This window comes from Rousettus aegyptiacus, unplaced genomic scaffold, assembly GCF_014176215.1.
Source record: "Rousettus aegyptiacus isolate mRouAeg1 unplaced genomic scaffold, mRouAeg1.p scaffold_m13_p_7, whole genome shotgun sequence".
Taxonomy (NCBI): domain Eukaryota; kingdom Metazoa; phylum Chordata; class Mammalia; order Chiroptera; family Pteropodidae; genus Rousettus; species Rousettus aegyptiacus.
Window position 1 is genome coordinate 4577596 of NW_023416310.1, and position 140468 is coordinate 4718063.

Consider the following 140468-nt stretch of genomic DNA (forward strand, 5'->3'; position numbering starts at 1 on the left):
TTCATCTTAATGCCTGCATACAAATCAGCAACTCCAAGGGAAAAATAAAACACTGTTTATGACAATAATTTTGGTTTGTTACGGAACCAAACAGGTTTTTTTTTTATCAAGGATGGTATAGTTATTATCAAACTGTAACTTTAATACCAGTCAAGACAGAAATTGAGGGTAAAAATATGTTTATAAGTTAGTAATTAATCTTTGGAGTTGTAAATTTTTCCTGGGAAAACTGTACAGCTTTTGTACTTTCCCGCCTAACTGGTTCTGAGTAATTCTCTTCATAGGGACCATGGCACACAATTCTGAAGCAAATGGAGTATTTTTTTTATCATGTTTATGTATACGTTTTTCCATATTCTTGTTAAGTCTGCAGTTGGTGTACTTATTTCTCTGAAGTCCTTCATTAATGTTGAATGTTTCAGGCCTCTCTTTTACATCTGTACAAAATCCCATTTAAAAACCATGAGCAATTTTCTGGCAATGAATCAACCCAATGATGAGACACTAAAAAGAAAGGTGGACCAAAATAGTCCTAATTCGTGTCTGGTTATTTCGTTGTGTTAACATAGACTGTGTCAAGTTAAATATTTTTTAATGTGCTCTCTGTTGAATAATGCCATTACGCTGAAAGAATTCACAACACATATAACATCAAAAGCTCGTCCCTAGCGTGTTTCAGTCTGCGTTGGTCAGTGTGCATCTACGACGTAAAGTAAATTATGCAAGTAGCATGTTCACGACACTACCTTGCTTGGCACTTTTCTAGCCAAACCTAACTCCAGAATAGTCCAGATGCCACTCCCCACATCTGCGAAAAGTGGCGGAAGTTGGCGACTAGGCATTTCGAGCGTGTGCTTGCTGGTTCGTTGCGAAGGCCACACCTGGTTGCAGCAGGGACCTAGCTGTGCAGCCAGGCCTGAGGCTGGAGCAGCAAGGTGCTGTCCCGCTCGACATTCTGGGCCGCTCGGAACCCTCGTGGAGGCTGGTGGGAGGTATCCCATGCTGCTCTGCGGCTCTGGTGTGCTCGGACCGCCATCGATGGGTCTCTGCTTCTCACTGCTCTCTGGAGTCCCTGCGTGACCAGGTCCATCAATATGGTTACTGCTCTGCTGCTGGTGGGTTTGGGGTTTTTGCATGTTTTTTATTTTTGTGGGTTTTGGTTTTTTTGGTCTTCTTTATTACCAGGTCCATTTGGGTAAGGAATTTGACAACCTGCAAAAATGTCTGGTATAGGAAGTGGATTTTTTTTTTTTAAACTAGGGCTCTTGCGTAGTTGGTTGGAGTTAATTCTCTTTATGGGGACCATGGTAAGCAACTTCTGAAGCAAATGGAGTTTTCTTATTGGGTTTAACTTTAAGTTTTCCAATATTCTTGTTAAGGCTGCACTTGGTATACGTTCTTCTTCTGAAATCCTTTATTAATGTTGAATGATCAGGCCTCCCTTTAATATCTGCACAAAATCTCATTACCTTGGTTGTTCCGTCTAGTTAGTCATGGGGCTAAAGACGGCTATTTTTTTCTCTCTTTTTGCTGTAATTTTAAAAATTATGTTTTATTTTATATTAAGCTTCAGGTATACAGTACAATGCTTGGACATTTATATAATTTATGAAGTGATAAAGATAACTAGTTTTGATAATAATAATAAAACAGAAGCTTGAGGTGGGTTATGTAATCTATATTTTTACAACCCCCGGCCCCTTCCAGGTAATTCTTTTACCTAGTGACGTTTGGCCACCACTCCCACAGGAGTGGGAAGAACATAGACTTTCAGAGTTAATTTGAATTCAAATCCAGATTTCTCTTAATGCTTCACCTTGGTTAAGTCTCTCCTCAACTCCTGTAAAATGGGGCAACGAGACCCCAACTTTCTGGGTGGTCCCGAGTATTAGCAGTGAAAACGTAGGCCGTCTGTCCCCCTCTCTCTTCCGTGGATGAAAAGCTGGAGCCCAGGGCGGCCCACCAGCCGGGAGCGCAGCAAGGAGCTCCCTGCCCGCAGTCTCCAGCTCATGCTTCTGCCCCATGAGCACGGCCTTGGGCAGGGCGAGGCCAAATGAGATGGTCCAGCAAAGCGACAGCAGGCAGCGGTCCTGTGCAGTGTCAGCAGGTGGCGAGCGAGCAGGGGGCTGGCACAGGGCCAGGCAGTGCTCAACACTGAGGCTGGCAACGCTGAACATCGTGGCGCAGGCGCACAGCTCGTGCGCGGAGTAGGAGGCGCGGCAGCCCAGGTCATCGTAGACCCAGTGGTAGTGGAACCACGCGAAGCTGTAGAGCTCCATGGGAACCGTGACCAGTAGCAGCAGCTGCAGCAGCAGTAGCAGGGCGGAGAGTGCCGGGCTGTGCGCGTTAAACAGCGCAGGCGCCCCGGGCCGACCTGCGCCGTCAGCACCACGAGCGCGGACAGCGCCCTGCGCTCCACGTCCAGCGCGGAGCTGAGCGAGTAGGGAGCGGCGAATGGCGCCTTGGCCCAGGAGGCGCGCGTCCACGCCCAGCCAGGTGTCCCGGCTCAGCTCTGGGCTGCAGCTGGGCCTCAGGGGCCTCCAGCTGCTGGTTTCCACGCCCCTTCCACAGGCTGCGCTCTCTCGCTCCCACTTCCAGGAGACCAGGTGCGCTGCGGGCTTTAGGGAGCGGCTTCCTCCTCGCTGGAAACCTCTAGATGGAAGGACGCGCCCTGGCGGCGGCGCCCCTGAGCCAACGCCGGACCGCGAGTGGGAGCCTGCCAGCCCGGTCACGTTTCTCCGTTCAGGGAAGCACATGCTGGGTGGAAGGCGGGCTCCTTTGGGACCTGATAGACATGGGTCAGGCCTAAGGCCACCACTTACCAGCTGTGTGACCTTGGGCAAGTTTTTAACCTCTCAACCTATCTCTGCATTAAAAAAAATATCATCTACCTTGCAGTCTTTGTGCAGAATAGATGAGTGAATCCGCGTTAAATGTCGGGACCCTCGGCGCAGCGAGTACCGGGAGCCGAGCCGCGGTGTCCGTTGGGTCCCAGAGGCGACCATCAAGAACCTGCTAGCGTCTCGCGGCTCTTGCTCTTCTTGGTAAGGGCTGTTTCAACGCCATGCTAAGGTCCGTAAGGAAGTCCTTTGTCACTGGCAGAGGCGTCCCCCCCCACCCCCCGGTATGATGCTCTCCTGGTCTTTTGAGGATGTCACACTCATGGGTCAGTGGGAGGAAGTATCCCAACCGCTTTCTGTTAGAACCTTGACTGACCTAGTGCAAGTGTGTGATCAAGGACTGTTATCCAAAACATGCGCAGAACTCGGAAAGCTCAACAATGAGAAAACCAACCACCTGATTTAAAAATGGACCAGAAACCTTAGCAGACATCTCATCCTTGAGGATGTACAGATGACAGATAAGCATCTGAAAAGGTGCCCCTCATCTACGCCATCGGGGAAATGCGGATTAAGACAGCAACGAGCTATCGATACACACCTGCTAGAAAGGCCAAATTCTGGAACACAGACAATACCAAACGCTGGCGAGGATGCGGAGCAGCAGGAATTCATCCATTGCTGGTGAAAATTGGTGAAAACGAAACATACTGTTACCATATGATCATGCTACAGCCAGCCGCTGTGCTTCTTGGCATTTACCCGAAGGAGCTGAGAACTTACTTCCGCACAAAAACCTGCCCACAGACGTTTGAAGCAACTTTATTCATAATTGCCAAAACTTAGAAGCAACCAAGATGATGTTCTTCAGTAGGCGAATGGATAAACTGGTGCATTTAGACAGTGGACCGTTGTTCGGTGCTAAAAGGAAGTGCGCTTCCACGCCGTGAAAAGACATGGGGTGGGAGGAGGGGCGTGTCACAAAGCGAGCACAGAGGATTTTTTAGGGCCGGGAAACGAGTCTGCATGTTACTCCAGTGGTGGACACGTGTCATTGTCCATGTGTCAGAACCACAGAAGGTACAACACCAAGAGTGAACCTCAGTGTAAATTATGGGCTTTGGGTGACAATGCTGGGTCAATGTAAGTTTGTCAGCTGTAACGAACGGGCCACTCTGGAGTGGCTGTCGATAGTGGAGAAGGTTGTCCATCTGTCGGAAAAGGGATTATATGGGAACTCTGTACCTTCAGCTAAGTTTTGCTGTGAACCTGAACTGTTATATAAAAAAAATAATAATAAAGTTTTTTCCTCATACTTTCTGTCAAAAGTGAAAGGATGGAAAAGTCATCTTGGGGTATAGAGATCAAGGAAGGCCCCATGGAGGAAGGAGGTTTGACCTGGGCCTCGAAAGTGGACGAATTTGAAAAGGAAGAGGAAGGGGGAAAGGCATTCTGGGAAGAGGCTACAGCATGAACTAAGGTTAAAAAGGTGGGGGGGAATGCCAGGGGCTCTTGGGGCTTCACAGGTGACTCCCACACTCCGAGCTGGCAGCCTGGAGGAAAGTGACATCCTGTGCATTTGTTTTGACAGCCAGGAGCACTCAGGGAAGGGTTTCAGGGGGACGTTCAGCCTGGTCCCAGCCACGGTCCCAGGGGGCAGTAATGGTGTCCTCGGGAGCTCTGCTGTAGGGAAAGTTGGAGAGACTGAGGCTCAGTTTCCTCATCTGTGAGATGGAGCTACTAACGCCCACCGTGGAGTTACCGTGCGGGTTGGGAGTCGCTGCCACTTTGTGAAGGTCTAATCCATCCCAGGCTGTGTCAGGGACTCTCAGCGCGTAGCCTCGAGTAACCCGACCGCAGCCCTGTGAGGGACAGACTATTTTTATCCATGTCTCCCTGATAAGGAAATAAACTCTTAGAGGCTGAGTGGCTTGCCCTGAGTCAGAACAGTGTCTAAAGGGCAGAGTCAGCCCGAGAGCCCAGGTCTGTGTGACGCTGACGGCGAGCTTTGACCGCCACGCAGAGCTTCTGTCACCATGCGTGACCCATTTCTAGGTGCGCCAGCCAACCCGGTGCCGGCTCTCGGCGGCCCTGCGTAGCAGCAGGACACTTGTCAGCCCCACATCGCCCTGCTTCCAACACACGCTGCCATCAGGGCTGTGAATCCACCTGCCAGGGCTCCCGCCACCGAGCACCACGCCCCCTCCCGGTCCTACCTGAGTCTGCACAGGACTGTGCCTTGCCGAGTGAAACAACGACAGGGGTCGGCTGTGTCCAGGGCCACCGCCGCCCGCGCAGGTAGCGTGCACTGTGCCTCCATCAGACTTCTGGCTCAATGCTAAACACGGTCAGGTGTAATTACTCACAATCTTATCTCACTCATTGGTCATGAGTTTCTTAAAATATCTTGACAGGGCGAATTAAAAATAGTATGAGTGGCAGTGACCCGGCTCAGTAGAAGTGTCTGAAATGGTTGTTATTCTCTGCCTGCAGCCTCAGGACATTTCAGTGTGTTCAGACTGTGAGAGCTATTCCAGGGCTAGGTGGGGGACACCTTGCTCCCTGCCATGGAACTCCCTGTGCTTCTCCGGGGTGAGGAAGGCGAAGGCACCAGTGTGGCCAGAATTGCCACATCGTGACCTGGACATGCGGGTTCCTAGGATCGAGTGACTCTCTGCTCCTTACTGGACGCAGCACCTGGGGAAGTCACTGACCCCCGAACCTGTAAAGGGGGAGCATTAGACCCAGCGCATTTAATGCAGTCTTTATTCTTCCAGGCACCTTTAATGTAGTCTTTTATTTTAAAATTTTACTTTATTATTAGTTTCAAGTGTGCAGTACATTGGTTAGACATTTATACAGTTTATGGAACGATCCCCCAATTGCTCTTTCTCCCCTCTGGCCCTCCACCTGGCCATTACGTTACTGCTGACCGCGTTCCCTGTGCCGTGCTCCCCATCCCCGTGACCATCTGTCAACTGCTCATCCGTACTTCTTTAACCCTTCACCCCATTCTCTCATCCCCCAGCACCCCTCCCCTCTGGCCGTCACCAAATTGTCCTCTATGCGTGAGTCTGTTTTGATTAATTTATTCTTTTTGTTCCTTAGATTCTGCATGTAAGTGAAATCATATGGTATTTATCTTTTTCTGACTTCACTCAGCATAATAACCTCTAGGTCCATCCATGCCATTGCAAATGGTAGGATTCCACTTTTTTTAATGGCTGAGTAATAGTCCATTGTATATATGAACCATAACTTCTTTATCCAACCATCTGTTGATGGGCACTCAGGTTGCTTCTACGTCATGGCTATTATAAACGGCGCTGCCATGATCATAGGGCTGCATAGACCTTTACGAATTATTGTTCGGTTTTCTTTGGATAAATACCCAGAAGTGCAATTACTGGGTCAAAAGGTATATCCATTTTTAATTTTTTGAGGAGCCTCTCGACTGTTTTCCATAGTGGCTGTACCAATTCGCGGTCCCACCAACAGTGCATGAGGGTCCCCTTTTCTCCACATCCTCGCCGACACTCGTTCTTTGATTTATTAATGGTGGCCATTCTGACAAGTGTGAGGGGATACCTCATGGTGGTTTTAATTTGCGTTTCTCTGATGATTAGTGACCTTGAGCATCTTTTTATCTGTCCATTGGCCGTCTGTATGTCCTATTTGGAGAAATCTCTATTCAGGTCTTCTGCTCATGTTTTAATCGGATTGTTGTTGTTGTTGTTGTTGAGTTGTGTGAGTCCTTCATATGTTTTGGATATTAACCCCTTATCAGATGTGTCAGAAGCGGATATCTTCTCCCATTCGGTCAGTTGTCTTTCCGCTTTGCGGGTGGTTTCCTTTGCTGTGTGGAAGCCTTTAATGTATTCTCGTACCCCTCTCTCACTGCAGCCCTGGTGGGTTTGTGGTCAGGGCCCCCTCTGGAGGGAAGGAGAAGCCGGCAGTGGCACTGGGGAGCTCCTGACTCCAGAGGGATTTGGAGAACCAGAGAGGCACTTCAAAGAGCCAGCAGGGCAGAGGTGAAAGACTTCCGGAGTCAGTCATAGGGTCATAGTTTGCAGGGACTCTGGGAAGCTGGCGGGTAGGCAGAGGTTAGGAAGCCTAACTTACCGCACGGCTGCATGTTTGCCTCCAACTGCCCTCTCTCTGACCCTTCTTCCTTCCTCGGGCCTTGGCTTCACCCACTGACATGCTCGGATTCCCGTATTCTCAGGTCCTTTCCTCACCCCGCCATGGTCTCAGAGTCCCACCCTGTCTTTCCCTGGGTGAGATCAGAAAGCCGGGCCCCTCCGTCCCTGTCGAACTAAATCCATGCCTCTGCACCCACGCCCGCAGTGCGCCCTATGCCCCTGGCCTCGCCCAGGAACTGCCCTCGTTATGCGCCCTCCCTCTATGTGAACCCAGCTACGTACAGATCCCTCTAGAACCTGGGCGCATCGGAGCCCAGGCCGTCACCACAAATCCCGGGTTCCCGGAGGGATTAGAGCTGGATTTTGGAGCCGTTTGAAGCCTGCCTGGCCCCGTTTTCCGCTTCCTCCTTTGGGACCCAAGGCCCGTTCTTCAAGCTCCTATTTTTGGTCCTCAGCCTTACAGGGATGCTGTGCAAATTATACGCCAGAATGCAGCTTACACGCTTGGCTTCCTGGTGTGGGGGCCATGCTGAAAACTGAGAGCTGTCATGATGACTGATGCTGCTGAGCGTGATGGAGGTGACCATCATGGCCCACTGAACCCACTTTCCTGACCTCCCATGGGGCACGGAGGCAACTCAGAGGATCAAAGAGAAAGGATTCCGCAAAGCTTTTGTGGGAACCAGCAGGGTAGAGTGGAAAGTGAACGGGCTACTCTCTGCACAGCCTTTTGCAAGTTTCCCTGCACCCAGCATGTGAGGTGGTCCCTCCCGCCCGCCTCCTCCCGTCGAACCCCTCTGAATCCCAAGTCTCTCCTTGTGTGACCTTGGGGAAGGTAGTCGGTCTCTGAGCCTGTTCATGATGTCTCAGAGAGCCGGTGGGGAGAGAGAATGAACGTCAGGGTCAGCTGCCGACCAGTCTCCCTCACCAAGCTCAGAGAAGCTGGCACCTGCTGGGACCTTGCATCCTTCAGGGACAGTGAGTGTGTCCCTGGAGTTTGTTTGCCAGTCCCCAGGTGGGAGAGGATTTGCAATTCAACACTCAGCTCTTTTCCTGAGCCTTGTGACTTGGCCGGGCTCCTGGGGTGGAAAGGGAAGCCGCCTGCCCCAGGCTCAGCGTCTCAGGCCCAGCCTTCCTGCTCCTGAGAGGGTGAAATTAGCCACCGCCGGCATTTTCCTCCCAGCGCTTGCTGGTAGTGGTGAGCAGCCGGCCAGCACCCGAGGGCCCGGCCATGGAGGAGCAGGAGGACACCTGTGGCTCCACCTCGGAGTCCCCACAGGATAAGAGCCCCCCGGACTCTCCTTGGTCGTGGGTAAGGACCTCTGTGTGGCCATTGAGAACTGTCACCTCGGGGAGAAGTGCCGATGGGACCTGGGGATCATTTAGGCCCAGAGGGTCTCATGTAGGATTCGTGCATTCACATTTTTCCAAAGAGGTGATGGACCCAGCTACTCCCCAGGGGCTCCAGAGGCCCCATCAACAGTAGAGATTTTACAACTTATTCACAAATTAAAGGCTTTTTTCTTTGCCTTGGAGGGAAAATGAGTAGTGATCGCTTTGATCCTCAGGCAGGGAAACAGAGTGTCCTGAAGGCTTCCTGCTCACCAGGCGCCAGGCGCTGTGCGACCTCGGATGTCCTCCTCCTTGTCTGCGCGAGGCGAGGGGCGTTGAAGCGACTTGTCCCACGCAGTCACTTAACCACCGTGTCTCAGAGTGTGACATATGTCGTGGACTCTGCTGGACTCCGAAGCCAGTAGCGGTGCCGTCCTGCCGTTTTAGACTCATCCCAGATGCCAGGGCTTTTCGGTGGGCTTGAGGGAGAAGGTTGTTCAAAATCGTTATTTTCTTTTAAAGCCCCTGAGTGGGAATGGGGGTGTTCAGACGACGCTGGGGGAAGGGGGCTCTGCGTGTGGAGCCTCAGCGGCACAGGATGCTGGCCTCACCGTTCCTCCCGAAGGGAGGAGAGAACTGTGTTAAACCCCAAATAGTGCCTGGGTCACCCGCGGCACCCCACCTCTGGTCCTCACCTGCAGAGGCGAGGCTGGAGGGTGCCTGGACGCAGAGCGAGCCTGGGGCTGTCTGCATCTAGGGAAAGAAGCGAGCAGAGCCTCCTGGCTGCTGCTGGTTCCCCAAAGTCCCTGTCGCCTGCCTGTCTCTTGAGTCAGGCTCATCCTCAGAGCCACTCCCTCCTCTGGAGGGGTGGGGGGCCCTGCTGGGGGCTCGCTGGTGCTGCTCAGGCTGAAAAGCAGTGGGGCCACCGGGGAAAGGGGACTCAGATCCTGCCCCCTCCTCTGCCACCATTTGCCTCTCTTGGCTTTTGGGCAAGCGTTCGCCAAGCGGACTGGTGCTTGCAGAGTTCCCGGGCTGGTCAGCGACCCTCCCCCCTACAGGCCGATGGCTGGAATGGGAGCAGATCAAGGGCACACACTCTGACCAAACAGACTGGTTTTGTGGTGACTCGGCATTCAGATGGCCTCCTCTGGTTTCCACTCCTGGAATGTCCCTTACGCGGAGCAGCCCAGTGCTGGCTGGGACGTGTACCTGCCTTTCCCTCATGGGCTCCCATGAAGTCCCCCCGCATCCACCACGGTGACCCACGGTCTCTGCAGCCCTGAGACGTGGGTCTCACTCTCGTGTGTATCTCTGTCATACAACTCAGGCAGACACGGTCACTCCCATCGGACTGCCGAGGAAACCGAGGCTATGAAATCGGGACCTGCCCATTCGGGGGCTGGCATTAGCTGGGGACAGGAAGCGGGTCTCCTGGAGCCAGGATGGGCCTGTTTCTGTCACCCTGGACACCCCCTAGACACTGCGATCTGAGGAAGGGCTGAAGCGTTTGTTTTTTTGCTCCTATGTTTTGATTATTACTTGCTTTTCCTGATTATAAAAACACGTTCATTATGGAATATACGGCGATATGCGCTTAAGATACTAAAACGCCCATCGCCCGCTGTGGAGGGGCCTGCGACCTTCGTGAGCAGAGGCCGTACCTCGTTTCCCAGAGGCTCGTGGCGATTAATCCCCAGAACGGATTTCAGCTCCGTTCTCTTCTCTGTTCCATGACTCTCCCAACTGCACGCCGCCCTGTGTGCTTGGCTGTCAGGCCCCTCGCCGAGACCCTCAAGGCCCCCGTGCTGCCCCATGGGGCTCGAATGCCCTGCCGTGTGGCACCTGTGGCTTTCTTCCGGGGGAGGCGGGCCTCGGTGGCCGGGGAGGGCAGTGGGGGCCGTTGCCGGACTCTGGTGCTGCAGCCCAGGGTCCTGCAGGGCGTCTGCCCCGGGCACCATGACCTTGAGCTCGGCTCAGGCTTGTGCTCACATCTGGAGGCGTCTGACCTGTTGTGCGGAAGGGTGGCTGCAGACGGGGGTACTGGCAGCCTGAACCCCACCTCCCGGGAGAGAGCTACTGACGGTGGCTGAGTCCCTGCCTAGCCCTTGGAGCACAGGGGAAGGCCAGGCCCGAGGGGGCTTCGGCAAAGCGGAACGCAAAGCTGGGCGCTGGGGCGGGTGCCCCGACGGACCGACTGCGGGGCAGGAAAGCTTAGAGGAGGCGGCAGCGGGGCCGCCGGCCCAGCGGGGCGCAGCGGCAGGAGCCCGGGCTGGGCCGGCTGCTGCCGGGAGGGGCGGGAGCGGCCCAGCCGTCGCGAGGCCGGGAAAGGGCAGCTGGCAGCGCCGCGAGCCCCAGAGGCACCTGCAGCGCTGGCGCGAACGTCCCAGAGGCTCAGAGCCCGGACAGTGCGCGGAGCCTCGCGGGGCGTGGAGCGCGGGGGGTGGCCCGGGCCCCTGCCTGCAGAGGTCGAGGCAGACGAGAGTGGGCGGGCCTGCACCTGGCCAGCTGCCAGGTTCGCGGGGGCATGGATCAGGCCGGGGAGGGCGTCCCTGAGGAGCCGGCCCTGGAGCCAGGCCTTGGGGACGAGGAGGGTGTCAGTAAACAGCCCACAGGGTGGGGCCTCCGAGGCGGTGGGGGGGGGGGCGCGCTCGGCCTGGGAGAAGAACGGCTGAGAGGACAGTGTGTTCCCCTCGAGCGAGGTCTGCAGGATGTGCTCCGCGGGGCGCCGGGAACTTTCTTTCTCCTTGGCCAGGTGTGCATGGTGACGTTCACCTTGGTCAGACGCGCAGCCCGGGAGACCAAGCAGGCGGTCACGGGCCACATAGACGGGACCTGGAGTGAACGGGGGATCGGGGCGGGGGGTGCAGGAGCCACGGGGCGCGGGCTTGAGCCCCAGGTTTGCCACTTACAGGTATTGATCTTGCGGAGCCTCAGTTTTCTCGTCTGTCAAGCGGGACTTACAATACCTAGTAACGTAATACTCGCAGGTGCTCAGTGAACAGCCGCTCTTACTCGTAATTGCACTAACCCCGAGCAGGGAAGGGAAAGCATCATGTCCACTGGGGTCATTGGTCTGAGCACTGTGAGGAGGAAGCGCACAGACACAGACCCCTCTGTCCGCTCACAGGGAGCAGAATTCTGAGCGCGATCCTCATCCAGACGTGTTAGCGCGGCGTTCGAGGCCTCCCGGGAGCGGGCCTCCCCTTCCTCCTCTCGGCTCTGTGCTCTGCAGCCATGACCGTGTGCGTCTTTCCTCAGAGACGCTGAGCCGGTCGGTGAGCTGGGTCTCCAGGGAGGTGAGCATCAGAACCCGTCCTGCTCCCTCCAGCCTCTGCAGGCTCAGATATTGGGATTTGGGCCCCAGCTGCCCAGAGCCTATGTTCACCACCTGGACTCCTTTGGCCACCTGACTAGGAGCCTGGACAGAGGCTGGATAATACCCTGCCAGGCCCTTTTCCTCGGGGACCTCTGGGGCCAACGCCCTTGACCGTGTGGGGCACAGACAGACAGACTCAGGGGAACTGTGGCCACCCCACAGAGCCCCGGCCGACTCGAAACACCCGTTTTCCCGCCTGGTCCGGGGAGAGTTTCGAGAGGCTACCACCTCAGGTCGGCCTGAAACCACCGGCCCCTTGGGCACGTGAGGAGCGGGGAGGGGGCCGAGAGAGGAGCCTAAGGTGAGCCGGTCCTTCTGTTGTCCTGAAGGAATTCTCTATAGCGCCCCCTTTCGCTCTGGCCCTGGATGACCACCCTACCTAGCACACACCTGTCAGGCCACACCTGTGCCTGGCTTCGTAGTCGTGAGTAGTCGTCGGCTCACGCATAACTTGTTCCCAAAGGTCTTTCCTCACAGCTGCTTCAGGATCCTAATCATCTCCCTCATCCCTTTGGTCAGGGCTAGAGAGGGGCGGGGGGCTTTTTTTGCTGGTGATGTTTCATGCGAAGATTAGGATCTAAGGTCAGTGCGAGAGATGGTCAGGGTCCCTCAGGATGTTGGTCCTCATTGCAAACACCATCCCCTGGCACGTTTGCGTTAATGGTTAAAGGAGCACATTGCTTCGATTTCCTGTCGGGGTTCAAAGCCTTGCTCTTCAGCTTGATTGGCCTTTCGTAGCCTCATATCCTCCTGGGAAAGAGATTTCGTGAGGGCTAAATGAGTTAAAAAGCCATAAAGCACTTAGTGCGCATGTAAGGAGTGTTACCTCTTGTTATTAAATCCATTACGGGCCCTGTTTCCAGCAGCCTGGGTGCACATTATTGTCCCTTCTGCAGAGCCCTGCGCGTTGGCCTTTTCGGCACCATGCGACCTCTTTCCTTGAGCACTGTGTTCACGTGAGCACGGCGAGATGTTAGCTCGCTCCGTGAGGTCCACCTGCGAGGTGAGATAGTTGGGGAAATAGCGGGCCTGTATCGTCCATCCCGAGACCTCCCTAGGAATCCGCTCTCTGGAATAAAACAGCGAGAGAGGTCGCCATGCGCGGTCGAAATTATTATTATTTCTTCTCTCCCTGTCTGTTTTGCCAAGGATATATGTAACGGAGTGCGTTTAAGTTAAAACCACGTCCGTGATGAAGACTCACTCTTTGCCAATAAGAGATGTATCGTCTTGCACATCCGAGTCCGTGGTACTGGAAAGCGCCACGCCGAGGTGCCGAGAGCTGCCGATGCAGGGTCAAGCGTCCAGGGTCGCAGGCTCAGCATTCCAAATGACTGTTTACGTGACCTTGAGCTTGGACGCGTCATTTCTCTGAGAGACGCAGTTTCCCGGCTCGGTCCCGTGAGGCGCGAGCGAGTCACATGAGCCAAAGCGCTTTGGGGACCGTGACGTTCCCTACGAATGCGCTTTGCCCCGTGCGTCTGCTCCGCGGGTTCTGAGGCCCTGCGGGGTTCTGGAAGAAAACCCCCGGTGATGGCCAGCGAGCTAAGGGCTTCATGAACTAATGCATATGCTGTAACACACTTCACGTCTAATTTTGTGCTCCGGTATTTTAACATGCCAAATTCTGTGGCGGGAAGCGTGAGAGGGCTGACTGGGCGGGTCACGCTTCACACGCGGCGGGCCGGGGCCTGAGGACGGTCGCGTTTGGGGCCGGGAGCCACCGACGCGAGGCCGGCCAGGAAGCGAGCCTGCGGTGGCCCGCAGGCCCGGAGTGCAACCCGAGGGGTGACAATGGGGGACCGAGAAGGAGGAAAAGGAAGAGGTCCGCGCTGGCTTTTGATTTGAAGAGTTGCAGGTGCACAATGCGTTGCCCCAACTCTTGCCTGCCTGGGCTCTGCAGAGAGGGCATGGGGCAGGGCTGTGCCTCGGGGGGCGTCCCTCCTGCACTGCCACCGCCCCCCTCAACCTTCTCCAATCTCTCTTAGCCTCAGGGTCTCCATCTTTACAACTGGGCTAATAAACCCGCTTTTCCAGCTTAGTGTGAGGGTGAATGACGTGAGGTCTGCAAAGAGTCTTCTTACTTTTTCCCTGAGCGGCGGCGTGAAAGATGTAATAGAAAAAGCTGTGGAAAAAGTATAACTTCACTGATTATTCCATGGGAACTGTAAAGTCCGGGAGCCGCAGGCTGGTGTGGCCCAGCTCTCTCTGTTCCGAGCTCTTGAGTAGCCCGAGGCCCAAGCGGCAGGAATGGTCTGACTGACCGAGCAGGCGGGGCAGCCGGAGCAAGGGGCCCCGGACTGGATGTGGCATTCTCGTTTTTTTTTTTTTTTTTTCCTCAAGAAAGAGCCGTAGCTATGCGGAGGTGGAGGTGGGGAGTGGGCGTGGCTGGGCTGGGCTGGCGCTGAAGTTTTCGCCGTCTGCACTTGACTTTCTGGGGGAGGGTAATGACCCACGTGGAGAGAATGCGCCTCCCGTCCTGGGGCAGTTAAAGCGTCTTTCAGGAAACGATTCTAACAGGAGAAGGTGTTTTCCTTTTGTCTTTCCTCCCCCCTTGTTTTCCTCCTTTGTATTTAAAATAAAAGCTCACAGCACAGTGGTAGTCACCACCCATGCGCCCCCAAGCAAAAATAATAAAACGCTATTGTTTTTTCATTCGTTTATTCATTCTAGTAGTAAATATTCATCTGGCTTCCGCTTTGTGGCGGCAAATAAAACAGACCCACGTTCGCATCCTCCGGAAGCCGATGTTTCAGGTGAGGAGAGAAGAATGAGGAAACAAACGAGTCAACCCCGTGCCCGGCGGAAGGCAGGGGGTGGAGGAAAATGGGGCAGGGGGGGCGGGTGACAGGGAGCACGAGCTGGCGGATGACGCCGTTTCAACCGGACAGGTCAGGGCAGGTCCCGCTGAGACAGCAACATTTGGACAAAGACTCGAAGGAGGTGGGGGAGTGAGGGACGTGCTCACAGGCGCCCAGGCCCTGAGGCGGAGGCCTCGTGACAGGTTCGAGGCCGGTGTGGAGCCAGGAGAATGGGGTGAGTGGGAGCCGGAGGTCACGTCCGGAGCCGGGGACGGGCGGGGCTCTGGCTGACCTCGCAAGGGCGCTGGCCTCGACTCCGAGCGAGATGGGAAGTCATGGGGGCACTCGGGGCGGCCACTGCCTTGGAGTGTGTGCATGTCAGGGACCAGTCTCTTGGGCTCTTGGCCGACAGGGCAGGAGCAGGGGGACCAGTGGGAGGCCGTTCTAATTCACCCCAGTGGGAGCTGAAGGTGGTTTGACCATGGCGGTTGCGGCGACAGGGCGAGAAGCTTCTGGAGGCGTTGAGAAGGCCGAGCGGACAGCATGCCGCGACGGACCGGGTGTGAGGAGCAAGAGAAGACAGGCGTCGGGCGGGCCTCCGGGGGCCACTGGGGCCCCGGAGTTGTCCGCAGCGTTGGACCGGACGTGGCGGGGTGGGGCGGGTGGCTTCGTGGGGGCAGTTACCACTGAGAGGGCAGCTCGGTGTTCTCAGACATCGCAGGAGCGTGACCGCCGGCATTCCTGGGCGCGCGCCCTGCAGCCAGGGCCCGGGGAGTGACAGCTCCTCCAGCGGGGGCAGCAAGGTGGGGACAGGAGGGGCCTCGCCTCCGAACTTCGGAAGAGTTTATTGCGACTGGGATGACGAGAGCAAGACTCTTTCGAGGGGCGACTCGTATCCAGTAGCCGAGGGGCACGGAGGTCTGGTCCTGGGCCGCAGGTGTGGCCTGAGCAGGCCTGCTGTGACTTTGGAGCAGTGACACTATCCCATAGGGCTCCTGCAGTCTACGTGAGGCTGCGTGTGGCGTTTGTGAGCACAGGGTGCCACTCGAAGGTCGCCAAGCTGGCCATTATTCACGGGGGAGGTGGCACCGGAGACCAGCCTTATGAGGTACTGGGGTAAAAGGAAACCATGACCCAGGGCAGGGCGGGTGCAGCGGCCTCTGCAGTTTGCGGCTTGCCCGGGGCCCTGGCTCGGGGGCGGCGGGGGCTGACCGCCAGCCTCGCTCTGCTCGCCCAGCCTGCGGGGCCCTGGACGGAGGCCGCCTGGGGCAGTCGGAGGCAGGGGCGCCTCTCTGCAATCTGTTCGCGCAGAGAGCTCGTCTGTTCGCTCGGCACAGAGGGGCCCCGTGTGCCGGCTGTGGCCACAGCTTCCGGCACCTGCGCTTCTCAGCATGAACCTTCGATGTCAACGAAACATCTACACCCCCAGCCTATGCACGAACAAGGAAGGGGGCGGCTCGTGAGGAGGCAGAGACGGCAGTCTTGGTCACCCTCTTTCTCAGCTCTCCTTGCCTCGCGGACCCCGCCGCCCCTCCCCGCGGCCACCAGGGCCCCGCGTGGGGCAGGGGACCTCCTGCAGGCTGTCCAGCTCTGGGATCACAGCTTGGAGTTCTTTTTGGAGGGACAGTCTCCAGGCCTCACTTTGGCAGACGGAGCCTCTCTGTGTGGCCAGGCGGGGGGAGGGGAGGCCTCTGTTTCCATGGTTACACCCTTCAGGCCCTGCCTAATGGCTGTCGTTTGGCCCCGGCGTCCTGGCTCAGAAATACCCCTCAGAGAGCGTTGTCCCACTGGGACCCAGGACAAGGCACACTTGGGCAGGGATCATGTCCCTTTGCTCTATGCAAGTGGGAGACAAATGAAAAATGAGGTAAGACACGAAATGTTTTCAGCCGGCAATAAGGGAGTTCTGCTGACATTCTCGAGGGAATTCTGTTTATCTCAGGACAAGGTGATTTAAACGTCAAAGTCGTCCAAAATAAAGGCAAAGGGCACTTGGCTAGCTGGTGTCTTCCCCGATTTGACCTAGGCAGAAACTGAGTTTATTAATAACCGCTTGATAGACGCTTGGCAGTTAATGGTGAAGCCAGATGGGATCAGGTTTCTGGGTTTTACCCAGTGAGAAATGCCTGATGGGTGAGAGGTCACCAGCTGGCCTTCCACCCCGAACACCGAGCAGCCTGCCCGTGCAATCATATCTTACAAGCCTGCGAGCCAGTCCCAGCTTACGGATAACTCGAAGTGCTTTCAAACGTGGTAAATGTCCAGGCTTATTGTTGCTGCTGCTGTTTGCTGAGTGCTTTCTGTGGGCCGGGGCCCTGCCGGGCGCCTTTCCCTTTTTCGTCTCTGCGGAGCTCCTGAGAACCATGGCGTGGAATGTTCGCCTCGGTTTACACACGGAGGAGCTTAGAGAGAGTCTTAACCGGCCTGAGGTCTCACGCTAGCCGTGAGACCATGATTCCGGGGCAGGGCGCCCTCTGGAAAAGACTGTGCACCCTCCACCGGAAGTGCTGCCTTCCTGTTGGTCTCCGCTCAGCATCTGTGGCCGTGAATCCTAACTCCCCTGGGGGCCGGGTCTCCCAGCCCACGCATCTCTCTGCTTGGCTAGAGATCCCGCTCTCCAGCATGGACTGCCTCACTCATAAGACGGCCATTTCCAGCTGGTGCTCGATACCTCTTCTCAGGGTGACGGCGGGGCCGGGGCAGAGAGCAGGAGAGCCTGCTCCGCGGGTCCGGCCCTCGCAAGCTTTTTGGATGAAAGAAGACTTAACGGTCTATGGGGTCCTGAATGCTGGGTTGGAAGGGGTCTTGGGGCTGGTCATCTAACGTGACCTCGCACTCAGAGCTGGCCTCTCGGGAGTCCTATGGTCACTCTCAGTCCTGGGCGTCGGATCCCTGATGGAGTTTGCAAATGACACAAGGTATACAGACGGCACTCGCGACCCTGCAGGGAGTTAGTTATACGATTAAGTCTGTCCCAAACCTCGTTTCACTGGTGTAGACCTGTCCAAGTCCTTTATCCTGCCGTTCTGTTTCCCAACGTACTGATTTCGTTGCGTCTGAGGACGTGACTTGCTCGCTTTCCTTTCCCGACTGCCATTGATTCGCAATGGAAAAGCATATTTTTCCATCCCATTTTTTTGTTTTTCTTCAGCTTCTATGACTAGGTGGAATCCCCATTCCTTTAGTGTTTCTCCTTAATTTTCAAACATATCCACTTAATGTCTAATTTAGTTTTAAATTACTTTTTGTTTCTATACTTCTCACAAACATCGCCTAGACCTTCACCCGCGCGAGGCTGTAGGTTGTCTGTCCCCAGCGTTCGGAACATATTTGTCTCCTGCGAGACTTGAGTTTTATCCTTTGCCGTATACGTCCTGCTGCGTCACCGCAACGTGCGGGTTTGTTTTTATCCGCCTTTCTCTACGCCCGGAGCTTACTCGCACTCGCAGGGCGTGTCTTTCATCAACTTCAGAAGAGTTTCAGGCGTCTCTTCGAGAGCTGCTCCTCTGTGAGCCCCTTAGTTCTCTTTTCGGGGACACGTACCGGGCACACATTTTAGGCGCACGGTATCTCGTGCGGCCCTTAGATTCGCTTTTAGCTCCTTCTTTATCTCTCTGACTTGCTGCGCCGGTTGAGTTCTGCCTTACTACATTCCACGTCGCTAGACCTCTCTTTTACTGCTTCTCGTTAGATAATATCCACTGTATTGATATTTTTCGTTTTAATTTCAGTGACTACAGTTTTAAATGCCAAGGCTTCTGAATGATTCTTTTCCTTAGTAGTTGCAGACTAGTGTTTAAGTTTTATGTCTTTGGGTCTCATAACTTCTCTTTTTAGTGGATGTTGTCCCTTCATCTGTATCTTTAAGCATCCTAATTAGGGCCATTTAGGCTCCTCGTCAGCTGTTCAGCGAACTGACTTCGGTGTGAATCCACACTGCACATGTGTATTTCCTTCGCTATCGTCGTTAGCGTTGTATTTCTTCACACGTGTAGGAAGTTCTGCTTTCGGGCTCATTTTGAGTGAATGTTTTATTTGCTGCTGTTATTTCCTTCTTCGGATACCTCAGATGCCGTCTCCCTACCGACGCTCTTGGTCCTCCGCCGTGAGGGCTGGGCGCTTTGAGAGACGCACCCCAGGCTAGTTGCCTGTCCAGGTCCCGGGGGCACGATCCAGAGCCAGGCGCAGCACAGCCCTGCAGAGCGCCTTCTGTGTACTGGTTCTGGGGAAGTTCAACACGCAGACTCTGAGCCGGAGGGACGCTCACTCTCACTCCTGTTCGAAAGATCGGGTCACCGTCCTCCGACGCCCCTCTCTGGCCTTAGCGCTAACGAGCAGCGCCGCAGAAAATTTCGAGTCTCTTTCGCCAGCAGTGCGGCTTCGGTGTGGGGCCTGGCTCCTGTGCCCCGCTCACGTGGCCCTCCACAGGCGCGGGCCACACCCTCCGCTTCCGGACAGGGCCTCGGAGGCCAGTGGCTTTACATGTCCAGTCTGTCTGGTTCGTGACGACACTAGCTTGGTTGTGAGCCTCGCTCTGCTCTTTTGTCTTGTCCTTTGATCCACAATGGGTTTGCAGCAGAGGGGCCGTTTCAAAGTGCAAGCTCACCATGCCATCTTGACCGAAGGCCATATACGTGCTTTCTGTCCCAGCCCAACACTGAGGAAATGTTTAAGAAGAGCTAAAATAGAAGGAGTGGCATGATGTCCAAGGCAGTTCGCACACCCCTCAGGAACGTCAGCGCAACTAGCTGTGCTTACTACAATGTTACCCAACTCAAGTTATCCAACCAGTCCTTTAGGGCATCATGAAAGATTTATCAAACGCCTTGTTGAAATCATTACTTACCCATGTGTGTGTGTGTGAGAGAGACATATTCCCCTCATCTGGGAACCTAAGTATTCCTCAAAAAAGGAAAGTGTTTTCTTTGCCAGAATTCTGCCCTTGAAACTCTGGTGGCTGCCACGTTCGTACAGGTTGCCAATGGCGGTGGCTTTCCGACACTAAGGGTGACTCGGTCGGGGGCATACGGGGTGAAGTCCGCGGGTCGACTGTGCCCTAAATGGAGCCCTGCCTCACGGTGTATCCTCGGCAGGTGAGGTCAAGCACTGGCATAGTCTAAGCGAAAGGGTTTGGAATTTTTTGATGCCGGTGGAAAGTGCGGCCCCATTTCCTTCTTGCTCGGGCTCTGGCCCCGGGCGAGTTCACGCGAGTGGCCTCACCTGTAACACGCTCTGCTGCGAAGGCACGGTGACCTGACGCAGTGCTTCCCAAAGGCCGGGGTCACCCGAGAGCGTGACAAGTCCCTGGGTTCTGCAGCCAGAGGTTGTGACTCGGCGGGTTAGTGCGGGGACCGAGCATGTGACATGTCAGTGAGTTCTCCGTCGATTCCGATAAGCAAGCGGGTTTCGGTCCTGAGTGGGAATGGCTGCCAGGTGCTTGGCAGACAGGGCGTGGCGCCGAGCGCGGGCTCCACGAGGCCTGCGCCCCGCTTCCCTTCTCCCCTCTCTCCTCCGGGGCGCACAGTGCTATCGTTTTTGTTAGACAAAAACCACAGGATGCAGCTCATACAAATGGCTCTTCTCCAGATGTCCCCCTTCGATAAAGACAGAATAAAGGGCGATGCTCTCCTCAAACTTCTCATTCAAATTCCACCCCCATTTATTGGGTCGATGCTCTGAACCCTTTGGTTAGCCCCACGAACCGGAGATAAATAGGATTCGGGCCCTGCTCCTGAGATCTTGGGGTTCTACTGCAGCCTGAGAAGGTGAAGGCGGCGAGACAGCCCAAGCGGGGGAGCAATCTCCCTTTGGGCCGGGGGGCCAGCCTTCCTCGCACACTTTAAATGACATCCCGGAGGCTTTCTCGGTACGTGTGTCCAGGTATTGTGATGGCCGAGATGGATATGGAAGATGGAGCTAGAGAGTCAGGAACAGAGAAGGCAGAGGGCTGGTCCTGGGGTCCCGAAGGTCAGGGGTGGGCGGTGGCCTTTGGGAAGGGCTGCGCACCCACCGGAACCCATGGGCAACTCTTTTTTTTTTTTTTTTTTTAAGACTATGGAGTCCCAGATGCTATCCTTATGGAATCGAATTTCTAGCACTGAGCTTTGGGCACCGTTAACAAATTGCCCATGCAGCTCTGATGTGTAGCCAGGTTTGGGACACACTAAGGATTCTAGAATTTTCTAAATGTGATCCATGCACTCTGCTGAATGATCTGGTCAGCAGTCTGAGCGAGTCTGACTCTAGAGGCCCGTGCTATTCACCAGCAGCAGCGTCAGCACCACCTGGAAGCTCATCAGAGACGCAGTCTCCGGCCCGAGCCAGACCTGTCGAGTCAGAAGCCGGAGCCCCTGCTGACTCAGGCCGCGCACTTCCCGGGGCCAGGCTCCTGGCTGCCTCCGAAAGACCTGCAGGTTCAGAAGCATAGCCCAGCCCCCCATCTGCAGCAGCCCTGAGGTCTGTCTGCCCTCCAGGCTGGGGCCCGATGCAGGGGGCAGGAAGGAACCCCCTCCAGTCACTCTGGGCTAAACCGGCTCCAGCTCCCGCCTCTCCGGCTTGGGCCGGAAGGCCCACTGCCTGCAGGAGTCTGCGTGTCACCACTTAGGAATCCAGCCTGCCTCCCCCCTACGAGGATGCTCCGTGTTTACTGAACTTTGATGACCTGCTGGCTCCTTCCTTGACTGACGTTAGCAGTAATGTGGCCTGACTTGGGACAGGGAAAGGTCGCCGTTCACGGAGAGGTGAGAGGTGAGCGGAGAGGCACTTGGTTGGCCGCCTTTGTGGCTGAAAGCCTGACTCGCACCTCATCACCTCATCGCCTCATCGGTTGGCCTTGCTGGCTGTGGGCGCCTGCCGAGCTGTCGTGTCCCCCACCCCCATCTCCTCGTCTCCCTCCTCGCCTCCTCGCTGTCCCACCAGGCCAGGAGCAGGCCACACCCCCAGGGCACCGCCCCAGCCCTCAGGGGAAAGGCGAGGACAGGCCCGACTTGTCACGCCTCCCTCAGCTTTGGGCGATGTTCCAAGCCGGTTTCCTGGATGGGACGTGAGCCGGCCTGTGGTGGTCAGAGTGTCACCGTGTTCAGTGCTGAGCCTGTAGCCATTTTCTCTCACGAGGCAGACAACCTTGGCCTCCAGTGGCTCTCCCCACGGGTCCCGAATCCACGGCGACGTGGGCACCTGTCGTCCGGGCCAGCCGAGCTCATGGTGCACAGAGGGGACCTGGAGGAGCAGGAGGCGCTTCCTGTCCTGCTGTGTCCTGACCCCTCCGAGGCCCCCTCCTGCCTGCTGCCCGACCTCCGGCCTGGCCGGGGCCCAGCTGGACTGCAGCTGTCTCGGGAGATCAGACGCTTTCGTGGAAGGGACTGGATGTACCCAAAGTCGGAGGACTTTCTCCAAGTTCTTTATTTAATCGTCCTCCCTAGAATTGGGGCTGCTGCGAGTGGCTCCCCTGCCACCCGCCTGTTCTAAGAAGTGCAGGAACAGTATCACGTGGATCCGATATCTTCAGAGGCAGCAGTTTCTTGTGTCCTTGGTGGTTGTTTCTACCCAGAAAGCCACCTGCTTTGGACTTGATGGATCAGGGCCTGATTTTTAAAAGCCAGACTTTTAAATTGCCCGATGCCAGGTTTCCCCAGAAGAGGCGGGATGGTAATACCCACAGTGCTCAGGGAGGAGTGATGGGAACGGACCGTGGAGAGGCCCCTGGCACCGCTCCCGGCTGCCCTGAGGAGCGTGCGTGTGCGGCCACAGGTCTATGCTTCCCCCATGAGGCTTCCCGTTCAGATGCGAATTTCCTGAAACTACGACCTTATCTTCCCCGAGCAGAGATGGATGTGTGGAGGACGGATCCCGGAGACGACACCCGTTATTTCTGCAGCAGAGTTTCTCCCAAATGAGTCCCCAACATACAGACGCCACCGTTTGTGTGGCGAAAACAGGGTCTCAGGCTTATGGGGGTCTTAGGAAATGTTTCATTCTATGACCCCTCTGTGAAATCGACGGCACGTGATGATGCATGCAGCGAGGGCGCTGAGAACCGTCGAATGTGTCCCGGTGTGTCTGCTCCACTGCGCAGAGTGGTTTTTGTTTAATGCCTACCGCCAGTGGGGGATGGCTTGGCTCTGAGCTGCCCGCTCATGGGCTGGGAGGCGTGGAGGCCAGGGCTTCGGGGTGCCCAGTCCCCGCGGACCTGCCCCGGCGCCCTGGGGTCCAGTCCTGGCCTGATCCTCTCGTGTCTCCGCTGAGCTCCTGGCCTTGCCAGGGTGACGGGCCAGGTCCCAGGTCCCCGTCTCCTCCGGCTTCCTGGCTCCTCGCACTGCGCCTGGCGAGCAGTGGGTGCCCAGTGACGGCCAGCACTGGACAGATTCCCGTCAGAACCGCTCGTTGGAGGCTATGTCCTTGTTTACCAGTTGGGCCTTGTCCTCGTGTAGACGCACACGTGTGCGTGTGTTTACGGTCCGTGTGGGTTCTTTTCGTGGACGCGCGAGTAAGCTCTGGGACCGGGTTTCACGCGGGACGGTCGGCCTCGTCTTTTTGCCATGAATACACACACACAGACACGCAGAAACCGAAAAACACACAGAAGCACGGACTGTACAGCAAACGCACAGACGCCTCGCGAAAAATAGGCACATGACTCTCCGTCACGAAGCGATTTCATACCCAAACGTTCAACGAAGTGCGACCCGGGCCCCCTCCCCCCACACGCACGCGCTCCGTGCTGCCCGCTTGCTCATTCCTCCGGAGCAAACGGCTTTGCCATCTCATGCCTTCACTCAGCCACGATCGTGTGGCGTCTCGTGCCTGCGCGGGCGAGGATCCCGGCAGGGCTTGGCCGGGCCGTTCTTCTGTTTCTCACGCATCACTCGGATGCCTCGGTGGCACCTGACGGGCTGGTCTGGAAGGACCACAGTGGCTCCCCTCACATGTTTGGTGCTGGGAGGCCAAGGCCACTCAGCGGTGACGGGAGTGTCACCTACGCAGGGCCTCTAGGACACGGTGTTTTAACCTTTGTTAATCATAGCTAGCATCTCCATAAGGAGAACCGTGAGAGGTGTGGAGGACTCCGAGGGCAGCTTACGACCTGGCCTCGGGGGTTGAAGAACGGCCCTTGTCCTGCATATTAATGAGCCACAGGGCACTTCAGCCAGCTCATGTTTCAGGGGAGGGCTACTAGACTCTACCTGTCACTGGCAGGAGCAGCAAAAAATTGAGGTCACCCGTCCTCTAACACACACACACACACACACAGTGCTGTGTACCCCACGTGAAGCTCGAGCCGTCCCTGCTTGGCGCCCCCCCCGGGGCTGTGTCTGTGCCCGAGCGGTGGCACCTCGGGCAGGGCTGGGAAGTGCCCCGCCCCCCTCGACGGCCTTCCAGGGGCTGCAGATGAAATGTGAGGCTTGGGGAAGAGCCTGACCTGGGGACGCTTCTTTACGGGGAGGGGCTTCTATCCGGGAGCTACGGCTCAGGGACATGCAAGGACCCAGGCTGCCTTCATCTCCCCCTGGGGAAACCTACAGAAGTTAGGCTGTCCACAGCCCCGCCCCCGCCCCATACCAGGAGACCGATGCAGACAGAGTGACGCCCTGGCTTGCAGGCCAGTCAGACTTGGGGCGAATCCCAGCTCGCCCACCCCCACCCGCTAGCTGTGGGACCGTGGCCAAGTCCCTCTGTGCTCTGAGCTCCAGCGTCTTCATCTGTATATTCAAAAATCACACTTTTTGCTCTTCCATTCGACAAGTATTGATTGACTATCTACCACATGCTGGACCCTGCGGGGCATACGACGACGTGAGCCCCAGGCCCTGTCCCCTGTGGAGTGAGCCGTCACGAGCTGGGTAGTTACACAAACCAATGTAACTTTGCGAGCTGTGCTGAGCGCCGTGTTGGGGGGGTGAAGGTGCCAGGGAGGGCACGACTGTGGCGTGGTCGAGAAGCGGGGGCCAGGGACGGCGTCTCTGAGGGGACCCTTGCTGTGGTCGAGGGGGTGAGTGTTATCGAATCAGCCGAAATGTGTCTTGGGCAGAGGGGAAGGTCATGTGCAAAGGCCCCGAGACGGGATGAAGTCGAAGAGGAGGCGGGGAAAGGCCGGCGTGACCGGGCCGGAGGGGGTGAAGGCAGCGAGCGGGGGAGGAGCCCGAACAGGCGAGTGGGAGGTTTGTTCACCAAAGCGAGGAAGGGCTTAAAAAACGGCACGCATTTTCTATAGTTACTTGAACGGCTTTAATCATGGGGGTGACCCGACCAGACTGAGTCTCTAAAAGCCGACCTTGGCTGCGGCCTGGAGAATCGTGGGCGGCCTCGTCGGGAGGCTGCGCCAGGTGGAAGGAACGGCGGCCCCCGAAGGTGTCCATGTCCTAATCCTCAGAACCTCTGAACTCGCTAATTACGTGGCGAGAAAGAGTCGGGGTCGCAGATGGAATTAAGATTACTCAGCACTGACCTTAAAATAGGGAGATGAGCCTGGATTATCCAGGGGGCCCGGCGTAACCCCACGAGCTCAGAGGGTGGGTCAGAGAGAGGAGACACCAGGCGCGCCCCACCTGGTCTCCCCAGCTTTGGATATGGAGCAAGTTTTATTAACTGTGGTTTGTAACTGAAGGAAAGGAGTTTCTATGCCAGGAAGAGAGGTACCCGGGACCAGCATTAGTAACCATCACAATCAGCGCTTAGAGCTAATTCCTTCGACTGCAGATTCTCCTTCCGTTTCTATACTATTCTGGGGACCCTCTGGGGGCGGGGGGGGGGGGCCCAGAGTAGAGCCTGTTGGCCTGGCTGAGTGTGAGGTACTGTGGACCCTCCGAGTGGAGGTGTCCAGCAGGTAGTTGGACGCGCGGTCTGGAGCCGAGGGGCAAGGTCTGGACTGGAAATGCTGAACTATGGGTCAAGAGCAGACCAGAGCCACTGAAATCTCTCTAAGCCTCAAGTCTTCTCATCTGTAAAGGAAGAATAACAATAAAATAGTTACTTCATAGAGCTGATGTAGGAATCGAGAGAGATAATATCATGTAAAACGACCGTCCACTGCACGAATGTGAGTCGCTAGTCCCGGACGGTGACGCAAAGTGGAAGACTCGGTGCCAGGTTCAGGTGAGCACTGTCTGAACCACCTGGCTTTCACTCTGGTTATATCACGAATTATGTAATTATTCGGGGCCTTCTTTAAGCATCGGTGGCCAGGGCCACCTTTCTGCTCTACTCCTCGTAAGTAAGGACTCAGTGAAATGCACGTTCCTGTTGGCCTCATTCTTGATTCGATTTTCCGTCTTGACTTTTTTTCCTTCTGTTCTTCACTCAGAGTTTAACACATGTGACCGCTGCGGACTAAATGTTCGCATGCCCCCCAAATTCACACGTCGAAGTTCTGATCTCCAGTGCGATGGTATTTGGAGGTGCAGCCTTCGAGGCTCAGAAATGTTACATTCCTTCAAGGCCACGCAGCCATCTGTGGGAGGACCCGGGTTCAAACCCAAGTTCGTTTTTGACTTCCGCTTCGATTTCTAACTGCTTGATACCCAGGGTCCAAGGGCCAGGTTTCCAATTTTGCGTTAGAATTTTGACGGACAACCACAGATAGTCATAGATGGGATACGATTATTTTCTTTTTAGCTTTGAGAAAAATTATTGTTGAAATATGCGAGTTCACTATTTTTTTTTTTTTTTCCTTCTCGTGTCTACATTGAATCTCTGAAGTCCAACCAGACTCTCAGAGGAGTCGGTCCTGCTCCCTTTATTCGATTTAAAACTTCGCTTTTCATCGAATCCGAGCCTTGCGAATCCCAGCCTCCGCCGGCCTGCCTAGGCCATCTCGCGGGTGTGTGACCGGAGCTCCGGGTGCGCCCAGTGACAGGCGTGTGGCTGCGCTTCTGCCCCCCGACTCTCCGTACCCAACGAGCATGTTTTTTCGCAGCATGCTGTATCTCCCGCGGGGGCTGGAATGAAAGCGTCTCACGCTCATCGTTACGCCGAAACCAGGATGGAATTAATTGCCATGTTAAGCAATTTACAGATGGAGAAACCAGTCGCCTGCCCCCCCCTTTTCCAACGAGGATCTAGACTTGGGGAGACTGGCTTAATCTATATCCGCCGTCTTTCCCAGATTCTGTCTTACAGGAAAACCTAACCTTTTCATTCCAGAGGTGGTACCAGGATACTAAAATAGTCCTCCCCAAACTGATCCTTCGCGTTTCCCTCGTTGAGTTAAGGACTCCACCATCTACCTAGTCACGGAAGCCAAAAACTTTATTCTCAAAACCTCCCTTTTCACGAACCTCACACTACGAATCCCAGCCATGCCCCCCAGATTCCACCAGCAGGAGGCGCCCACGGACACCCCTTCTCTTCCCTGGCTGCCATCACCTTGGCTCGTACCCTGGCCCCCCTCTGCTGGAATAGCCTTTAAATTCACTTTTCTGCCAGAGGGATCCTTGTCAGAGACAGATCTGATCGACATGGAGTGAAGGAGGCCAGACAGAAATTCACGACCTCACGGTGCGCCCCCAGTGACCGAGACCGCGTGCTAATTGAAAGAGAAGTCACCATGTCCTTCTAACTTAATTTCTGTTCTTACTGAGGTATAATTCACATCTCATAAAGTTCACCACATTAAAGGGTACAATTCAGTGGCTTGTAGTATATTCACAAGGTTGTGCGATCAATATCGCTAATCCAGAACATTTTCAGTAATCAATTTCTCATGTTTTTGCCTTTCAGATTCCAATAATGAGAGACCCGGGATGGATTCGAAATGTGTGGTCTTCAAACATCAATGTGAGTGAAGCTGCTATGAATGCCCTAACTGTGCGTTTCCATTTCAAGATGAGAGAAAAGTCTCTCTGAGGAACTGCGGCTTGTTGCCCGGGGTAGGTGCGGTGTCCAAACCAGGGCCCCCGCCATTCAGCGGAGGCTGCGGAGTGGGCCTGTGGCCCTTCCCCAAGGTCGGATCGGCCCCAGGTGGATCCGAGGACATTTCGGCTCGTTTCGAATGCCTTCTCCCTGTGACCCATCTTCCCTGGGCGTGGATGTGATTCTGCCATCTCCCCCACCCCCCCACCCCCGACTGCAAGGCCTTCGGCGGCTCCCTGGCCAACAGGAAAGGCTCGCGCCGCTGGTCCCGCCGTAGCCGGCTCCCCACGTAGGATCGCGCGTGTCTGGTAAGGGGCCGGGCAGCTGCCCCAGGCTCGAGGCCCGTCTGCTCCTGCATCCGCCGCCCCCTTTGCCCCGCCGCCTCCGTCCCGCCGCCCTGGGCCTGGTCCCGGAGGCTTAGCCGGGCCCTTCGGAGTGCGTCTGCGGCCGCACTCGGCGCTCCGCTCCCTGCTCTGCCCACGGACGCCGTCTTTTGGGATCTCGCGAGACCCCACGTCCAGCGGGCTGGGCGCCGGCACCACCCCCAGCCTGCAGGCTCGCTCCGGCTCCCCGCGCCATTGCCATCGGGCTCTCCGAGCCTTTGTCGTTTGGGAGGAGTATTTTGCTGAAGCCGCCCGACCCGGGCAGGGGTCCCAGCTCTTCCCTTCTCTTCTCCTGGTGCGTTGAGCTATACTTTCAGCGTCAGCAGCATCCCACGACTTGCTCTACCCCACGGATCACAAACCCGAGATCCTCGCCTGTGGGGCGTAGATGCGAGGGAACAAGGTTGGGGCTTGAGAGGTTCCAGAAAGGGCTTTTGGGATGGTCCAGGGAAGAAACGAGGAAGCCCGAACACTTCAGCGTCCGTCTGTGGCCCGTCCGGAGCCATGAGGATATAGAGTGAAAATCACGCTTAGTCTCGGCTCTCGCAATGCTCACAGCCTGGGGAGAGGGACTCTGCAATCGTGGGGACCAGGAGCGTTTGCAGGAGATGCATGAGGCCTCGTGTGCGCCCAGCCGGAGCGAGGTTCACTTCCTTGAGGTGAACCCAGAGGCCTCGGGTAAATGAATGAAGGCTGCTGGGGCCCCTCTGAGGGGATTGGCAGGGCCGGGGCCCAATCAGAGGCCAGGAATGCCACCGGAGGGCAGTTAGCGGCAGTTGAGCCTGGAGCCAGGGGAGCCAGCCTCCAAGGAGGAGAAGGGGCAGCGAGTCTGGGTAAGTGAGCGCCTCTCCCGCGGGTGGGAGTGCAGGCAGGAGGGGTCTGAGGCCGGCCCCTGGTCAGGGTTCCAGCCCCAGGCTCTGCCCTGGTGGCTGTGGTATAAAGAGAGACTGGCGGGGGACGGCCACTCAGCGCGCGTGTGGCACTGAGCGAGTTAGCTAACTTCTGTCCGCGAGCGTCCATGACCCCTGCAAGGCAAATGCTTGCAAGAGGAGAGAGTGTCGTGTGGTCTTGGCAGAGGCAGAAGCTGGCCGGGCGCGGAGGTGAGAAACCGCACCGCGTCTCCTCTGGGGGGGACTGGAGCGCGTGCCCCGAAGAGGGGAGAAGGGGGTGCTGCAAACGGAGGAGGAGGAGGAGGCGGAGGAGGTGGAGAGAGCAGGGTGCTGGCGGCCGGCGAGGCGCGTCTGCTTTGCCGAGGGCCTCGGACTTTGTCCAACAGGAAGGAGAGGGGGTGGCGTGGAAGGGCCTTCAGCAGGCGGTGTCATTTCAGGTCCGCAGCCCCACTAGACGGTAGTCATGGAGACAGGAGACAGGAGTTCGTTGTTGGCCTGGTCGGGTTTGGTGTCTATGGACCAGCCAAGCGGAGGTGTCCAGCAAGTAGCCGGCTGTGTGGCCTGGAGCTGAGGGCCGCAGCTGGGCTGGAGGCACTGACCGGTGGGTCAGCCGTGGAGCAGTGTCACTGGAGTCTCTGAGTGGGGGGTAGTCACCCAGCGAGGGTGCGTGGCGTGGGGACACGGGCCAGGGCATGCAGGCGGGTTTCCGGTCAAGGTGTTTGGTCGTTCTTATGCTGTCGTCCTTAGACGCCAAGGAAGCTTGTAACTTCCCAAAGTGCTTGGTGATGAGAAACCCCCAAACAACAGGGCGGAAGAGTCAGAATCCCCCTCTGCCTCTGCCTCGCTCCTGGTTGCTTCGCAAGTGTGCCGGGCACCAGGATTCAGAGCCGAGTGTGCCGCGCGCGGTCGGTCCTTTCCTGCAGGGATTTACCAACCAGGAGAGGGGACAGAGCACCCACGGTGACATGGTGACACGCGCCACCCTGGGGTTCCACGTGGGGGCTCATTAGCTCAGAGCGACCAGTGACTACTTCTTCACGGACCTGTGGGGTAGTTGAGGGAAGGCTCTGCACCAGCTCCGGCCCTCAGCTGGAAGGAGCTGGCTGCGGACTGCAGAAAGCCAGAGACATGCTCACCGGCCCCTCCATCCCCAGGCACGTGCACGGGTTCACTCAAGGCAGAAGGCCCCGGATTCTGGAGGGACAGCTGAGCAAGGAAAGGTTCAGCCCCACGACCCGACCGGCCTCGCTCAGGCGACAGGACACAGTGGCGCCATTTATGACCTTAAGTGAGGGCCCCTCCGCTCTCCTGCTGTGCTCAGCTCCGGCTTGCACGGCCCTCGCGCTGGGCCGCCCGGCACTTCTAGGAAGAGCAACGATTCCCAGAACGCCAGGCTGTCCCGGCCCTGTTCCTGGAAACCGATGCTGGTTATTCCTTCTATTTCAAAGTTAGTCTTCCTAGAGGGAGCCCCTTTTTGTAGGGGGAGGAAGTGAAAGTTGGTCTAGATTTAAATTTATTTTTGAAAAAATGTGATCAAAGCGCTCGGTGGGCCTGGTGTCTAGTGCATCCGCTCACGGTGGAAGCCGGGCTTCTCCTCCTGCTCCCAGTCTGCTTCCACGTCCCCTTTGAATATTATCCTGTGGACTCAGACTCTGACAGAGGAGAATCTAGCCGATTCTCGCCGAGCATCACATGCAAAAGGCTCCTCTCTGCTTCTACTCCGCCATTCATGTAAAATCTCACCCGGGTTGAGTTTATTGTTGTTCAGACTGTGCCTTTCTCACGTACGGCGTTTTCCTTGGGGGGAGGCGTGCTTTTCCTGGAAGGCATGCTTGCCTTTCTTCCCTCTTCTTAGGATAAACAGTTCCCAACTCCCTGCCTGTCGCCTGCACGCCCCGCCCAGCACTCACACACAAAGCGGTCTTCAGCCCCCCTCGTAGGCACCCCAGTTTATCGCCTGCTCTGTACTACTTCTTTATCCAACCCTTCCCTTGGCTTTCACCTTGCAAATTTAATGAAACAGCTTTCCCGCTGAAGAGGCCCCGTCTGTTCTCTGTATTGTTGAGCTTTTTAAGTTCTGAAGTTTCCTCGAAACGTAGCGAGACGCCTGGAAGCGAAGGGAAAAATAAACGCAAATCCGCCTGTTCCGCGCCGCGCGCCATCCGCCCCGGGGTTTTCGTTTTTGTCCGGCGTTGTTAACGGAGCCACTGCGGAGGCGTCCGATGACATTCGCTGTCTTCCTGTCTGGAGGTCTGCCGTGCCGTCTCTTCCAGCCAATGCCTTTTGCATTATTTTATTTTATTTTATTTTATTTTTATTTTATTTTATTATTATTTTAGTTGAATCGTTAGAGCCGCACTCCGCGACACTCGTCTACCATGGGTCAGGGACAGGGACTAGCACAATCGGGCCCCGCAGCGTATTTAATTAAAATCTTGCAGAGAACGGCCACTTCCTGTTCAGTGAACCCCTAGGGTTTCTTGAGCTATCCCAAGGCCCCTTTCTCCTTCGTGCATAAAAACATTGCGCGAACGTCTCTTTTTAACGTGAGTTCTCAGTCCTCCTGTTTACCGATTCATTCTCCCGCGCAGTGGGCGTCTCGTGCTGGATGGCGCGTCCTCATTTGCTCTTGCTGGGGACACTGTGTATCTCTTAATCATTTACCCGCCACGTGCCTCGCACACAGCAAGCACTCAGAAGTGGCTCGTTGCATAAACCAGTGCGTTTTTTGAGACGTCCTTCCTGCCACCTTCCTGATAAGGACATTGACACGTTTAACACCAGTACCTGCTTAGTTCGTTTCTTTTCGTTAGAATGAGTATATTTTTATTATAGTTTGTTTTTATTATTTTTGTTACTATGGATATAGATTTGCAACCAGCCCTTATGGCCTTTAATAATGGTATTAAGTGTTCATTTAAAACTATTTATCGAGCACCTACTAAGTGCCAGGCACTGTGCTCGATCCTTAACAGAAATGGTTATTCCTGCACAGTCTGTCTGCTGGGGAGGGGTTTCACAATAATCGTGCACACAGGTGGGACACTTTACCGTAATAAACACATTGAACGAAAGATATCTAGACTAGTAGGAGTGTCTAACAGGGAGAACTAACCTAGTTGGGGAGGTTAGTGATGCTTCAGCTAAGGTTGTGTAAAGGCTGGGCCAAGTGGGGCACAGGCTGCTCCATGACGGTCAGCCACAAGGCGGGGCTCCCGGGGTCGCACCCGAGCGGACTTCTGATGCTTAGGTAGCAGTGCTGTCATTCTTTATAGGCTTCTGTTTTGACTGTTTAATAACTTTCCACTTTTAACTCTATTTAAAACTAGTTTTAGTTGATTGGGCAATACTTCAGTAATTCACCATTTTCATCTATGGCGTAGGCATTTCAAAGACCTCCTATGGAGCTTATGTTTCATGGAATTGATGCTTTTTCTGCAATGCCATCTATTACAGAACTCTCTTAAGAGGACACTTAGTAGATAACACCAAAGTTCCACGCCTCGTGAAAACTAGAGGCGGTAATTTCCTCCCGCAACGTGTCTTCAGTTTTCGTTGGCGGCCAATCCGATCTCGCGGGAGGGCGTGGGCTCGCTGCGCTCTAGGGTTCCCATCAGCGCGGCGCCCACCAGGCTCCGCCCCGAAGCCGCTCCGCGCAGCAGCCTCACCCCGTCCTCACTCACTCACCTCTCCTTACCTCTCCCCCCTCCTCCGAGCATCACCAACCACGTGCTGACATCATAACCCCAGTGGGGTCATCACAATCCTGCCACCCAACAGTGAGCGTTTCCGGGAGCCTCTCCGCACAGAGAGCAGACGAAAGGATGGTGGAGAGGGGGAGAAAATGGTAGGGCAGGAGGTGGGCTGAGGGGCAAGACCAGGAGGCCAGAGAGAGAAGGGCGAGGCTGGGGGGAGGGCCAGCCATGCCTGTCCTCGGAACAGCCGGAAAGTGGTGGTCTCGGCTGCTGAGAACTAACAGACTGGGAAGGGGAGGCGAGTCGACCAGGAGACCAGCGCTCCCGAGAGCGGAGATCTCCATATGAGGTCGGCGGCAGTTCCGCGGGTCCTGACAATATGCCCTATAAATGGGGGAGAACGGGCTTTCTGCAGCAGCTAAGGTAAACGGCAGGCAGGGAGGGCGGGGCGTAACGGGGCTTCTACAGCTTCCCCCTGTGCCGGCCTCTCAGGCACAGAAGTAAGTCACTCAAGAATGGCATCCGTGCCCGAAATTTGGGGACGCTAGAGCCCTCTAACAAGACTCGTGGAGTTTCGATTCTACCTTCCGTTAACCGGTTTGCCACGGGCTTCTCTACAGCTCTCTTCATTTATTAAGTGTGACCGACGGCCTCGGGGAGTGCTTTTAAGAATGATAAACCGTGGTCCACCTTTGTAAAACTCTGATTTTTACAAATGATTTCCCCCCAATATTTTATTAAAGTCAATGCCTTCAGACGTACGTACCAGCGTGTGACGCCGAGTGTATTTTCAGGGAGTTCTCTAAGTCGGCGCCTGGCAGGATTCTCCAGAGTCTAATCCCCATTAGGAGGGCAGCAGGCAGTAGGGACAGGAAGCTCGACTCCCAGACCAGGACCCCAGCAGCCCACGGCCACCTCCGCGAAGTAGGTGAGGTTTGCCTTTGCCTCCCCGCCCCCCCCCCCGCCTCCTCCCCCTTTGTATAGTCCACAGAGTGGAGAGATTTCTAGTGCCGAGAGCAATTAGCCGTGCGGTAGGAATCAGCAGACGGGTATCTACCGGAAGTGCAATTTCGTTGGGATTTTAAGATAATGAGATATTTCTTGGTTTTGTTTTGTTTCCGAATTGGGCGTGGGTCGTCTTCTGAGTCTTCTCAGAACAGCCGGCTGTGTAGACAGACCCCCTGGCCAGGGAACAGGTGAGCATGGGTGCCCGAAGCGCTTTTGTTCTCTCTGGATTTCATCTTTAATGGCTGATGGCGGAAATGCACGAAGAATCGGTTTTCTCGTTCCAAGAAGGACTTAGGTGTGTGTGTGTGGGGGGGGGGGGGCGTCACAGGGCTCCCGTTTCCCAGCGTGGGGTCGGGACCTAACGCCCCCAGAGGAGCTGCCTACATCCCGCCTCGAGCCTGTGTGGTGATGGATGGTGGTGCTGCCAGAGACAGCCGTTTTCATCTACTCAAAAATGGGTACATTTGTGAATGTGGTGTCCTTCATCGATTCTCCTTGGCAATCAACTCCTGATCGTCGCTGACCCCGTAACTGAGTACCTAGGCCACCGCAGTAGCCGTCTACCCGGGTGGCCTTGGCTGCCCTGTCTTCCTGTCATACCCCGATGGCCCGCCCGCCACAGCCAGACGGCAGAGACAGGAAGACGCCTCGTCCCCTTACGTTGCCCGGCTGCCTGAGCCCGGTCACACGTGTTCTCAAGGTAAACGGCTACTAGTCCTTGCGGGAAGAGGATGTGTCTGCTCCGGGAGTCATATACGGCTCGTCCCAGTTCACCCGGCTGTGGGGTGGCCATCCACGGCGGCTCATTGCCTTTAGCCAAAGGAAAAATGAAACTTCTGGTGCCCTTTTGACAGGAGTCAGCTCTGCGCCCTGGAGGGAGGCTCGGCTCCTGCTGAAGGTCAGCGTCCCTGCGCCGGGAAGGGGCAGCAGAGTCACAGCTGCACGGCTCCTTTCGCGAGCCTGCAGGGACGAGGGGTGGCGAGGGGGCCCCGAAGGCTGCTGAGAAAGCGTCCTACGGACACCGAAGGAGGGGGTGCCTGCTGCCCCGTCATCTCCGAGGCTTCCCGTCGGTGCACGTCGGCGCGTCGGGTGGTTTGCGCGTCCTGCTTCGGGTTAAAGGAGAGTGAGGCCTCCCGAGGGCCAAGGAGCATGAGCTTTAGTCCAGGAGATCGACTGTAACTGTCCTAAGTGCTTAGTTCCTTCCTGTGCTGACTTAACTTAGCCAGTCGATTCGCCAGTCATTCGGTACATCTTCCGAGGCTTCCCCGTGGGCCCCGCGGAAGGGAGGTGCCATGCGTGGCTCACGGCTCTGTCCTCCTGCACGATTAGCGCTGTGTCTGGGGTTCACCAGGGCGCAGCGACGAGAGGCTATGGGCAGAGCTGGGACGCGCTGGACCACGGATGGCAAGTGACCCCAAGGTACCGTTCCTGGCGCGTCAGCGACCTGTCTTTAAGACCTGCGGATCGTGGGTTGGGAAGATGACCTGGGTCAATTCGATTTCTCTCCCGAAATTTTGGAGGTAGGGGGCTGAAGCGGGTGGTCACGGGAAGGGGAGGGGGGCATGATGAGTCCCGCGAGGCCAGGCTGACAAGGGAGGAGAACTGGGGAGGAGCAGAGGAGGCAGGGTGGGGGGCGGGGAGGGGAGGAGGCAGAGCCGACCAAGGGGAGGGAGGGAGAGAGGGAGAGAGAAAGCCGCCGAGGTTCAAGGTCCACTTCTGGAATTCCGGCTCCTTTCGATATATCATGCTCTATTCTCACATACTTACTCATTCACTCACTCGCTCACTTTACTTAAGCTGGCTTGTACGATTCCTTCAGACGGACGATTAGAAGAAGGATAAATTATATGTTGACTCTTGGCATGGAGGGTTGGGGGGTGGGCTTTGGGAGAGGGAGGGGCCGTGAGCCAGGGCGCAGCATGGAAGGAAGTGGACTCTCAGGACTCCGAGTGTCACGGGGAGTTTTGCCACATACCGACGCCCGGGTCCCACCCCAGGGATTGTGGTCAGGTGATGCAAACTGTAGTCTGGGCATTGAGAGTTTTAACCGTGGTTCTGATATGTGACAAGTTTTCGTGGGGAACACCGCTTTAGAATGTGAGGGTGAGTGGGAATGTTCCATTCTAGAACGGTTTCGTTTAATCTAAGGATACGCGATGATGAGATCCATGACCTGAAGTCTCCGTGGAGAGTCACTTTCCCCCACCTGCCCCAGTATCTAGGCCAACGATTAAAGAGATTATATTTAGGCTCCAGCCAATAAGCGGCGTGGATAGCTATTGGCAAGCAGCACTTAAATTTTGCATGTGAACAGGTATTATACAGTCAGTCGGCAAATCCAGTCCTTCTCTGCTTAGATTTTACCTCGACTGGGGGCAAATTCCTATCGGCTGAAAAGTTAGTAGCTGAACAGTTAAGTGCCCTGGGTGGGCCCAGGGCTCGCAGCACCGCGACGGGTGGCCGAGTGTGGCCGTGGTGGGGACCTGATTTTACTCCGGAGGTGGCCTCTCCCACTGAGGTCGGAGGCTGGGTCACTGCGCTCAGGTGTGCAGCGCAGGTGTCTGGCGGGGCTCCACCTTCGTGACCTCGTCCGCGACTCCCACGTGCCGTCACGCGGGGAACTGGGGCCTCAGCACGTTAACGTGGGGGCCGGGATGTAAACAGTCAGCCCCTGGCGGATGCGTTTCCCAGGTGAATTCCAAATGTTTCTCCTCGGGTGGGCTCATCCAGCGTGGAATCTGACGCGGCCTCGCCAACGATGAAAATATTGGGGGGTTCCATCCCTGCCGCCTCGTCTCGTCTCTTCCCTTCCCCTCCGGACGCTCTCTGTGACCCCGCGGGGCCCTGCCGACCTGTGTCCGGCGTCTATTCTGATTGGCAAAGACTCGTGCCACACCGAATGGTGTGGGCGTCATTCCCGGGGCTGGCGAAGACGACGAGACGGGCGCTTGCTGCGAGGCCGGGGGCACGGCGGGGGAGGGCGAGGGCCGTAAAGCTGAGCTCGGACACGCCGATCTCAGGTCTACACCGAAGGCCGTAACTTCCACGCCGTGTGGGCCGCTTTACAGAGACTGGGTCCCCATGGCCTGGAAGTGGCCCAGGAATGGGGGACAGGCGGTAGGGTAGCAGAAATATCTTTCTTGTCCTAGCCCGGCTCATCAGGAATCTTCCCCATCTGGCCAGAGGAGGAAGCGTGGGCCAGCCCCTCTCGACCACAGGCCTCACAGGCTGGGAGCCACCGGCGGGGCAGGCTTGGGGCTTGCTGTGTCCCCGCCTCGCCCCATCAGAGGCCGGCCAGGGCCTTCCTCCCGCCCCGCACCCCTCAGGCCGCTCTGCACCTGCTGGCCCCTCTCCCGTCCTCTGCTCTTCCGGACTGGCCCAGATCGGCGCAGATCGGCGTCTGCTCGGGCCGCTGAGTTCTGCCGAGTCCTCTTTCTCGGGGGTCCTGCAGACGTATGCAGCCCGTCGGCTCACAGCGGTGCTGAGCAGGGCGACAGTTTTTATGTGCGTTTGTGTGATTGGCTGTGGATACTATCCCATCCGTACATTCCCTGCAGGCAGAGGCCATGGTCCGGTCTGCTCCCCGAGCAGAGGCCGCACACGGGGCCTGGCCCCGGGTGGACACTCCACAAATGGGGGTGGGGGGAGGGTGAGTGAAGGCAGGGGTGAGTGGCCGAGTGCGGGATGGGTGGTGGCGGCTCCTCGAGCGAGGCCGTGTGGGCCCCCCGTGCGCAGCGGGCCCCAGGGGTGCAGCTCTCCCTGCCCTGGGCCTGGGGGGTTCCTCGCTTCATTGCTGCGCTGTGTGCGTGGGTCCTATGAACCGATGAGTCTTGGCCTCTGCTCGGAGTGTGGGAGGGGGGGCATGCACCACCCTCTAATAACGGATCAGGGTGAGCTGGCGTGGTGCGGCCCCCGAGATCCGGCTGTGGCCAACGGTCAGCCCCTCCCCTTTATCTCCCCGTGACTTCCTTCTTTTGTGGGCGCCTCAGCCCTAATCTACGATCCTCACCTTAATATTGGGGTGGGCCCTCTGGGCTTCGGGTGCAGACGTTTGTTTGCCCTGGGTTCCCCCGGCCTCCCCCGGCCTCCCCTGGAACCCAGTCCTTGCAAAGCCGCCTCTGCCTGCAGTGGCTGGCTTGGGCTTGCTGCGGGCAGCGGGCCCACAGGCGCCCGGGGGCCCCGCTCCGCCTACGGTGGGGTTCCCTGAGGCTGCTCTGCCCTCTGCAAAGCGAGGCAGTGCCGGGGTTGGTCCCCGGTTCTCACCTGATTCTTGGTGCCCCAGCAAGGGAGTGTCCCTGCTGAAGTCACCTCATCAGGCGCCTTGGGTCCTGAGGAGAGTCTCCCCCTTCCTGCCAGGGGTGAAGTGCAGCCCTCTGGGGAGCACTTCCTTATTCTCTCTTGGGTACCCTTTCTGCCCGGGGGGGTTTACAGAGCTAACCCCTGATGCTGCCCCCTCCCCACCAGAGCTGCGGGGAGACCAGGCCAGTGCCCACCTACTCACAGTGTTTCAGGGGGGAGTTCGCCCTTTCTGTCTCTGCTCCCGGCCTAATACAGTTATTGTCTTTGGCTACGGCGGGGAGGTTTCTGACCGGAGAGAGGGAGGCTTACGTCACTCTCGTAGCTTCCACATGCAGGGCAGCTGTCATTGCTCAGCTCTACACATCCTCAGCGATGCCACCTCTCTCTGGGCGTCCCCCGCCCCGTGGCCCGTAGCCTACTGAGTTCCGGAGCGGGGCGAGCCGGGCTGAGCACTGCACAAAGCCTTGTGGGGATGGCCACACCTCAGTGCATGGGGTTCTAGAATTTCAGAGTCTCTCGGGTCAGCAGTCATGGCATATAATTTACAAGTTGGCCGTTGTCATCCTCGAAGCGCATCTGTGGGCCGAGCACCTGGCATCCCCCACACCCCACACGCCCACTTCCCAGATTAGGAAACTGAGTCTGTTTCCTGACTTGCCGGGCGTCTCTCCCTCCCCTCCCACCCAGCTGGAGCGAGTGAGTTGTACTCATCTGTTTGTTGTTTGCTGTTTCTTCTCTTCCGAGTTGGGCCTGAAGGCAGCAGGTCCTGGGATTGGCCAAGGGGATCACCTCAGCGCTCCCGGCTGAGTGGCTGAGTCACAGCGGTGGCCGCTCAGTGGCTGAGCAGCCACCGCAAGGGGCCCTCCCAGGGGGACTCCAGACGGGGCCCTATCAGAAGTGCCGGGCCTCCGTCAGTTCAATTCAGCTTGTGCTGAAATGGGACCTAGTGATGTTTTCTCCTAACTGCTCCTTTGAAAAAATTACGGGCTTCCAGTCTGGCCCCCGTTTCGACGCGTGGCAGTAAGAGAGACAGCACCGAACACGCCTTCCCTGAGGGGGCCGCCTAAGCTGGGCCGCCAGTCATCAGAGCTCCCTAGCCCGGGGTCCTGCGGGACCCTGCCAGTCCGTGACGAGTGAACCCCAGCCCCACTCTGTCCCCAAGTTCATCATTTGTGGAATGAGTGCTTTTGACTGGGCCTTCTCTTTTTCGACCCTCGGTTTCCAAATTTTAATAATTCAAGATTTGCGTTAAACAAAGCCTTCACTTAAGTGGCCTGAGGTGGGACTTGGCTTCCAGAAAGCCTCGCCGTATCGGGTAGATTTGCTTGAGGACCCCAAGGCCAGACGCTCCCTGGGGGAGGGTGGTGGGGAGAAGGACGTAAGAACGCGTCCTTCTGGGGTCCTGCGATTTACACTCAACTCTGGTCTCTGAGACACCCCTGCGAGGGAACGTCATCTGTAAATGCTGAACCCCTTCCCTTGTGTAGCCCCCTTCTCTGAAATGCCAGCACGGGAGGGGGGAGGCGCCTGCTTTCCCTGGGACAGGGGCCACTTAAATAGGGGTTACCCAAAGACCAGCTAGAGGGCATTCACACATGGCCAGCTGCACAAAGATGTCCGGCAAAGCTCCCCAGGCAGACAGCAGCAAACTCCACCCAGCCAGGCTTCTCCACTGAAGCCTCCTGGACCACCCCCCCCCCCCACCCCCAACTCTGGGCGGCTGAAAGGCATCTCATCCTCAGAGCCAATGCTGCACTCCGGAATTGCCGTTCGAGCCTCCTCCTCCCTCTTCCTTCTGCATCTCCGTGTCCCTCAGTGGCTCAAGCCCAAACAGCAATCAGTCTGTCCACGGGTTTTGCCTGTGTGACATCTCCCCAGTCTTCCCCCTTCTCACAGCCGTCCTCACCCCCCCCGCCCCCCGCCATCACCTTCGCTCCTGCCCCCTACACAGTCCGTTTTCCACATAACAGAGAAGTGATCTTTAAAATGTAAACCAGATTCTGTAATTCCCAAGCTCGAAGCCCTTCTTGGAATATCTAAACTCCTTAAACTGAGCTGCAAACCCCTAAGTTTTGGTCCCTGCTCCCCCTCCTGCTCCACACGGCTCCCGCCGCCCACAGAAGCTTCACACGTGCTGCGTCTGCTCCCCAGATGCCCCGCCGCCTCCGCCCATCTTTGTAGTACTCGAGTGTTCCTTGTCATTAAGGATTTCTGTTCAAACGTGGCCACCTCAGATCATCTGACTGTGGACATAAGAACATCCAAACCCGTAGAGAATTTTTATGAGTTCATCTGAGCCAAACAGAGGATGCACTGGGAAGCAAGATCCCAACAGGCTGAGACAAACGCCTCCTGGAATGACAGTTTTGCAGTTTCTTTTGTGCATTTGGAATTAAGAAGGGAATGAAGAGAAGATTACACGAAGCTGGAAGGAAGCAAGGGGGCGGGGACTGGGTTACAAGACGGTTAACAGGATCATATGCTCCCTTGAGGGTGGTCAGGCCTCTGAAGGGTCTGAAAAAGAGGGGTTACTCTGGCATTTCTAAGATGAGTTAACCTAGATGCACAAGGAATAACGGACAGGGCTTGTGTAGGGCAAAAGATAAACCTTTTACTAAAAAGTTATATGCCTGAGGCCCAATGACCCCTGTGACCTGCCCAGTGAGGAGTGTATGATCAGATCACCTGTGAGGTTACTTTTGATCGCTAGACTTAGTATTAATTACAAATCCCCTTTTCATCCACATGATCTAAATCTTTCTGTCATCAGAGGTGGTTTTGCTCGTTCTTTGTCCCTTGCCCACTGACGGATGGAAGCTCGAAGCGGGCGAGGACCTGTCTCTTTTGGTCGGCGCTGCATTTCTCAGTGACAAATATTTGCTTAATGAATGAATAAAGCGGGGTGCTGGGTCATTCGGCTAAAGGATAAAGGATAAGGATGGGTCAGTGTCGGGAAGCTAAGTGTAAATTGAAAATGGCCAGCGCGGCCGCCACTATATGGTTGAGGAAATGAAGACTCGGGGTCAGAAAGGTTAAGGGACATGCCAGGTCCCACTGATAGGGAAGAGGAGGGCCCATGTGACATCTGGCTCCGCCCTGGGGGTTTTCCTTCGGATCACCAGGCTGCCCGGACTGCTGATTTGCATGCCCACCTCGATGCAGAGCATCAGGAAAAGTCAATACAGCCTGTCGAATTAAATATATACGACCTTGGCTTTGAGGGAGGAAAATCGGAAATATAGCCTAAGGTCCCACGCCCATTGGAAAGCTAAGGTGGGTGATGAGGAGGGGCTGGCGGACCCGGGACTCCGTCGGAGGGAGGCCCTTACCGCCTTGGGCCCGGAGGGCTCTGAAAGCGGGAGGGCGGCCCGCGCCTCGCGAGGCCCCTGGCGCCACCCCGCTCGGCCGGCCCCGCCCCGCCCTCGCCCCGCCCTGCCCCGCCCCCGGCCCCGCCCCCCGCCCCGCCCGGCCGTGGCCCCGCCCCCGGCCCGGGCTGCGCTGACAGCGAGCGCACCCGGCCGGGTGTTTGCAATACAAAGGAGGCTGCGCACGCGGCGCCCCTGGGTGAGTAGCAGCCTCCGCTCCGCGGAGGGTCCCCGAGCCCAGCCTCGGCGGCGCCCCGCCGCCGTCCGAGAGAGGGACCGCAGCCTCGGTGGGCCGGGCAGGGCGCAGCGGGGCCCGGCCCAGGGTGGGGGGCGCGCGGCCCGGCCGGAGCGGACCCGGGCACCGAGGACCGAGCTGCGTCCCCGCGGCCCTTTCGGTTCCGCGAGGGAGGTGGAGAAACAGGCCTGGGGACCCAGCGGCCTTGCGAGGTTCCCTCGGGCCGTGTCTTTCCAAGCGCCCGCCGGGCTGACCTTGAGGGGCCTGGCGGACCTGGGGGCTGTCGCCCGACCCCGGATGGCGCGAGTAGCTCGATCCACGGAGGACGGCTCGGCTCTGTCTGTGCAGCAAACAGCCTCTGCCGTTAGCTGGGACTTTTATGGAAATGTGCCCCGCTGTGCAGTTTAGGTAACTGAGGCGCGAGGAGGTTGACCTAAGGCGCGCAAGGTCACACAGCTGCTGGGGCGGCTGGCTGAACCCAGGAATCAGGGTGCTCAGGTTATGGCCTGGTCCCGCGTCCGCCAGACCTCTGCACCTTCTCTGCAAGCCGGTGGGTGCGAGGCCTAGTTCCATCCGTTCCCCTGCAAATAATTTCATTTTCGGGATGACTGGGGAAATGTAGGCTGAAAAGTGATGTTTTGGAAATAACTTTAAGCCTAGCGTGTAGGTACCTGGCTGGTAATTTGCGTGGGGGGTGATCATTGCAGAAAGCAGATGTCAACCCTATTTTTAACACCCGTACAGGAAACTTGAACTAAACGACAGGCAGCACTAATTCGAAGAGGTTTTAAAACGCACTAGTTTTCCCAGGATAGTGGGAGTGTTTTGGAAAAGATGAGCCGGAGGCAGTCTTTTTATTGGGGTTTGACAGTGAAATTTACTGTTTATCTTTTATTCTAAAATTTGGGTCTTATGAATGAAGGTAAGCAATTGAGGAAAATGTATAGTAATTGAGAAGTAAACATATGTTTACACTCTCCCCTTCCCCCCTGAATGTTGGAAGACCTCGGGGTTTGTTTTATGGTTCCATATTTTGCTAATGCTTCACATTCGCTAACATATCTGTTTTATTACGAAGCGTTTTTGTGTGTGAGTGTGTGTTTTGGAGCTTTTATTCCTGTTTGTTTGTGGGGCCGCGTGGTGGTGTGGGGGTCAGGCCTGGGCAGAGCCCGGGGCCCGGACTTAGTGGGTCTGGAGGTCCGGGTTCTAGTCTTACTTCTGCCTCAGCTGGCTGCAGGACCCTGTACAGGTACACGCAAAGAATGTCATCAAAAAACTCACCGTTCTAGAAAATAACGGTCTGGGTCTTACTGCACGTGAGAGAACTTGGGGGTTCAGGGACCGAAGGGTCTCCCGGCCCTTCGGATGGGAAGAAGCACAGTGTCCAGCTGAGAGGCTGGGTGGGGGCCGGCGCACAGGGCCCATCTGGGGAGGGGCTGGGCGCTTCTCTCCGGAGATCCTGCTGCCTCTCTCAACCCACAGACCGAGTTTTGTGATCTTACAACTTAGAATTTTTTTTTTTTTTTTTTTTGCTAGGCCTAACTGCTGGGGCTTTCTAGAAAAAAGCTGCAGGTTAGGACAGAGTCATGGCTCTGTATAGATGGTCTGTGTGTTCCCGAGTGCGACGGCCTTTGCATTGCCCACAAAGCCGTCCACAGACCCTGCCTGGGCGTGGCATACACCTGTTGGCCAGCTGCTTCCGGGACAGGACGAGCACCTTTACACCGTGTGTCTTGTTTCCGGGAAGAGTCCCTCCATCTCCCTGGACACACGCGCTGTCTCTTGGTGAAGTCTTCCTCTGTGTTCATGGATCTCACTAGGCATAGACCATTGGTTTACAAAAGATACAAGCCGCAAAGGTCATGGGGTAATAGGGGCACCACCACCCCACTAGGCGCACTTTCCGGCAATCTTCGGCAAGAGAATTTTCTGCCAGGGAGCTCTGCATGGTCACTGAGTCCTGCCAAATCTTGGGGTTCCCTTTGGGCACAGATTTTTGGACAGATGGAAATGTAAAGTCACCCTCCTAGAATTTCTGTATTTATTTCACCCAGTAGTGTTCTTTGCCTCTGCCATTTTGGGAAATCATTGATATATGCAAAGTACTATCAAGAAAGAGCCTTAATTTAAAGTCCAGGCTTTGTCTGGAGCCATTGGTGACCAAAGAATTACTGCCTGGCTGTTGTTTGGGACGCACCCTTTGTACTTTACATACAACAACCCTGGGAGGTAGACAACGTGAATATCATCTCATTTGATAGATTAGAAACTAAGGCGCTGAGGGTGACTTGTTCATGGCCTCAGGTTAGTCCACGGTGGAGTTGGGGTTTGAACACCCCCAACCATTGGCCTGCAGAGCCTGCGTTCTTATCCCCTGAGCTGTGGGAAGTGCTCTTGGCTGTCCATCCAGGTGGTATTCAGCCCACCAGGAGCTGCCGGGGTGAAGCCGGTGGCTGTCATACAGGAGGAGGAGTCACACAAGCAGGTGCAGGACACAGACTTGGACAGAGGACCCTTGTGGGTGAGTGAAGGGAGGAGGCAGATCTCGGGGCCCAGTTAACGTGCCCAGTCAAGTCGTCTGCGACCTAACCCCGGGCTGTTTACGCCAGCACAGGGGCCACCTTGTTGCTGAGGCCACCCCCGCTGCCCCGGCCTTTGGTGCTCCCTGGCAGGGACCTGCGGACACTTGTGACTTGGGACTGTTGGATCCGAGCATTGCAAAACGCTAGAGGCGCTGAGCGGTCACCAGTCTGACCTTCCCGATCAGGCAGGACCCCCTCCCCTCGCCCCTCACTCTGCCATGCCAGCAGTTCCAGTGACAGGAGACCCCGTCACTGAGCACGCCAGAGTTTTCTACCCCTCACCCAGTTCTCTGAGGTCATTACGAGTTAATGTCAAAGTAATACCTGCACGTGTGAGAAACGATGCTCAGCAACCAACACCGGAAGTGCGCGTGGTGGGGAGTGGAGGCGCCCGCCCGTCCCCAGGCCTGGCCCCTGTGTGTCTGGGAGGGAACCTTGCTCGGTACGGAAGTCAGTCCAGAATTTTTTTGTGCATATCATAAAATGTGTAAATGTAATTCTTAACAAATGGGTTTGTGTCGGAAGTATTTTTGTACTTTTTTCACTCAGCGTGAGCCTTTTCACGTTAGGTTACAGAGCTACCTCTTCCTCTCCATTTTTTTTTTTTTTTTTAAACGGCCTTGTAATATTCTATGATACAGTGTGGCAGGTCCATACTTTACTTACCCAGAGTCCTATAGATATTTAAGTTGTTTCTAATTTTCCCTGTGATAATCAGGGCTGTAGTTAGTTACTGTGTGTACGGGGATCTTACAGCAGTGGAATGGCTGGGGTTTGCTGGCGTGTGCAGAGTGACCTACTGCTCGCCCCACCGGCAGGAGCGGGAGTTTGTTTCCCCCACTGACCAACCCTGGGTTTCTATGAAATGCTCTGATTTCGGACCATCTGAAAGGTCTGCTTTGATGTGCATATGTTAAATTCTGAGTAGGCTCGAGTATTTTCTCGCGTGTCATTGACCATATGGATCTTTCCCTCACTCCCATTCTCCCTCCCTCTCTCCCTCCCTCCCTCCTCTCTCTCTCTCCTCTGAACTCTGTCTACATATTATGCCTGTTTTTCTTTCGGGTCGGTCCGAGGATATCTAAAACTGATCTTGACGTTCTAGAGGCAGCGGCGTTGGCGAGGAGCGTGAGGTTATGCAAACTTCTTCTGGGGCTTTGAATTCTGGCATTAGTTCCGAGAAACCAGTGTTTCTTGGCAATCCATGGATTCTGGAGAAAGATTCTGCCAATTTTGGGACAGAAGGGTGATTTTTCTGATGTAACGACAAGGTGAGAAGTCAGTCACAAGACCTCCACTATCCAGTCTCGATGGAGCGTTGGCGGCACGGCCCTACTAGGACCTTGCGAGGTCGGGGAACCGGATGCTTGGCGTCTGCTGAGTGACAGCAGTTGTAGAGATGAGCTTTGGTGTGGGGCGCGCCCGCCGTGGGAGGGGGGGCCTGGAAGCAGGATGAGCTTCCCAGGCCCCCTCTCTGTGCTTCCTGCTCGCCTGGACTGCTCTGGGTTCCCACTTCCCTGACCCGCTTCTGGACCCCCTTCTGCTCTGTGACAGCGCCCTTGGCCTCGGACACACTGACTCCGCACGCCTCCCGCCGGGCGCTCCTTCTGGCGGGGCCGCCCGGACCTGGCTGTCCCCTCCTCTGCTCCAGAAGCTGAGCTGGGACCAGCCAGCGCACTGGGCTCATCTTGCTGAACTCAGAAAGAGCTTCCGTGGGGGACCCCAGGGCCAGCTGTCTTTGCTGCCTTGTCCCTTTGGTCAGGAAACATTAGTCTGATCTGCAGGCTTTTTGAAAGCATCTCAAGCTTCTCCAGTGAATTTTCTTGTTGTGGACTGGACTGTCTCCCGAAGAACCCTGGCATGCCAAGGCAGTCCCCTCGCCCCAAGGGTATTGACTTTGCTCTTTTGTTTAAGGAGTTTTTCTGAGTACTCTGTGCAGGACGGTTGAACCAGGTGTGTGGAGCAGCCGATGGACTCACTCAGTCCAAACTGGCCAGGAGGGAAGCCACCTGCCACAGGTGTGCTGCCAGGGGTAGCAGGGAGCCCAGGAATCTCGACTTTCAGTCTGGTGTTCTTTTCCCTGCATCGCTCTGCAACGAGGTCATACTTCTCCTTTTTTTTGTCACTTATATGTAATTTATCATCCTTACCAACCGATAAATATTCACGAAGCTCTGAAAAAAGACTTCCCCTTTGCCATTAATATAAATCGCACAAGAGGAGGATATGCTCTTTGTAAACCGATTTCGTTTTCATGCAAGTCTTAGTCATTATACCACTTTGGGGTTTCTTAGATATTGTCTTTTTTTTTTTTTTTTAAATGCTTTGGTTGAAAATCGACGCGTGTCTCCTGACGCCCTGGGGGGACGTGTTTGTGCTTTCACTCAGAGCGGGTCAGACTCCAGATTTGGACCCCAGGCATGAAGCCCCAGACCGGCATGTCTCAGAGAGCGGCCAGGGGTGGTGAGTGCAGCCCCCACCCCCATCCATGCGAGGCCTGGCCTGGGGGGCCGATAGCGCCCCCCTAGAGTGTCGGGGCACAAGGACAGTGACACAGCCAGCCTCGGGTGGCCCAGGACCACCAGAATGAAGGACGAGATGCTCCTGGGCTTCCGGGGCCTGTGGAGGAACGCTGGGAACCCCAGGGAGGCGGATTTAGTCATACCCTTGAGGAAGAACCATCCCAACGAAAAGTCAAGTGGCTTAAATACTCCTAGGGGAGGGGCGCTCACTCTTTCAAAAAGAATTCTTCAGTTTTCAGAATGGTTCGTAGATGGACATCGGTATTTGGTCGTTCAATATCCAAGCCCATTACGGTATAGGACATTCGGGTCCCCCCGCCTGGTGTCACACCCAGGGCCAGGCACAGGGTGAGCTTCGCGAGGCGTCTGCCGCGTGGAGGGGGGATGGGCGTGCGCAGGAAGGAGTGAGTTTGGGCTAGCCACTCGGCTGTCCCCAGAGACAACCTTCAGGCATTCGAGGAGGAGAGAGATTGTACCCATGAACATTTAGACGTTTCTAGTAAAATCTTTTTGCCCTTTTTCTTCGTTAACACAAAAGTAACGAGGTCCATGAGGCTTCCCCTGACTCTTAGAGCTGACGGCGGGGCTCAGCTGAGCCTCGCCCGAGCACCTTCCGCCTCACGGGCACGTGTCACCTGAGATGCCAGAGGGTGAGGCCGTCAGCTGCTCCCAGAGCAACTGGCAAGCACAGGGCACACCTGTGGAGCAAGTGGACCCATTTCCAAACCAGACACCAGCTTAGGAAAAGGAAGCAAAACTATCAACGGATGTCGCAGTGGGTAATTGTGGCCTCGCCACTGGAGAAGAGACTATTTGCATATACCGTGCATTGTACCCTCCTGCGGTATGTAAGGGCAGGAGGTTTGCAGGGTTGTCACAGTGTTGGATACAGACTTCCCTGGGTCTGACTGCTGTTCCGCCCCTTACCTGCACTGGGACTCTGGCCAGGTTAAAGACACTCTAAAGCTCAATTTCCTCCTCTGCAACATGGGAAAATTGTATCCCTTGCATCACTACGATAAACAAGGAAGCAATTTTAACTCGTGACTCTCACTGTCTGGACAGTGTAACAACCTTAGTGGTCTGCGAGAAGGGAGAGTGGCTTTAAAGGTTTGTGCCACACTGGCGTTCCCGGCCGCCGTTCCCATCTTCGCCTGGTGCTGCTGGTGAATCCGGCGGGCATTTAGAATATCTCTCCAATGTGCTCGTGCAACCAAAGTAGCCGGCCAGCCGGGACACGACACTTGGATCGATCGGCGTCCGCTGGCCGCGGAGGGCAGCAGAGAGCAGAGCGGGCAGCAGCCGGTTCTGTATCCGGGAGCGTGATCCCGCCGCTGATAACGGCGGCACAAAGCAGGCCTCGCCCGCCCGGCGGAGGCTGGGTCGGGTTTCCAGTCCGGAAGCTCCCTGGCTGTGCCTGAAACCCAGGTTCCGCAGGTGTGCCTTAGACACCTGCGTGGGGTTGGAGGCGACAGCCAGACGTGTGTCTCCTCCGTGCACAGGCAGTGGCCGAGTGGATCGTTTGCTGTGGGCGTCCTCGCCAAGGTGAATGCCAGGCCGCTTTCTGCTGGAACTCGACCGCAGCCGAGTCGTTCTTTTCGGTAGTTCTACTGCACTTGCTTCCAGTGCGTTTCCTCGTCTCTCCTTGTGTGCCAACCCCTCCCTTGTTAACACACCAGAGGGTTGCGCACCCCGGTGTGGCCGTGACAGCTCTGAGGCCATCTGGGCCCCCAACACAAACCCATGCCCCGCCCTGCCTGCCAGCGCTCCCATCCTGGTCTGCCACAGGGCTCTCCTGAGGCAGGTACACGTCCCCTGAGCCCTCGTCCTTGACGCTGGGGCATGTATTTGTGTTTAATGTGCTAAGAGAGGATGGAGACGGTTCTGATCGTCCGTCCTCTGTTTCCATGGAAGCCTGATCTAAACCAATACAACACTTTCACTTTTGAAAGGTAATCAATCACGGTACAGATTTAATTTGATCCTTCCAGGGGCACTTACTTAGCTTCACAGACTAAAAAAAAAAATTAGATTAGATTCCTAGCAACTCCTAGCAAAAGTTGAAGGAAGCACAGGAAAGGAGTTTAAGAAAAGCTGGCCGCATCTGACTCCAAACACAGCCTGGGCCCCTGGGGCGGGCCAGGCACCATGTGAGGGTGAGCAAGCCTCCTGTCCTCAGGAGGGCAGACCGGCCGGTGGACAGGGGTCTGTCCGGCCACTTGACAAATGACAGCCCACATTTATCAAGCAACTGCCCTGGCCGGGACGTAAGGTCATTATGGGGAGCCTGGGTGCCGAGGAGGAGGTTCAGGTCACAGAGCAAGGAGTTGTTCGGAGCGTGTTCACGAGCCCGAGGTGTCCCAGACAGCAGGAGAGGACGTGGAGGAGGAGATACAGCGGAGGAAGTGTAACCGCAGAGCTCTTGCGGGACGTGTCAGCCTTAAAGAGACGAGGGCAGTGGATAAGTTGAGGTGAGAAGGACTTAATGAAAATGGTGATTCTGAGAGTTGTGTTTCTTGAGACAGCTTCGTGTTCGTTTTGGCCTTGGCCGGGCTGACGTTTCTCAGTGGGGGGGAGAATCGTGGGGGCGTGTTAGCTGCTGCCCCAAGTCACCGTTTCATTCCCAAGGAGCAAACCCACAACGTTAAAGTGGAGGAACTGTTGTCTCCTAGATACTGTGCCTCTGATAACGTAATAGTCGAGAGAAGTAGAAAGAGAATCGACAGCACTTTTTCCCACTTGTATAATAAATGAGCAGAACTGTTGATTCCTGAAATGACGACTGAGGGGCTTGGCCTAAAACAATTCAGATTCTGATGCTGAGTCTTAATAATCGACGCTATTCAAGTGGAGCAGACTATTTCTTATTAATGTTGTAAATATAGGATCCCTGGTGGAAATGTGCTTTTGGGTATTTATCTTCCTCAGTGTTTTACCTCTTTGAGTCTAATATAAATACCATAGTATTTTCTAACTTAGGGAAGAATACCCGGAAAGATGGTCGATCCACGGGACGTAATAACCTCAAAAACTTGGTGTTGCTCCAGGTCAAGCTAGAAAATGTCACATCTGTCTGTCTGTCTGCCTGTCTATATCTATATCTATCTAACAGAGGTACGGATATTTTTTATGTGTTTCTTAGCCTCAGGGCTGCTCTGAATTCCACAGCATAGCTTAGAGGACCCCATTTTGGCCAAAGGGCTTTCCTGAGGTTTGGCTTAGCTCTCCCTGAAAATCTTTTGAACTGGGGTTTGTGGAATCCCATTTCGGGCAGTAAATGAAGCTCTGTCAGGTTGAAGCGGTTATTTCTTGCCAAGTTTGAGATTAAAACCAATATATTTAAAAGTAATTTTGGTATGGGGTGAATGAAGAGCAGGTGTCTCGAAGCTGTTCCCCTGGAAATTTAAGCATTTTGTTTTGTCGTTTACAGGTTTTACTTATCTTTGGTTATTCTTGAGGGATTCAGGATACTTTTTTTAAAAAAACCAAATATTCCTGAGTTTTAGGGAAAGCAATGACAGTAATGAGATTAGCAGTGCCAGTGTGGGGAGGTGAGTCCATCAGGCGGATTTGTCTGGCTTCTTCTCTTTAGATAAATCGAATTAGCTTCTTTCTTGAGCCATTTACTTCCAATTTAACTGAACGAAGTGGAGTTTGGGAACTGGCACCCAGCTGGTTTATTCCGTATTGTTTAAATATTTGTGCAGCATTTATTTAGTGGAGAGCTCGGGGGAGGGGCAGACAAAGAAAAGCAGTGAGAGATTGTCCCTGCCGCTGAGCCCCTCAGCCCCACGCAGGTGCCTGGGGTGACCTGGGCCCTCCCTCTCCCCGTCAAAGGCCCTATCCCCTGTCTCCTGGGCCCAAGCTGTCTCCAAAGAAATTTTTTTAGCTGAATAATATTCATCTTCTTGAAATGAGTTCTGGGTAATACAGTATTCTCTTTCACCTCCTTTAAAATAATAATGATAATAATAATAATAATAATAAAGTGGTAACATACTGTTTACAGTGTTAGCTGTCTTTGAGCGCACAGTTCAGCACACTTAGTATTATTACATAAGTGCCCGTCGGAGCAGCCGCCGCCACCCCATCTTCTCCAGCAAGTTTTCCTTTTGCCGGAAGCAGCTCTGCACCTGTGAAACACAAAACCCCCGAGAACGCCTGGTAATCGCCGCTCTCCTTCCTGTTTCTGTGAGTGCGTTTGCCCTGGCTGCCTCCCGGGACTGAGATCACCCAGCATTTGTCCTTGTACAGACTGGCGTGTTTCATTAGCATAACGTCCTCGAGGTCCATCCGTACGGCTGCGTGGGCCAGGGCCCCCTTCCTCTCCCAGGCTGGATGGTATTTCATCGCGTGCGTGACGCCGCGTTTTCTCTGTTCATCCTCCGCTCCGTGGACACCTGGGCCTTCCTACCCGAGTGTGGGCGCGCCTGTCTCTTCGAGACCCTGCTCTCGGAGCGGTCGGATCGAAACCCAGGGGCGGAATTAATTGCCAGACCGTGTGTCCCGTCCACTGTTAACCTTCCGCGCGGCTGGCTGTCCCGCATTCCCACCAGCCCTGCACGTGGGGCCCAGTTTCTTCACGTCCTCGCCAAAGCTGGTGTCTTTCTGTGTTTCAGATAGTAGCCATCCCGGGAGGCGTGAGCGGGGAGTACTCTCTCTGCTAACAAAACCCTCGGTGCTGAGCTCAGGTGGCCGCAGGTGTAAGTGTGGAGGTCGGGAGTGCACTGCCAGGTGGGGCCGTGACTCTGTCGTCTGTTAAGAATTATTATGGGGCAGATTTCCTGCTTCTAAACGGAGGTATTTTCAGATTCGCCAGTAAGTGATGTAATAGCGGGGATCGCTAAAGATATTAAAGCGCCCCCTGATTATTTGCGGTAGGAAAAATCCCGCGAGCCGACCCTGCGGCACGCGCAGAGGGGAGGTCGCAGGGTTGGAAATCGGGGGGGGGGGGGCTGAGTCCGTCTGTGTCCCCCTCTGCCCCTGCCACGCAGGAAGCTCTGCTGAAGTCACTTCCCGTTTCTGGGCTTCTTTCTGTGAAATGAGGGTCAGGACCCTGCCGGCTTCAGAATTCTCGGATTCTGCACGCTAACCCCGCGTTTGCTCGTTGGCAGAGGGGGAGGGATACTGTGTTTTCGAGGACACGAGAGCAGAAGAACACTGAGTGTAAATTATTCAAGATGCTCTTTCGGTTGCTACGACTTAAGGAGCCCGCGGCCTTTATCCTCGAGCAGGCGGACCTGGAATTGCACCTCGCTGGTCCTCAAGGCTGAAGTCCTCACTTTACCCCTGGGAGCCGGGATGTGAAGGGCGTTGCCATCCCATCATGAGCTTTCTCTGCCCTGTGAATGAAACACGCTGTCCTGAGGTCTTCACAGGAGCGCGTTAGCTGTGGGTTCGGGACCTCTCTGCTGGGGAGGGGGTCACCGTCATTCAGCGATGAGCACGGCTCACAGATGAGGGGCGTGAATAGAGAAGCTGTGGGGTACGGGGGGAGGTACAGGGTGGCTGGCTTCAGCGTCCAGAGCCCCGGATTCCAGGTCTGCCGGGCCACCGTGTCCCTGGGCATTTACTTCATTGCACTTTTGCTGGTCCTTCAGTTTTCTCATCTGACCGGCCTCATACCTAGGGTTTAATGTGCAAATCACGGGAACCCCAGGTAATGTACACAAAAGAAGTTGTTTAGAACACTGTGTGCTTCCTGCTTGCCCGGAGCCGGAGCCGGAGAGGCAGGCAGAGGTTTGCCTCTCGGTAAACACAGCATGTTCAAATCTAGGTCGAACATTGTGGCGAAGCTTTCTTTTATAAAATGATTCCCTATTAAAAGTATCTATCAGTGTTACAAAGAATCCTTTTGCATATCCTTCATCTTTTCAGGAACGGTCCCTCCTCCCCTTTTAGCGTGAAGGTCATTAACCTGCACCACTGAACACGCTTAGAAATTGCACGGTTTTATCTGTTTATGTGCATGTGACTTGTGTTTGTTAGTGGTGGGAGCGGACGACCTTGGCGGCGACTGCGCCTCCGGGAGACAGGTCTGTGTGCACCTCTGACATGTTTACTGGACATGTTACTCTTCCCCGCGTCCGAGGGAGGAAGGCGGATCGATCCAGAGGGCGTCACTTAATCCTAAAACGAGAAGGGAGGGCTTTCTCACACCCTGTCCTTTGTAGATTTTGTTTGTCGCTCTGGGCCCTGGTCTGTTCCAAGAGGTAAAGTCACAGTCCTTGTTTGCCTGGTGCATGCTGGGCATCTGGTCCCTCACTTTTGAACCCCATTTTCCTCATTCGTAAATCAGGGATGCTAATATCATTTCTGCTTATGTCATAGGGATTGAGGTGAGCCTTCCAAAAGGCATTTTCTGTTTTTTAAAACTTGAAAGGACAAGGCTTGATCCTTGGCCTCCAGGAAAATCTGGCAAATTAGACACCATTAGAGCAAGACATGTCACAGAATCGAACTGTGTGAACGGAGGGTCGTCAGGCACAGGTGTGCCCAAGCTCCGGCGGCTGCTGCACTCGTTGTCGGGGCCTGAGGTGGGTGAGGTCAGTGCGTGCCACGCGCCCCTGGTGAAGATCAGCACCTTGGGGAACTGAGGCAGCTGGCCTGGGAGGAAGGGTGGATCTGGGACCCACCAATTGGAAGTCGCCCTGCGCAAACCCTACCTACGCAGGTGGTGTTTGAACCACGTGGCCTCGTGAGTCTGTCTGCCAGAGCGTTACGTGTGCAGCGGGGAGGGGAGAAAGAGTGAGGGGGGCCGGGCTGCCAGAGCGGGGAGCAGGGGGCCCCAGAGGGAAGGGCCACTGAGCGCGCCCGCTCCCTGGTGAGACCGGGAGGCGGTGGGTGGGACAGCCCGGCACAGGGGCCGGAGGAAGGCTGCCGAGTGAGACCTCAGTGCCCCGAACTGGGCCGAGGTGGCCGAGTCGCATCAGGGCCGGCGACAGGGCCCAGCTGCGCGGCCGGAGGCCGGGGCCGGGCTGAGGTGGGCAGCCGGCGGGCGCGGATCAGCGCCGGGGCGGCGGACAGAGCCCAGGCCCAGCGCCCGCTCCGGCTCCCACCGCTCTGTGCTGGAGCGGCTCTCGCATGGTCCCTTTGCCTCCGTTTTTTCTGTCGCCGGCGCCATTTCTTGTCTGCATCACCATCAACGGCCAAGTGCGAGTCTTCCTGCCCTTAGTTTCTTTCCTTGCCAGTATTCCCTCCATTTTTACCGTGATGCTTTTTTCCGAATCCTGGTTCGACTGGCATTCCGTCGTCCGCCGGTCTCCCGTGGCGTCACAGGGAAATGGCCGTGCGACATGGCCGCGCCGCGGTGCCGCAACGTCTTCGCGTGGCTGCAGCTCTCTGCTCTTGCCCTGCGTGTCCTCCGGGGCGGCCACGGGCTGTCCTGCTGCGGGGCCCCCGTCCGCCTTCCGCCCCCCGAGGCCGGGGCCGCTGCGGCGCGTTCTCTGCTGTCCCCGGTCTGACTCCTCCGGCACGTCACGTGAGCAGCACAGACAGCAACGCGGGCACGTGTCGTGGGGGCCTGTGTTTTACTTCCCCCCTTTGCGCGCCTGCGAGTCCTGTCGGTGGACCACGGCTCTGCCTTATGTACCTCTGCGTCCCCGGCCCCAGGCCCGACGCAGAGTCGGCACCTTGGATGTTCGCCGAGTGGACTCGAGTCAATAGCCAGGCAGGGAAACCCAAGCCGGGCACGGACATCCCCTGGAGCGCGGGCGAGAGTCAAACAGGCAGGCGAGGCGGGGATGCAGCTGGTCAAAAATAATAATCAATTTTTTTTTCCTAAAGTGAACGTAGTCATTTTTTTTTTTCAACTATTAAGTACTTATTCTACTTGGCACCGTGGGAGATACTCAGAGGTGTCCAGTGCAGCCTCTTTTCTCAAGAGCCTTAAGGTTTAGTCCGTAAAAGCTACACGAAGTGACAGAGCATGCCCGGGTAGCGAGAGCTGTGAGGATGCTGTAGACAAGTACCGTCGGCCTCAGCGAGGAGGGGCCCAGCACTGAGGCCCCCCGGCGCGTCCAGGCTGGCCTTGCTGTGAGGCGGGGGACGTGGGCGGTGGGGGTGGGCCTTGGGGAGCCCAGTCCAGTGGCACAGAGCGACCCGGGCGAGGTGTCAGACGGGACGTGACACCCGCGTGTTTGAAGCGAGGCGTTCATTTTGATGGTCTCCAGGCAGATGGCCTCCCCCGGATGAATTCTTCGTGTGTCTGTTCGTGTCTCTGTTTTCTAGGCTCAAACCATGAATTACGTCGGGCAGCTGGCGGGCCAGGTGTTTGTGACCGTGAAGGAGCTCTACAAGGGCTTGAACCCTGCCACCTTGTCCGGGTGTATCGACATCATCGTCGTCCGCCAGCCCAACGGGAGCCTGCAGTGTTCCCCGTTCCACGTCCGCTTTGGGAAGATGGGGGTCCTGCGCTCCCGAGAGAAAGTGGTAAGAACGCAGGACCCGGCGACCCGGGGGACGGGCTCCTTCCTTGGAGGAGGTCATCATGTTTCTGTGGCTCGATGTACCTGGAGCTTGTCGCGGGCCCAGCTCTTTAGCTCTTCTCCGGTGGAAAAAGGCTGAATTGACAGTTACTAATTCACATTGTTCTGGTTACTATGGCTGTGTGAATTACTCCGGAATCTAGGGGCGTAAACTAACTGGTTTTTAAGCCCCTGGGTTCTGTGGGTTAGGAGGTCAGACCGCGTGCAGCCGGGCTGTCTGTCCTGCTCTCTGCCATCTGGGGTTCCTGCCGGAAGACTCCGGCCACGCTCGCTCACACGCCTGGCGGCTCTTGGCCGGACTCTGAGATGGGGCCCTTGACCAGCGCGCCTGCAGGTGGCCTCTCCATGTGGCCTGGGCGTCCTCACGGCGTGGTGGCTGGCCATAAGGGCAAAGGTCTACAGAGAGCCAGGTGGGCGCGGTGGTTTCTTTCTGACCTAGTCTCTGAAATCACATAGTGTCACTTCTCTTGTGCCTTGCTCGCTGGGGCCATCATGAGCCCGCCCGGGGTGGAGGCGGGGGCGGGGCGGGGCGCGGACTCCATTGCCCGATGTGGCCGAGCAGGGAGGACCAGGCTGACCGCCGGAGAGGAGGACTCGTGAGGTTTCCTTGGGACGAACGTGATCAGAGTGAGCGAGTGTGTGGCCGCGTGCCCGCCGCCCCGCCCCCAAGGGGTTTCCCCGCTGTGAACAAGTGTGTTTTCTTTTAGGTCGACATAGAAATCAATGGGGAATCTGTGGATTTGCACATGAAGTTGGGAGATAATGGAGAAGCATTTTTTGTCCAAGAGGCTGACAATGATCAGGTGAGCGGGGCCGGTGGTAAAGGTTGGCTCCTGGCGTTGCGCTTTGAGAAGGGCGTTTCTGGGACACGGAGCGGACGCGCGGGCCGGGGGGCGAGGTGCTGGCGCCGGGCGGTGTGGACGGTGCAGCCGACAGAAGCGCCTGCGCTGGGGCCGGAGCCGGGCGGACTGCGCGCGCCGCGTCCACCCCGCCGCCCCGGCTGCCGCCGCGTGCTCGCTGGTCCCCGGGGACCGCGGAGGCGAATCGCGCTGGCCCGAACGAACCCTTGTCCAGAGCACACCGGGTATCCCGGCGTCGAGTCTCAGAGGGCTGAGCAGTCTCATTTCCGTTCAGCGAGTGACCGGGTCGCTTTTCTTTTCATTATTTAAGAATTTGTAACAGCCCGACTGAGGTAAGTGTCCTACCACACGATTTATCCATTTCCCATGTGCAGTCCAGTGGCGTCTGGTATTTTCACAGATGTGCGGCCAGCCAGTTTCGCATTATGTTCATCACCTCGGAAAAGAAGCTGTGCCCTTTAGCCGTCACCTCCCCAAACCCCCGGCCCCTCCCTGCCGAGTCCTGAGCAACCACTAATCCCTGCCCACGCTTCACCTTCCTATCCGGAGGGAAGGCTGTGAAGATTACTGATTAGTTCCTAATGGCGCTTGGACAGAAATCCTTTACATTTTTCACTCCCGTCCGCCCCTTGGCGTTAGACAGGCTTTAGGCTGTAAGAGCGGAGGATTTGGGGTGAGGACGCCGCAGCAGCTGCAGAGGGCCTGCTGGGCTGGCCTGGCAGGGCGCTGGGGGGCCCGAGTGTGTCTCCTCCCCCACGGATGCCCCTGAGGGGCTGCTGGAAGCTGGGGAGCCCGTGTCCTTCCTCACCACGTTGCTGCGGGATGTGCTCTGGCACAGGCAGGCACTTGGGGTGCAGTGATGGGGGGCTGTCTGATGTCTCTTTAAAACATTAACATCTCAATTTATTGTGTATTAAAAAATACACATTCTCTCTCTCTCTCTCTCTCTCTCTCTCTCTCTCTCAGACACACACACACGCACACGCACACACACATGCACCCTTACACACACTTATATGCAAAATTGAGTCCAGTTATGCAATGACTAAAAAAGCCCATTTTTGTCATCTTTACCCTGGATATTTCAGACAAAATTGGATTTTGTTGACCTGAAATCACTCATAATTACCTCAGTTAGTTAAGGTTATAAAAATGCGGGATTCAGTACAAAGTGGTATTTGATGAAATTGCCCATCAAATTCGGCAGCCGCGTCCCCGGATCACGGTGACGTTCGGTCACACGGCCTGCGTGGCCCTCCCTGGGGAGGGCCGGGACCCCCGTTGGCACCCGCAGGCCTCGGGCACCGTCCCGCTCCGTCAGCCGAAGTGAACGAGACTGTGTTGGCCCCATTCCAGGAGGTGATCCCCATGCACCTGGCCACGTCCCCGATCCTGTCCGAAGGAGCCTCGCGGATGGAGAGCCAGCTGAAGAGGAGCTCGGTGGACAGGGCACGGAGCCTGGACCCCGGCACGTCCTCCCAGGCCCTGCCTCCCACGGAGACCCCTTCGAGCGGCTCTCTGGTGAAGAAGCGAAGAAAGAGGCGGAGGAAGTCCCAGCTGGACAGCCTGAAGAGAGACGACGACATGGACACGTCCGAGGACGAGGACGTGTTCCCCATAGACATGAGCTCCGACGAGGAGGCGGAGCCGCCCGACCCGCCGCCCGGCGGCCGGTGAGCGGGCCGGGCCGGGCCGGGCTGGGCCGGGCCGGAGCGGGCGGGAGGGCCGTGTGCAGCTGGTTTTATAAACTTCCCCCCTCAGGATCCCTTTTTCTTTTGTTCACGCATTTGAGACCGGATTTTGGAATTCTGAGCACTTAATCTTAAGGTAGCAAAAAGATTTGATGTCACTCATCACCAGGCGACAGTGGGTGACGCCAGACCTCCTTGGCTGCTGACGTCAGCATTCCAGAACAGAGCCAAGAAGCAGGAACTGAGCAAACCGGGCTTCGCGCGCGAACCGCGTACCCGGCGCTCGGCTCACCTGCAGCCTGAGTGACCTGGGCTCAGTGAGGAACGTGACCGGGTCCTCTACGCGCAAATAGTTCCTCTTCCGTTTGCATTAGGCCCAAGGGTTAAGAGACACCTGTTTTATTTTTTCATTCTGTTTCTGCGCATTACTATTTTGCTGAAAAAAAAAAAGAGCCAGTTTTAAAAGAAAACTCATTTGTAAAGAATATTTGATGTTTCAGATTTTTATGTCATTTAGTGTAATTTTTGATAAGGAGCATTGGGATCGTCCCCCTGCGACTCGGCAGCATGGAGTTTCCCTGACCGAGAGGCTCGGAGCCCGGGGGGCCGGCTTTATCTCAGGCCCCCGCCCTGCGCCTCCCTGCGTGGCTTTCAGCTCCCCAGCTTAGTGATGGGTAGTTCAGGTGACATCAGAAGGTGGCGGACTGTACTCTGTGAGGATTGCATTCTACCTGAGACGAGGTAGATTCGCGGCCGTTCGTCCTTCTAAGGTGCATCTGGCTTACGGCATTTATCCGTCCTGCCGGACGAAACGCTGTCCGTGCGCGCTAATTCGGTTGTTCAGCAGCACCCCCCGGGCATCGCGAGAGGTTCAACGTCCCCGGTTCCGGTTCGGGGACCGATCTGCCTCTTTTGGGCGATGACACGTGACAGGCGACCGTGTCCGCGGGGCTACGATGTCAGTAACGGGCAGCGTGTGATGTCTGTGCGAACGCCCGAACCAGTTCTGCCCGAGCGCAAATGCACATAACACAGTCACCCACGTCCGCCCCTCACTCTTTCCCCCTCTCTGAAGCCTGGACCACGGCTGCGCGGCTCAAAAAGAGGTCCCGTTAATCTGCAAAGTGCTTAGAGACTGTCAGGAACAGGTGGACGTGTGCCTTTGCTGTGCATTCATCACTGGTAATTCTTTGACTTTAATATATATATATATGTTTTTTTTCCTTTTCACCAGAACTCTCTCTAGTACATTCCAAGAAGATATTCCTAAGGAAAACCTTCCCCCAGCGATGACTTATTCTCAGTCAGCATCATACCCTAATTCCGATAGAGAGTGGTCCCCCAACTCCAGGTAAGCTGCTGGTGTGTGTGGCAGTGGGTTCACCTGTCCTGGTCCAGACGATTTGGAGTCAGTGATAGGAAGCGTGTTTAATAAAATAGTGAAACATAAATAAAAAATGGAAAGAGTCGGGACCAGAAAAAATGCAAGTTAGAGTAGGAGGCGCATTACAAGTCAGGGTTAAAAGCAACATGTGCAGCTTGTAATTGTCTGTCTAATATTAACATTGAACTGCATGTGTAGCTCTGGGCTCCCAGAGGTGACCTTGAAAGGAGGCTCACTTGGCAAGTTACACGATGCTAAATGTCAACAGGAGAAAACGGGTCCTTTCTTGATACTTACCTCTCAAGGGAGATTCAAATGCAGAGAGGTTGGCTGGGGCCGCTGAGGTCACCTGGGGCTGTTAGAATGACCTCTTCTCCTGCCTCCTGCTGGTGCTTACTCCGCTCTGCCGAATCCAAGGATTTTATTTCCCTGAAATGAACGTCCGGCGTAAACAGGGAGAAGCGGAGCTGCCCAGCTTGCGTATCTCCAAACCGAGGGTCCCACGACCCCCAAGTCACTGACACCTGTGAGAATGTGGGTGCCTCGTCTAGGCAGTTTGCTGAACTGGGGAGGGGACAGATCTAAAACGTGTCTTCTCAAGTAGGGATGATGTTGGCCCAACAGGCTGCGCAAAAGTCTTAGATACTATCATGGTCTGTGGCCTGTGATGAGTCACAAAGAGAGGCACAGTATATCTATGGCATTAACGTTCATGGCGGAGGGAGGGCCGTTAAGGAAAACAGGTCTCGAGATGCCTGGGGGCATGGCGGCAATGAGGAAGAGGCGGAGAAATACCGATCTAAGTGATAACGTGACATTCTTGGGTTATTCTCACTCCTGATGTGCTAGGTCTACTTCAGGTTTAAAGTGGGGGTGCAGGAGTCTCACAGGGGCTCCTCAGGGCTCTGGCATGTGCCGCAGAAGCTTTCTGCCCAAAGCTAGTCTCGTGAAAACGCCACCCCTGGCTCCAGCTGGACCAGAGGAGTCTCGTTAGTAAGGTAGCACAGTGAGCTGTGTGTGTGCCGAACTTGAGGTCGGAGAAAAATAGATGTGCCACGTGCCTGGTTTCCAGCCAGGACTGTGACAGTGAATGCCAGTCCCTCAGGGTGGGCTGGGGACCTGCGAGGCCCCCTCACTGAGGTCTGTCAGTCTAAAGACCGGTCCTGTCCATCAGAAACAAATTACTAACAACACATGGAAATTAAAATGTTCTGGCAGCCATGCCGAAAGTGTAAGAAGAAACGGATGAACTTCGATGATGTATTTCATTTGACCCAGCGTGTCCAAAAAGTCACCTCAAGTGATCAGTTTTTTAAAAAAAAATTACTGCGATATTTCACATTCTCGTTTCCATTCAAAGCCTATGTAATCACTGTGTGTCCCACACGTACGGAACATCTCGATTCGGAATGGCCACATTTCACATGCTCCGTGTCCACTGCGGCTAGTGGCTGTTACAGTGGATGGTGCAGACGTAAGACCTTTCTAGAAAGAGCCTCGTGCATTGTCTCCCGCGGTCCGTGGAGATCAACCCTCAGGAGGGGAACACACTACCGTGTGTACTTCAGGAAGAAAGTACGCGGAATGGCTAGAAACCGCTAGTAGGTCGAAAAATCTGCTCAAACACCTTAGAGTAACTGCACGGATTTAAAGGCAATGTTTCAAGCACAACCTTGAATAGGTTTCCCTGTCTTTTCACGTTTTGCTCCATGCATCCAGAATAATGACTGTGTCAGATTGCGCGGATTAGACCACTGTCAGAGGCAGATTAGGACAGGTGCATTTCCGTGCTTGGAATTTTGTGTTTCCTTTAAAGAGACCACTGGCAGCACAAACTCACCGACTCTTGCGGTGCGTGGTTTGACGCAGCACTAAATTCCGACCAGAGGAAAACTGTCATTTATGGGCGTATGAATGAAAGAGAAAGCGAAATGGGTCTTCCAGCAGTTTCCTGTTTTTGCGGTTAAGACGATTCATGTTGATTTCTTAGTGATCTCAACACACCGTCCCTCGTCTGCCGTTGTCAGAGGCCTACGTGTGTTCATTTTCTTGCACATGCGGCGGTTACGAGCGCCCATATACTTTCTAGATGAAATTCCGATTCACTTAATTGACCTATGATTTTTCTTTCTTTTAATGTGTATCCCGTGGCATCCAGTAGCCTGATAGATTGCAAAAGGACCCCCCCTCCTCCTGCGGCCGCGGCCGAGGGCGGGCTTTCCAGCTCCTGCCCGCCACAGTCGTCTCATTTCCACGCTTCGGAAAGGTAGTCGGCGCGCGCCTTCCCCGCCCGGGCGTCTTCCGCGACGCTCCCAGGCCGCCCTCCCGACTAACCGAGTCGCTTACGCGGAAAGCACATCCAGAGCCCATGAAATGGAAAATGTGCTCTAACACTTACAAATCTATTTTACTAACCAGCCGAATTCATTATGCAGAAAATGCCTAAAGATCCCACGAAATGAAAAATTTGATCTAACGCTTACTGTTTGACTAACCAAATTACTTCTGAAGCAAATACGTGAAGATGATTATTTCACTTCCATTTTAAGCATTGTAGATGATTCGATTTTTTTTTTTTTTTTTTTAAGTACTCAATTTGACTCTCTGGGATTTATGGTTAAGCATATAGTTCTTCCCAATTCTGGAGCGATTTGAAAAATAGAATAATGAAATCAAAATTGGGACTGTGATCTTCCGTTTTGTGTCTAGGGTTGTTTGACAAATAAGTCTGCGAGATTTTTTTTTTTCAGGACGCCACTTGAACGTAAGGGAAGCCAGTGTTATAAATGTTTAAATTGCCTCTTAGACTTTCTGAATGATGGGGTCAGACATTTGCGCAGCATTTGCGGAATGGAGTCGTAGAGAACAGCTCAGGGCGGATCTCGAGGCCCAGGTTCACGGGTTTGGATCTTGAGGCCCAGGATCACGGATTTGGATCTCGAGTCCAGGATCACGGGTTTGGATCCCGAGGCCCAGGATCACGAGTTTGGATCCCGAGGCCCAGGATCACGGATTTGGATCCCGAGGCCCAGGATCACGGGTTTGGATCCCGAGTCCAGGATCACGGGTTTGGATCTCGAGTCCAGGATCACGGGTTTGGATCCCGAGGTCCAGGATCACGGGTTTGGATCCCAAGTCCAGGATCACGGGTTTGGATCCCGAGGCCCAGGATCACGGGTTTGGATCCCGAGGCCCAGGATCACGGGTTTGGATCCCGAGTCCAGGATCACGGGTTTGGATCCCGAGGCCCAGGATCACGGGTTTGGATCTCGAGTCCAGGATCACGGGTTTGGATCCCGAGTCCAGGATCACGGGTTTGTCCCCTGTCGCACGCCGTGGTCTCAGGTTTCTGCCCCTGTTCCCGTTGCTGCCCACACGCCGACCCGCCCACGCAGAGGACTTAGCGCCGTTTACTCTCACACTTGAGCGAACGAAGCGGCCATTACTTTCTACGTGGGAAGCTCTCTTTCTTTGTGAGTCAAGAACCAAATCTTAGGGTGCGCTTCGCTCAGAGGTGACCTGTGCAGAAGAAAGGTCATTTTAAAATGAGTCGCGAGCAGTCATCACCAATTTGCCTCATTGGGACTGGCAAAAATAACTGCGAATGTCACGTGGCTAACAAATACGTTTTTTATGAAAATCGGTCAGTGACTGTGTAAGCGTACTGTTTTGAACAACTCTTGATCTTAAAAGTCTAATGTTCCATGATGGGAGATGTTGGAATCATCCTTCTCTTTAGTCACATGCAGTTCTGGGAGTCTGGCTCCCAGGTCATCTTCCCTCGGTCTGGGTCCCCCGATGAGCAGGCAGAGTGTGTGCGTGTGTACCGCGTCCGGATTCTATTGAGAAAGGCCGGTGTGGCCTAAGCGGCCAGCTCCCCCTCTAGCAGCATCTTGGATGCGAGAGGCGAGGCCTGCTAGCTTATGACCGTCACGCGGGGCTTGGAGACCCGAAGGCCTCTGTGGCAGGCTTTGGGCTCATGGCGTTCAGGACGGGCCCGGACTGCCAGGGAGTCCGGAGTCGGGAGGGGCTCTGCGCTCAGCATTTGCATTCTTCCAGAGCGCAGTGGCCGCTGATCCTACCATGGGCCAAACCTGGCCTGCCGTCTGTCTCTGGGACGTTCTGTGGGAGCACAGCCAGTTTGCGCGCTCTCTGGGGCCGCTTTTGTGCTGTGATGGCAGAATGGGGTCGTTGTGACGGGGATCGCATTGCCCGCAAAGCCTGAAGTATTTGCCTCCTGGCCATTTACAGAAAAAGTCTGCTCACCCCCTGACCCAGAGCAAGCTCAGCCTAATGGGCTTTACTTAATTTAGTGGCAGTGGGTGAGACGATTTATTGTCGTGCAGAATTTGTAACAGAATACAGATTATATTTTGCGTGACACATATAAGGGCAGGAGCTTTTCACACAGATGCTCCGGGGTTTGGGTGCGGCACTGGGGAGGGCAGGAAGCCGCCTCCCGTGGTGTCTGGAGGAAGTCGGGGTTCGGGTTGCAGGTGCAGTAGCCACGAAGGCCCCTCGCCAGGGGCCGCCACACTCCCTTGGCCACGTTTCACTGACATTCAACTTCGGTGTCAGAAAAGCGTTGGCTTTTTGGAGAAGAGCATGCGTACAGAACTAGAGGACACGAGAGAGGCCGGAGGACCCTCAGGTGTGTGGAGCGCCCGGGTCCCTTCTCACGGGCCGCTCGCTTCCCGGGAAGCAGGAGAGCGTGCGAGTGGTGGGAAAGCCGTATTCGATGGCGCGGAATCGCGCCGAGCCGGATGCGGAGCGAGGCGGGCCGTGGAAGGAGCTGCAGCAGGGAAGTGTCGGCGGCCTTGTGTCTCGGTTTACGCCATCTTCCTCCAGAGGAAACGATGTGGGAGAGTAAAGGCAAGGAGTAATTAAGTGGGAATTTGCTTCCCCTTTGAATGCTGTTGAGAATTCGGTGAGAATTTTGTGGGTCCGTCGATTACTCTCGGCTGGTGACTTTGGCCGGACGGAAATAAGAGCTTTTTTTACGTCTCGAGTAAACATCTATGTATACAGAGACGCAGAGATGAGAACGCGAGCTACAGCCACCGAAAAGCCGGCCCGAGGGTTTCGCGCTGTGACGCGTTGTCCCAGGAAGGGCCTTAGCAAGGAGGAATGTCCCACGTATTCCTGGAATGTGCGATGTTCCATGAAATTTCACCTTGGAGGCTCCTGCCACGCTGGCAGGTTGGTTCGTGGCGTCCGGCACGCGCGGCGAGGTTGCCACGCGACGCGCTCGAAGCCCGCGCGGAGCCTCCGCTGTTTTGAGCACAGAACGTGGTGGGCGTGTGTAGGAGGCGGCCGGGACCCTTTGGCGGCTGCTGGGAGTTGAGAGGTCCGATCTGGAAGGTGGAGTGCAGGAGAGGAGAGCTCAGGGTGCGACGGGGTGAGATGGGCTGAAATTAAAACAGACTCTCTTTTCCTGTCTCTTTTCATCTCTCTCTCTTTTGTTTCATTTCCCCTCTTTTTAACGCTCCCTCTGATCTTCCCTCTTGGAATCTGGCGGCAGGTTGGGGCGGGGTGACTTCCCCCCCGGGAGCACCTTCCACCTGGACAGGGGTGTTCTGTGGACCCCTGGTGGCCACGGATGGGACGCGTCCCAAAGCCGTGCTCCTAGGGCAATGGGGGCTTGGGTGCATTTCCTGGGCTATGCGAACCACAGAACTCTGGTCCCCAAACATTTTTTAAAAAGCTTCTCTTCCCGCTTTAATCGCAGGTCTGTGTTTTTTTTAAGTCCTTCAGGTTCCCGGCCTTCGACGCCTAAAAGTGATTCAGAATTGGTCAGTAAGTCCACGGACAGAGCGACGCAGAAGAACAACCTAGAAATGCTCTGGCTGTGGGGCGAATTGCCACAAGCTGCAAAGGTGAGTCTTTCCCCCGCTTGGATTCTGCCACGCCCCGAAGATAGCTGCTAAAAGCGCGAACTGGGCGCGGTGTTTGCTTTCAGGGCATTCGATTTCATAATCCAATGTAGTTACAAGAATCTTGACTTATATTGTTACATTTCAAGCTGTTTTTGTTTTTTTAATTATTGTCAAGTCCCTGAAAGGTGCCTCTTGTATCCCCAGTAAATGTTTGTAATATGAACAAATGAATGAATGAGTGAGCGAGCGAGCGAAGGTTGGACGTGTTCCCGTTAGGACTCGAGGTGCAGAGCCCTTTGGAGAGCAGGTCTGTGGAGGCGGAAGCTGTAGCTTCCAGCCCTTTCTGGATTGTATTTAGCTTTCACGGAAAACGCTGATGTCTCTGCCCACGAGCTGTGGTGCTGACCCGGGCAGCCAGCTCTACCAATCCGAGTCATCCGTTGCTGGCAAAGCAGCATCAAAGTGCAGACCCATCGCTTCTGGAAAACGGTCCCAGCCGCAGAGCGGCCGAGCCGCTGCTTCCGCTTGTGCTGGAGGCCGCGGGGTCAGAGGCCTTTCTAGGGCACGAATCGCCTTCCGATTTCTGTTTGGATGACTCTGTTCTCTATCTAGAAACTCCTTGGAGAGACAGAATCAGAAAGGCTAATTTCCCACTCATGTGAACCAACCATCAAATCTCTGCTTTTTTGGGTTGAGATAGAACATGTGTACTTAGAAATACCCGGATCGTACGTGTATAGATCAGTCGGTCTCTACACCGTGGACGTGTCCGCGCGGCTTGCACCCAGACCAAGACGTGGGGCTCAACCGGCCACTCGGAACCCCCCGCCCCCACCCCTAACCGACTTCCCGCAGGGCAGACGCGCTCGGCTCTAACCGCAGAGATGGGTTTTGCGAGAGTCACCCTGTTCTATACGAAAGTCGCTTTGCTTTGGGAGTAATATTCTTGATATCTGGACTGTTTGGCAGGAGTAGAACTCACAAGGGGTCACCGGTGACTCCCGAGGCGTAAGCCTCTCCCCGCAAACTGTGGACAGTCGGGCGGATCCTTGTGGCTGCTCGTGGTTCTTCGCTTAACTTCCGTTTTCTGTCGGTCCGTGCTTTGACCTTCTTCGCCTGTCTGTCTCCTTTCAATCTAGTCTCCACACAAGATGAAGGATTCCAGCCCGCTGAACACTAGAAAAAACTGCGATAAGATGCACTTCCAGGCCATCCTCAGTGAGTCTTCGGATGGGTTCAGCGACCAGTCGCCGACGCTGGCCGGGGGGCCTCCCGTGCAGCCGCTTTTAGAGGAGAGCAAGTCTCAGACAGAGATGCAGTTTGAGAACGAAGAAGACATCGAGGCCTTGGGAGCCGCAGCCCCGCCTTTACCCACGGCCGAAGCCCCCAAACCCCTCCCTGCCAGTGCAGCCTCGACGGTGGGCAAGATGGACTCGCCCGCTAGGAAAAAAGGTGCGGGGGCAGGGCGTGGAAACCGAACTATGACATCTGTCATGTTCAGTCTGTGCCCTTTGGCTGACCTCTTAATTTCATGGATTGAGTCACAGAGAAACAGACGCGAAAGGGGCCTTGGGGCCCGGGTAGCGGACCCCTCATTTCACAGCTCGGCGTGCTGGGGTCCGGAGGGCTCGAGCCCTTTTCTGCGCGCTCCGGGGCTCCACGGAGGAAGCTGGTTATTAAGCTGATCCTGGTCCCTTTCCTTTTGCCCCTAGTTCCTTTCTAGCACGTGACTCTTTTAAGTTTCTGCCCGTCACGGTTCAGACGACCATCTCTTTGTTTTGCCCGACTCCCGGACTAGAGCATGCGCTCCGCGAGATCGAGGCTCTTTCTGGCCCGTTTTACCTTTGCTAACAATAGCAGCCGGCACATAGTAGGTGCTGCATAAGCCCTAGTTGCAGGCACACCGGCAGGGCGCGTGTCGGGAGTCATGGTGTCACACCCCGTCTCTTAGCCGCTTGGCCTCGCACAGCCTCCTAGATTCGTGTGAACGGGTGACGTGGTTCTCCGGTGTGTCGATGGGGAAGTAAGTGCCTCATGAAAGCTCGGTCGTGGGACAGCGATGGTGACCGCTTTACCGTCGTGGCTGCCGGGTCCCCTTCAGGCACGTCGCAGATGGGGAGCTGAGGGTCGGCAGGGTCACGGAGCGTGATCCAGGCCACGCAGGTGGCGAGTGGCATGTGTCGACCGGGGCGCCTGCCGCCGACTCCCGACGGTGCGACTCTGGGGCCGGTGCGGGCGCCGGCGAGCGCATTCGCACGCTGGGCTGAAGCGCCGTTCTAGAGACTCTCAGGGAGTCCGTGGGGTGGCTTTTGGAAGAACGGTGTTCTGACCGGACCCTTTGGCTCTTGTAGACAAACGAAGCAGACACCTGGGTGCCGACGGCGTCTACCTGGATGACCTCACGGACATGGACCCCGAGGTGGCCGCCCTGTATTTTCCCAAAAAGTAAAATTTCTCTTTATTCCTCACATCATTTCGTGTAATCTGAATAGTAATCCGTGCGAGTCCACGTCTCCCTTTTATTCGACTGGGAAGTAAGAAAAGGCAGCGGGAGGCTCGCATTTTCCTGCGAAAAGCAGCCAGTAGTGACGTTGGGCTCTCTCCGCAGACGGAAGCGTGCGCACGGATCTCTGGGTGGCCAGCTTTCCCCGCTCCGAGCGGGAGTGCAGGCACAGGGCCGTGTCCCCTGACCACACGGGTCGGGTCGCTTTGCTCACTGGCCCACAGCCCAAACCCACGGCGAGGCGTGGGCAGCTCCCGCCCTCCAGGAAGGGGTCTCCCCGGCCCCTTGGGGGTCTATCTTCAGTTCTCCTGTGATCTGCAGGGAGGGCCGGCCTCTCACAGGGCACACGCACAGAGCTGCGACCTCTTAGGACAGTCGCTTCATCTCACGCGGGTTTGGGAGGGGAGGCAGGGAGCTACAGTAGGCAAAAAATAATGGTCTCCTGTAAGGTGATTGATTCCTTTAGCTTGTCTCCGCTTGTCACGGTGCTTTAAGGAGCAGTCTGCCCCCTGGTGGTCATTTGCGGCTCCGAGGGGCGGCAGGCTGCTGGAGAGAGTCACCTAGTGTCCGTGGGAGACCTAGGTGAGGAACAACCCTCAGGGCACCCTCTCTTCTTCCTGCTTCCAGCGGGGACCCTGCCGGGCTCCCCAAACACGCCGACAACGGGGCCCGGTCCGCCAACCAGTCCCCGCAGTCCGTGGGCAGCTCCGGCATCGACAGTGGCGTGGAGAGCACCTCGGACGGCCTGCGGGACCTGCCGTCCATCGCCATCTCGCTGTGCGGGGGCCTCAGCGACAACCGGGAGATCACCAAAGGTACGGGCCGGGCGCGGGGCTGGTCTTCGAGCCAAGGGCGCCCTCGTGTGGCCGCTGGTCAGAACGTCCAGAAGCCTGGGCTTCGGTGCGGCGCTCACGGCCGATGTCACTTTGGCTTGCGAGGCTAATGACAGCAGGAAGGACTCCCCGTTGCTCCTGAGCCGCATGTTGCTGGCTTGCACTTGGCTGACCTCTGGGTTCTGTGTCCACACATGGCTTCAGGCAGGACGAGGCCACTGGGGTCGCTTGTGGCCAGCGCCTGTGCTGAGCACCGGCGGCCCCCAGGGGCCGGCAGTGCGATGTGAGCAGAGCACGGGGCGTTGCCAGGGTGCCGAGATGCGGTGGGCTTAGCGGAGGGAGAGACGCTTCCCAGCGGGATCTGAAGGGTGCTCTTAGGCTTGGCTTGGGGTGGGGTGGGGGGTGAATGAATTCACAGCACCCGTCACCTGGGTAAAGTGATTTCCCAGTGTCTCGTGATCGTCACGTGGCGAGGTGGCCCAGGATCCCTGGCTGATGCCGCCCGCCGTGACCAATGGTCTGAAGTTTCAGCAGGGCGTGGGGCAAGGGCGTGTGCTTCCTCCTGCCCCGAGGGGCCGCCCCCGACTCCGGTCTCCATTCCGAAGTCCCTTCAAGGCTCTGTGGATTTCTTCTCGCGCGGAGACTGGGCCCCTGATTCCGGCATCTGTGCCAGCTCAGTCGTCACCCCGACGATGAGCAAAGCCGGGGCTGCCTCCCGGCCCTGTGACCGTCCCTCCCGCTCTGCACGAGCTGGGCTGGCTCAGCCCCTGTGCCCGCAGGTGACAGTGCTCAGAATCAGAATCCCACCCGCTGGTGTCGAGGGAGCCCTTGCTTAGGCAGGACACTGAGCTTCCCATCTCACCATCCCCACAGCCTCTGAGGAAGTGGGCGTGGCTATGCTCCGCCCCTTAGGGTGGGGGAGCTGAGGCCCGGGGAGACTGATCACAAGGTCACACAATGAATGCGACTTGACCCGAGGTCGCCTGGTCTCCGAGCCCTGCTGATGCATCTTCGGCGGATGTGTGTTTGCCGTATTTTCCACACACCTGCCCTCTGCGTGAATGCGTGCGCCCCGAGTGAGGGTACGCCTTCCCCCCGCCCCCCTCAGGCTGCCCAGCCTTCCTCTATTCCTGCCTGGATGCTGCCCCCAAGCAGACCGAAGCCCTCCTTACAAATGCATTGTAAGAACCGTCCGCACAGGTGAAACGTATGAGCCCCGTGGAAACTTACCTGTGGGCGCGAGTGAGAACAGGCCTTTTTTTTTTTAACCAGGTTTTATGTTCTCCCCATCCCCCACGCTTTCACAGATGCGTTTCTGGAGCAAGCCGTGTCATACCAACAGTTCGTGGACAACCCTGCCCTCATCGACGACCCCCATCTCGTGGTGAAGATCGGGAACAAGTACGTGCCTCCTGAGGGGCGTCCTGCCGGTCACGTGATGATGGCCTTTCGGTTTCAGCTTTTCAAATTCGGAGACCTGGACAGTCGGCCTTAGAAGTTGTCTTACGCATTCGCATCTTATTTTGTTTTATTTACGTCTCTGTCAAAATCGATTACTGTCGATTCACCATTGGCAAAGTGCCACGTCGCGAGGCAGGCAGCAGGTGGACGTAACCATTGATCTTGCGGATTTTGACGCCCATCCGCCCCAGATTTCACGCCGCAGCGTGGGGGGCCCTGGGCCTGTGGGACTGTGGCCCGGGGGTAACGGCATCGACCGCATGCCCGCCCCTGGAACCTTCCTCGCGTGCGGTCGGGGGAGGTGCGGGGGTCTTTGTAGGCTGCCGGCGACCTTTTCTCCCCAAGCGGGAGTCATGGAGGTTTCTGCATCAGCGTAGGGTTCGCTAGCGGCCTCTTCCTGGAAACGTGGCCGCGAAGGCCACGGCGCGTTGCTGGCTTGACACGCGGGGCTCGGGCCGCTCTCCAGCGGGCCGCGGGGGTCTCGTCACCTCTGGCTGGCTTGCTGCTGCCTCGGCGGCTGCTCGTCCCCGTGTGGACACCGCAGGGTTCGATGGAGAGGGTGGGACTTAAGGGAGGGCTGGGGGGCGTAGGCAACAGTGTTGGGCTCTTTAAGGGCCCTGCTGGAGTTCCAGAACTTTCCATGGCACTTCTCATCACACTGGGAAGACTTCAGTCTGACTTTTGGCCTTTTGACCTTTATTTTCCTATTTCCTGTTAGATATTACAACTGGACAACAGCCGCGCCACTGCTCCTGGCCATGCAGGCCTTCCAGAAACCTCTGCCAAAGGTGAGCTTTAACGAGAGAGACAAGAGGACAGAGAGCGAGGGACCGATTCCTCGGGGGAGGGGGCTTGGAATTTAAATTTTGGTTTAAGAACCGCAAAGTCAGTTGCGGCCGTGCTGTTCCTGGTCCGTGAGTCCAGACGTCGGGGGTTCCGCGTGTCTGCCTCGTGCTGCTTGCTCCTCGAAGGTCCCGTCCCCGCCTGCTAATCAGGGCAGACCCTCCCCCTGTGGCAGTGCCGGACCCAGTCCTGCCACCCCCGGGGTGCCTTCCCCGGCTCCCGCCGTGCCGGGGACACAGGCGGGGTCAGAGCGGACGCGCGCCCGATGTCAGACGGACGCCAGGTCGCCCGGCCGGGAAGCAAGCCCCGGGCCTGCTGGGCCGAGGAGCAGCGAGCGAGTGGGGGGCCCGGCAGCGCCCAGCTGCACGGGAGAGCAGGCGAGTGGCCGCGAGGAAGGGGCATGGGGAGAGGGCGGAAGCCCCCCCGGCAGCCACTGCGCCCTCATCCTCCCCGCAAAGGCCCTCTGAGCGCTCGGCCGGGAGCTGCTCGCTGACACCAAGCTGCGTCTTCCCACACGCTCTGTTCTCCGCAGAGGCGCTGTCTTAACGCTCACGTCCTTTGCACACTCAGCGAGTGCGTTGCACAGCTTCGGGCGTGTAGCCTGTCAGACGGTCCCCATCCCCGAGGTTCCCAAAGGTTTCATTTGGCTTCGTTGAACGTATGTGTGGTTGTGTCTGTGTGCGTGTGTGTGTGTGTGCGAGCGCGTGCATGCGCGTGTGTTGGGATTTGGGGTCGTGGCCGCATCTTCGGGGGCCCTTTATCTGTGACTGTTCCCTGCGCGCTGGTAGTTGGGCGTGCTTTCCCGCGTGGATTTTGTTCTGCCCCTGCCAGGCTCCTCACGGTGTCCACAGCCTGGGACAGAGCTTTATGTTACACGTTTCAGCTCCCAGGGCAATGGAAATGCCGCTTAAGGATTTAGTTCACCGCGAGGGAAGCACATGCTGCTCCTAAACGGAAAGACTCTAGTCTTTGTGATATGCATCCCAAAGTTTTTTACAAGATGTCGATCATTTTTTGACTGTTTATGGTGTTTACCTCATATATAATTATATTTATAATTAGGATTTTTCAGTCTTTTATGACTGTTGGGTTTTGTGTCTTCTTGAAACGGCCTTGCTTCCCCACTTCCAAAACTTGTGAAAAGGCACCCTGCTCCTCTCCTGGTACTTTCTTAAATCTTCGATCCATCTAGCTTTTATCTTGAGAGTCATGGGTGAGGTGTCGTGAACCAAATCACCTCTTCCCCAGCTGGTCATTGAATCAGGACACTTGGGTTGCCGGAAACGGAGTAACTACAAGTGGCTTAAATAACAGGGGTTTACTGTCACGTAAAAATCTTAGAGGTTGGTAGTTCCAGGCTTGATGGGTCCGGGTCGGCTTCTCCGTGGTTTCCTTGGCTTTCCCTTGGTGATCGCAAGGTCCCTTCATGAGCACACGTCATCTCATGCAACCGCATCCCAAACAGGAAGGACAGAGGCTGGCTTCTCATAATTCATTGGCCACAACTAGGTCACACGACCACCTCCCGACCAGTCGCTGGCAAGACAGTGGACCGACTGTGAGCGGTGTAGACCAGTCGAGGTTCAGCCTTGCACTGAGCCCGCCTTCCCAGAACATCTCACGTAGTCCGTTCCTGAGCCGAGTTCTGGATGTGTTGGCAAGAAAGAAAGGCGACAGGGACCAGGGTGGCTTAGCTGCCTAATCATCCCAGTACCTTTGGTTAATGAACTCTCGCCCCTCCTCCCCCCAACAGGAAATTGCAACTTTAGCAGTTATCACATTTCTCTTGCGAATGTGTGAATGTAGGTTTATTTCTGGACTTTTCTCTTCTGTTAATACATTTGCTCCTGTACCAATTCTATATTCTTTTAATTGCTGTAGTTTTAAATATATTTTAATATATAGTAAGGCTTGTGCCTTCTTATTATGTATCTGTCTGAAAATTTTCTTGGCTATTTTTGTTTGTTTTTCCAATGAACTTTAGATCAGTTTCTCTAGATTTTTTTTTTTTAATTATTGGAGTTTTATTGGATTTATGGATGAATTAGGAGGAGAAGAGTAATGGACAGCTTTATGGATTGTCTCATTCATGAACAGGGTATGTGTGGCTCGTCCTTTCCTATGTTCAGGCTTTCCTTTGTCTCAGGCAGGGGTATTTTACATGATAAAACGCATGCGTCAGGCCAAATCTGTGAATTGTTTATCTTTCTTACCTGCAGCCTTTCTTTCATGAGAGCCGATGTGTCGCTACCCGATAGTTCTGTGACCCAAGGAAGGGGGATTAGAAAGCGTTTCCCTTGGGACTGGAATTAGCCTCAAAGATGGATGTTTTGTTCTTTGCAAATACTTAGGAATTCTTAGTTACCATTTACTCTCCCCTCCTCAAACTTTCATTTATTTAGAGAAAGAGTGTGAATTTTCTTTTCAGCACTTGAAATTTTAAATACATCTGTTAGTATTCCGCTTGCCAGAATTTAGAAATTTACATCTACTAAAAGCATCCTGTGCATCTTACCTTTTGTTTAAGACTTTTTTACCCTATACTCCATATTAATCATTTCTTTTTTTATAATCATCGTATTGAATGTAACAGTATCTTAACCAGCAAGCCACTTTAATTTGAAAACTTCTGGTCTTACTAATCACTAATGATTTTCAATGCTTTCTTTTTTTGTTGTTGTTGTGTTGTATTTTTTTTTTTTTTGGTTGTTGTTTGTTTATTTCTTTAACATACTCTTAAGTCATCATGCTTAAGTTACCTTGATTTAATTTTGGACGCCATTCGGTTTTGCTTCTCGAAAATTTTTAATTCGCAAATAGTATGTTGCATTTTCTGTTGATTATTATTTCTTTAAATCTTACTTTAATTTGCATGTGTATGTCTTTTGGTTCGAATGTGCTAAGTTGATCTTTTTTTGGTTCCATTATTTATGTTCCCATCCATTTAAAACAGGCCACGGTGGACTCTATCATGAGGGATAAGATGCCCAGAAAGGGAGGAAGATGGTGGTTTTCATGGAGGGGAAGAAATACCACGATCAAGGAGGTAAGCGTGGAAAACGAGAGTGTTTCTGCTTAGCTCAGTAAACATTCGGGTTTTGCGAGGCAGAGTTTTTCTGGCTCTCGTGTCGGAGGACTAAGCGTAAGAAGCCGTCACCCTGAGTTGGCAGGAACCAGCTCTGCCTCAGGGTACGGCAAGGCATGGCGGAACGGGGGGGAGGGTGGGAGAAGGGTCTAGAAGGGTGATCCGAGAGCTGGGTGCCCTGCCTTGCTCTGTCGTCTCCCTCTCAGCTCGGAGACCGTGGTAAGTCGCTCTTCCTCCGGAAGGCCCCTTCATCCCTAAGAAGAAGGGATTCCACTTGGTAGTTCAAACTATTATTTTTTTAAGCTAAATGCTTTCCTTTTGCATGCGAGGATAATTTTAAGGAGGCGTCCTGACCGCTGGAGACTAATTCTCCTTAGTCATGTCACTTCGGTAGCACGTCTGAATCGACACGGCTTTGGTTTCCATTTCTGTAAAAGCCCCTGATTTTTTTTGCCTGCCCTTATCTCCCTTCCCAATTCTCGAAGCGTTTTCTTGGTGTGGCACGGATGCCACTCTGTCCGCCTGGCTGTCCTCCTCGGGCCCCGCCCCCCGAAAGGGACCCTCCGGGGTTGTCTCGGGGTGTCTCTTCTGCTTTGACTGCCTGCTTCCCTCCCCCACCCCTGGCACCCTCACCCACGCCCATGCGATGGCTCCTCTTTTAATTTCCAGACCAGGCATTCTTTTGTGTCCTGCGTCTGTCTACCAGATAGCCGGCTACACGGATGCCTCCGTGTGAATGCTTCAAGACACCCCGTGCTTGTCATTTTCACAAGGGAACAGACACTTTGTTTCTCCGCGCCTCTCGCGTTCAGTGCCTCGCCGAACGTAACATCCTACACGCTTCTCGGAGTTTCCGGTTCTCCTCGGCTCCCGCCCCACAGATGGGGGCTTCCGTTATTTCTCCCAGGACTGCTTCCCCGTGGCCCGCCCCGTCCTTCCTTCCTCGTTCTCTCCACTGTAGTTACGTTGGTCTTTTCAGGGTGCTGGTCCAGTTTCTGTTACTCCCGCCCGAAAGCCTTCAGCGGGTTTCCGGGGTTCTTAGCTAAGACCAGTACCCTCAATGTGGTCGCAGGATGTGTGCGGCCTCGTCCCGGCCCCCCTCCCGAGCCTCATCTTTTATCTTTGGCCGTTTCCCCCCCTGCCCTCTGTGCTTCATCTCCACTGGCCACAGCACGTTCTACCCCAGGACCTTTGCATGTGATACTTTCGCTTGGCGCCCTCGGGGCCCCGCCCCTCCCTCCCAGTTAACCCGCATCTCCAATGGCCCTTTCGCAGCAGGTTAGTCTGGTCTGCCGAACTCTGTTCTCACAGCCCTGCCTGCGAACTTCTCCTTCCTGAGGTTTGCCGGAGCTCGTAATGGCGCACATATTAGCGGGGGCTGTTCAAGTAACCTCTGTTTCCCCTCCAGACCCCAGTCTCCACGAAGGCCGAGAGCACCTGGAGCTCTGATTCCTGGGGTGTCCCCGGTGTCCATATCTTGGACCCGGAGCCAGGGCTTGGCAGATATTTGTCGAGGGAATGAGGATTACTTTTGGAATGTTGTCTGAAGAAACCCCAAGGGCAATAGTCAAGCTGGTTATTATAATTATAAAAGAACCCCCTCCCCCCCCCCCCCCCGCCCCAGGCGAGCTCTATTTCCTTATTCCACTGGGGTGGAAGGATTTTATCAAGATGAAAGTGTTCTTTCACTTTTTCTGTTTGCATCCTTGAGTTTTGTGGATCGTCCCATTATTTCCAAGGGGTATAAACAAGTTAGAGCATAAAGGACCTTTTTAGTTCCCTAACTAGGGAGCAGAATGGTCTAGGATTTAGGCAGAAGGCTATTTCAAAGACCTACTTACTGTAGAATATTCCAGTCCTCACCAGTTTGGATTGGGGGTGGGGTGGGGTGGGATGCCAGCATGAAATCAGAAACAGTTCTGAAATTAAATATTTCTTTAAAAAGAAAACAAACCTTGAAATACATCTATTTCAATTCGATATATATTTTTGAACTAGTCTGATAAAGAATTGTTAATAGCAGTGGCTGAGTTACCTGTTTCAATCAATAGGTTCACAATGACCAGGCATGGTACCACGTCACGTGTGTGTGTGCTTATGAAAAGCTAAAGAATGTTCGAGAACAGCTCGGACTCGTCATTCGTTAAGACGGTCTCTCTGTTACAGTGTTTACATCGCTCACTTTCTTTATTAAACATTGGGGACGTTAACCTGCCTCCTGAGCAAGTGGCCACAGGGGATGAGATTAATTGTGTATCCTTCCTGCATTGACCGACACTCGACACTCGTGTCTGGCCCCGGGTGGCGTCCCGTGGTCCACGGGGCTGGTGGGTGTCTTCCTCCTCTCTGGCCTGCTGTGGGCCGGCTCTGTGCTTCTGGGTAGCATCTCTGCAGCCCCCGCAGCAGGGTCACCCACCGATTTACAGGTGGGGAAACAAGGCTCCGAAAGGTATCACGACTCGTCCCAGGACCCTACATGAGGGGGGTGGGCCTGAGTCCAGGCCTCGTGGGATCCCATGGTTCTCCCAGCACCTCCGAGTAGTGCTGAGAAGGAGAACGTGTCCACGTTTTCCCAAGCAAAATATGGTGTGAAAATATTTTCAGGCATTTCGATCAGCAGTTATAAGAAAATATTTTGAAAGCCCTTGAGTATCCAAGCAGCCCTTGCTGAAGCATCTGCATAAAGCTACACTGATTACGAAGTTTGGTTTGGTGCCACAAACACTTAAGGAAAACAGATTTATTTCTGTCAAAAATATTTCTCAGCTTAATCGTATACTTCTAAGCAAGGAGTAACAAGGCCTTGCCTTCCCTGGGCGGTGTGCTGGCGGGGGAGGCATTCGGGGCCCTGCCCTGCGCTTTGGGGGAGCCCATCGCAGAACCCCAGCTGTCGCTTAGGCGCCCCTCTTCGGTGCACCCCTGACCCTTTCTCTCCTTCTCCAGGAAAGTAAGCCAGAGCAGAGCTTGCCCGGGAAGAGCCACAGTACCGGGGAGCAGCCATCACAGCTCAGCATGGCCACCAGGTACAGTCCCTGCCAGCCTGGGGGGGTGGCCCAGGTACCCAGCCTGGGGGTGGCCGCTCCTTCCTGTGCCCGAGGTCATGTCACAGGCCGGGCAGGTGGGGTTCGCGAGGCAGCGCGGGCCTTGGACCCCGGGGGGTTGCAGACCTGGGTTCCAACCCTGGCTCTATCATTTTCTCGACGACCCGGAGCAGCTGGATTTGGCTTCCCATTAATGCAACGGAGGCGGCCCCTGCCCCTGACCTCTTCCCTCCCAAGTAAACGCGAGGCTTAAAAGCTAATGTACCTGGAGCCCTTCTCGTGGTCTCGCTCGTGGGAGCCCTCCCCACACAGAGGACAGAGGCCAGGGTGACGACGGCGATGGTGAGGTTAGCAGCAGCGTTAATAGCAACCTGGACATAAGTTCCCCTTCTGAAGACACCTGCCTTTCTCTGTCGTTTACATACTTACCGGGACTTGTGTTTGGACTCGTGTGAGCTCGGCATGGAACACAGGGGATTCTGGTGCTAGCGGTCAGCATTTGCAGTGCCGTCGCAGGGTCATCCATTTGGGATCTGGCGTAGCTACGCCGAGGGCAATGCCACCATCGCCCACGAATCATGGTGTTGATGCCACATGTTGGCGATGAGCAAGATCACACCTTTTACCTGTTACCTGGCCTTTGCAGTGTCCCTGGGCTGAGGAAACCCAGGACTGCACTTATAATTTAGGAGGATGCTGACAAAGTGATTGAGGACGCGATGCGTTTCGTGATCATCTTTGTACCTGGGAGGCCGAGCTAGCGCCTAAACGCCGTTGAGCTATTACCAAACGGAGAGCATTCTCCCAGCATAGTGGTGATTCACAGGCGACGTGGCTTAGCTCTCCAGTCCTCAGCCTCCTGGCCAAGTCCCTCCATCGTAAACTGTTTTATTTCTCAAATTCACTGTTGGAAGTAGAAACGCAGGTGGGTGGCAAGTAGGAAACAGTCTGATCTCTCTGTGATGGGGTGCAGGTCCCGATCGAACGATCTTTGAAGATGACCCTAAGTGGCCTGCCTGCTCCTGGTGGGCGCGTTCCTGGGGACCACCCTTTCTGTTCTCCGTGCTGGCGCCCCGGCCCTCCGGCCCCCCACCCATCTGCACGCGGACGGGGAGCAGGGCTGACAGGCATCCTTCCCCCTCCCTCCCCTGGGGCGGGGCCCCCAAACATGAGTATCTGGATGCTTTCCCAGCAAGCATTTTGAGTTTGGCTTTGAGCGGGCTCGGGAGGAAGATGGAGCGCAGGCGAAGGACGTGCAGCCCTCGGCGGGGACACGCGGAGCCTGCGGAAGGAGGCAGCGATTTTCGGGAGGTGGCCGTTTACTCCCGTTAGAGGCCAGCGGCAGGCTGCGAATGGTGCGCTTTGGAGTCAGGCAGACTTGGCTCGGAGACCTGGCTTGGAGCAAACTCCTTCCCGTGTGTGGGCAGAGGAGCAAGTGTGGCGGGCAGAGGAGCAAGTGTGGCGTGCAGAGCGGCCGGGGGAGGCTGCACGGGAGATAATCAACCCCATGGGCGGGGGCGGGGGGGGGTGGCGTCGATCTTTGGCGGCTCCGTCAGCCCCTCAGCGTCTCCTCCTCTGGGAAATGGGGATAAGAGTGACCCCAGCACTGCAGACGCTGGCCCGTCGATGCCCCACATGGCTTCCTGGGAAAGGCGATGGGGGCCGCAGACCCCGGCGGGGCCTCGGGGGTGTGCCCATGGTGGCTGTGTAAGGACATGCAGGAGGCTGGTTCCGTGGTGGCCTGGGGGACACGTGCTCATCCTAACAGACCAGCTTCGGGTGTTTTGCGATAGACTCCGAGATGCGGCCAAGCGCGGGACGCCCGCCCCAATTCAGCCTGCGACCTGCCCGTCTTAGACCTGGAGGAAGACGGGCCTGAGGCGCCAAGCGTTTTAAAGGGGATGGATCGTGATGGCAGCTGGTACAGGGCCCCGCACGCAGGGTCCCACCGCTGTCGCCCGGGCCGGGGGGCGCCGCGTGGGCGGGGGCGGCGAGACGCTGCGGCCGCTCTCCCCAGGTGGGGCGTCAGCAGGCCTGGCGTCCCCGAAGCGTTGGGACTTTCTGGTTACCACCGGACACAGTCCTATTCAGCGTTAACAAAAACGCTTTCCCCAGTTAACTAGTTTAAGACGACTAATCACCATCCTGGATCTGTCCCACCTCACCTCTTTATTAAGCCCGAAGAATGAAAAATGAGTCTCGTGAACAAGGATGGAGATTTTGGAAAGTTTTAATATGAAGTTCTTTTTGAGAAATGCAAATCTTTTAATTTTTACTGGCACCTTAGACTTTTTAGTCTCCTAATTAGATTCATACCAGTGACTAAAAAGAAGACGTAGGAGGGCTTTCTTCGCTGACAGCCTCGATTGACAGAACAGTCCCCGAAGTCTCATAATTGAGCAAACAGCTTGTCACCAGACGAGTCATTAAAATACCATTTGAAAAGTGTACACTGTGACAAGCGCTAACTTACATGTTGTTCACAGCTACCGACTCTCAGGCGAGATGAATCCTTTTGTTGTGTTCGTGGCTTCCTGCCCGTGCGGTAAAGCGAGCAGCACTTAGGGCGCCGGCGTCGCGGGGGCTGGGGGTGGGGTCTGGGGCGGTGCGCGCGGGGCGGTGACCTTGCGCTCGCCCTGGGCCAGGGCCACCCGCAGCCAACGGCGCAGCTGCCGCGCGCGTGCCCGTCTCCGGGGTTTCCTTTCTGTGGCCCCTCGGACACGGCGTCCGGCGCAGATTCAGGGGTTTTCTTTGTTTTTGTTTTTTTAAAAGCAACAGATGGAAGGCCCAGCCGCACCGCCGCGCCCGGCCAGCGGAGAGGCCCGCGTCAGTCTGTTGCCACCCAGAGCTCTAGTTCACCTTTGGAGCTCGTTTTACCCCAAACCGTTGGGCCGGAATGTCAACATTTTCCGATTCCTCGAGGGGCCTGTCACCGCGTGCCCTCTGGTCCCGCCTGGTCGCTCGGCGGGGCGCGGGGCCCCGGGACTGGCGTTCCCCCGCCCGTCCCGAAGCCTCTGGGTCGTGGGTTCGGGAGGACCAGCACTGGCCCCGGGATCCGCGGGCGCCAGCCCCGGGGAGGGCTCCTGTCGGGACGTGTCCTCTCGCAGGTGGGCCACCGGGGCCCCGGGAGGGCTTTTCTCATCGTGAGAGCTTCACCGGGACTTGTGTCTCCCAGCCCGGTTCCTCTCAGCCCGTCGTCTGCCTGCGTGTTGAGATTTTAGCTGATTGGGATGCAGTCTGTTTCTCCGCCTTTTAAAGATAAGGAACTTCGGGGCTGAAAGAAAAGAGGTGATTCGTGCAGAGCGACGCGGTCCGATGCACCGTGGGGCTCGAGCCCCACCTGCCGGGTCCCAGGTGTGGATTCCTCCACCTGCGGCCCCGCCCCGCCCCGCCCGGCCCTGGGCCCTCAGCCAATCAGGGTTCTGCCCTACGGCCCGCCCACCAGGGCTGCGTCCGCCACGCCGGCCTGGGGGGTCCAGAGCGGCCCTCGGCTGGGTCCAGGTGCTCTGGCAGCGACCTGGGCTTCCGGGCCGCAGCCTGGTTCTGCCGTGTTGCCGCCGTGTGGGCAGAAAGCCCCAGAGAGCACGGCCCGGTTATGTGGGCGACACCCAGCACGGTGTGGGTTAGTGCTGCTCCGGTGAGCTCTGGTCCACCAGCCCGCAGCGCCCCCTCCCGGGACTGGGGGAACGGGCGCTTGCTGGGGGGCGGCCCATTCCACACACGGGAGGAGGTGGTAGAAATAACACAGACGTGGGGTGCTGCACCTCAGTGTGCCCTGGGTCATCTCCCTTAGTTCGGGGCAGTACCGGATTGTAAAAACCGCTTCTGGACTGAACACATGGACTGAGCAATGGGTTGGCGGGGGTAGCTGGTAACTGTGTGCCGGGGGGAGGCAGGTGGGGGGGGCAGGGAGGGGTGGGGAGGGGGCTGGGGGCAGGGGGGAGGGGCTGGGACGCGGTCACTGGGAGGTGAGAGCTTGTGGAGGGGACAGGAAGAGGGCGCCCCTGTCTGTGAGTCCCGTGAGCAGGGGTGTGTGGAGGAGGCCTCGTGGGCAGGCATGTGCCCGAGGAGGTGGGCCGTGCCGGCTTGGGGGCCACCCAGCCTTTTCCATTTGGCCTAACAAACATTTTTAAAGTACGTGTTAAGATATTTTTTAAAAATAACAGTCCTGGGAAGCAGAGCTAGTGCTGCTGGGCTGGGGATTGAAACCCACAGCAGGATTTTAACCTCAGGAGCAGGTAATTACGGAGATGCTTTATACGAGCTATTTAAAGACAGTGAGCCGGCTTCCCACCTGCATGTCCCAGCCTGCCACCAAACGGGAGGAGCCCGGAGCATCTGCGGACTCTGAGCAGGCAGCTCGGGCGGCCCCCCATCAGGGATCCCAGAGGAGGACTGGCGAGCCCCCCTTGTCACCGTGCGTTGGCGAGTCCTAGAGCACCCTGGTCATTTGGAATTGTGGGTTTGGAGAGGTAGATATGGGGAGCTGGTCAGCTGGCGTGTAGAGATTTGGACTCCTTGTGCTTGGTCCTCAGAGTTCGTGAGCATCCTTCCAGGCAAGGAGGGTCTCCAGCCCTGCTCCTCAGGAAGACGAGCCTCTCGGTTTAGGGTAGCGCAACAGCAGCCGGTGAACAGGGCCCTGAGTGGGGAGAGGCCACCCCGCTGAACAACGCGAGGGTCGCGTGAGTGGGGACGTGGTGGCCTGTGCTGAATGGCCACCCAAGAGACAGCTTGGGAGACAGCCGAATGACCGCGTCGTTGACTCCGGCCTAACGCCTTTCTCGTGGCCTCCCAGACGCACTGCCTAACTGGTGCCGACGTCCCCGTGTGTTCCAGAATAAAGCACGAATCGTCCTCCAGTGACGAGGAGCACGCAGCCGCCAAGCTGCCCAGCGCCAGCCACCTCTCCCTGCTGTCCAGCGTCGGCTACAAGAAGACCCTCCGGCTCACGTCGGAGCAGCTGGTGAGTCGCGTCCGCTTGCTTGTCTGTGGGCTCCGGCCGCGGCACGGCCCCCGGACTCGGGTGGGCGATGGTCTGGGCGCCCCTGCTGCTCGCTGGCTCCCACTCGGGCACCTTTTCTACCCCTGAGTGCCGGCCGCCCTCTGGCCGCCCCGCCCCCCGCCCTGGTACCGCGCGTTTCCACCTTGACGTCAGCACCTGGCCAGGCGGGCTCCGCGGCATCGCCCCCCTCTGTCCTCTGGGATCTGGTTCTCACGTGCCCGAGGCTCGGACAAGTCCTGACGTCTAAGCGCCCGGTCGACCAGAATCTCGCCGGCTGCTTCCGCTTTCAGGGAGATGTTCGTTGACTCACATGCGTCTCCTGACCTGGGGGAATGCAAGTGCTCGTGATGGGACTGAGAGAATTTCGGGGGGCACGGCCCGTGTTAAGCAGGCCCTCCATCCCCCGGACCGTTGCCTGTGAGCGGCCGTGAGCACGGGTCCCAGGCTCAGCCGGGATGCCGTGTGATGGGACGAGATGACGGATAGGCCCAGGCCCCGGTGCGGTGCCCTGAGCGCCACCCTGCGGCCTGGCGAGCCCCGTGCGGCTGCGTGGCTCCGCCCAGCGACCCCGGGGGGCGGGGCACCTGGCGGCAGGCAGGTCCGGCGTCACTTCCCTGGGTCCCGACTACACGCCTGTGGACGAGGGATGCATCTGGTGACAGACCGCGCCCTCCCGCTTTGTGTCAGTCTGAAAACCACTGGAAACTTGGTGTCTCATTCATCTTCCCCGGTGTTGACCTCATGGTCAGTTGTGGGATAGTGAGCGTGTCCTGTTCTGAAACCGAGGTTTATTTTGCTGCATCTGAGAGCCTGTCACTTAACCCTCTGATGACGCCCGTCCAGAAATGAAGGGTCCCCTAAGCGTCACCATAGGGAGCTGGAGGCCTTAGCATCACCTAAGGGAGCTGCTTCACTAGTGCACCTGCAAGGCAGGTCGGCGTGCAGGGTGCCCAGACGTCGGGGAGAACCCTCCTCATCTGGAGTGAGATGGGGACCAAGCACTGCACAGTGGCCTAAGCCAGTGATTAAAAAAAACAAAAAAATCCTCACCCTGCTTCTCATAGCGTGGAGAGGCCCACGAACTCCCCCATCCGGACCTTCCGTTCCGCCCGAGGACACGTAGTCGGTGTTTTTCAGAAAAGCTTGAAGCTGAAGAACGGCCCCAACGACGTGGTGTTCAGCGTCACCACTCAGTACCAAGGCACGTGCCGCTGTGAAGGCACCATCTATCTGTGGAACTGGGACGACAAAGTCATCATTTCCGACATTGACGGGACAATCACTAGGTAGGTCTGGCCGGCCCGGGCCACGGGAATGTCCTGACCTCTGTCGTGGGGCCCCGGGCCCGGGGCCAGCGCTCAGTGGCTTTCTGTGCCCCAGGGGGTTGTGCCACTCAGGTGCTGGGCAGAGGAGCCGCCCGCCGGGCCCTCTGCCCTTGGACCCAGCAGCTGGCGTTGGGGCTTGCTGGGCATTGCTGCCTGGGGGGCCTGCTCCCCGGTCTCGTGTGGACGTGTTCTGAACGTCTTCCTCACTTCGATCTAGCGAGTCAAGGACTTGATTCGCAATCAGATGGCAGGTGTCCTCTTGTGAATTAGCGGGTCCCTCCGTGAGCCTTCTCATTCGCTTGCCTTGGTTTTGGGCTTTCTATCCAGAAAGTGAGTCGTGGGTCCTGCCGGCCTTGTTTCGGGGGCCTTTACGATGCGTTGCAGTAGAAGGGACATCGTGCCCCTTTTGCGATGTCCTCTCCACGTTGCTTGTCTCATTTCCGTCCTTTTCAGATCAGATACTCTCGGCCACATTCTGCCCACCCTCGGCAAGGACTGGACCCACCAGGGCATTGCTAAGCTGTACCATAAAGTGAGCCAGTAAGTACGGGGGCCGGCCCGGCCCGCGGCGCTCCGCACGTGGGGTCTCGGCTGCCGCGTGGCTTTGTGGCGGGCTGCACCTCGGCCAGGGCTGGAGGCAGCGGGGGTGGCCGTGGGGAATCCTGAGCACAGGGCGAATCCCACCTACTGCAAATTTAAATTCAGTACCGGGAGACAAGAAAGGAAGTGATAAATGAATCAGAAATCAATGGAAGGAGGAGGAGGCAGCAGCGTTAGGGGAGGGATGGGGGTTCAGTTCCTACCGAGGAAAGGCAGAGACGATCGGGTGGAGAAATCACAGTCTGCTATGCCATGCGGTTTACTTTAGGCTAAAAGGGCACAGATTCCCGGTGGGTTTTAGCTGTGGCGCTGGCCCTGGGGGGTGGGTCGGGGGGTCAACCAGCACATCCGCCCACCTGGTCTGGGGAGCACTCCGCCGAGTGGCCTGCACGCAGGACAGCGCCGGTGGCGGGGCCCACGCCCCGCATGGAGGTGGCAGGGTAGGTGCTGAGCCGCGAGTGTTCCTCTGCTTAAACCTCACAGTAATCCTGAAAAGCGAGTGAAGTTTCTGTGTCTAGACGAGTGAACTAGACTCAGAGTTGAAGCGATTTGTGCAAATTCCCAAAGCCACTGACGGGCGGAACGCGTCGAAACCCTGGCTGGCCCAGCTGCGGGTCCACTGCTCCTGCTCTCGCTCGTCCAGGGTCCAGAGTCCATCGTCCCCTCCCCCCACACTGGCTGCGCTTAGTCACACTTTCTCCACTTTTCCGTGGCTCAGTCTCCCACGTAAGTGAAACCTGCCCCTGCAACGCCTTCTGTTCTCCGGCCAGTTAGAGCCAGGCGGTGGCCGCCCCATCTTCGCATGGAGTCGGAGGTGAGGAGTTACACAGGCCCGCGATGCCCAGCCTGACGTGCTCACCTCCGGCCCGTGCTGGTGGCGACCGGGAGCAGGGCAGGGACACCCAGTGCTTTTCCCAGCACCCCGGTATTTCCGGCACAGGTGGGTGAGGTGCGCTTTCCCGCTCCTCATTCATTCATGTATCCAGCATTTACTGGGAGCCCATCGAGTGCTCGGCCCTCTGACAGGTGTGCGGCGTGACCGTGAAGTGGGCTCCGGCTTCCGGGACCTTATGCTCCAGTGGGAGTGGGTCGGCTGGGAGGAGGACCTCACAGCCTGATGGGGTTAAAAGCTTCTGATTTCGTAGGTGCCCACATCATGAGTTTGACCTTGCCTTTCTAGGTTTCATCTTTAGAAGATTACCAAAACAATAAATACGTGTTTCTTTTAAGGAAACAATAAGAGAAATAAGAAGAATTAGGGGAATTTAAAAGCACAGAGCTCGCGTCTTCTTCCTCCCTGCTCTAATGCCACGCTGACCCGCTCCCTACGAGTGGGACTCCCATGAACAGTCTGGTTCTGTCTGGCTGGACTGGCTGACACACTCCCCTGGTCCCCGACATGCCCGTGCTCACGTCATTAAGTAACGCATCCTTAAGTTTCACTAAGATGTCAGGTCTACCTCTTCCTTCTTGTCTGCTGCACGAAATCCCAGGAGGCGGATAAACCATCCTGTCTTTCATTCTCCTCCGTTGACGAACACGGTAGGCAGTTCCACGATTTCCAACCATCATGTCGTAAACGTTTACATATGCTGTTCGTTATGTGCCACGCACATGTGAATATGTTAGGAAGGCAGGCACGCCGGAAAGGCTGCCGTCAGGGAGGGTCCCCGAGGCGGAATGACCGGCCAGAGGGTGAGCACGCTTAAAATGGGTCAGTGTTGCCGAGTGCCCCCGCGCCGCCCCCAGCCCGCACCCTCGTAGATGTGTGTGGCCTTCTGTTTAGAAGGCCCGATCCCACTGATTTTTCCAGTGCCTTGCACGATGCCGAAAATCGCATCCATTTTTTGGTCGAAAGAAACACTCTCGGGTTAGGTTACTGAGTGGTTCACAGCTTGATTCATTTTCGTTTTTTTGGAACATAAATCTGTTCCTGTTTTCACTGTAACATTAAAAAAAAAAAAAAAAGCACAGTTGCATTTTTTTTTTTTTTGGTCTTGATTTGTATCTCTTTTGGATTTTCCCAGAGAAGAGATCTTCTTGAAAAATAAAGTTGTGCAGCTTCCCAAAGAACACCTAGTCCTTCTGCTCTTTGATCAATCGATTTAGAATGAGGGACGTCTGTGGGCGAGGACCCGCGAACGGCCCGGAAGACTTCTCGCGTGTTTGTTTTGGTTGAGAGGAAGAAGCTGGATGTTTATTTGGTCGTTGAGTTTGATGCGTGTCCTCAGAGGCACCCAGCCAGTTAGACCAGTGACGGTCGGGGGCTCCCGGACTGGCTCCCCCAGGCAGCAGTGTGAGCCCCGTGGTGTGGCTTTGGGCTCCTAGCAGTTTCGGGGTCCTGCCTTCCACTAGGTCCGTGCTTTCTGCAGCTTCCCTGCCCCTCCTGCTCTGAGCCCCACTCCGTGCCTCCTCGTGCCAGCTCCCCGCCTTTGCTCATGCGAGGGCCTCTGCTTGGTGGGCCTTTACCTCTGATTGTTGCTTCTCAACAGTTTTGTCCGCCCGTCATGTCCAGCTCAGATGCCACAGTCCTCGCGAGGCCTTTCCAGTCCAAAATAGGTGACCCCAGGCAGCTCTCATCCGCTCCGGGGATTGCTGAGCTCTTGTTTGGCATCCGAGGGCTTGGCCTGGCTCGGTGGCCTCGGTCCCATCACGGAGTCCGAGCCCGGGCTGCACGCGCTGGAGGCTCCTCCAGCTGGCTGTTGGTTGGCAGTGTCTCCTGACATCAACTCCAAGGTCTTAGGCGGCCACAGCCGGGGGAAGTGCAGGGGCTAAGAACTGGTGAAGGTCGTGACTCCCTCTTCCAATGAGGCCAGGTCGTTTCTTTCAACGTCATATTTGCGCTTACCCAGAGACATATTTAGAGACATGCTTAGCATACAAAGGTACCAGGAAGAAGGTGCCGTTTAATTCAGGATTTGGGGACTGATTACTCTTTTCCTGACCCTGGCTTTCCTTGAATTCGGGTCCCTGTTAGATTTTATGCACTGCGGGATTTGGCTAATGGAAAAGGCAGTCTTGCAGATGGCCACTTGCCTGGAAATAACAGAAAATGAGGGCAATTTAATTTATTTTTTGCCCAATGTAATTACTTGTTTGAATGTGGTTGGCCTGTGACAGATTATCTGTCAGGCTGATTATTACCTTGTTTGCAGAGAAGGTATAAAGCTTGCTTGGTTATTGATTTCAAAAAGCTTACATGGTTATTGATTAGAGAGAACTATAGCAGATACAAATGGAAGGTGCATGAGACTCTTTTATACGCAGGTATATCCAGTAAGTCGAAGGAAAGTAAAGAAGGACGTTTCCTAAAATATCTGGATCATTGAACCAGTGGGTCGTTTGGGGGCTAAAGTCGGACAATAGTTACCCTGATTTTCTGTCTTACTTGAGACGTATCTGTACGTCCGTGTGACCGGACGCCAGCGTGTCCGAGGCGTGGCGAACGAGCAGTGTGGTTCCGTGGATGGACGTGCTGCTCTCTCTGCGGACTGAGCGGTAATGATGGGCAGGCTCGTTAGGCTTCCCTTTCCTTCTCCCACCCACAGCACTCGCTCCTTCCCTCGCCCAGGTCCTCGTAGGTGGCTACGGTCGTCACAGGGCAGAGCGAGGGTGCCTGGATCCCAGGGGCGACCGCTGTTGGCTCTCCGCGGACACTCGGGCCTCGGTCCCCGCTCCGAGCCGTGGGTTCCTCGTCTCTCAAACGAGGACGTTAGTTAGGCTCCTTCCATCCGCCATGGCTAGCCCCGCGTGCTTGCTGCCGGGTCGCGTGGCCGTAGTCACGTGTGTGTGTGTACGCGCGCGCGTGTGTGGACAGCCGCCTGTCACCGTTCCCAGCAGAGCCCAGGTCAGAACCTCCAGGCCTCAGCTGACTGTGAGCGCAGACCCACGGAGCCATGGAGCTGTCCCAGGTGCTGAGCGCCTCTCGCTCCAGGGCCCCCGTGGTCACGCAGGGGCCGGCGGCAGCGCCCGCCCTGCAGCAAGGCACTGGGGTGGGAGGGGGGCGGGGGGGGGCGGGGGGAGTGAGGGCAACGGGCACTGCGGGTTTCACAGTGAAGGAGAAATTAATTCTGACCTGAGGGGCGAGGACTCAAGAGACGTTTCAGTGAGAGGTGCGCCTGAGCCGAGCCTCATCCGGTGCGTAGGGCTTTGAAAGAGGAAAGCTCATCACGGTCGGAAGCGGGAGTGAGTGGGGGCGTCGCGGGGTCGCGGGAAGGGAGGCTCCGGGCAGGCGACCCGGGAGGTCAGCTGGCAGAGCCTTCACGCCGGGCTGAGAACAAGCCCGAGTCCGGCACGCACTTGAGGTGCAGGTGAGGACGCTTCCTAGGACTGCAGCTGGGGCTACAGGGGTCCCTGGTCTCTGCAGCAGTGGCTCTTAACTGGGGGTGAGTTTGCCCTCCATGGGACTCATAGCACTGTCTGGGGACATTTTTGATCGCCATGACTGGGGCGTGCGTGCTATTGGCACCTTGCGAGTGGAGGCCAGGGGTGCTGCTAAATAGCCTGCAGCAGAGGTCCCCAACCCCCAGACAGTGGGTCAGTGCCATCTGTGGCGTTTTAGGAACCAGGCCACACAGCAGGTGAGCGGTGGGTGAGTGAGTGAAGCTCCATCTGTATCTGCAGCCGCCCCCCAGCACCGGCATCTCCGCCTCGGATCATCAGGCATTAGATGCTCATAGGAGCATCTGTCCTTGGTGCCAGAAAGGTTGAGGGTCGCTGTCCTACAGCATTGTAATGACATAACCCCCCCCCCAAGCCCGTGCAGTTATATATCCAGCTGTCCATAAATATCAGTAGTGGAGAAACTCCAATCTAGAGGCTTATTTTGGAAAACACTTCGAAAGGTGGTCTTTTCAAGCTGTTTTGGTGTCTCTCTGGGCCGAGTGTTTTGAGGGGGACGTAGAGACGGGGCAGGGAAAGCGTCTGTCCCAGGCCTGGCCACAGGAGGCTCTTCCTTTGAGGCGTTTGGGGGGGTGGTCAGAGCCCGCTGCAGCTGCTGACGTGTGGGAGGCCTCAGCGCCATCCACGTGGGTGCGGCACCCCCGTCCGCGGCGTCTGCCCGGGCAGGGTGCACCCACCCTTCCCGCCCCGGGATCCCTCCTGTCCGCCTTTGCTCTGTCACCTGTACCATTCCCTGTGTCATCATTGGTTGCCCTTGGGCACTCTCTGTCCCCCGTAGGACCATCTGTGCTGACCCCACGTGCACCCCCAGCCCAGCCTGGGGTGGGGGCGGCTGGCTGGTGTGCATCGGTGGGAGGAGTGTGGCCTGCAGGTGGGTCTTACCCACCAGGGGCACTGGGGGGGGGGTCAGCTTTGGGGACGTGGTGCAACCTGAGCACTCGGTGGGAGCACTGGGCATTTCTGGCAGCTTTCACGGGGGTGAAAGCCCTGGAAAGGGAACCCCCGCGGCCGCCGGAGCCACGTCCCCCGCGCAGGACATCCTGCAGCCGGTTTTCCAGCTGAGTTCGGTGATGGCCTCAGAAGCAGAACAGTGTGTGGCGAGATCAAACCGGGAAATGTATTAGAAAAGCAAGTTTTGAATAAAATTAGCATCTCAGACCCCTGCAGGTGACAGCTTTTAGGCTTGATGTGAAGAGCTATATACAGAAACAGCGATTGTTTTTTTAAAAAAAGATTGCAGTAATTAGACGGCCAAAATACAAAGATGTTTCATTAAAAAGACGGCTTGATTTTCAGATGCGTCCCTGTATTCCAAACAAGCTGATCTTTCTAGTTTCTCTTTGTCTCGGAACTTTCCTCTTTCTTGTCTCGAAGATCATGTTTTAAGCCACTCGAGACCAGCCCTTCGGCCAGCACGGAGATAGCCCCGGGGTGGCGAGGAGTCGGGTGGGGAGCGGGCAGTTTGTCCTCGCTCGCCCAGCGGAGTTCTTGTGTGTCTCCTGCCTGCCACACAGCACAGGGGCCCAGGGGTTACAGCCAGGACGAGACACCGGCCTCCCCCTCGGGGGGTGTGAGGGTCAGTGAGAGACACAGTCAAGCAAGGGACCAGGCGCGGCGTCGGTGACGAGTGCCGTGAAGGGGCACAGATGCAGCTGGGAGTCACACTTGGAGTGGGGGTGCTTTTTAATGAACAGAGGGACATCGGAGCAGAGACCTAGGTGAAGTGAGGTGAGGAGTAAGGGGGCTCTGGAGATCTGGGGGGACAGTTGTCCAGGCAGCATATACGAGCATGAGAGTCAAGGAGCAGTAAGGACACCTGCTAGGGCCCAGGCACCAGGGAGCACGGGCCGGTCCCTGTTCCTTGTGTTTAGTAAGCAGGGACCAGGTCTTGCTGGCCTTACAGGTAATGGCAGAGGATTTGGATTATATCTCAGAGAGAGGGCCAGACTTTGCGGGGTTTTGAGCGTGACTGGAGTACATTTTAAGCTTTAAGTTTTTTTTTTTTTTTTTTTTTTTTTTTCCGCGTGGAGGCTTGGTGAGGGGGCAGGGAGGTGGCTCAGGCTGTAGCAGGAATGGAGGTGACAGTTCCCACAAGGCCGCCCCTACTTCCGCCGCCAGCGGTGAGTAGCAGGTCTCCAGCTTGCCCGCACTGCTGCTCAGCGTGGCTGTAAATCAGGAGCTCCCACAGCCCCTCCTCGGGTTTGGAGATCTGCTCTGGCGGCTCGCGGAACTTAGGCAAACACGTGCACCGGTTTATTATAAAGGACGCAGATGAACTGCTGGACGAGGAGTACCCGGGCGCGGTCCGGAAGGCTCCTGCCACCATGGAGTCGAGACGTGTCACCCTCTCGGCACCTGGATCCCTTCCCTGACCGGAAGCTCTCCAAAACCCATCGTTTAGGGCGTTTACGGAGGCTTCATTGCTTAGGCGCGATGGATTGCATCACCGGCCACCGGCGACTGCACTGTCTCCAGCCCCTCACCCCGTTCCAGAATTTAGGGGATGGGCTGAAAGTTCCCGTCCTCTGATTGCGTGGCTGGTTCCTCTGGCGACCAGTCCCCGTCCTTCACGGGTCACCTCAGTAACAAAGACCCAGGTCTAGATAAAAGGCACCCGTTATGAATAACGAAAGATGTTTCTCTTATTCCTGTCGCTCAGGAGACCCCAAGGGGTTTAGCAGCTCTGTGCCGGGAACCCGGGTGAAGACCAAATATGTACTTGTCACATCACAGTGTCACAGGTGGTTACCACTGCCCCTGCTTAGATGTGGCGTTTAAAGGCACGGAAGTGGGCGAGGTCCCCCGGCAGTGAGGGCGGGGAGAGTACATGAGGCCCGGGACCCCAAGGGCAGCTCTGCATTTAGAGGCCGGGACAGTCAGAACCAAGGCGACCTGTCTGGGGAGAAACGGGTGGTGAGGAGGAGCAACCAGGAGCACCTGGGGTCCCGGAAGCCAAGGGACGAAGGGGTGCTGGGGGGAGGCATGACCGCCCGCGTGAGAGGCTGCCGGGAAGTCTGCTTACGTGAGCATCCAGAAGTGATGCTGGATTTGACAAGGTGGCAGCACAGGTGACCTTGATGGAGGTGGGGAGGCAGGAACCTGGCGGAGAGAGGGGGAGAGACAGAGGGAGGGGGGGAGAGGGAGAGGGAGGGACTAGGGAGACGGGGGCGGGGTCAGTGTGGATACACAGCTGTTGGAAAGGCTTTGGTGCAAAGGAGAACAGAGAAATGGGATTCGGCCTGGAGAGGGTGTTTTTGCTGGTGGTTTTCGCTTGGCTGGGTTTTAGGCTGAGACGAGAGAGGTTAGAACACGTGTGTGCCGACGGGAACTGTCAGCGGACGGGAGGGACTTGGTGGCGCGTGTGTGAGGGGCAGGGCACAGCCGGGTGGCCCTCAGCGGGGAGCAGGGACTGGGGGGCGTGGCCGGCACAGGTGCGGGCAGGTCGGCCGGCTGGGGGTGGGGCAGGGGCAAACTCCCTATGGAGTGGTTTTCCCTGAGGATTCGACGAGGCGAGGACCGTGAGCGTGCCTTGTAGCAGACAGCCGAGCTTTCCGCGTGCGGCCTTTCACGGGCGGGAGCCCGCCCGATGCTCGGGCCCGACGGCGCCGCGAGTCCCCGCCGCGCGCTGCTGCGAGCGTGAACGTTCTGTCTCTTTCAGGAACGGATACAAGTTTCTCTACTGCTCCGCGCGCGCCATCGGGATGGCGGACATGACCAGGGGCTACCTGCACTGGGTCAACGAGCGGGGCACGGTGCTGCCCCGGGGGCCGCTGCTGCTGAGCCCCAGCAGCCTCTTCTCCGCCTTGCACAGGTAGGGCACCCCTCCCCCCCACGCCCGCGCCCTCCCTCCCTGCCCGGGGCTTTGCCGGATCGGCCTCTCACCGGCCCTCCCAGCCGGTCTCCCGCTGGGCAGTGGACACGGGCATCGTCACCCTAAAATACAGGTCCGGCCCCGTCGCCCCCCCCCCCCCCACCGGCCCCTCACGCCCTCCCGACAGAGTGCAGGTCCGGCAGCTCGGCGCCACGTGCCCGTCCGCCCACACCCCGCCCGCCCTCCTCCCCGGCCCCATTCCTGCCCCGTTTCCGGAACGCACTCGTGCTGACCCGCCCCCACTTTGCGGGGTGATGTTCTCCCCTTTGAGCCTTCGCACGTACTGCTCCCCGCCCGGCATCGCCCGGCTGAGTCTTAAAGAACCAACTCGCACCTACCGACCCGGGGCCCCAGGCTGCGTTCAGCCGCCTTCCTGCCAGCGCCCTCGCCGCCTGGCCTTGGACTTCCATGACACGCGTCCGGTGTGGGAGTTCTGGTCACACTGTTCACTTTAAGGACCTCTCACAGACCACTAGGACACTCTGGCCTCCCGGTGGGGGCAGGGAAACACGGGCTTCTCTGCAGCTCGGGCCCCAGGGCGGTTCCCAGGAGGCTCTCAAAGCCAGCCCTGTGGCCGCAGCAGGGCGGTGGTCCCGCCTCAGGCCAGTGGGAAATATCTTGTCTGGGTCGTGTCTCGAACATCCAGTGCAAAGCTTTGACTGATTTGGCCTCAGTTGCGGTCACACAAACAGTGGAAAAGCCCAGACGGGCCCAAGATAGCATGCTGATTCCTCTTGAGTATTTCCCTTCAGCTCTGTAGTGACTTTTTCCATCACAGCTTTGTTTTGTGCGAGTGGTGATGTTTTTTCCTGTAGGGAGAGATCTCGCAGTGAAATTTCTCACATCTGGGGAGAAAACTCAAGCAAAATCTGTGGGTGCCATAGTGTATTTCAAGTCCCATGAGCTGTCACGTTTGTAGATCCCAACAGAAATCCACATACTTCAATGAAGTGAAGTGATTAAGTGATCAGATATGTTACTGAAATGTCCCCGAGTCGTGTTGACAGTTTGCAACCGGCTGCTGATTAGCATATGTCAAGTGCTGAGGCTTTGCTAGGCAGGGCACAAAGTTGGTATTTGTACTCTAACATCCTACCACTAATAATTTAAGATGATTCTTCTTAGATTTTCCTTAAATACCATTGTCCAAGATCTATTACTTTTTCCTCGAGAGGAATTACTGAAAAAAAGGAAGCTGATCCTCACGGTTGGTACTCCCTCCTGGGAGCTGGAGGTGCTCCCAGCGGCCGCAGCCCGCAGCCTGTCCTGCCGAGCCCCGCGTTCTGGCCAGAGCTGTTCTCTGTGTTAGTGGTCCTGCAGATTGTCCTTGCGTGAGCACAGATGACCTCCCCTAGCAAGACGCTCTGACTAGGGACATTTCTGAATGTGCTGCCTGAGCTTAAATGGAAAGGAAAGAAGAATGTCGTGGGTGGGTGTGTGTGGAGCAAAGGTGAGCGTCCAGCGTGAGCTGCAGCCAAGGTCCTGAGGTGGGGACCTGTAGCCCCATGGCTGACGCTGCTGGGGACTCTTTAATGGTGTGACGAGCAAGGGCTGCCCCTGACTGGGTCTGTTCCCTTAAGTGTCAAGTGACAGGGTTGGATTAGAGATGTCCAGGGTGCCTTTCGGGCCTAAAATGCTAAAATTCTAGGAAATATGTCAGAATGGAGAAGTCAAGAGAATCTGTTTCGCACACCTAATCTTTGGTTGATGTGCTTCTCCTGTTAAGATAGAAACTGGTATTGAGTCCTGAGATTCTCTTTCGTTACCTGCCCTGTTCTGTTGTGGTGGCAAAGCTATTCAGGCCATTTTCACGTAAACCTTCTATTAGTGTAACGCACATTCCTAACGAGTCTGGCTCCAGTCTCATGGGATGAAGGCGGTCACTGTCACTGATGAGTTGAGCTGATAGACAGGCAGTGTTGCACAGATTAGCCTCTGCTAGTTCCCATGAATGGGTCACTGGGTGGATTTGAACTTCTGGAATTAGGCAACTACAGTGTGTGTGTGTGTGTGTGTGTGTGTGTGTGTGTGTGTGTGAGGGGAGGGAGGGGGCGAGAGAGAGAGAAGCAGGAAGTTGAATTTGGACAATTTTCCCCCAGTCGCTTGAAGTTTGAGACTTAAAAATCATACAATCATTGCTAGGAGAGTAGACTTTAAAAGTTCTCATCATAAGAAAAAGGAATTGTGATTGTGTGTGGTGTTGGATGTTAACTAGACTTAGTGTGGTGATTGCTGTGCACCTGGGCACCTAAAATTAATACTGTTGTACGTCAATCATATCTCAAAAAAAACATATAGTCACTCACACGTTCATCTCTGAGTCCTGAGATGTAAAATGCAAGGTTCTTAGTGTGAGGAAGAGCCCTGGCGTCCACACAAGTCAGCCCCGGGCCAGGACCAGCCCTCGGGTCCTTTGACACTCAGTTCAGTGCTGATCTCATCATCATCATCTAAATTACATTTTGAACGAGTACAGAGCCTATTTCTCAAATATATGCAAGGTATAAAGGATAACCAAACAGCGAGCACCAGCGCACCCATAAGCAAAAGGGCATGTCATTACATCTGAAGTCCCCGTTGCTCTCGTCCCTGCCCCCTCGGTGGTCATGGTCACCATTGTCCCTGCATTTTGTTTTGATCATTCCTGGCTTTTCCTAATAGTTTTTTTTTTTTTTTTTAATCACGTGTATCTGTAATCCTAAACAGCACGTTTAGTTGTGCGCACTCAGGAACTTTCCATAAACGCATCACACGCTCTCCTGGAATTCGCTTTTTTCCCCACTCAGCAATATCTCGCCAGGACTGCCGAGCGTCACCGCAGCCCACTCGTTTTTACTTCTGCGTGGTGTCCTGACAGATGACTCTGTTGTCCTGTGGCTGGGGATGTGACTCGATCCCGGTTTTTCGCTGGTACAAGCGGTGCGTCTGCGCGTGTCCACGGCCGGGCGTCGAGTGCGCACGCGCGCGGCTGCATCAGGCCGCCCCGCGCCGTCTTCCCGGGCAGGCGGAGCGCTTGGTGCGCCGCCCTGCGTCCCTGCCAGCACGGTGTCGCTTTTCCACCGTCGCTGGTCTGGGGGCGTGAGGCGCCTCTCTTCCTATCGATGTTGGCCATCTGGGCTTTGTTTTCTGTGACGTGCTTGCTGACGTATTTCCTCCTTTTTCTTTTTGATTTGTAAGCGTGTGTGGTAGATCCTATACATGTAGCTTTTGTGACAAGTGCCGCAAGTATCTTTCTCCAGTTCATGGCTTACCATGAACATACATTTTTTTGTTTCATGTAGTTGAATGTGTCATTTCTACTGCAGCTTGTGTCTTTCTTGTGTATTAAAAAAGCCTTCCCTGACCTGGGGGCATAAAGAATAGCCTCCTATATATTACCTAAATGCATTGTCCTTCACATTGAGGCCTATAGTTCACCTGGCATTGATTTTTGTATATAAAGCCGGCAGAGGTCCATTTTCTTTCTCTTTTTCTCTTTATAGGGGTATCCAGTTGTTCCAGCATCATTTACTAGGGAGACTGCCCTTTCCTCTGCTTTGACTTGTCGCTGTGGTCAGACCTCAAGTGTCTGCGAACACGTTTCCGCTTCTGGCCTTTGCTTTTTTGGGTAGCCATTAGAATTGAGTCCCATGAAATCATACAGACAAAACCCCGTCAAGTGTCTAATTGAAATTACGATGAATCTATAGATCCATTTAGGGAGAGTTAATATTTCCTTATAATATCGAGTCTTCCAATTCAATTAAACGATGTGTTTTTTCCTTTGTTGAGGTCTTCCCCGCCATACTTCTGTGAAGGTTTTAGATTATTTAGAATTTTTGCACTGACATTCACGAATGAGATTTGCCGATACGTTTCTCCTTCAGGTTTTGATTGAGGTTACGTTCACTGAGGAAACGAGCTGGGAGGTGACCTCTCCCTCTTTGTGCTCTGGAGTTCTTTGCTCCTTGGGGCTGCGCAGGCCTTTGGTGAAGTCGCTCGTCCTCGGTGTTTTCCCTGTGCAGAGGTTTGCAAGCACGGAGTCCCTTTCTGTCGAGCTCTTCAGGGACCGCGAACTGACGCACACGCATTGAACCCCCAAAGATGAGCGTGTTCCTAGTGTCACGCCACCTTTGACAGTTAAAAAGCTTGATGCTAATGAAGCTTATCCTCCCACGCTGATCCATTATTTGTTTGCTTTAACAGAGAAGTGATTGAAAAGAAGCCAGAAAAGTTTAAAGTCCAGTGTTTGACAGACATCAAAAACCTGTTTTTTCCAAACACAGAACCCTTCTATGCTGCTTTTGGAAACCGACAGGCCGTGAGTAGTAGGGGGGGTGCGGCGGGCACCTGACAGCTCTGGGAATTCCCGTTTTGCTGAAAGATTCATTTGCCTGCACGTCAAGGCCAGGAGCTTGCAAATTATTTTGTGGCCTATTTACGCTGAAGGTCGGCTAGTGAGTTTTAGTTTGAAGCGTGAACTGTGGTGGGCCTAGAAACATCGAATTCCAAATAACTTGCTACTTTAGTTAAACAAGAACACTGAAAGGGGGTAGACCTTCCCACCCCGATGGGAGCCACAAAGCCGCTTCTTAGCACAGTGGTGAATTCAGCACCGCAAGTTTCAGCTGGACCCCCCTCATCCGCGGTTTCATTTTCCATGGTTTCAGTTATTTACGGTCAACCACAGTCTGAAAAGATTAAGTGGAAGATTCCAGAAGTAAACAACGCCTTGGTTTTAACTCGCGCATCACTCTGAGTAGTGCCATGAAGTCTCAGGAGGTTGCACTCTGCCCAACCCGGGGCGAATCGTCCCTTTGTCCAGCAAATCCATACGGCAGACGCTCCCTGTCTGTCAGTTTGGGCACTGAGTAGCCGTCGCTGAGAGATTGGTGGGCCTGATATCACAGTGCTTGCATCCAAGTCACCCTCAGTTGACTTACTAATGCCATGTTCTCTTAACTTTTATTACAGTATATTGTAATCGTTGCCCTATTTTACTATTTATCACTTATTGTTGTTAACTCCTACTGTGTCTAATTTATAAATTAAACTTTATGTATAAGAAAAAAGATAGGATATGTAGGATTCAGTCCTATCTGCAATTTCAGGTACTTACAAGGGTCTTGGAACATGTCCCTTGTGGCTAAGGGGGGACTTCTGTATTGTTTCATATGGTGAAAGAAACGCCCCAAGATTTTGCGTATATTGCCCCAATGTGCTAACTTTCCAGTGAGAAAACTCTCCTACTTTTGAAACTGATGCCCAAGGAAACGGGTCAGAGGATAACCTTGAGGGATGTTGGGATTGCAGGGGCCAAGGTGGGTGGTCGGCTCTCTCGCTCCGCTCCTGCATAGATGGGAAAACTGACCTTATCGTCCCACACCCAGAGAGTCTTTCTCTACACCATTTGGAAGGACAGTTCTGGTTAACGGAGGTGTCGTAGTAATTGCATCGAATCCAAGAGATTGTGTGTCTGTATTTACATTCAACTCTGTTTTCCTTTCACCTTTTCAAACACAGGACGTGTACTCGTACAAGCAAGTAGGAGTGTCTTTGAACAGAATATTCACTGTCAATCCCAAAGGAGAACTCGTGCAGGAGCACGCCAAGACCAACATCTCCTCGTGAGTGTCCCCGCGCTCGCCGGCGTCGCCCCGCAGGTGCCGTCGCGGTCCTGGAATGGTCTTTTACTGTGTGTGGTGCACCCTTTGGCCCTTCGTCGCCTGTATGTTAATCCTGAATTCCCACGAGGAAAATACATTTTAACTCCTTGTGTTTTGTCCCAAACCGAATTTTAAATCAGATCCCCTCCGGGTCGAATTTTTAAACTTAGCGGTTATATTCTGCTACAGCGTGGAAGTGCCTGAATTTGAAAACTGGTGGTTTCGATGTGCCAAGTGAGGTTTGAAAGCCTAGAATGCAAATTAAAACTGTGACCCAACTGAAACATCCAGTGACACTGTCTTTAAAGATGAGGAAAGGTACAGTCTCTTTACATTCTGGCCCGTCATGGCCTCCCCAGAAACGCTGCTGAGCGATTGTAAGAATCCTGCCTGCCGTTTGGGTCGCAGCCCGGGCTCCGGAGGCAGTGGGTTTGTAACGAGGCATCCACTAGGCTTTAGACTCTCTCTCAACTTGGGTGCTGTCTCCTCTGGGTTCCTAGCGTCTTAGAATGGAGAGCGTTTCCTCATCCCATGTATCGAGAGCTGAGCGACACCAGGCAGGCAGGTGCCGTTCTGCCTTGTCCGTTTCGGAGGCTGCCCCTCTCCTGGCTGGGTCTGTGCACACCTGGATGACCGCCTCTGGCCCCGGCAATCCCAGGGCGAGGGCGGGTCTTCTCCAGGCGCATCCTGTATTTCAGATGGATCAGAGACGTGGGTCCCCAGAGCAGATGTTCGCTTCCAGCACACTCCTTACACGAGCTGGGGTCAGAGCAGCTTACACAGGGCAGCGCCGGGAGAGCAACAGGAACCGATTCTGCTGTCCACCCTCCCGTCGCGGTTTCTTCCCTGTCCCGGGTTCTGAGCGGCCACCCCTGCCGATGCCACTGCTCTCTCTTCCCCAGCCCAGGACAGGCTTTCCTCAGTCTGGAGAAGATCTAGTGGACTTTTATTTAGGGTCAAAAAGAAGTCTCAACCGATGGGACACTGCCCAGAAATGATAGAGGTTTCCGCCAGGCGGTAGCCGTGTGGCGGGTCCCATCATAAGGAGTCTGGAGGGGGATTCCAGCATTTGCGGGTTTGCCCAGGAGGCCTCTGGGGTTATCCCACTGGCTGAGAATCAGGTTAAAATGCACGTCCTGCCCGAGCCTTGGCCTGGGGTGGATCTCAGCATAGGAGGAAGCTTTGTGCATTGCCGGACAGAGTTGCGGTCTCACGCCTTGGCTGGGGACTGCAGCTGTGGTTCTCATGAGGGACTGGCTCTCTGCTCTCCTTCCCCAGGAGGGCATACTTCCCACGCCTGGCGGGGAGCTGGGTCCAACCCTGTCCCAGGCACGTGAGTGGGTCGCTATCTCTGAGAAGTCGTCTGAACCGTCTTCAGAGGCTTGGGGGGACCCTGTCGGGTTGGGCCTGTGTGGGGGACAGTGGCTCCGAGGGAGCCCCTGGCTGGAGCTGAAGCACAGCCTTCCGCTGTGAGGGTTTGGAGCTGGTGCCACCACACCCCGGTGGTGAGTGGTGAACTGCACCCTGTAGGGACAGCCACCTCCCGTAGCCACGAAACTCAAACAAGTAGGTCTTAAAGCCAGGAGATTTCTCCAACATTTGTTTTAGTTCTCATAATTTTTGCTCGTTAAGAGAGATGTTTTCCGTTTTGTGCAAGTACGACGTTCTTCAGAAGCCCTTTGGAGGTTTTTTTTTTTTTATTAAACACACACGCGCGTCTTTATTTAATCAGTCGTTTTATGCCTCGGAACGACTAATTCCTGGAGTTTGGATTTTCAGAAAGCCCCTTTCGGCTCTTAGTGAATTGGAACTGGAGGGGGACCCAGCGATTGTGAGGGAGGACCCCGGGGACAGGAGGAGGGGCCTGGGCTTGTCACGTTTCTGGTTGGAGGCATCCCGAAGTCTGAACATGCATATTCATACAGTGGGTCTGTTCTGTAGTGCAGGCTGCAGACACTAATATGCAACGACCTCTCGGGAGGAGGATACAGGAAATAGAGCGAGGGAGTCGCTGGGAGCGTTGAGAAGCCCCGAACTGGTTCAGCCCCACTCTCTAGAAGGATAAAAGGCCTGAGGCCCAAACAGGGCAAGACACTTGCCCCAGGTCCCACAGCAGCAAGGTGGGGGGGAGACCCCAGGTCTCTCGACCACCATGCCAGTGAAGGCTTTCTACTTCCCATGGCTAATGATTTCCTGATGTTAATAATTTATCACTGAATACATTCATCGAACATCCAGTGTGCATTACTTCACTGTTGCATATATTATTTAATTCTCCCGTGAACGCTGTAGCACTGTTCATTTCCTTCCTTTACAGCTGAGATGTGGTTAGAGAGATGAAGCGTGTGCCCAGGATCACGTGGCTCGTCCATGGCAGAGGGTCCAGCCTGGGTCCCCTCAGCCTCAGGGCCCAGGGTCTTCTCCTCACACAGTGAAGCAGTCTGTCTGATGCTCTGGCATCTGATGCCCACCTGTGCACTCTGCGGCGGGAGGCTGTCCCTCTGCCATGCCGACTTCTTCCTGTCCCCTTTTGCTTCTGCTCCGTCCTCCTCCTCGGCCCTTTGTGCCAAGTCAGTTCCTGCCTGCCTCGCCCGTTCTGACTTCTGCTGGCCACACCCTGTGATTTCCCATCAGATAGCGAGGGCTCATTCCAGGACCCGCTCCGTGTGTTAGCCCCCAGGTCCATGCCTTTTGGGGTGGCAGATTCCTCCTGACTCCCCAGGCACAGCCCAGCGGGGCGTCGTCAGAGGCCGTGACGTTGCCCCTCTCCTTCCAGGTACGTGAGACTCTGTGAAGTGGTGGACCACGTCTTCCCGTTGCTGAAAAGAAGCCACTCCTCGGACTTCCCCTGCTCAGACACTTTCAGCAACTTCACCTTCTGGAGAGAGCCGCTGCCACCTTTTGAAAACCAGGATGTTCACTCTGCCTCGGCGTGACGTGCTCGGAGCAACCTGCTGACACCGACGTGTGGAGAGACCAGCTGTCCCCATGAAGGGACAGTCCAGGGAGCCGGCAGCGGCGCTCAGGACCCTGGCGTGCGGTCACTTGCTTAAGAGCAGTGAGAGCTGACGCGCGTCCTCTCCCTCCCCGCCGCCCCGGCCTTGGCCTCCGCGAGTGGAATACGAAGGGCTGCTTTGCAGGTGGGGAGTCGGGTGCTTTCCTGGTGCGCGAGGCGGTCCTTGGTCCTCGGTCGTGGCGGGAGCTGCCGCGTCGGATGCGCCCGCGCCTCGTCGCTGCCGGGCAGCACTGGCCAGGCCGCGGCACGCCAGACGCACGTGACTTCCGGCAGAGCACGTCCCCGCTGCCGGCACGTGACTTCCGGCAGAGGAGGGGCCGCTTCCGTGACGCGGTGCCGCCACCTCTCAGCGCATGGTGGGGGGAGGGGGCGGGGCGCGCGGGGTCACGTGACCCGGATCAGGCCCCGCCCCCCAAAGGGCTTCCAGCCCCCGTTGCTCTGGATCTTGGCCTCGTTGGAGGTTCCTTTGCAGTGTTTGCCGACTGTCTAATTATTTAGGTGACAAGTTCCTGAATTCCTTTGGTTAAAGATAACCTGTGTGATCAGCACCTCCGCCCCCTTTATTTGTGGCTCAAGGCCGGAGTACTTATGCCTTAATGCATCCGTGGCAGACAGCTTCTTTAGAATGTGCTTCGTCCAGCTCTCCGTAACTTTGCAATGCCTTAAGTTCAGATTACAGTAATTGTTACTACAGAGGCAGTATTTGGATCAGTTCAACACTGCGCCCCAGCCTTTTATCCAGAAAGGTGAGGCTGAGAAGGTGGCCTTGAACAGAGCTGACGCCAAATGATAATGTTGTCGATTTTAATTGGAACCTCGCAAAAGAAACTGGTTGGTTTAAAAAAAAAGTTTCAAGAAGTTAAATTATAGTCTTTGTAGATATTATTATTTATTACTTCAGGTTACCATTATAAGCATATTAGCCATATTCTTTTTATTCTGTCACTGATATATTAAGAAGGTATACATTAGACTACCCAAAGAGCCTTATTATATATATATATATCACAACACTTGCCTGCTTTTGAGATTTATGAGTAACACTTTATTTTCTTGAGCTTTTTCTACTCAAGGGCAGGTGGATAAGTGATAATTCGAGTGACATGCTTTAAGCCGGTAGGTGATGATTCTTAGTTGTTTATCAAGTTGGCTTGTGGAGAGAACAATTTGAAAAGCAAAAGAATTATTTTGGTAAAAGATTTTGCTTTACTTTTTGAAGTATTATTTTTCTAAAGAGCATTTTACTTCAGTGATTGAAATGCTTTTCTATTTCAATTGCATTGTTAGCGTAATAGGAGGCAAAAAAAAATGGAAACGTTGAATGCAGTTTTACTCTTTCTGTGAAAGAATTTGCAGAGGTGTTGCCTCGGTGCCGTCGGCGGGCTCCATTAGCAGTGGGGGTTTTTTCTGGGCCGTCGGCGTGAGCCCCCCAGAGAAAGACAAACATTCGTGTGTCGTCGATCGCACTTTGACACAGGAAGACAAACACACGTGTGCAGAAGTCCTTCTGGAGACATGAAAAATAATTCCGAATAGTCTCGCCTCCACTACTCGGGGCTTCATGAGTTCTCTCTCTCACGTGGCCGTCTTCGGGTGGATTTTGTGAACTAAGTGTAAGCTTGCAGAGGCCGATGGAGTCCCCTCCTGGCCGAGAGGAAATCGGCTCTGATAGGGTAGTGTGTCTGTCGTGCCATTTGGCCCTCCCTCGTCGGGACAAGCAGCTGTCATCCACGGGCCGTGCAGGTGTGAGCATGCATTGTCAGCCTCCGCACCGTGGCACTCTGAGCCAGACACGCCTTCTAGAAAGTCCGACTCAGATCTGTGCTAGGTTCCGAGTATGGCCCCCGAAGAGGCTGTAATGGTCACCCCTGCCTTTGACTTTGGAAAGTGAGGTTTGTACGTGGGCGGCACTCACACATATCTGAGCTGGTTTATCTGCGTTTAAACATCTATGACCCAGTAACCCCACGGTCACGTGCCAGAGTGCCGCCTGTGGACCCCGCATTTCAAAGTTGTTCTGCAGAAATGAATCATTCTATAGTGACAGGTCACCAAGCGTTCACCATAGGTGACGAAGAAAAATATACATACCTGGTATGCTGGAGGAATGGTTACACCTTCAGAGAGAAATCTCTTTCTAGTTTTAGGTTTGGATCACTACTTTAAATATATTTTATTTACCACACTTGATCTGTATGTGTGTTTGCTGGTGCAATGAAGAAAATCACTGTAATATTTCACTGCATTGTGCTGGATGCAAAGCTGCAAAATACTGTAATAAATGAGAACGATGAAAGACTGAAAATCAGATGTGTGAATTTTAAATGGTTTTTTCTGATTTTCTGGTGTGTGATATCAAGTGTATTTTATTCTCAAAAAAAAAAAGGAAAAAGCTAAGGCTTTGAACTGTTCAATATTTAGAATAAAAGAGCCAGTCTTACGCTTTTGGTAACATACTGCCCCTCTGTATGCATTTGGGGCGGGGGGAAGGAGGGCGAGGATGGAAAGGAGAGGGCTGCAGCCGGGGGCGCGTCCTACGCTATGGTCTGGCTCGGAGCGGCCCTGGGTCAAAGTCAGCGTTTCCCACTTGGCTATTACACAGGCGGGTTCTGTGCAGTGGCCTTTAATGTGGTAGCCAATCTGATGCGGCCTCGAGACAAGACACAGGAGATGCTCAGGGAAACCGAGTTTGTTACACTCACAGCTCACCACGCGGGCCACGTGGGGAAGCAGCGGGGTGGTCAGGAGGCGGGCAGCAGGGGCGAGGGGCGGGGCCTAGGCCTTCCTGGGGTTTCCGTAGGAAAGGCACGGCAGCGTGGACAGGTTAGGACGGGCTGGGATGGCTAATTCCAGTGGCCTCGAAGCTATGGGGCTGGTCCCTGGTAGCCTGGCACCTCGCCCTGGGGTGATTAAGGTGCAGGAAATGTGGCTCCTGGGGTGTCCGGCCAGAGAGAGGAAGTCTTGCATGTCACAGGCACCTCCCACTGGGCCCTTCGTCATCGCTAAGAAATGGCCAGCCACTCTCTCCTCAGCCAGAAAGGCTTTTTAAGATGTCGAGACACTGATAATATACAGAAAATAAAAGCAGAGACAGCCCAGTTTCCTTTGCCTCGCCTGCCTCTTGCTTCTCTGTGGCCCGATTCATTTTTCATTTCGAACAGATCAATCAAAATCCTTGACTAGTTCGCCCAGATCACTTAGAAACTGTCATAATTCCTGTTGATTTTGTGCACCGTTGACAAGCCTGAGACATCCTGCGTCAGCCTCAGCGTTTTTGGAATAAACGTAAGAGGATTGGTCCCTGAACGCTTAACAGATGGCCACGCTGGGTGCCTGGCTGAGCTTGAAGCCCAGATCCAAACAGTTCATCTCTGGGCGTCTGTAGAATGAATGTGTATCTATTTTTGAAAACAAAACCAACCCTCTCATTTGGTTGGACATCGCAGTTTTATTCCAACCCCATTTCAGATTTTTAACTTCTTACCTATAAAATAAAAATCTGCATAAACTGTGGCCTTGGGCCTGGGGATCCCCAAGTGCTCTGGCCGTTCCCCACTTCCTCTCAGGAGTGCCGCTAGGCCACGCTGTTTGCACTGTGCTGTGCAGGCAGCTCCCACATATTGGGGGGCGGGAGGGGGCTATTTTGGTAGCTTGAATTTCTCCACGTCTCAGCCACTGTCACCTGAATATTTAAAATAGTTTCTATCCGGGTTTTCAAAACCGACACCCACCTCCTCACCACACTCGCTAGCCTTTCTCATCAGAGCCTAAGGCGCGTTGACAGCGGGGTCAGTGACCGTCGGCTTTGGGTCTCGACGTGGGCTTTCCTACGATGGGTGATGCATGTGGCCTTGGTGCCAGCCTGGGACAGAACAGGTGTGGAGGAAAAGCCCAGCAGGCCTCGTTTAGAAAAATTAAAAAACAAACTCCTCTGGAATCCAGATTTCCTCATTCCGGCAGGAGGGGAGCCCTGCCACACCCCCTGGCGCTTGCTCACCTGCCTTCCTTTGCACAGCTGTATCTTATCTCCAAGGCTGGGGGTGGCGGCAGGGCGTCCCGTCTCTGCCCTAAATGAAGCCACTAGAGTCTCTTTCCTGCTTCTGACCCCTTTCAGACTCCTGCTGCAGTCGAAGGTGGTGAGGTATCACTGCTACCACGGCACAAACAGGCTTGGCGCCCGAAGGAAACCAGACTATGACCAGGCAGACGTTGGCCCTAAAAGCCAATGGGCCCCGAACGGCCACCTGGGGGCGCAATCCTTTTGCGTTTGCAGGCACAGCTTTTGAAAACATGTCTGGGATTCACAAAGGCCTCTCCCCAGCAGACCTTGCCTTAGAGATTGGCTGGTGGGGAGAGAGCAGAGTTCCTTACCGGACTGTCTGGGGACCAAAAGTGCCTCCCATTTGCACAGCTCAAGGTCACACGTCACTTACTGGCTGGGCAGTTTGAGGCTGTTTGTCATTCGAATCTGAGAACAATTTAGGTCTGTGGTTCTCAAAGTGTCTTCAGGGTCTGCAGCTCCAGCATCAGCTGCTTGTTAGAAATGCGAGTGCTCAGGCCCCACCCCTGGCCTCTCGAATCAAACTGTGGGCGAGGGGCCCACACCTGTGCCAATAAATCCTCTGGGATTCCAATGTGCACGTAAGTTCCGGAAGACACACCTGAGGCCCAGGTCCTGGCCCCCAGGAGCTGCTGCTGTGACGTGGCAGCTGACATCTAGCCTGCATCTGGCGTGGGCAGAGTAACAGAAGGGATCGGATGAAGGAGGGAGGCCCAATACGGGGGAGGGCTCAATTAGTCACAAGGTGTCCCGAGCCTTTGATGCGCAGCTGCCCCCTATCCAGGCATCTCAGCGGGAGCTGGTCCTGGCTGGGAGGGGATGGGAGGGGACTTCATCTGCGACCAGCCGACCGGGCCAGCCAGGGCAGCTGAGTGCGTGTGAATCAGCAGACCTGGGCTGTGCCCCCGTTTTTGATGGCTTCCTTCCTCTCCCAAACTGCTGGAGCTTGGAGGTGCTGTCCTGATGCCAGCGATGTTTTCACTGGGGCAGGAAGTTCATTCAGCCCTGCATTGCTTTTAATGAGTTTTGCAAGCAAGTGGCCTCTTCCGGTGACTCATTCTGCCTTTTGTGCACCGGAGATTGTGGTTTTAAGTTTCACTTTGGAAAGTAACCACCACTTCTGCCCCTTTCTCCACTGCTGGAATCCGAACAAGTTACATTCATTTTGCAACAAAGAAATGTAAATGCAGGCGGCCAGTCATATTTCTGCTCCGATTGTAAAAACATTCTTTTCCGAGATGAATGACGGAGCCAAGCTAAGAAGAAATGGTTTGTATTTTCAAGTAACATTCATTTGGGAACTTCATATTTTTCCTTCCAGTGTGGCTGGACAGTTTCGCTTTTGTTCTTTGTCTTTTTGATTCATATTTCAGTGTTGTCCTAAAAATAAATTGGTTGAGTGAGGTGGCTTGCCTCTGAGTTCTGGACAAAAGTTCATGTACTTTCTTCCATGCAGCACACCAAAGAGACTAATAATGAAGATGCTTTCTTAGTTAAATAGTTTTTGCCTGGACTCTCCTCAGAAATCAGTTTATGGTACACATATATAGATGAACGCCTTGGGATTGACAGCATGTGTTACGCGCACAGACGTGATGCAGGGTTTTGTCTCCGCTTCGAATGATACCCTCGTCTTCAAAATGTTAGTGTTGAACTAAACTATTCTTACATCATCTAAATATGTACAAACATAAAGCAACGCTCCCATACAATTATAAAACCAAAAACGTATTTAAAATTCAGCGCAGATAAAGCGATAAGACCGACAAAATGCAAATGAACATGAATGTTATGTAGTGGAAAATGTTAACGTATCGAAGCTAGTGAAATGAGGTAGGATCTGGGCGTACGAGAGAGGTAGATATTCGCATTTTATGTTTCATTTGTCAACTCAAACCTTCTGGGTTCTGAGCCTGACGGGATCACTGTTTTCATCCTCGTCCACGCTGACTCCTGCAAAACACAGAGAGGAAAAAGTTCTCATTACACATTTCCATCCGCTCTGACTGCTGTTGAGCCGCTGCAGATCGGGACAACAGGACAGGGTCCCCTCAGTGAATCGTCTGCTGGTTCCCCACGCTTGTCGCGAAGCAAGGACGTGGAGTCGCAGGCGTGTCTGCTTTGGACACTGTAAGGTACGGGGCAGCGCGGGGTGTGACCGTCATCGCCGTTTCAGGCCACCTAGTACGGCCGCCCAGCCCGTTTTAACGAGGCGATGGAAGCTGAGAGAGATCGTGATTTGCCGAAGGGCTTCTGACTGGTAGGAGGCAGAGCTGGACTGGAGGTCTCCGAAGTCAGCAGGACCCCACGTGTCGCCGGCTCTGTCCCCCTGCGCGCCCCGAGGCTGGGACGGGCCGGTGGGCAAGGAGCAGCGCGGTCGCCGCGCCGTGTGCCCGTGGCCTGAGCCGGCCTCCGGAACTCACCGCAGAAGAGAGCGGGGACAGCGAGAGGGCACGGCGCAGGGGAGAGGCCCCGAGGGAGGCTTGCAGCTCCCGCGGCTTCCCCGGGGGCGCGTCGCTGTGCGAGCCGCGGTGCTCTGCGTCGCCAAAATGCCGGCGCGTGACGGGGTGCGCGCTTCCCGTTCTGGCTAGAAACCAATGCAGACGAGCCCGGTCCCTCTGCCCAAGCTGAGGCTGACCTGTCCATTCAGAAGTATCTGCACGGACCCGGGTACGCACAGGCGGGGGCACGGAGCACGCGGAACCGCAGCCTCTGCCAAACGCACCGCGTCCTGGCCCAACTGGAAGAGCTGGGGTGCCGCGCGAGCCACCAGCCGGGTACGGCAGAGTGTGAGCTGTGAAAATGGCCAAAATTAGGCGCACGGGACAGAGTAAATTGTATTCCTCTTCCGCCTTCTGTTCCTTTCCATGTCGCTAGGACACTGTTATAATAACATAATACAAAGGAGACGTTAACTTAGTAGTTGAACTGCTGGTGTATAAAATATCCTGGTAGAAATGAGAATCGGTTTGGGGCTTGCTGTGAAGATAGGGCAGGACCAGGGAGTTTGGGGATCCTGAGCTTCGGGAGGTGTGACAGAGGTGACTAACTGTCCTCTCAAGAGTCCTGCTTTCCTACAGAGTCGTTGCTGAAAAGCCACCGTCTCTCAGGGACTGTTTCCCAGTCTCCAGCCCCGTATCTGGGTGTGCCTGACTCACCACAGCTTGGCAATGGGAATGTGAGCAGCAGTGATGGGTCACCACTGGGCCAACGCAGTTGAAAAACAGGTAACAGTTAAAAAACAGGTGTGCCTTTTTCACATTCCCTCTTTCTACCTGCCATCTAGAAGCACAGGCCTCCAGGGCAGAGCCACAAGATGGAAGGAACCTGGGTCCCTGAATCACCATGTGGCAGGTGACCTGCCAAATACTGTGGAGCGAGAAATACGTTTCCATGGGGATAACCTCTGAGATTCACAGGTGTATTTGTGACAGCAGGTGATGTTATCAAACTGATACGTGGGAGAGAGGATAGCTGAGGGGTGAGCTCCAGATTGGAGAGGAACCTGGTGACTGAGCAGCCGCAGGAGACAGGTGTCCGCCCAGGCCTCCTGTGGCATCGGGGTCAGGGTGCTTTAGGAGAAGTGTTCTTTCATGCTGAGTTTTATGTTTTCTTTTTCTGCTTATAAAAGAAGGAAGAACAAAGGAGAGAGATTTTTGACAATGTGGAAAATGCTACTGAGAAGTTCCCCCCGCCCCCCGCCCCCCGCCCCGTAGCATTTTTTTGGAAGAGGGAGGAGTTAGCGATACTTTGAAAAATAATGAGTAATAAAATAAGAAGAACGACTCTCAACCCCAAGAAAAGCCAAAAGTTATAGAAATAAAGAATATCACGTTGCTATACCAGGAGGTTTGGGGTGGGAAAAGAGATATACGGATGGAAAGAAATTCTTCATCTATCATAATAAGTCAAGTAGTGTCTAAAGTTAGTTAATCGAGATATTATAGTACATCTACATTACTTAGAAACATAGAGTAAATACCAGAATAAACAGCCGAAATGGTTGAACGGGGTGGCCCCTGAGGAGCCGGGGGGTCTGTGTGGGTGGCAGGGGGTGTGGGGCCGGTGGGGCCAGATTGTGTGTGACTTTCAGAACGATGTAAATATTCCATTTAGGTTAAAAAAGCAGTAGGATGGTTATAAAATGCCAACGAAATAAAGTAAAAAAGGAACAAAAAAACTACAAGGAGGAGAGGGAAGGAGGAGGGGGAGGGGAGCACCTGCAGGGAGCAGGGACGAAGGTCCAGCCGCCTCTTCGCCCTTTAAGATTTCCTCAGGGACAAGTTGTCTCTGGCCACCCTCTCCGAGGACAATCCCTTGCAGCCCATCTAGTGGCCAGTTTTGAGAGGACCAATCAGTTTGTTTATAAACTGCTTTGTGCCTGGAGTGTGTGAGTATGAAATGGTCACCATTTTACCCGAGGGGTGTCTGGAGCCTTAGAGCTGGGACTTGACAGTGAGGAAAGCCTTCGAAGGGAGAATGCTCTGGAGTCTGCCCCATGCCCGGTGCAGTGCCCGGCATCGGAGGGTCCGAGGAGCTCGTGGCCGGCAGGAGACGGCGTTGAACGCAATTGTGTGCTTAAGCGGGGCAGGTGCAGGGACAGAAATGTGAGTGTCCTTGGGGGCGGGGTGTGGAGGGCGGGAGCTCACCTGGGGTCGAGAACGGCGTGTGGCGTCAGGCAGCGGGAGGTCCCCTGTGCGGGAGGTGCCTGCTCTGCGTCTGGAGTGACGGCTGCAGCTTCCCCAGCCCGGCGACGGGGAGAGGCACAGGGCGCCGTGCAGCACGGCGAGTCGTATGCGCCGCGTGGCCACAGGCGGGGCTGAGAGGCGGTCACGTCACGGTGTGGCCAGGCCACGCGGTGTGGTCTCACCCTGAACGCGCTTGGTAGCCACTCGGGTGAAGGATTGGGTGGCAGTGTAGGGCGGTCACCCAGGCAGTGGCGTGCGTGGACCAGGGAGACGCATCGGGACTATTAGGGCAGCTCAGCTGGGAGAGGGCCAGGGCCTAAAAATAGGCCGGGACATGGGGGTGAAGGGGAGCCCAGGAGGGACCCAAGATAATGTCCACGCGTCTGACGGGGATACGAGTGCCCAGAGGAGCCCCCGGCAGCATTACAGCTGCGGCCGACACTGTGGGAGGGATTAGCAGTGGAGAACCTTCCAGATCTCACCAACGGGGATTCGTGACCTTGGTCTTATGTTAGAATTTTAGAATTTGTGGAGGGGGCAGAATTTTAAAAATCACCGATGCTTAAGTCCCACCCCAGTGGGCTCAGCTTGGCTTGGAAGTGCTTACGCTGTGAACTCTGATTGTCACAGATTTGAGAGACCCAAACTGTGGGTTCAGCCACAGCTGAGTGATGCTGGATTTTATCAATAAAAAGATAAAGACCTTCTGAGCCAGGGGAAGGAGACGTTCTTTGAGGGGTATTCCATCTTCTTGAGAAAGAACCAAAATGGAATGATCCGGAAACGAGTTAAAAATAACTGTGGTGTGCTCGGCCGAGTTGGGGGGCGGGGTGGGGCGGATCCGCTGCGTGGTTTGGCTTTGGGGAGCCGGGAACATCTGGGGAAACAGAAGTAAAGAGAATTTAAGAGGCAGAAGGGAGCCTCTAATAAGATGCAGAGACTTTGAATTTCTCAAGGCTGCGGCAGGACAGCCGTGTCTCAAATGCCGTTGTCTGGAGAGTAAGTAACTTGCAACTCTCGCCATGAACCTCCTCAAAGGTGAAGTCTTCCCGTTGATTTTGTGTTTATAGAGGAAACACATCCAACAACTGGCCAGACTCCCTGGTATTCTGGTGAGGCTGAAATCAAGAATCTTCCACTTTTTCATATATTTTCCATTTATCCTCTTTCTCCCAGGAACGCCCAAAGACTCCGTAAAGGGGTTTTGGCTGAGACGTGAACTGTGGCGTGATCTGGTCCTCCCACCATAATTTTCTAAGGGCCTGGAATTGGCGTGGGTTTCCTAACTTTTGTGGCCGTGGGCGTGGTGCGGAGATCATCTCGTGGTCTTAATGGTTCTTTGGAAAAACAGGACATGCAAGAGACGTGGCGTTGGAGTCCTGCTCCTTCACAGGTGCTAACAATTATGCCCTTCCAGTGGCAGGAGCTTGGAGAGAGGCCACGTGAGCAGAAACCCATCCTAGATCCACGCCCGTCAGGAACCCTGCTCACATGGAGCGGAATGGGAGATTTGAAAGGAGAGTCGTTTTAGATTTCAGTTCCTTTGACCTTTAATTCCTATGCGGAAATTAAAAACCGAGAAAGAATTTATGGTGTCCACATTTGGGGGCATTCTTCGGTGTATTTTTGGGGTCTACGTATAATCCCTCCGGGGCTTCATGGGACAACATGGTTGAATTTGTTTACAATGTGCAATGGAATGGGTGAATTTCCAGAAAAGGGGAAGATGGGACCTTGTTGGAAATTTAGTTGCTATCCTGTTCTTAACCATTTCAGAGCCTTCCATGATTCGCATGGAGTAGCAGGAGGAGTTAAGAGAGCTATGTCACAGCTCAGGGAGTGACGCCCCCCTCTAGGAAGACAGTGGCCCTGGCAGACACACTCGTATAATTGGATCAAGTCTGGTGAATGCATCCCAGGGACTGGTGACAGCAAGTATCAGACGGAGTAGCCTGGGGGACCTGGGGGTCCCCTGACACATCCAAAAGCTGCTCCAACAGCCGACTCAGTAACTGGTCTTTCTGAGGGTCAATAAAGAGTCCTCCAAAGTGATCAGTTTTCAGTAAATAATCTTTAATTTTTTCTTTAGTCGTGCAACATTTCAGGTGGATCATGGATCTGACACCTCCCGACCCCGCGTAAAGATGCACTCTGCAGCTGGATTATGTTTTCTGTCTATTTAGTCAAAGGTGCAGACACCTGTTGGAAAGGGGGTGCCTGCGAAGGGCAGACGATACACGGTGATGCATATGGCGTCCTTCGGCCCCCCATTTATCCGCAGGATGCTAACCGGATAGGGCGGGCTCTTGCCGGGTCTGCAAAAGTAAATTTCTTGTTGTTTCACAACATCCCAGAAGGTCCAGTGCTGCACAGTTCACCCCCTGGACAGTCACTTAGTGTGCTTTAATCTGGGGATGGACAGAGAAAGAGAGAGGGAGAGAGATAAAGGAATTGGTTCACACCGTTGGGGCTGCAAGTCCGAAATTTGCAGGACAAGCTGGCAGGCTAGAGACCCAGGGAAGAGTTGAGGGTTCAGCTCGGGCCCAGTGAATGTGCTCAGAGACGGTCTGGTGGCAAAAATCCTTCTTCCCCTGGGGACCTCAGTCTTTTTCTCTTGAGGTCTTCAACTGATTGAACGAGGCCCACCACATTGCAGAGGTTCATCTGCCTTACACAAAGTCTACTGGTTTAACTGTATCTGAAAAATACCTTCACAGCGACGTCTGGACTGGGATTTGATTAAACATCTGGGCATCATAGTCTAGCTAAGTCGATGCATAAAATTAACTGTCCGATGATAAAGCTAGAACTCAGAGAAGTAGTATAAGGTATAGCTAGGACTTGAGTTGAGGGCTATCTGACTCCAGAATTTGTTCCATGAAGCCACACTATCTCGTACGCGTGCGTGTGTGTGTGTGTGTGTGTGTGTGTGTGTAGAAGCCTAGGGTTTTCCCAGATTTCTCAGTGTAGTTTCTCTGAATGCCTGTTCTCCAGGACCTGGCATCGTGGGAAGGCAAGGATTCCTGGACAGGTGTAGGCAGCTGAGCTCAGATCCAGTTCAGTTCAATTCGACCCAATCCGAACTGCGTTGTGTAGCCCTGACACGTGCCAGTTTGCTCTGGGCCACAGTGTCGTCCGGGAGAAGCAGATGCAAACACACAGCTCACGCCCCGTGGCTCTGATGGGGGTGGAGGCAGACAAGGGTGGAGCTGAAAAGGGCTGAGATGCCAGCTCTGTCGGAGACCAGGGCTGTCCCTGTGGGTGACCTGCCCGCCAAGCCGAGCGTTACTAACTCAGTCCTTAATATCGAATAATGGACAATGCTGAAAAATCTAAAATTTTGGACACTCAACTAAAATCTTTAATATGTTAGTCATATTTTTCCAAATATATGTTTTTAAATCAGTTTGAAGTGGCCCCTTCTGTATGTCCCCAGTTGGGGGACTGCTCAGATGAGCTTCGGATGACTGTCGATGATGGCCGCTGTATGGTTTGGTTGTGATTTTGATGTGAGCACAGAGTTTATCTATGCTGCCATCTTGACCTGAATTTCGAGAAGTACAATTTTTGAAAGAACTCTTTAAATATGTGTTGCTTTTAGGTTTCAACCAAGCTTGGTTTGCCTTTGACAGAGAGCTTAAAGGTAAGGAACTAGTAATCAGCAGTGATGAGTGTGTGTGTGTGTGTGTGTGTGTGTGTGTGTGTAATTAATGACAAGAACCAACAAACTTGGATTTGAATTCTAATTGGTGCTAAAATTAAAGGTAAAATCATGACTCTCATGGAAATATTTAATGAATACATGTCACAGATTTTATTTAACTCATTAATTAATGAGGAAACTAATAAAAGGTAAAAACAAGTTCAATGGAGAATTCAAAGAACACACAAATACAGGCAGTCTCGAATAGGAAATGAGTTTTCAAATAGATGCAAACAAATTCAGAGTCTGCGGGGGCCATAATCAATCGCACCTTCAAGGACCAAAGTTCACTTGCATTTCCATGGACAAGAATTATTTGCATTGCTATGAGTTTTCTACAATTTACAGAGCTGCGAAATAGCACAAGGAGGTGTAGAAGGTGCAGATTTCTTGGAAGGATGCTCTAGAAAGAACACCTAGTAACCTGCATCTTCTCATTCCAAAGATTCACAACTTTTTTTCTGACGCTGGAGAATGCTAGAAAAATGGCTGGGGCCTATGATTTAGCCTGAGTCTCAGTTTCTTCATCTGTAAAACAGGGCTGATACTTCTTCGTCGATTTGTTCTGCAGACTACACGTAAATAATAACGTGCAAGTTATCTGACACAGAGCATGTATTCAATCGATACTCTTCTTGCACTGTATTTTTTTAAACTGCTGTGTGGATTTGTCCTCCCCATCTCTTCCTTCACGCATTTGTCTATCCGGCACTTGCTGAAGGCCGAGGGTAAGTGGTGGCTGTGGTGACAATGCAGGCAGGCTGCCCTGGGCATGCTAAACTCTCTGAGCCTCAGCTCCTTATCTTTCAAAAGGGAGCTGGTACTTTAGGGTTTTCATGCAGATTCGATGAATTAACGTTTATGAGTATCTGGAGCCGTACCTGGCACCTGCTAGGTGCATTCTAAGTATTGACATATTAAGTGCTGTTGTTATTTTATTACTATAATTCGCATAGGTTGAACGATGAGTAGTTTCTGCATTAGAAACCCAAGGTCGGGAGGACAAACATCGTAAAAACAACACTCGTGTGTCGTGTCGGCTTGCCAAACTGAACTGGTAAACCGCACTGCTGTAAAAGCGTGGTTTTACGGTGTTCTCTCCCACGGCGGCGTCTGGGGTGACCCTGGGCTCGTCTCCCTGCCGTCTCCTGGGTCTTGCTTTATTACTCAGCTCTTCCGAAGAAATGATTTCTGGCTCATTTAGGGAAAAGCCTGTCAGTCTGTGGAGTTCGGTGACCTCTCACCTGTTCGCTGAGCCGTCCCTCTAGCTGACGGCCGTACCCCAAGTTTGGACCCTTTGGTCTCATTGTGAACTGTTGAGACCCTCACACTCAGTGGGGTCCCCACCCCTCTGCAGGTTCCCTCCTCGTGGCTCTGGCTGCGAGGACAGAGGGACTAGGTGGCCCATGCACCTCAGTGGCTTCGTTCTGAACGCAGCGGACACATGGTCTAGGTATAAAACGACCTTGATTTAAAAGGCCCTTGCAAACACTCAGAAAGAGTTAAGGTGCCGACTCTGCCCTCCCTTCTGCCTAAGCGGGCTTCATCCCTCCGACCTGCAGAAAAACCTCAGAAGGTACTTTCTGGGTTTTTCCCCAGACTGGGGAGGGCAGTCTCCAACTCTCCTCTGTCTTGCTGTTTGTGGCATGGTCTTCAGTGCTCAGGAAAATCTGTGGAGGCAGCACCTGGCCCAGGATGAGAACCAGAGGGGAGAAACCCCGTCCTTGGGCCGGGCGAAGTGGTGAATCACCACGAGCATCCATTCTCTGTCGGGCACCGTAATAGGCGTTTGTTTCATGCCCATTACAGCCTCACGCTCAAAACCACCCTCACGGTACAGGACTGAGGGCTGTAGGTATAAGGAACCGGGACTTGACCCCAAGGTTGGCACCAAAGCCAGGCAGTTTCTGTGGGCCGAGACTGTGAGGGTCCCTCAGCCGGCTCTGACCTGCGGTCGGCCAGCTTCCCAACACCCACGGCGCCATGGTCCATGGAGAGACAGATCAACAGAGGAGAGCTTTGGCACAGCGGAGCTGTCACGAGGCCTGGGAGCCGGCCAGGTGGGCCGCGGGGGTGGGGCGGCGGTGGGTCTCACCTGTCCCATCTTCCCCTGCTTCCTGTCCCCACGCTGTCCCCACGCAGCCTGGCCGTGCCACTGCAGGCTCTGTTTTCTCCACCGAGAAATCTGGGGATCATGTTTTGAAAGCACATTACATGGGTCCTACCAACTGCTACCCTAACTTTTGTTATTATTTCTGTATGGAGCATTACCCAATACACACACACACACACACACACACACACACACACACACAGCGCAAGAACACGCTCCAAGCGTGCTGGGTTGGTGGGCCAAGAACTGTTCTGCTCCCCAATCCCGGTGTCGCCTCGAGAAAGTTCTTCCCCCTCTCTGGGCTTCTGTTTCTCTGCCATCGAATTAATAATAGTCTTGCCTGGATCATTGGTTCGCTAACTGCCAACTGTGGGTAGGCAGCATCAGCCTCTGCACCACTAGAAATGCCGGTTCTCAGGCCCCACGCCGAACCTGTCGAATCGGCACTAGAGACCTCGAGGGGCAGCAGTCTGTTTACCACGCCCTTGGAGAGGGGAGTTCCTAATACAACCTGAAGGCAGAGACCCGCGGGCTTAGGTGAATTTTAAGTTTCCTTCTTGCTCTAATAGTCTATGATCATCCGCTTTTACCTGTGAGGGAGACAAATTGCACGTGTTACCGACGACGTCTGGGAATATGATGGGTGACCTCACGCAATGAAAATGGGACTCAAAGACGTGGCTCCGTAGGCTCCTCTCAAAGCATCACCTACTACTACCCTTACGTGAATTCCATCCGATAATTTATTGGAGGAAAAGCTGAAAGGGACTGGGGGAGAGTCCCCGTGCCCTGTGGCGAATGCACGAACAGCTCTCGATTGTCCCCGAGAAGGCCCTGAAAAGGTTCCCTGTGGGCGGCACGTGGACAGGGCGGCTGACGGCAGCTCTGTGCATCCAGAGCGGATACTGTGTCTCCCGCTGGTTCTCGACACAATGGGCAAGTGTGTGCGCTGGCTCGGCCGGCCTCCAGCGGCAGCTGTGTGCCCGGCGCCCCCTGGACGTGTGCCCACAGCCCCAGAGGGCTGATCCGCTTCCGTGGGAGGCATCCCCCGCGCCTGTCGACAGGTCCGTCTCTCTCTCTCTCTCATGGAAAGTTCTGCTTGCCGGAGCTGGCCTGGGACCGAGCCAGGGGACAGTTGTCTCAGGGCCTCGCACATAGCAGGTGCGGTGAACATCACATATCAGGTCATTTCTTTAAATTGCTTTGGGGCGCAAATGAAATCCCAGGGTCGGTTTCGTGCAGCTCCTGCCCCCTGATGCCACAGGGAGGGACAGGTTCCACTGGACTGCTGCTCTCCTGACAAAAAACGGAGGAGTCGCAGGCGGAGGGCAGCTCTGCCGCCTGGAGAGCTTGGCGGTTTTGCATCCATGATGATGTGTCAAACTCTCCACAGGGTTCCTAGGAAGGAGCTGTTTCTAATCTCCAGATGAAAACCATAGGGCTCAGAAAATAAACTTCCTGACCGAAGTGACACAAGAAGTTAAGTCTAGAGTCAAGATACTGAGTTTAGTTTTATTTATTGGTTATTTACTATGCAGCCAAATAATATAACCATTCTGTAGTGGGTTTCTGTTTCTAGTTATTCTGCTTATCTATTATCAAATTTACTTATTCTATCTTTTTTTTTTTTATCTAATATATCTATTCAAGTATCCCAGTCCTCACAGTAATGCTTCAAATGTGGGTATCACTGTCAGCATTTTACAGATGAGGAAGCCGAGACTCAAGGGGGGTAAATTAGCTTCCTCTCGATCGCAGGACTAGAAAGTGGTCAGGCTTGACGGAGCTGGGTGCCCTTGGGCAAGTTTCTTTGCTTCTCTGAACCTCTGTCCTCATCTGTCAGAAAAGTGTAAGGACATCTTCCCTGAGGCCAGGTGACGCGGCTGCTGCCGCACAGGAGGGGCTCGCTACATACTGGTCCTCCCTTCCTGGGGGATCATTGCAATCTGAGGCTTCGGGTCTTGGGACAAGATGAAAACCTCAGAGGATCGAATTTACCGTTGAGTTCGGTCATTTTTGTCCTCTCATTTTTGAACCATCCGTTTAGTAAACAGCTATGGTTCTCATCTCCTGGCCCACGCACCTTTTCCAGGTAAATATCAAGCGGGATCAGAACCCGCGCTCAGGAAGCGAGTGCCCAGGTCCGTGTGGGGTCAGTGCCGGACGCAGGGGCTCCCGGGTCTTAATCCTTCTGACGTGCTGCTGTTCTATGGGAGTAATTTTCCTCTGTGACTCGTTTTGCATTGTTAGAAGTTAGCCCCCACCTCCCCTTCCTTTCCCGCTCCAGAAAGGCAGCCGGACCATTTGAGAGGCTCCGGACCAGACCAAGGCGTTGAGAGCCCTCTACGCCCACATACGGGGTTCGCGTGGCTGGAGGTGTGCAGGTTCCCTTTCAAGTCCGTTTCAACTCCTCCTTCTTAGAGGGTTCGTAAGAAGCTCGTGCTCATGTGCTCACTTATTCATTCACTGGTCACTCCCCGGGTATCTGCTTACGTCCAGGACATGCACCCGCGAAGACAGTGCTCGCTGCGTTGTCATGAAGTACCAACGAAAGCCGGGTGTTCGGAGATGGCAACAGCCCCACAGCGACCGGGGCTGGGGCGGAGGTTTCACGAGGGGGCGATGCTGCAGACGCGCCTTGGCGGGTGAAAACGAGTTTGCCTGAGGAGGAGAGTCATCCCGGCCAGAGAGAACAAGAGGAGCCGAAGTTCTGCAAAGGTTCCACGTCATGACAGATGCCGGCGTGTCTGGGACGTGGAGGCCGACGGGGCTGGAGTCCATGCTGGTGCAGTTTCTGCCCGGGTGTAGAGTATGGACATGCGGGCGTGTGTCCGTGTTTAGAGGAACGGCGTGTGTGGGGGTGGGCGTGTGGGGGGAAGGAGGGGATGGGCGGATGGGGAGGTAGACGGGGCCCGGCATGAAGAGACTTGATGTGCCTGAATACCGGGACATCTGAGTGGAAGAAGTGTCCTCATCTGGGACAGGACGCAAGAGGGTGGTTGGGGAAAAGCTGTCGGCATATCGAATGATTTTTCAGAGCCCTCGGTGGTAGCCTGTCACCTGTCACGTTGGACCGGCTGCAGTTTCTTTGAAATCCGATGCCTGCCTGTGCAGCTCCACGCCCCCCTCCTTCTTTACGTGACCCCTGCAGGACGTCTCGCTGCTGGGACGAGGTCAAAAAGGAATACGACCCAACCCAGGCTTTGAAGCAGTTTGCCATCTTGGAGGGTGCCAGGGCATTTCCTGAGTGTCATCTACAAACACAGCTGCCACCCTCAGTTTTACATTTACATTTTTCCTGTTTAGTCGGGCTCTGGCAGATGAATTACAAAAGGACAAGTTGCTCAGGCTTATTCAGTCATTCGCTCAGCGAGCATTTATGCTCCAGGAACTCTTCCAGCCCCTACGAGTTCAGGAAGGATTGATTTTTCAATGACAACGAATTTGTCAATTCCTGCCCACGGCGAAATTAATCATTTTCCTGAACCTCAGATTCCCATCTGTAAAACTAGCAGAGCGGTTCTCACCTACCAGGGATGTAGCATTAAAGGAAAGGAAAGGTGCGTGGAAGCATCTGGGCCGTCACAGGTGAATATGTTTTTTGTTCCTCGCTCAACACAGTTACCTTCTTTGAGAAACATTGTTTTACTTCGTTGGGTCGGGGAGGTGGGTGTGGTTCCCCACGCCACCAGCAGATGGTGCCCAAGAACCCCGAGCCAGAATCAAGGCCGCGGCTGCCCTCCCCTGCACGCTCCACCACAATCCAGCTCCCTTCCCCGCCTGCCTCCCCTTCCCAGTCATTCCGGGTCCCAGGCAGAAAGTCGCACACAACACTTTGTGTCTGTCAGCAGATTCCTGGAAGGTCATGCTGAATTATGGATGCTCCTGGGTAGGACTGAAGGGTTCTTTTTTTTCCCCTTTTCTTTCATTTAAATTTTTTTTTTTTGTCTCCCATGAATTGCATCACTGGGCAGCCTCTTGGCTTTATTCATCAGACTCCTGTGGTTTTTAGACTTTTCCCAATTCTTCTGCCTCTGCTTCCTTTCCAGGACCCTCTGGCCAAGCAAGGCAGGATACTCATGGCCGGTTGTGGCCAGGGACGTGGTTACGTCCAGCACTTTTCACAGTCACTTCCTCTGCCCGTCCTATCCCCGACTCCCAGAGCTCAAACAGGCCATGGTCCTGGGGACAGAGACCCGAGGTTGCTGTGACCACAGGTGACCGTCAGCCCCGATTCCCATATAAGAGGAGGCTTGCCTGGTGAGGGAAATGGGTCTCATCTTCGAAGTCCGATTTCCCCCAGGGTCAGGGGCCCTGGATGCCCTGGTCTGTAGCGTCCCCTCCCTCTTCCTGACCACACGAATACCGCCTGTGGTATTTTAAACTTTGCCAGCTCTTTAAGGAATTACCCCAAGTTGAGTAGCCATTGGTTTCGCAGGTATAGCCTGGGATTGTCCCGGTTTAACATGTGAAGCTATCGTCCTTGTATCACGTATCAGGACCACAGACTGGATCTTCTGTTGGAGGAAAGTAAGTCAGACCATTCAGATGCATGTCGTGTGAGAAAGGATTGTTTCCCGCTCGTCACCCTTACTGTATGCGGGGCAATGTGAGCTGTTATGGATACAGAGACCGATAAAACTAGGCCTTGCCTCAGGAAGCCCTTGGGCAAGGGGGCCTGAGAGACAGACAGCGGTGTGGCGGCTGGAGTGAGACATGCCGCAGAACAGACCACAGTGGGTCCAGACCCTGAGAGAGGCAGGAGCAGCTCTGCTCGCCATCGCCCCTGGTGGCCGGCCTGGGGAATTCGTGCTTCTCATCACTCGCTGCCTCAGGTGCTGAGCATCTAGAGGTTTTGGGTCCCAGAGTGGAGATGTGAGCTAGAGCGAGAGCCCACGGAACTAAGCGATGCAGCTGCTGCCGGTCATTTTGGGCTCTTTGTGCCAATCATCATCAGGCCGAGCAAGAAAGGCGCTCTCTGTCGGACGCGGTAGTGACTGACCATCACGAGGCAATGGGGAGAAATACGTCTGGCGCTGAGGCGGTCCCGCGGGCGTCCATGCCTTGGCGCTCCCACACCCGATTGTAACAGTTGACATGAAAGTTCCGCAGCTACGGCCTCATGAGGCGCAGTAGCCAGGGCTCCGGCCCCGTGGGGCGAGGGTCTGGGCCTCCCCTCCCTCAGGAAGCCCACGTAGCTACCACGGGGCTGGGGAATTCAGTGTAAGTGGTGGAGGAGGGAGAGGGTGAGTTTCAGGTATGACCTTGGGACCAGTGTGGCAGCCCTTCCCTGGTACATTTCCCCAGGGCTCACGAGGAGTCAGAATCCTGAAGCAGCTGTGCCCCCTCGGGGTGAACCTCATGTGAGGCGGGGGCCTGAGAGGTGAGGCGGGCGCCTGAGAGGTGCACAGGCAGACTGTGGCACTTCGCTCCTGGCTACGGCTGCTCCCTTCCCTCGAGGATTGCCTTGGATAATGGATGCCGCCTGGAAATGCTGGGAAGGTTATGCCCTCTCCCAGAGGAAGGCTTCCAGCCGGTGGCTGGAGGATATGGGGACACAGAAGACCAGAGAGTCCCCACTGCCTCAAGGCGGGACAACCCTGTGGCTTGATTTCTATTCCATGCATACTTTGGCTGAGCCCACACCTTTGCTTAGCTTTTCCGGATGCCCTATCCTACGTCCGTCTCTTCCTTAAGGGTTCTCCCGAGAATCCTCCCTTGATAAACCACTTGCGCTAGGACCGCTGTCTCAGCCTCTGCTTCTGGAGAACCTGATCAAAGATTAATAGCTGTGGGAATGCAAGGGAAGCAAGGGTTTTTGTCTGGCAGCTGGGGTAGGTCGTGGAGGACGAGTAGGCGTTTGATGATAGGAGGAGACATCCTAAGCAGAGGAGCAGCGTAAGATACGACAGCCGTGTATTTTATCTCGAGACTATCCGGGCGTTTCATGCGGCTGGAGTGCTAAGCATATGGGGTGAGGTGGGCTGTGATGGTAGAGAAGTTAGCACCAATTATGAAGGGTCTGGGCAAGGAGACTGGGCTTCGAGCTTTAGCTCTGAAATAACCTCGCCTGGAGCTCTTCTCTCGCTCTGCAGTAATTGGCTCAGACTCGAGGGACCACCACTTAGGAATTAATTGCGATATAAAAAACATCCTATGTCATATTCTAAGTCAGTGGAAGAGTTAGGATATAAACTCATGCTCCCAGATTCCAGCTCAAGGCTCTACTCACTGCTCATAATAATAAAATCCTTTGACTACCAAAATAATATTTTTAACTCACTCCTAAGCTGTGGAAATGGATGGATCCTGATTCATCTACTTTTCATCTTTTAAAACGCTTCTTTCTTAATTCCTAATAATTAATAACAGTTCAGAGTCATCTCATAGTTTTTAGCCTCATTATGTGGCAGCTGCTTTCACGTACATTAACTCATCTCATTCCAACAACTACCCAGGGAAGCGTGTGACATCATTCCCATGTTAGAGATAACAAAATAGAGTCACAGAGAAGTCAAATAACATACCCACAGGAGAAACCCAGACTTTTCCCACTTTATTACCACAGCACGTTTTTCTCTATGTCATTTAGTTTTTGTTCAATGACAAGCCACCCCCAGTCTTAATGGATTACAACAACTTATCTATCCAATGATTCCATGGTTCGGCAGATTGGGTTGGGCTCAGCTGGGTGGTTTTTCTGCCGAAGCTGGCTGGGCTCACGCGTGCATCTGGGGTCAGCTGCTGGTTGGCCAGGCAGCTCTGTCTCTGGAGGTTAAAGCTGGTTTGTGGCTGGAGCAGTGGGTGTAACAGGGCCACGTGTCACTCATCCTCTAACAGACTGGCTGAGGCCTTTTCACGTGCTGCACCGTAGGCCAAGAGCAGTCAGGTAAGACAAGCTCCAGGGCATCATTAGTGCTTTAAGGCCGCTGTTTGCATCACAGTGGCTAACAACCTGCCGCCCAAGCCAAGTGGTTAAGCTCAGAGTCAGTGTGATGTGCCCGGCCTGAGGGCCTGGATGCAGGGAGGGTGATGATTTGTGGCAAATTTTAAAATCTATCATATTTGATTTTCAAAAGACTTCTTATGATAAAAAATGTATATTAGTATGATATATATGTATGTATATTAGTTTGGAAAATTGGAGAAATATAGAAAAATCTAAGGAAGGAAGAAATCATCTATAATGTGGCATTCAGAGATAATCACTGTTAACTTTTTAGTATGTTTCCTCCTATCTTATGACCATGTGAGTGACAGACTATGTGTGCATAATGTTTAGGCAATAGCTTCTTTAAAAAAAAAATAAAAGAATGCTGTCGGAGCCTGCCTTTTTTTATCGACATTTTGAACACTTCCCCATGTTATTAAATAATTTTTGGAAGTATGATACTTTTAAACACTCTGTCATAGCTCCTCATCATATTTCATTTAATCTTACCTTTCTTTCTTTCTTTCTTTCTTTCTTTCTTTCTTTCTTTCTTTCTTTCTTTCTTTCTCTCTCTCTCTCTCTCTCTCTCTCTCTCTCTCTCTCTCTCTCTCTCTTTCTTTTTGCATTTCAGGTTTCTTCAATTTCTTTCTTTTTCTTTTTTCTTTTTTTGATCTTACAAGTAATATTTTGTTGAAATTTCCGGACTATAAATCTTTATCCACCTTACTGATGGTTTTCCTAGAATAGACTCCCAGAAGTGAATTAGTGGATCAAAGAAGTTAACATTTGTAGAGCTTTCAATGCATGTGGCTAAATTGCTTTCCTGGCATTTACCCTTGTGGGGCCCTGTGGGTGAGGGCTTACTTCGTAGCATGCTCCAGAGCACTAAGTATTATCTTAAAAACAGAAGAAAATCAATTGAGAAAAAAAAAAAGGTAACTTATTTTAATTTGTGTTTCTGGTTATTGGTGTTTAAAAATGTTTATTGACCATTTATAGTTCTGTGAATGTCCTTTTTCTTAAAAAATGATATGCATCGTATGAATTAGACTGTATTAATGTTATTGACACATGACATATTTTCCCTTTTAGGTTGCCATTTGCTTTTTAATTTTGTTCGAGGAACTTCTATTTACTTCTTTTTCGACAGACAGGGTTTTAAATTTTTCATCGTTGAATCAATTTTTCTTTGTTTTTACAATAACAGCTATTGCTTTTACATTTACAATGTCATTTTCGACCCATCTCTTAAAAAACGTGAGACTTGGTGGCTTTGCCACTTAGCAGAACAGCAGTCCGAAAGGCTGTCTGTCACTGGAACCAGAACTGACAGGTGGAGCTGATGTCCCAGGTGCCGATTCACCCTCCAGCTGAGCCTGGGTGACCTGCCCCCAGGGTCCCCGTTTAACTGACACAAGGCTGATCAGCAAAGGCCCTTTGGAGCCTGTGGTGGTGCTGTGAGCCCGTGAGAAAAACCGCCTTCTGACGCGGGCGCTCGCCGCCCGTCATCCTGACCAGGAGGGGGCGCCCTCCTCTTCTTCGCGCCCCTTACAGTCCTGGTTGGACTCATCGCCAGCCTCGCCGAAGGCTCCTGCTGTGTGATAGTTTGTGTCTTCCCGGCGGTGTGAAGTGAATTTCGAGCGCAGCGGCCGTGCCAATGAATTGCGTAGTGGGCTAGTGACTTAACTCTCAGTCGTTACAAGGATCAGACGATTGTGTAAACGACCCGTAAAGCACTTGGAATGGTGCCCGGCACACAGTAAGCGCTCGGTGAGGACGAGCCGTTTGTACGTGTGAGTGCACTGGGCGGCGTCCACGTATGTTTCCTGTAATACTGCTGTGAGAGCCCACGAGAAAGCGGGTGCTGCTACAGCGGCGGGCAGGCTTCGGCGTCTGGAACAATCTGGTGCGGTACCTGGCACCAGACACGCCTGGGATCCCGCCTTAGCTTCGTGACTGCTAACCAGGGGCAATAGACTGAATGTTCGTGTCCCCCAACATCCGCATCTCCAATGGGATGGGATTGAGAGGTGATCAGGTCACGAGGGTGGAGCCCTCATGAATGGGATTAGTGCCCTTATAAGGGATACCCCAGAGAGCTCCCTCTGGGAGGACACATTGTGAGAAGGTGGCCGTCTATACACCAGGAAGTGGGCCCTCGAATGTGCCGTTGTCTTGACCTTGGACTTCTAGCCTCCGGAACTATGAGAAATACACTTCGGTTGTTTATAAGCCATGCAGTCTCTGGTGGCCTCATTACAGCAGCCGCCGTGGACAAAAGCGGCAGGTGACTTGGGCAAGAGCATCACGCCCGGGCTCGTTGTCTCTGTAGCTGGGCTGTGCTGCACTCATTAGCGAGCACGTAGACCAACGCCGCTGGAAAGGAGTGAAAATGCAAAACAATCACGATGAGAAGAGGAATGACAGACACACGGCGCAGTTTGGGTATGTGGGTGAAATGGGGCATGGTCTGCAAAAGCCCGCAGAGCGGAGGAGCAGTGCCTGCAAGCGCCGTGAGTGATGTCTGAGCAAGCGTGGGGATGAAGGTGGATTTTGCTAAATGAATGCAGAGCAGAGACAGGCTTTGCCCTTTCATGTGTGTGAGTGCATGTGTGAGTGTGTGTGTGAGTGCGTGCGTGCGTGTGTGTGTGTGTGTGTGTGTGTGATTTCTCCTTTTCCCTCTTAGTTTTTCTGGCAGATTGGATAATTAAAATGACATCAGACAGATTGACAGGAGAAAATAGTCGAATTTAATGACGTATGTATGTATGTATGTCTAGGGGTGACATCGGAATATGCAATCCAAGGACAGATGGAGGCAGTTAAGTCTCCTGTGCCATCTTGAGCTAAGGAGAAGGGTGGGGGCGGGGTGCAGTTTGGAACATCGAAGGGAAGGAAGCCAGTTCACCCGGGGATGGAGAAGAAGTGTTTGGTAAACAAGTGTTTGCGGGCCGTGTTGAGCAATCAGGCAGGGAGAGCCTCACTGGGTCCCTCCCTGTCTATCACACCTAACTCATGTCAGACTGTGCTTATCTGTGAAGATAGCGCCTTCCTGGGTCACGTCCTCTGTCTCAATTCTTTTAGGCAGTGAGGTGAGGGGAAGGTCAAAATTCTTCCCGAGTCTTTTGTTACTTCAAAATAGCCAGCTTAAAATAATCAGTATCCCAAAGAGGCATATTTTGGGGGGTGACAAATGCTACTCTCCTTCACAGTTTAGGACTTAAAAAACTTATATTAGGGTGTGGATAGGAGATACTGTGTAGGTACAAGAATTTCTTGGTGATGAGGAGGAATTCTGGCATTGAGAACTGCATTTTGGTGATTCCGCCTGGTACACGGGTTCATTTCGCCTGTCGTGGGGCACACGGGTTCATTTCACCTGTCTCGTGGGGCACACGGGTTTGTTTCGCCTGTCCTGTGGGGCACGCCTGTGCACAAACGGCTCTTTGCTAAGTATCGTGTAATATACTGATCCCAAGGTCGAGCCTTCCACTTACTCCCGACTCTGCAGGAACAAAGAAATCAAAACCATCACTCCTCAAAGAGTCTCTCATGCCTGCGATATTTTGGCTTACTTAACATAACTGAATTAATTCATGGTTTTTTTTCCCCCTCTAGAATAGGAATTGAATCCATGGACCTGTGGCTCTGTCATGCTTGTTTAGGAGATACGCCAACTGGTTACAGTAACTCTGGGAGGAAATAGTTGTGAGCCAGTTTTTTTTTTGTCCCTCACCTACACAGCTACACCTTGGGTGGGCTTTCCTCCAGTTGAATAGATTAATCCGTTCCTTGTACAAACGGCATCGTGAGCTGAAACATTACAGCAGACTACTAGTCTACTACCCAGCACCATGACATCAGCTTTATTAATTCCATTCTTCAAGACATTGTGAAATAATGAAAAGCACATTGTATAACCAAGATATGGCAAATTTCAATGTGCACATTTCCAAATGACCTTCTTGGTTTTCTAACTAAGTGTAAATTACTTAGCAACAATGGAATTAACTGAACTATTATTCATTCAAAACATTGCTCTTATTTGCTTAATACAAAGCCCACACAAGATGCCTCTAGTATCTAAAATATATTATGGGTAGTTACACAATTCCTAAACTTCTCTAAAGCATTTGGATGAAAATGCAGGAAATGAAAGGAATAGCAAATCTAGATTTTTATTAACCTTGACATAGTGTATCTCTTGGTAAATAAGAGGGGGAAACTGATTAATATTATTATTTGGTAAACAAGAAGGAAAACACTTAAAGGTTACTAAAGTTTGCAAATTACCTGTCAGTCACTTCCTAGAGAGCTTGTGGGGAAATTACAAATGAAAATTTTCTAAGCAAACGTAACGTGACCCTTCTCGAGATGAAGAAAGTGGTCTGAGGTTGTTTTAATAGACGAGTAAGTAAGTTGAGACTTAGAGAGGGGACGTGATTTGTCAGAATTAGGGATGGAGCATTAGGGAGGCACTCAGAACCAGAACTCAGGACTCAGGCCTCCCAGCCCAGAGCTGCTCTGGACCCTGAGCCTGTATAGGACTGTCTGCGTTGCCCCAAGGGGGCTCATGCGCCCTTCCCCCATTTAACTGTGAATCTCATGGGCCAGAGACGGGGCTCTTTCTTCTTAGTTCTCACCTGTAGGGACACCCACTTTGAGCCTGGTTCGGTCTGTTCACGGTGTAAAGGATGCTGAACTGAGGCCGGAGAGGAGAATGGAACTGGAAAACTGGGCGTGTTTTAAGCTGGATGCTAGCTGAAGGCGTGTTCATCTCCTGCCTCCTTCTCACCCCAGATGATCTATTAGATATTTTTAAATCTAAGACCAAGAAGGGATTATCACTTTCCTCATTTATTTTAAGTGAACATTTTTGCGATTCCTGCGTGTAAGTGGTGAGTTTTGCTGAATAGAGCTTTCGGAACACTGTCTTAAATTAAAAAGGCCCAGGAGAACATGAAAGTGGAAAATTCAGTTGCTAGTATGTGACTTCCTTGGCTTATTGCAGTGAGACGAGTTAGCTGACAAGAGTGAATCTTCAAAGCATTAATTTACAAAACTACACGTTCAACACTGCAGCCTCAGCTGAAATCGCCAGAGAGTCAGAAAAAGTGCTGAGCGCGGGAGAGTTGGCAAGGCCTTCCTACCTTGGCATACAATACTAGTTTCAGGTGTACAGCATCTACCTTGCACGGAAGGCAAGCCAAGTTAGCAGCCCCAGAATGGGAGCTCTGGCACTGGGGGAATGAGACTCTCAAACGAGCCACGTTCTGCAAGCTAGCATCTCGCCTTCCTGAGGTTCTGCAGATGTGGGCTTTCGGATGGCCTGGCCAGTGTCCTGGAGCCACCTTCCGGAGCCACAGTGACCTGCTTCTTATACCATCAAGCTCTTGATGCTTCTCAAGGGGTGCGGTAGCCGTGGGAGGAGCACCTGTGTTGATACTACACGCAGGAGAGCACATTTTAAAAAACACTTTTTAAAGCCCCACCGCCTGCTCCTCTCCGTCCTGATGTGGTGTAGCCTGCACTCGGGCGCAGCACTGCCCGGGCAGCTTGCAGGAGGAATCCGGGAGAGGGTGAGATATTCTAAAGACAGCATCGGCTTTGGGATCAGACACAATGGGGCTCGAGACTGAGCTCTGCCCTCAAAATGCTGCATGACCTTTTGTCAGTCGATTACCTCTCTGAGGCTCAGTTTTCTCATCCAGAAATGGTGACAAAGATACTTACCTTGACAGCTATCGTGCTGAATGGCAATCCATATCTCTAACTATAGCTTGCGCTAGTACCGAGCATCTAATAGATGCTGGTATTGATGCTGCTGCTGCGGATAGTGGTAATAGTGGTGAGGGTGATGGTGGTGCTGGTTGAGTATCGATGGGGCTTTTTCTTTCCTTTCAGTATTTTGAGGTACATGATGCATCATTGTGATTGGGAAGTAGCACCCAAACCCAATAGAATCGTCGCATTTCCTGGCTGGAAGGGACCGTAAAGACCTTTGTCTTCAACCTTTTTCTATATATGAGGCCTAAATACATTTAAACTGGTATTTCATCCTCTGTTTCAACATCCTCCTGATGGAGCGTTCAGTCACTCGCTACCCCTGATGCTTACTAGATGATTTCTTTCTGAGCGACGGTTTTCTAACCTGGAAAATGGGGTTGATAACGCCCAGGCGAAAGGTTGCGGTAGGGGTCAGAGGTCATGCATGCCAACGATCAAGACAGGAGTTCAACAACTCTTTTCTCTTCTCCCTTCTCTTCCCTTCCCTGGAGCTTCTGGTTTCACCCTCGGATAGTTCTACATTTTAGCAACTCCTGACTCCCCGGTTTCCCTCTCTGTGGCCCCTACTGTCTTCCTAAGACGGCCTTGCAGACATCGCTCTTGGCCCCTAGTTTCTTCTCATTTCTTCCAGTCCCTGGTCCCGTTGGCCACCCTTTATCATCGCAAGGTTTCCAGTCCCCTCTGCTCATTTTATTCTTCTCTGCATGTGTGACTACTTCCCATTTAAACTGCAGTGCCCATGAGGGTCACAGATGGAAGGGAATCCAGACAGGATTTCACCTTTAGCTTTGTATCTGGAGAAGCTGAGGCCCAGTGTGAGGGCTATTAACACAGCCAGCTCCTCCCTGGCCAGGGGCATGGCCCCCGGAAGTGTCTTCTGATTTACATTGTGCTCGTAGCGGCAACTTTCATATTTTTATTACAGTGCTTCCCTACTCCTTCCAGAAAGGGATCCAGATACAGTGAAAGGGTTTTCTTGGCTTGGAAGAGCATCTGGATTCTTTAAGAAAATACTTGTCTGCTAACATTTTATGTCTAATGTGAGTTGTTTTCCCTTATCACGAATACTTGAAAATTGGATGAGAATCTACTCTTTGAACCTAGCATAGATGAGACATGTAGAAGCATGAAGCTGGTTATTATTTTTTAAAACTAATTGTTTCATTTTCCAGTTATAGTTGGCATATGACATTACATTAGTTTCAATTTCTTGTTCTCTCTCTTCTCTTTCTGGTACCCCTATGGTGCAAATTTTGATACGCTTGATGCTGTTCCGGAGACCCCTTAAACTATCCTCATGTTTTTGGATTCTATCTTCTTGTTGCTGTTCTCGTTTTCTGTTACTTTATCTTCTAAATCACTGATTTGATCTTCGGCGTCATCTAATCTATTGTTGGGTTCCTCTAATATATTCTTCATTGCAGTTATTAATTATATTCTTCATTTCTAACTGGTTCTTTTTCATGTCCTATCTCTATTTTTATGTTTTCTATCTCTTTGTTAAATTCTCGCTGAGTTCATCTATTCTTTCCTTAAGTTCATCAAATATCCTTATAACCAGTGTTTTGAACTCTGCATCTGGTAGATCGTTTGTCTCCATTTTGTTTAGTTTTTTTTCTGGAGCTTTGTTCTGTTCACTTGAGACATGTTTCTTGGTCTCCTTATTTTGGCTGTGCCCCTGTGTTAGTTTCTATGTATTAGGTAGGGCTCCATAGTCTCCCCATCTTAGTAGAGTGGTTTCACGTAATAGGTGTCCCGTGGGGCCCAGTGGCACAGTCTTCCCTGGTCACTGGAGCCAGGTGCACAAAGTGTGTCGGTTGTGTGCGCCTTCCTGTTGTAGTCGAGCCTTGGTTGCTATCTGCATGTCAATGGAAGGGATTGATCCTCGAGCTGATTGGTTGTGAGGACTGGCGAGGAGCTGACCTACAGAAAAGGATTCACTTTAGTAGGGTCCTGGTGCCTGCCCAATCTGCCCTTTGGGTGTGTTCTCCTTGGATGCAGCCCTGGGTGGTGCTTTGGCTCTTGTGGAAGCTGGTCACTGGGCGTGCCACCCTTGGAACCTCTGGGAAGTGTCCCACTGCAGGCCAAGTTCAGCTGCAGCCTGTGCACTACTGAAGGCCACCTGGCAAGAGTCACTAAGAAATCTGCAGATGGCTGCCACCTGTGCTGGGCTTAGAGGTGCCTTGAGAGGCCAAGCTGGAAACTGAGGCTGGTAGCTGCCAGTACCAGGGTTGGGGCTGCTCAGCAAGAGGTACAGGGCACACTGAGGCCAGTTGCTGCTTTTTTGGGTTTTGTGAATCTTTGAGTGATTTTAAGAAAGTCTGCAGCCTAAGCCACGATAGGCCATTTGTATGGGAAAAAAACCACTGGAGGCAGGTTGGGTGGGCCCACAAGCTGGAAGGGGCGGGGCCTCGGGGAATCACATGGGCAGGGAAAACAGGTGTTAGCCAAGCTGATGGAGCTCAGATATGGTGGCTGCCTGTGTTTGTAAGTCAAGAGTGGGGAGGGCTCAACAAAGGAACAGAGGCCTCTGCCAGCACTTCTGTCAGGGAGAAAGCTATCCCTCCAGTCCTCTCCCTGAAGCCAGACAACTCAGTTTCTCCTCGTGTGTCCCTGGTGCCTTTTGAACAGCTGTCCCAGCGCTGGAACTCATAGAGAGTGAGTAAGTCTGTGTGCGGGCCTAAGAGGAATGTCTGAGACTCTCACAACCTCTGTCTCTCTCAGCTACAACCTCTGCTGGTTTTCACAGCCAAAGGTTATGTGAACTTCTCTTTCTGGCACTGGAACCTTGGGCTGGGGAGCTCGGTGTAAGGCTGGGACCCCCCTGTCCCTTTGGGGGGAACTCTGCAGCCAAGATATCACTCCCAACTATTGACTGCCACACACGGGTGTGAGACCAGCCCATTTTGCGTCTCCACCTCTCCTACCAGTCTCGAGGTGGCCTCTTATGTATGTCACCAATTGTAAGACTTCTGTTCAGCCAGACCTTAGGTGGCTCCCAATAATGGTTGTTCTGTGGTTTCATGGCAACTTTGATTGGGTCGTGAGAGGAGGCGAGCAGAGTGCCCACCTGCTCTGCCATCCTGATCAATAATTGGAGCTGGTTATTTTTATTCTACAAGGCATCAGAGGTGATGAAGAAGAAGGCAAGGCTCCCCTCTGAGATGGGGCCGAGCACCTTCTCTCATCATATCTAGTAGTGAAACTGCAGGTGAATTATCTTCTCTTTCCTAGCCTTGATTTCCTCTCCTCAAAATGAGGGTAATGGCCTCTTCATTGCCTAATAGTAGTGTTGTGGGAATATTATGTGAAAATGATGGACCAGAAGACTTTTTTGAACTGTAAAACACAATGCACAAGCACACTTTCTTGCAATCTAGATTGAATTAATTTTCTACTGCCCAGCTATCTGTTGTGAATTCATAGCTATCTTGCTCACTTGACACAGGTTGCTGAGTCTGAAGTATACCCAAGTCTATTGTATTGGTTTTTCCTTTTTCGAGGTCAGATACAAGGGTTCCGTCTTCCTGAATGTCTTCTTTGACTACATTAGTCCATGATGGGTTTTCTGTCCTCTGAGTCTCATCCTAACTTTAATTTATTTTTTATTTCTTATTGTGGAACGCAGTTATGTTCTTCTAAGACACGTTTGCCTTCTCTTTTACTGGTCTTCAGCAGGTACTGCCAACTTCAGGTTTTACAAGGCTCTCTATTCTAATCTTCCTTTTACATTTCACAAATGTATAAAAATAGAAACTGCAAAGTAAGAGATAAGAGTTGAGAACATGTTGAGAGTTTAATTTATAATGCTCTAATTATGGTGAGGGTAAATATTTTTTTTAAGTGTTTGGCCATTTGTATTTATTTTTCTTTTCTTGCTGAATTTCCTATATGTATTGTTTCTCATTGCCTTGAGTGTTTATTTTTCAAATTGATTTACATAGGATTTAATTGATCAGATTTCGCTTTACAGTTTTTATCTTGGTGGGATACTTTAAAAGTCTTATATATGAAGACTCTGTAAATATTCATCAATTTTATTTAAATATTTTAATGTATTTTTTAAAAATGAAAACTTTACTCCATCTAGAATTTAGGTTATAAAATATAAGACAGGGTTATAGCATGGTATTTTTTCCCTAAATATTTAGCTAGGAGTTTCTTTGCCATTGACATGGAAAATTCTTTCCTTTATAAATGAAATACATTCCAAAGATAAATAAAATTATTTTGTCCATTGATTAACCTAATGTGTTGGCAGTGGACTACCACATCTTTGTTTCTATTAATTTTAGTTTTAAAATTAATTTTAATATCATTTATTGAATGGTTCGCCTTTAATTTCTACTTTTCCCAATTCTTTCCTCTATAATGTTCCATTTAGTTTTATAGATTATTCCTATAGATAAACTCGAGGATGTTAAGTCTCCCAAGATATTATATCATACATGACTGAAATTGCTTTTCCTTTATTGGGATTATAGAAAATCCAGAAAATAATGTAGGGGAACAAATAATAGCAGAGCAAAAATTCAGGATCATACAGAACTTAATGATAGAGGACAAAAGCATGAGTAAAACTTGGATGGAGAAAAACAGTACAGAGATAAAAGATCACAGGAAAAATGATGTAAACATGGACTAGAAAATGAATGACATCTGAGCCTAAAGAATCAGAATAATATTCAGAATTGTACAGAATAAAATTTTTCTGAAACTAAAGTAAGTTGTAAACCTATTATGTGAACTTCATCAGAAAGATTTAATAAAATCTGACAAACATCTCATATTCTGGTGAAAATAGTGAATTCCAATGATAACAAAAGAACCCTAGAAAACTTCAGATAGAAAAACAAAAACTAACAGATACAGTTAAAAAAAACAAGGAAACCTCAGACTTCTCTGCAACATTGGGTGAAGGCAGTCAGTGGAACAACATTCATAAAATCTGGGAGAAGGACTGTGATTCAAAAATTTTATACCCAGCCAAATTATCATTTATAATTTTAATAATTAAAGTACATTTTCCTATTATAAAAATATATTTATTATACAAAATAAAAATACACTATAAAAAATTTAAATATTTAAAAACTCAAAACCAAATGGCTTCCAGATTTTTAAAATTCCAGTTTCTCCACCTCTTTCATTTTTTTTTTTTTTTTTGTAGCTGCACACAGTGAGGTTAAGAAACTATGTGGATATGACTGACTTTTACGCTCATTCCATTCCTCCAGCCCTCGCAATGATGACTGGAATTTAGCTCTGTATTTGTACATCCACCAGGAAGAGGCATTTGATTTTTGTTTTGGTTAGAGTGCAATTGAGAAACAAGTCAGGAATAGACGTGCAGAATGGAAACATAGACTTGTGTGCCTGCAGATTTGGGATTCAAGTGTATTCCTAAACTTCAGGTGAAGAACAGGCAAAGCCAGATGGTTTACAAATGGAACAAATTCTCAGTCATTCGAAGTTTAGTAAACCAGAATTGTCAAAGGATTCAACTGAAATAAATGCTATTGTCATGGGCAGAACCGAGCAGACGCAAGTTTGTATGTTCAGCTCTTCACTTAATTTGTGTGACCTTGGCTTCTTAAATCACAGAGCCTATTTTTCTTTCTAGCACACATAAAATGATGATAATTGTGTCTATCTTATATGGTTGTTGTGAAGGTTAAATGAAATGATGAGTATAAATTACCTAGCACAGCTAGGCACCGAATATTAATAAATTAAAAAATAGTGGCTGTTTGTTAAGATAATAATTTAGTAAACACAATAATGTTAGCTTCATTTCAATGCTGTATAAAAAAAGTGGACGCTTCAAACCGAGAGCTGAAGAAATTAAGCATTCCTTCAACATCTGGGCCAAGCAATTAATTCTCATATTCATAAGCTTTAGCGATACATTATCAAGTAATGTAGGCCTCTTGGGAATTATAACTTTTTAATTAATTCACCTCACGGGCACAAAACTGATTAGTACTAATTTATAGCTTCATTTGCATATACTTGAAAGAGGAAAATGGTGCCTTCTGCATATGTACTCTCCAGATTATGCCCTGAACCAGCCCCTCTCAATCTGTCTTGCTCCTCAGGCATAGGATTTTCCTGCCGTTTTTAATAATCTTGGCCAAACAGGCAAGTCAGATATAACCACTCCCATTTGTGGCCTTTAGAGATATCTTTCCTCTTTCCTTTTTATCCTCCATTAGCTCCATTTTCTGCTGCTGATTGTCCTCACAGGATCAGAGCCAATGCCATCAACGTGGCTTAGAAAGATCTTTAGGCTTGGTGCCAGCGAACTTGGGTTCAACTCTTGGCACTGTTAGCTCGTTACCATTTATGTCACAGGGGGCTATTACTTATCTTCTCTGACCCTCTTTTCTTTTTTGAGGAAGATGCGTTACAGAATATTTACTTTACCAGGTCATTGTAAGAATTGGAAAGATAACATGTTAAAGTGAAAGGCTCTATTTTTTCAGAGGGATGGGCATTGCAGTGTGAGAAACAATGAAACCGTTTCCTTGAACAGGGTGAGAAGAGATGAGCTTCTCTTTTTCCTGACTTCTTCCAAGAAAGAGAGGAAAATGGCTCTGAGAGAAGTGGGAAGGTTGCTAGGTCGCCCCCTCTCTGCTCACGAGGGTCCCTGACGATGGGGAGAGCTTGGATGTTGCTAGCCTCCTGAGATGTGGTGAGTGGGATGGAGGACAGCCCTGCGGGGAGTGTCGAGGTCATGAGTGTGAGTCCCGGCACTGCTGCTGTTTGCTGTGTGAGCTCGGGTAATCCGTGTAACCTTTCTGGGTCTCTTTTTCCTAACTATAGAATCGAGGGTGACGGTAACAGTGCCTCTCTTACAAAATAGCTACGGGGATTAGATAAGAAGATGAGTGTGAACGTGATGATCAAGAGTAACGTGCTGCACAGATGGTAGTTATTACTGTAGACAATCTCAATTATCCTTTTCAGTCCTAAAGATTTGAGATTCTAAATGCAGCGGTGTGAGCAAGAGGCTTATTTTTTTCTCAAGCCGCTATTGATATGATTTCCTTCAAGCTTCCAGGTCTTTCTTAATGCACAATCAAGGTGCTGTTTCTTCCTTAGGAGGAAATGTCCCTCCTCGGGGACTGGGCCTGCCACAGGGATGTTGGGGTGATATGGGGAACTGAGCCAAGCTGAGTGTCCACTTGAACTGGGGGATTTAGAGTTGCGTCTTTTGAGGTTAAAACCCAGTTTTCTTGAGTCATATTCAGATTTTCCAAAACCCTTTTCTTTAAACCCCAAAGCTCCAAGAAAAATTAGAGGGCTTTTTGGACATGAGATAGCCCTCCTGGGGAGGGCGCGGGAGGCCATTCTGATGAACCAAGTGTAAATGAATCTGAGCCATATGGATTTGATTTGCCCCATGATACCCCACGTTTCAGTATTAAGCAGAGAGAAGCTTGGAGATGTGGATTTGGTGTTTCCTTCCCAAAATCTAAACATTTATAAATAGATCAAGATGCACGGGGAAGAATACATTCATTCTTACGGCGGTTAAGCGTCTGGCTCGGAGGAGCATGGCCAGACTGGAGCTATTTTCAGAGCTCCCGACGAGCTCTTTCAAATGCTCTCAGGTCCCTGGGCCTTTGGACGAGCTAGCCTGACCTGCACCATCGGGTCCCTAAGTTGTGGACTCAGTGCACAATGAAAATGCAGGTCTCCATGTTTCCAAATGAAGAATTTCAAGATGGTGGCGGCAGAACATTACGGCAAGCAAGGCTCCTGTGTAACTAACTATGTAGGAGACATGCCGATGAAGCTGACTGCTTGTCTGCCTGCCACAGAATTCCTCTCCTTCCTCTAGGTCACCTCCCAAGCTCGGGTCTGCTGTTCCTTCTCACAGAGCCTTCTTTGATTCTCCAGGAGGGCGAGGTGCCCTCCGTCGTGTTCCTATAGCATCCTTTGCTCACCTCTATTAGTGCACATATTAGCCGTCATAAACTGTCTATGCATTCATTTATTCAGTCAACAGGCACTGATGGAACTGCCTACTATGCATTGGGCACTATGCCCAGTCCTGGTGAGTGCAGTCTGGGAGCCCGAAGGAGGGGAACCTAACTCGGCTTAGGAGAGTCTAGAAAAGTTTCATGGAGGAGACGATGCTCGAATTGAGTCTCGAGTGACAAGTAACTGTAAGAAGAGAATTGGAAGGATCTGAATCCACAAGAACAAAAGACGCAGGAACAAGGACTAGCTTGGCGTTCGTGGCATTGGTAGAGCACGGAGCTTGAGACGGGGACCGAAGTTAAAGGGGCCGGAGTGGCAGGTGGATTACGGAGATTACTCAGGAGATTACTGAGGGCCTTTGAGCCGTTGGGTGTACTGCGTCTCATCCAGGGAGCCACTGAAAGGTTGGAAGCAGGGAGCGAATGGCTAGATTTGCATTGTGCATTGATTACTCCGGTTGCAATGGGGACAGAGGATCAATACATGGGGAAGCGGGCTGAGAAATTAAAGAGATAATTCCAGGCGAGAAAAAAATGTGACCTCAAATAAAATAACAACCATGGGGAATGAAGAAAACTGTATGGATTTAAGAGATAGGGAGAGTGTAAAACCGGTAAGACTGGTGGGGTACCGGTGACTGAAGTGGGGAGAAGAAAGAGAAATTGAATCAAAGTTTCTGACTCTGGTGTCTCTGAGGAGGTTTTGGGATGAGATTAGCCATTGAATTGATAGACCAAGTAAGACAGATTGCCCTCCTCATTGTGGGTGGGCCTTAGCCAATCAGTTGAAGACATGAATAGAACAAAAAGGCTAAGTAAGAAAGAACTTTGCTGCGTGAGAGGGACCCTGAACTGGGACGTTGGTCTCCTGCCCTCAGACCAGAACTATACCTCTGGTTCTCCTGGGTCTCCAGCTTGCCTATTGCTTGCTGATTTAACCCTTATAATAAATTATCTATCTATCTATCTATCTATCTATCTATCTATCTATCTATCTATCATCTATCGATCTATCGCTCTATCATCTATCATCTATCTAGCTGTATCATCTGTCATCTATCTAAATTTTTTCCTGCTTCTCTGGAGACCTCAGACCAATACACACTTCAGACTGGGTTAGAAAGGAAGAGAGACCAGGAAGGTGTGGGGAAAATAGAGGGATCCGGGACCGAAGGTCTCTTTAAGCTCAAAGACAGACATTAGGAGAATGAAGGTGGGAAAGCTATGGAAGAACTGGAGGCGGCGGCCAGAAGGCGTGATACCGGCGTTAGTATTTGTGAGATGCAGGGCTGTCTCCAGAGACCCTAAATAGGAAGGGCTGGGGGGAACTGAACAGGTTTCACAGACGATTGCACATTGCACGCAGGGTTAGGAACCTCTGGGTGACCAGTAAGTCCTGGTATGGGAGGACCAACCCCCTCTGCCCATCAGGTGTGAATGCCACACTGCGACCCTGGCTTGGCCACGTCTTCCTGTACAGCATCCTGTATCACTCGCTCCCTTTTCTTTAAGTGCAGTCGTTTTTACCATCGCTCTGAGGAGGCAGCTTCCTGCAACACTCCACCAGAAGCCCTGGCTGCCTGCTCTTCTTGTGAACGCTGGCACGATGTCCCTTTCTGTCCCCATCCTCCCTCTTCTCTTTCAGTGTGGGATTCCACTGCTCTGTGGAGGAAGGGGAGGTGTTGTGAATGCCTTTTGGTTGCAAAGCTCACTTCCTTATTGGCGTCTGAGCCGACACAGCTCCTGTGATCAGGCAGAGGTGCAGATACCGTGAGGTTTGTCGTGTCCGCTGTTAAGCATAAGTCCCAGTGGCAATGATCAGAAGTCGGGAGGAGTTTTGTTCTTAGCCATTTCATGCCAAATGACACGTGGGTTGCACCCACACCCCGACTCTACACAGTACATTGCAGAGTAATGAATGCGCAATGAGCCCTCAGTAAATTACTCTGCTCCCTCAGTTAGACGGACAATAAGAATGACAGTTCTAGAGGACCTATTGAACTTGACTTTGAAAAGCATTAAAAAAATGATGAAATGCTTACTAGGTGCCAAGTACTAAGGCAGACCCTATATATACATTACATCATTTCATTCTTTCAACAACCTTGTGATGTAATTTTTACCCTCGTTTTAGAAATGATGGAACAGAAGCCAAGGAAATGATATGAACCCTCTGCATTTTGGACAACGCTCTTATACCTCTTATTTTTTAGAGGTAATATTCAGGACTGAGTTTTTTCCTTTATTTCTCACTTCGTTCATTGGACTTCGTTTTTCTGCATATGGTTATCTGGTTTGTCCTTTAATTGTCAAGAGGAGATCAGCACCATCCTGTCGTACCTCTGCTGTACCCCTCCCTCTCTCCCTCCCTCCCTCCCTCTCCACCCCCTCGTCCTCCCTCCCTCTCCCCCCTTTTGTTGTTAACTGTTTGTGTACTTTGGCTCTGACAAATTCTAAGTTCAAATAGTATTCCTGGCTATATTTTAAAAATTTACTTTATTTAGGAAGATGTGAGAAGAAAGAGGGGAAGTTTTTTTTTTTTTTTTTTAAAGTCTAGAGCAGCCAGAACCGGAAGCTGATCTCACAGCATCCTTAACGCTTTGGAACAGATAATCTTCTCTATTCACGATGTTATACCATCGCGTCAACCACATTCAAAATTTAGAGCTTAAGTACCCCTCTCCCCTCCCCATACCTCTCTTATTGAAAAATACTAATTTATCTTTTATAAAATATTAAAAATATTCCAGACCTTAAGAAGACACTACTTTTCTAGCCAAGGGGAATTTATCCCAGGTTAGGAAGGGTTAAGCTTTGTTCTTGGCATCTATCTGAATAAACAGAATGATTCTGTGGCATCTGAATTTTGCATTCAGATCAGCATTCTTAAGAAGGCAGGATGACCTGATTTTTATTTTCCCTCGTAAGCACGTTGTGACGAATCCACAAAACAATTGTGTCTTTGCCCAGAGTCTAGTGGATTGTTTGCCTGGTGGTATTATTTCTAACAGGGCAGTAGTTTAGGGGGGAAATATAGGAAGTTCAGGCAGGGAGTAAATGGAATCAGAGAAAGCTTCAGGAGAAAAAAAAGCACACTGTGAGGCTCGGAAGTAGCTGATAGGGGATGAGCCCAGAACCTCTAAGCCCGCGTCTCCCGCCCCCATTAACTTACAGAGTCAAAGAGGCAGAGGAGGGATCAGAGGGCAGAGGAAAAACCACAGGAAAACAGTGTCCCCAGACGGGAGGTGGGGAGTTTGTCGCCGGTGTGAATGCATTGGAGGGAAGGCCGTCGGGTCTGACCTTTGGGAGGACCCAGGGACCTGCAGAGCTGGGGAGACTGATGGCAAGTGTCAGGAGGTGAGTAAGGTTGACTCAGCGAAGGAGAGGGGGCTGGGGGCTGGGACTTGACCCTTGGAAGGCAGAAGGACATAGAGTTGGGAATCCGAGGTACAACTTGGTGCCGCGATGCAACGTCGAATTAGAGAAACAGATGGGCACATGCAGGATCAAGATCCAGGCCACAGGGCGCCTCGCCTCGATTATATAAAATGGGCACAACCACAGTCCCCCCGCCCCCCGCTTACCGAGACGAAACGAGGTCACATGCACTGCATAGAAGGTTAGTCGATAGATAGCCGGGTGCCTTGAAATGAGAGGGGCAGGCACGCTGGTTCCGTCCGGCCCCCTTTCCCGAAGGAGGGGCTGACTCTGAAGCAAAGGAAGAGAGGAAGGGGAAGGAGGAGAGGAGAAGGGCGGAGCAGAGCGAGACCCAGGGGGCTTGTGTCGGTGGCTCCCAAACTCAAGCCCGTGCTTTGATCATTAGTCCTAATATTTGCATTTCTGAATCAGCACAGCATTTGGGAGTGCAGAGATACCTCAAGTTCATCTGACCAGCACTCTGCCTTCCTTCATCCAAGAGAGGTAGCTAGAGCATTTCATGATACAACCAAGGCCCAGAGAGGCTGGGAGACCTGTCCTATGTCACGGATTTCTGTGAGAGGAGAGAAGGGTGAGAATCCCACAGTGAATTCCAAATCCTTCCTATTGGCGTTTGGAAGAGGGAGGCTCCCTGGTGGGCCGCACCCCACCCCACTCGGCTGGGGGTCATCACCCCCAGATGAGAGAGCCCAGTGAACCTACAGCGGGATTTGGAGCCTCCCTCCTCCCCTGAAACACTCCAATGACATTTACAGCAGAATTTCTCCTTCGACCTGCTTAGAGGTTCTGACTGAGGAAAAAGGAGTGAGTCACCGATGGCCCGAGTCTGAGCAGAAAAACGAATGTGTTGGATTCTTTGGGCATGTGGGTTGGAAGCGCTGGACGCTGTTTCCTTGTCTGGTCCAGGACAGGACGACCTTGGGCAGCTTTGCCCGTTGAGAATCCCTGATAGAGAAAGCATAGCTTTTCTCAGTTGATGACGTGCCCAACCCACTGCAAGGCTGCGGCTTCTCCTGTGAGGATCCCGATAGAGGCCATGTTATGTTATACTGATTACACTGAAAAACAAAATATTTTGTGCAGATACCAACAAAAGCTGTGGATAAATAAGGGTTTTTTTTTTAAACTTTTATTTTATTTCTTATAAGTGAGCCTTATTCTAAAGAGAAGCCTGCTTTTAATCATAACCCATTTCACATCAGTTATGCTGTAAACGGAAGCCATTGTGGAGTCTACGGCACCCAGGGGGTAACTGGAGGCCTGGGTGCTGATCTGGCTCATCTCCGCGTGACCCTGGCGGCTTATTTCCCCTCCCTTCCCCTCCGTTATTCTATTTGTATGACATTTGGACTGTGTCTCCAGGGCCCTTTCCGACTCTAGGTCTGCCATGGACCTGCGAGCTCGCAGGTCCTCTCTGGTTGTTAGAGACTTCTAGAAGCCGGCGGTAGTTGACCAGGGAAGTCTTCACGTTGCTGCTTGTCTTCTTTCCTCTGCTCAGAGCAGCGCCCATGCCCCTCCTTC

At 53.6% G+C, this 140468-nt stretch overlaps 1 protein-coding gene, 1 long non-coding RNA gene and 1 other non-coding gene across 6 annotated transcripts; 1 reads left to right on the top strand and 2 right to left on the bottom strand.

The window, feature by feature from the left end:
* Window positions 1-2451: 2451 nt before the first annotated feature.
* LOC107510841 lies at window positions 2452-5164 on the bottom strand. The gene is made up of 3 exons (XR_004952033.1): window positions 5057-5164; window positions 3442-3521; window positions 2452-3067 (listed from the first exon to the last, which is right to left on the bottom strand). It is a non-coding gene; the product is annotated as an uncharacterized LOC107510841 (transcript).
* Window positions 5165-8163: 2999 nt separating this feature from the next.
* LPIN1 (lipin 1) lies at window positions 8164-102547 on the top strand. 4 transcript variants are annotated; one of them, XM_016144782.2, is made up of 22 exons: window positions 8164-8294; window positions 27206-27262; window positions 54546-54746; window positions 55510-55605; window positions 57019-57335; window positions 58588-58704; window positions 60896-61003; window positions 64484-64613; window positions 65753-66065; window positions 66965-67058; window positions 67744-67931; window positions 69257-69350; window positions 70129-70198; window positions 73207-73299; window positions 76282-76361; window positions 81216-81342; window positions 82519-82667; window positions 83160-83246; window positions 91366-91518; window positions 95764-95878; window positions 97081-97184; window positions 100000-102547. In XM_016144782.2, the coding sequence occupies exons 1-22, from the start codon at window positions 8214-8216 to the stop codon at window positions 100157-100159; spliced, it is 2934 nt and encodes a 977-aa protein (XP_016000268.2). In that variant the 5' UTR covers window positions 8164-8213; the 3' UTR covers window positions 100160-102547. The 4 variants fall into 4 exon arrangements, with proteins under 4 accessions (XP_016000268.2, XP_016000269.2, XP_016000271.2 ...); XM_016144783.2 differs by lacking the exon at window positions 60896-61003; XM_016144785.2 differs by lacking the exons at window positions 8164-8294; window positions 27206-27262 and adding an exon at window positions 38490-40885.
* Window positions 35588-38316, bottom strand: LOC118605111. The gene is made up of 2 exons (XR_004951919.1): window positions 37815-38316; window positions 35588-36864 (listed from the first exon to the last, which is right to left on the bottom strand). It is a non-coding gene; the product is annotated as an uncharacterized LOC118605111 (long non-coding RNA).
* Window positions 102548-140468: the final 37921 nt, after the last annotated feature.

Bases quoted from the DNA above. Each gene is read 5' to 3' on its own strand.
- LPIN1 (XM_016144782.2), top strand. From the start codon at position 8,214: ATGGAGGAGCAGGAGGACACCTGTGGCTCCACCTCGGAGTCCCCACAG. The intron at 8,295-27,205 runs GTAAGGACCTCT...TTTGCCTTTCAG, and splicing joins CGGACTCTCCTTGGTCGTGG to ATTCCAATAATGAGAGACCC. The intron at 27,263-54,545 runs GTGAGTGAAGCT...TCTGTTTTCTAG, and splicing joins TGTGGTCTTCAAACATCAAT to GCTCAAACCATGAATTACGT.